This window comes from Tursiops truncatus, chromosome 15 (assembly GCF_011762595.2).
Source record: "Tursiops truncatus isolate mTurTru1 chromosome 15, mTurTru1.mat.Y, whole genome shotgun sequence".
Lineage (NCBI taxonomy): Eukaryota > Metazoa > Chordata > Mammalia > Artiodactyla > Delphinidae > Tursiops > Tursiops truncatus.
The window spans coordinates 43,454,856-43,599,034 of record NC_047048.1 but is presented as its reverse complement, the minus strand read 5'-3'; the positions used below and the strand labels follow the sequence as shown (position 1 = coordinate 43,599,034).

General features: G+C 50.6%; 1 protein-coding gene across 2 annotated transcripts; it reads right to left on the bottom strand.

The window, feature by feature from the left end:
• Positions 1 to 23,412: 23,412 nt before the first annotated feature.
• On the bottom strand, positions 23,413 to 82,309 carry SYNDIG1 (synapse differentiation inducing 1). Of its 2 annotated transcripts, XM_019927611.3 has the most exons (3): positions 81,763 to 82,309; positions 58,726 to 58,863; positions 23,413 to 24,610 (listed from the first exon to the last, which is right to left on the bottom strand). In XM_019927611.3, the coding sequence occupies exons 1-3, from the start codon at positions 82,237 to 82,239 to the stop codon at positions 24,452 to 24,454; spliced, it is 774 nt and encodes a 257-aa protein (XP_019783170.1). In that variant the 5' UTR covers positions 82,240 to 82,309; the 3' UTR covers positions 23,413 to 24,451. The 2 variants fall into 2 exon arrangements, with proteins under 2 accessions (XP_019783170.1, XP_073649402.1); XM_073793301.1 differs by lacking the exon at positions 23,413 to 24,610 and having other exon boundaries at positions 58,456 to 58,863.
• Positions 82,310 to 144,179: the final 61,870 nt, after the last annotated feature.

Here is a 144,179-nt window from a genome sequence, read left to right as displayed (position 1 = left end):
GTCAGAGCAGCAGCAGGAAGTAAATAATAAAGATAGATGGAAATACATGAAATAGAGGACAGAAAGACAGCAGAGAAAATGAGGCACGAAACCCAAAATCGGTTCTTTGAAAAGAGGAACAGAATTGACAAACCTGTAACTAGAATGATCAAGAAAGGACGAGAGAGACACAAATTACTAAATCAGGAATGAAAAGGGGACATTATTGTGGGCCACCCAGAATAAAAAGGGCTGTAAGGGGACACTGTGAGTGTGTGACAACACGTTAGATGATCTATATGAAATGGACACATTCCTAGAAAGACACTAACTGCCCAAACTGACTCAAGAAGAAATAGAAAATCAATAAATTTACATAACAAGAGATTGAATTGGTAATACAAAAGCTTCCCACAAAAAAAAAAACCCAGAACGAGAAGGCTTTCCTGGTGAATTGTTGACAAGTATGAAGAAAAATAAAGTGAGCATTCAGTTTGGGCAAAGAGGAAAAAACAACAAAGTTGTCCTTAGAAAAGGCAAGACAGGAAATTAAGGACAATAAAAGCAGGACCTGGTGAATTTGAAAACAGAAAATGAGAAGTAAAAAATAATCTCAAGTTGACTTGAAGACACATGTGTGTGGATACTCACAAACTCCCGTGTGTACGTTGCCACACACACACGTATGTACACGCACAGTCGTACAGTAAACTCAGCCTCATAAGAGGACAATTCAAAATGAGAAAGTGGAGAAACCACAGATGCAGAAAAAACATTCAGATTCAAATTGAAAAGGATACTTTGCTTAGCTCTATGTAAATAAACTTGAAAACTCATGGGGACTGGATGATTGATTCCAGAAGACCCAGGAAACTAACAGGTCGGTGGCCATGTCCAAAGCTGAGCAGTCGTTCAAATGACCCTCAAGAAGCATCGGCTGTGACAGGGGCAATGGCGCACTGGAGCACGCCTGCATTTAGTGTGTGGAGCTGCTGCCGTAAGCTGTGTACATATGCACACAAGACACCATTGTTTTCTGGGCACTTGGGCATGCAGGTAGGAAGAAGCTGAGTTTCCACTGCACATCCTTTTGATACATCTGGCTGATTTTACCATGCTCTTGTCATTTTTTTTTTTTTTTTGCGGTACACGGGCCTCTCACTGTTGTGGCCTCTCCCGCCGCGGAGCACAGGCCGCGGACGTGCAGGCCCAGCGGCCATGGCCCATGGGCCCAGCCGCTCCGCGGCATGTGGGATCCTCCAGGACCGGGGCATGAACCCGCGTCCCCTGCATCGGCAGGCGGACTCTCAACCACTGCGCCACCAGGGAAGCCCTCTTGTCATTTTTTAATGAAAAAAAAATGGGGAAAAATAGTTTCACAAATGCCAAAGAGGTCTCCCCATGCCTATTATTAAAAACACCCCCAGATACAAGGCTGAGGAAAACTTGGGATGTCATCCGAGTGTGCTGAGTGTCCTGACTGGTGTGTAGATGTTGATCTCCTGTAATGACCCCACGTGTCCCACTGGCCAAGTACTCTGTTGGCAGTGATAATACCCCGGGCTTGTGGCCCAAAGTCTCTTTTTGCCAGTGGCGGTCCTAACCCGTTCTTTTTTTTTTTTTTTTTTTTTGCGGTACGTGGGCCTCTCACTGTTGTGGCCTCTCCCGTTGCGGAGCACAGGCTCCGGACGCACAGGCTCAGCGGCCATGGCTCACGGGCCCAGCCGCTCCGCAGCATGTGGGATCCTCCCGGACCGGGGCACGAACCTGTGTCCCCTGCATCGGCAGGCGGACTCTCAACCACTGCACCACCAGGGAAGCCCCTGACCCATTCTTTTACCACGAAATAATAAAGTTGGCTTGGCAGAATGGCTTCTGAAAGGAGAACAGTGATGCATGCCCATAGCTGTCAGTCTTTAGCAGAAATTTGTCATATTTCTGCTAAGAATTAAATTCATTCTCCATTAAAAAATACGACTAAAAGAATTAATTAATTTTCAATGTAATGACTGAAGCAAGCAAATCTTGCATAACAGTGAGGGTGTCTGAACTTCTAATGAACTGTTTAAAGTGTTTGAGTGTAGTTGAATTCAATTCTCTGATGATAATTGCAAAGATCCGAGACTCCCCTAAAGTAGCCGTTTGGTGAGATACTCTCCAAGGGAACTGATCTTGAGACTAATGAACAGGGGCGTCAGAGTCAGAGGCCATAGCAGACTGTTGTCTCTGTGGCCCCCATGGTGACCTCACGCTCCATTAACCTGGGGCTTGGCCAGGCGGTTGTTTAGGGTGGGGCATTAGCAAGTGTGAGCTTGGTAAGTGCTTGCACGTTGGGGTTTGTCTTCCTGGGACGCTGCGTCGTGGAAGCCAGCTGCCATGTACAAAGGACAATGGTTCAAGGCCACCTGTCATCAGGAAGCCCAAGTTGCCCAGTAGAAGGTCAGATGGAGAGAGCTCTGTGCCATCCACTCCCAGCCATGTCAGCTGTCCTGGCTGAAGCCCCGCGGCCCAAGTGCGCACTAATTGGAAGGAAGAAGTGTCCAGCTGAGCCCCGGCTCAAATCCTTTCTTGTTGCGTAAGCCGCTAAGTTTTGAAGTGTCCTGTGCAGCTTAGACAAGGGCCAGAGGTCCAAGCTGAGACGCACCTTGAGGAAAGGGAGAAGAGGCAGGAAATAAATACACCGAGAGCGATGATGCTGTCGTTGTAATGCAGTCAGAGCTCCGACTGCTTCACAAGGACTCTGAAGTACAGTGTAGCAAAGATCCTTATGATTCAAGTGTGGTCCCCATGCCAGCAGCACTGACATGCCGGGGTGGCTTGTTTATTTCTTAAAAACCCCAAACCTCGGGCCCTGCCCCAGCCCTGCCGAATCAGAACCTGCCTCTCCACGCGATTTCCAGGTGCTCCATGAGCACGTTCACATCTCGGGTTCTGGGTCGTGAGCCCCGGGGATGCCATGCTCTGGGCTGCGAGCAGGTCGTGACCGTCTGCACACAAATGTATTTCGAGGTGTTGGTCTCCCTGGAGACTTTTGCAAGGGAGTGATTCATCCACTGAAGGTCTCACTGCCCCCACGCACGGAATAATCAGCACTCATGTTCCCAGCTACCAGCGTACGTTTCCAGGCCATGTGGCAGTCATCAGAAAAAAGTCAGTAAAAGAGGTCTGTTTTCACTGTCAACGCAGAGGCACTGTATTCACCAGGAAAGTGACTGCCTGAGAGGAGGCTTGGGGAGGGGGGACAATGGCAAGGGCGCAATGTCTCTGAGCCGCTGGATCAAGCAACTGAAAGGCTGGCCCAGTGCCTCCTTGAAGACTGCACAGAACTGACCCCCATCGTGGGTCAGAACACAAAGGCCAGGCCCTGCCCTTCAGACCCTGAGCCAGGGACAGGGGTGTACCAGAGAATCTGCACATCTCAGGACACTACAGCGTCTGCAGTCTTGGCAAGTGGTTCCAGGACCACCCTTCCTACTTTAATCTGAGAAGTAAAGACTTGATGGTACCAAGCAGCGGTGTGCTGTGAACCAGCAACGTGGAACGGAAATAACCCAGAAAACCCCCTGATTTGCAGCGTCTCCTCATTTCTGCAGTGTAGACACTCTGACCACCGCAGACTCGAAACCACTAACAGTTTAACACCCAGCTCCCTAAACTGAACCTGTCCGAGCCCTAGAAGCCCGGTCGGGGAGCAGGTTTCTTGTGCGGTGCCTCTGCGGAAGGGGATGCTGCCGCCCCTCCAGGCAGGTGCCTGCTCACGGGGCGACTGGCACACACCCCCTCCCCTCCTGATTACAGCCCCCTGGGAAGGTGGGATGAAGGAATTCAGGGCTAAACTCCCGCCCAGGGCCAGGACGGGTTCTATGTCACGGATGGCGCCCAGGGTCTCTGTGGGGCGGCTGGCCCTAGGGAAGATCCCTGGCGCCAGCATCTTTTCACAGAGCAAAGAGCCTGGGTCTCTCCCTGGAGCTCTATCGCCACCTGGCGGCAGGGTCCCCCTGTGTGGGTGCAGGCGAGGGCGCAGTTGCTTCTGGGATTCAGATGGTGTGACCTGGGCACGTGGTGGGTGAGCTTTGATCCACAGAAGATGGAAGCCACATGGTCCCAAAGAAGTCCCAGGAGGCCTGTGCCCTGTGCCCAGCCGCCGGCCCCTGGCCTGGTCTCTGGCTCCCCTGCCTCACGGCTGCGTCCTTGAGGTGCATTTGTGTCAGAGCGATGCAGTTGTCCCAGGCTGTGCTTTTTTTTTTTTACATCTTTTTTGGAGTATAATTGCTTTACAATGGTGTGTTAGTTTCTGCTTTATAACAAAGTGAATCAGTTATACATATACATATGTTCCCATATCTCTTCCCTCTTGCGTCTCCCTCCCTCCCACCCTCCCTATCCCACCCCTCCAGGCGGTCACACATCACCTAGCTGATCTCCCTGTGCTATGCAGCTGCTTCCCACTAGCTATCTACCTTACGTTTGGTAGTGTATATATGTCCATGCCACTCTCTCACTTTGTCACAGCTTACCCTTCCCCCTCCCCATATCCTCAAGTCCATTCTCTAGCAGGTCTGTGTCTTTATTCCTGTCTTACCCCTAGGTTCTTCATGACATTTTTTTTCTTAAATTCCATATATATGTGTTAGCATACGGTATTTGTCTTTCTCTTTCTGACTTACTTCACTCTGTATGACAGACTCTAGGTCCATCCACCTCATTACAAATAGCTCAATTTTGTTTCTTTTTATGGCTGAGTAATATTCCATTGTATATATGTGCCACATCTTCTTTATCCATTCATCTGATGATGGACTTAAAAAATAAATAGAACTACCATATGACCCAGCAATCCCACTACTGGGCATATACCCTGAGAAAACCATAATTCAAAAAGAGTCATGCACCACAATGTTCATTGCAGCTCTATTTACAATAGCCAGGAGATGGAAACAGGCTGTGCTTCATAGGGACCAAACTGAGACGAGTCCCAGCTCCCGCTTGTGCCACTGTGCTGCCTTCCTCTCTCTGGTGGTGATGTGGGAGGTCACAGGGTCAAGTGTTCCTGCCCTGGCCAGGCGTCCGGGCTGGATGGCCTGAGTGCCCTGTCTAGCAGCCTGACCTGCCTTGGGCAGGATGAACTCCAGGAGCCGGACAATAACAGTTCTGCCCCTCCTGAGATTCCGGGGTTGGAAAAGGGAGCAAAACAGGGGAGTCTTTCTTTCTAAAAGCCTTTTAATACCTTCTCAAAACCCCAGCTTTCCAAATAAATATAGAATACACAATATTATAACATTAATATATTATATAAAGTAATATGTAATATACAGTCCCAGCTTTCCAAATATATAAATAATAAACTCTAGTATACTATGTTATATTATTTGATATATTTATATATTGCACATATTATTATTTATATATCTTTGGGAAGCTGGGATTTTGAGAATATTTTAAAGGCTTTTAGAAAGGCAGACTCTCCTGCTTAGGGAGAAATTTCCTAAGTTATAAGAAGAATGTTCTCTGTAATTTTGCCCAGAAAGGATCACATTAGCAGTTTGGTACCTACTTCTCTACAGCTGTTCTCTCCTTAATGACTCATGTGTGCCTGTGTCCTATAAAATGGCAGGACTTTTGCAGCCTCGGGTGCCCTTGGCCACGAGTCTCAGACCGCTTCCCAGAGGCGTTTGGGCTCGGACACCTCCAGGCTTTGACGGGCCGGCGGCCCTATCGGATGGATACTCTGCAATGTGTTTACAGCTGTCTGATGAATCCCTGCTGGGAGACCTTCTGCATCTCATTTCTCACTCACACGTGCCTTGCTACTTGCCGAGCTCACCCCCAAATGCAGAGGGCCTTATGGTGGGTCGGCGGGAGGTGCCGGGTCACAGGCTGGCTCCAGGGGTTCCCTGGGGGGCACACCCACCTGGAGGAGATCAGGGGACAGTGCTCTGTACCCCATCACCTGCCACCACAGGGACGCTCTGTCCTGCCCTTTGTTCAGTGTTGCACGTTTGCTGTTCTGCTGTAGTTGACCACCGGGGACCCTAAAGCCACCCCAGAAAAGCCCCAGTTACGGTTGGACCAAGAGATGTGATGTAAGGGGGACCAGCAGAGCCTGGGATGAGCTGCACCCCCGCGCCCCCCACCTGTAATCACATCCTCATCCAGTGCGTCCCCAAAGGCCCCAAGCCCAAGCAGAGCCGTCCTTGGAGACACACCTGTTGTTTCAGTTACCATGGCTTCACAACAAACCAGACCAGACCTTAGCAGCTTTACACACCGCTGTTTATTGACCGTGCGTGTGTGGGTCAGGAATTTGGATGAGCACAGCCCTCTCCATGCGGTCTCCAGCTCCTTAGTGGCAGGCGGCCGGCCCCCTGTGGAGGGCACGCCCCAGGAGAGAGAGGCGGCTTAGCCTCCGTCGTCAGCATCGCATCCTGGGAAGGGCGCGCGGGACAGACGCATCTCAGTGCTGCCACGTTTAGAAATTCATCGTCCAGGCCACCGTTTTACAGAGGTGACCTCAGCGGTTGTACAAGCTGGACACTCAGGGACAATGTTGCTGGGCCGGGACTGAACAGGCTGGGGCTGCAGACTGTCCCAGGGAGGACTCGGGGTGTCCTGGACGATCCTTGGCCCACCCGGGCCCTGGTGATACCCCGGGTGGAGGGGGACGGCTGGAGGCTCCAGGCAGGGGAGGAAGTGGATTTGGCAACGAAGGGCCCCCTGTTGCTCGTGGGTCATCAGTTCCTTCTGACCAGGAGCCCAGCCAGTGGCAGAGGATGAAGAAAGCAGGGGGTGGGGTACGGGGGAGCCACGCAGCCAGGATTGCAGCCAGGGCTCTGGTGTCAGGCTCCATCGTGCAGCTGGAACCAGGCAAGGGGCAAGGTTCCCTTCAACCCCGTCCCTTAGCCAAGGGGGCCTCCTTGTACCAAGGGCCTTCCAACAGCGAGCCTGAGGCCTTTCTGCTGGGAGGACAGGCCGGGGCCTCTAGCAGCCCTGCTGGGTGGGGAAGGCTGAGGCCCGCCTCTTCTTCCTGCGTCCAAGGAGCCCGTCATGTCTCAGATGAAACTCGGGGGTGGAGGAGGGGCTTCTGTGACTGCAACTCCCCAGTGCCTCGCTCGATGTGGCTCCCAAAGCCAGGGTTCAGTGGTATGCCCTGAGCCAGGCTGTAAAACGCCCCAAGTCTTCCTCCGATTTCCCCTTCCTTCAGGAAGCCCTCCGTGACTTCCTGCAAACAGGGCTCCGGCATCTGCCCTGAGCACCCACTGTTCCAAGGTGAACGTGAGGCCAAGTCCTCCAGGCACAAAGTGCCGTCTGGTCCACAGTAGAGGCCAGACCATGTCGCAGGCCTTACCGGGCGGAGGGCACAGGACCGTGGTTCTGATGGGTGTGGGGACTGTGCGTGAAGGGTGTTGTGCCCTGCAGTCCCCAAGGGAATGGGAAACAGCCGTGTCGGGAGCCCATCTGAGCCCTCAGCCCCTGGCTCTGGTCATGTTGGCGGAAATATGCTCACCCGCGTTCACCACAGGACAGCGGGGCTCTGGGCTTGGCGGCTCTGTTGCCCTAGCGTGTGGGAAGGAGACTCATGTGGCTTGGACCCCGAGCAGGATGGACACTTGTGGGGAGAAACTGCAGCCTGGGCTTGGAGGAAGGGCTGGGCAGTGCCCTCCCAGGGAGCCTCATCGCCTGGGCTGGGCGCTGCTACTCGCGGGGGTGCCGACTTGCCTGGCTCCTGCCCTCACACCCCGTCTCCACAAAGAGCTGCCTGGCCAGAGCCATGGGGGCAGCTTCCCCAGGGGAGTCTGGGGTCTGGGTGACCCCACTGCAGATGCACAGGCCTGGGGAGACCCTGCCTGCTTCCTCAGTGTAGCCCCATGGTCCCTGGCTCCACCTGGGGCCCTGCACACCCAGGCTCACTGCCATCATCTGAGGGAGGTTTCTGGGCTTGGCTTCTGTTTCCACTTGTCACACATCCTCGTGTGACTAAAAGGTACTCTCTCTTTGCGCAATTTTGGTTCAAACAGAATATGTTCTGTTTGGAGAAAGGGGGGCGGGCACCAGCATGCCCTTGTGCTGACAGTTTAGAGAGTAAGGCAGAGGCTGGGGTGGGTGCGAGGATGCTGGTGGGAGGAGGGAGGGGGACGGGGCGGCGGGAGCGTGTTAATACAAGAGGGTTTCTGAGCGCGCTCCACGCCCCCAGTGCTGGGGGGCTGGGAGCAGAGCCAGGACTCCGCCCACAGGGCCCGCCTCCAGCCCAGCAGTTGCCCCACGTTGAGCCCAAGAGGCTGGAAAGGGGCATGTGTGAGCCATGGCCCTACCTGGATGCGGGATGTTTGGACTCTTAATTAATTTAAATGTTCCTTAATCATCCTCAGATCGTCAACCCTGATGAGGGTTGCCATGCCGAGGACCAGCCCCAGCTGAACAGGATTCACCCAAAGGAGAAGACGGAGTCGGCGTGGACAGAACTCAAGACACCTCAAAGGATGCAAGGATCTGACAAATTTATTTTCAAGATTCCAGAAGCTTTTATACTATAAAGTGATCTCATTTTCAAATTTAACATTTTCATTTCCACGCCAAAAACTCCCCCACATAGGCCACAAAACAAAGGTAATTTACATCAGCAGATTGATTAAAACAGGTTAGGTAATTTTCCCATCGCCCAGAGTCTCTTTCTTCTCCTGTGGTTAGTCACATGTTGGTCACATCTACGTCAGGAACACAGTCTGCGGTTTCATCATCTTCCTTAGAAAATTAAATGTTCTTGTACCTATATATTTTTGTTCAATCAGCCAACTATTTAAAGCACAAACTCAAGCACATTATTCTTTTAACAATTGTAAATATTTATAGACTATTTTCTTCTACCTTTATAATCAAAACAATACACATTATTTTTTATACTTCTAAAAAACCATGGGAGCGGACATTGTACCGTAAACTCATTGATTAAACCCACTGTTGCATAAAACCTTGCCACCATACCCAGGTATTTCCCAGCATGTTTATAACTCCACTGGGAGGCCATAACTCTTGCAATTTTTCTTTTAAAGTACAAAGCTGCTGCAGAAATGTTCCCACCATTATATTTCCCCAACAAATATAATCATTAAAGGAGCCAAAGTAGCTATAATCCTTCTCTTGATTTTTACCCTAAATTGGGGTCTTTCCTAAACCCCTGCATTAAAACTATACATTTTTCCCAACACCAAAAGCAATCCTATAAAAATCACCTTAGGCAAAGGCAGGGGAAGACAAGGGGAGCCACACAGAGGAAAGCTTTGCTTCCACACAGAGAAAAGCTGTGGTTCACGGAGGAAATGGGAAACAGAGCCCTGCTGCGGTGGAAGAGCAGTTGCCATTGGCCAGGTCTCTGGTCTGCTACCTGGGTTCTCATCTGAGCTGGGCGTGGGAAGCGAAGCAGCCATGGGGACAAGAGACCTCTCTCAAAAGGGGTGAGGGTTCAGGCTCCTGCAAAGTTGGGGGGGGTGAGGGTCTATGCCCCACCTCTGTTGGCCCCCAAGTTCTCTCCTGATGGCCCCTCTGCGACTGTGCCTGTCTTAGGTTGTTCCTTCCCTGAGGAATCTTACCCGTCTCTGGCTAACCAGCCATCCTCCGGGGCCAAACAGGGAGATGTGAGGTGTGCGAGTGAGCGAGGTGCAGCGCCCCCAGAGAAGGTCAGTTCTCTGTCACCTTGGTAGCCTATGCCCCCGTGGCCTCCACGCCCAGCACCTGCCCTGGGATTCCTACGCCAACTGGCGGGGCCCCGGCTCTGATCACATGTCTTCGGGAACCCAGGTTTCTCCTCCAGAGAGGGCCCAGCTTACAGCACTGGGCAAGAGAGGCCAATTGCACGGCACCAGCCACCAGGAGGCCTTAACCTCAGTGTGGGCAGGAAAGCCCAGGCACCAGCCCTGGGCAAGGAGAAGAGAGCGCCTCTTGGCAAAAGGGCAAGAGGGGCCGTTGCAGGACAGAGAAAGGAAGAACTTTCATCAGCAGGAAGTCCCAGGGAGGAAGGGCTTTCTCTGCCCAGGGATACCAGGCTCTTGGCTCAAAGCAACTCCATGTGTGGGGCATGATTTGGAAAAAAGCTTTGTTTTTCCATATTTATGTCTGACAGCACCAGCTTTGCAGAGGAGAGCTTTGCTTCTCCATATTTATACCCGATAGCATCAACTTTGCTTGATACTATGGGTCTCGTCTGTGCTGTGACTCAAAGGCACTTCCTATATGGCTCCCGACATTGCCATGGCCACAGGGCTCTGGCGAGCGAAGGGCCCTCCGCACTTTCATGTCAATCACTTGGCCCACGTGAAGCTCAGGCAGCTCTGCTCCCAGCTCCAGGTGCCTCCAGCAGTTACCGGCACCTCTTCCTTCCACGACGCCCAAGGATCCCTGGTGCTCCCTGGTAGGAACCAGTCACGACAGGCCATCATTCAGTGTTTCCTCTGTACCCTCGCAGCAGCACCACCAGGAATGGCAGAAGAGGAAACAGAGGCTCACAGAGGACCAGTGACATACACAAGCCTAGTTATGACTGTCCAGTATAATTGCTTTACAATGGTGTGTTAGTTTCTGCTCTATAACAAAGTGAATCAGCTATACATATACATATATCCCCATATCTCTTCCCTCTTGTGTCTCCCTCCCACCCTCCCTATCCCACGCCTCTAGGTGGACACAAAGCACCGAGCTGAATCTCCCTGTGCTATGCGACTGCTTCCCACTAGCTATCTATTTTACCTTTGGTAGTGTATATATGTCCATGCCAAACTCTCACTTTATCCCAGCTTACCCTTTCCCCTCCCCGTGTCCTCAGTTCCATTCTCTGTGTCTGCGTTTTAACTCCTGTCCTGCCCCTAGGTTCATCAGAACCGTTTTTTGTTTGTTTGTTTGTTTGTTTTTTAGATTCCATATATACGTGTTAGCGTATGGTATTTGTTTTTCTCCTTCTGACTTACTTCACTCTGTATGACAGTCTCTAGGTCCATCCACCTCACTACAAATAACTCAATTTCATTTCTTTTTATGGCTGAGTAATATTCCATTGTATATATGTGCCATTCCACTGTATATATATTCCATTGTATATATATGTGTGTGTGTATATATCTTCTTTATCCATTCATCTGTTGATGGACACTTAGGTTGCTTCCATGTCCTGGCTATTGTAAATAGAACTGCAATGAACATTGTGGTACATGACTCTTTTTGAATTATGGTTTTCTCAGGGTATATGCCCAGTAGTGGGATTGTTGGGTCGTATGATTGTTCTATTTTTAGTTTTTTGAGAAACCTCCATACTGTTCTCCATAATGGCTGTATCAATTTACATTCCCACCAACAGTGCAAGAGGGTTCCCTTTTCTCCCCATCCTCTCCAGCATTTATTGTTTGTAGATTTTTTAACAATGGCCATTCTGACCGGTGTGAGGCGATACCTCATTGTAATTTTGATTTGCATTTCTCTAATGATTAGTGATGTTGAGCATCCTTTCATGTGTTTGTTGGCAACCTGTATATCTTCTTTGGAGAAATGTCTCTTTAGGTCTTCTGCCCATTTTTGGATTGGGTTGTTTGTTTTTTTGATATTGAGCTGCATGAGCTGCTTGTATATTTTGGAGATTAATCCTTTGTCAGTTGCTTCATTTGCAAATATTTTCTCCCATCCTGAGGGTTGTCTTTTCGTCTTGTTTATGGTTTCCTTTGCTGTGCAAAGACTTTTAAGTTTCATTAGGTCCATTTGTTTATTTTTGCTTTTATTTCCATTTCTCTAGGAGGTGGGTCAGAGAGGATCTTGCTGTGATTTATGTCATGGAGTGTTCTGCCTATGTTTTCCTCTAAGAGTTTTATAGTGTCTGGCCTTACATTTAGGCCTTTAATCCATTGAGTTTATTTTTGTGTATGATGTTAGGGAGTGTTCTAATTTCATTCTTTTACATGTAGCTGTCCAGTTTTCCCAGCACCACTTATTGAAGAGGCTGTCTTTTCTCCACTGTATATTCTTGCCTTCTTTATCAAAGATAAGGTGACCATAGATGCATGGATTTATCTCTGGGCCTTCTATCCTGTTCCATTGATCTATATTTCTGTTTTTGTGCCAGTACCATACTGTCTTGATTACTGTAGCTTTGTAGTATAGTCTGAAGTCAGGGAGCCTGATTCCTCCAGCTCCATTTTTCTTTCTCAAGATTGCTTTGGCTATTTGGGGTCTTTGTGTTTCCATACAAATTGTGAAATATGTTCTAGTTCTGTGAAAAATGCCATTGGTAGTTTGATAGGGATTGCATTGAATCTGTAGATTGCTTTGGGTAGTATAGTCATTTTCAAAATGTTAATTCTTCCAATCCAAGAACATGATATATCTCTCCATCTGTTTGTATCATCTTTAATTTCTTTCATCAGTGTCTTATAGTTTTCTGCATACAGGTCTTTTGTCTCTTTAGGTAGGTTTATTCCTAGGTATTTTATTCTTTTTGTTGCAATGGTACATGGTAGTGTTTCCTTAATTTCTCTTTCAGATTTTTCATCATTAGTGTATAGGAATGCAAGAGATTTCTGTGCATTAATTTTGTATCTTGCTACTTTACCAAATTTATTGATTAGCTCTGGTAGTTTTCTGGTAGCATCTTTAGGATTCTCTATGTATAGTATCATGTCATCTGCAAACAGTGATAGTTTTACTTCTTCTTTTCCGATTTGGAGTCCTTTTATTTCTTTTTCTTCTCTGACTGCTGTGACTAAAACTTCCAAAACTATGTTGAATAATAGTGGTGAGAGTGGGCAACATTGTCTTGTTCCTGATCTTAGTGGAAATGGTTTCAGTGTTTCACCATTGCGAATGATGTTGGCTGTGGGTTTGTCATATATGGCCTTTATTATGTGAGGTAAGTTCCCTCTATGCCTACTTTCTGGAGGGTTTTTATCATAAATGGTTGTTGAATCTTGTCAAAAGCTTTTTCTGCATCTTTTGAGATTATCATATGGTTTTTCTCCTTCAATTTGTTAATATGGTTTGTCACATGGATTGATTTGCATATATTGAAGAATCCTTGCATTCTTGGGATAAACCCCACTTAATCATGGTGTATGATCTTTTTAATGTGCTGTTGGATTCTGTTTGCTAGTATTTTGTTGAGAATTTTTGCATCTATGTTCATCAGTAATATTGGCCTGTAGTTTTCTTTTTTTGTGGCATCTTTGTCTGGTTTTGGTTTCAGGGTGGTGGTGGCCTCATACAATGAGTTTGGGAGTGTTCCTCCCTCTGCTATATTTTGGAAGAGTTTGAGAAGGATAGGTGTTAGCTCTTCTCTAAATGTTTGATAGAATTTGCCTGGTGAATGTGAATGTGAAGCCATCTGGTCCTAGGCTTTTGTTTGTTGGAAGATTTTTAATCACAGTTTCAATTTCAGTGCTTGTGATTGGTCTGTGTATATTTTCTATTTCTTCCTGGTTCAGTCTCAGAAAGTTGTGCTTTTCTAAGAATTTGTCCATTTCTTCTAGGTTGTCCATTTTATTGGCATATAGTTGCTTGTAGTAATCTCTCATGATCCTTTGTATTTCTACAGTGTCAGTTGTTACTTCTCCTTTTTCATTTCTAATTCTATTGATTTGAGTCTTCTCCCTTTTTTTCTTGATGAGTCTGGCTAATGGTTTATCAATTTTGTTTATCTTCACAAAGAACGAGCTTTTAGTTTTATTGATCTTTGCTATCATTTCCTTCATTTCTTTTTCATTTATTTCTGATCTGATCTTTATGATTTCTTTCCTTATGCTAACTTTGGGGTTTTTTGTTATTCTTTCTGTAATTGCTTTAGGTGTAAGGTTAGGTTGTTTATTTGAGATGTTTCTTGTTTCTTGAGGTAGTATTTTATTGCTGTAAACTTCCCTCTTAGAACTGCTTTTGCTGCATCCCATAGGTTTTGGGTTGTCGTGTTTTCATTGTCATTCATTTCTAGGCATTTTTTGATTTCCTCTTTGATTTCTTCAGTGATCTCTTGGTTATTTAGTAGTGTATTGTTTAGCCTTCATGTGTTTGTATTTTTTACAGATTTTTTCCTTTAATTGATGTCTAGTCTCATAGCATTGTGGTTGGAAAAGATACTTGATACAATTTCAGTTTTCTGAAATTTACCAAGGCTTGATTTGTGACCCAAGATATGATCTGTCCTGGAGAATGTTCCATGAGCAGTTGAGAAGAAAGTGTAATCTGCTGTTTTTGGATGGAGTGTCCTGTAAATATTAAGTCCATCTTGTTTAATGTATCATTTAAAGCTTGTGTTTCCTTATTTGTTTTCATTTTGGATGATCTGTCCATTGGTGAAAGTGGGGTGTTAAAGTCCTCTACTATGATTGTGTTACTGTCAATTTTATGGCTGTTAGCATTTGCCTTATGTATTGAGGTGCTCCTATGTTGGGTGCATAAATATCAACAATTGTTATCTTCTTCTTGGATTGATCCCTTGATCATTATGTAGTGTCCTCTTTGTCCCTTGTAATAGTCTTTATTTTAAAGTCTATTTTGTCTGATATGAGAATTGCTATTCCATCTTTCTTTTGATTTCCATTTGTATGGAATATCTTTTTCCATCCCCTCACTTTCAGTCTGTATGTGTCCCTAGGTCTGAAGTGGGTCTCTTGTAGACAGCATATGTATGGGTCTTATTTTTGTATCCATTCAGCCAGTCTATGTCTTTTGGTTGGAGCATTTAATCCATTTACATTTAAGATAGTTATTGATATGTATGTTCCTATTACCATTTTCTTAATTGTTTGAGTTTGTTATTGTAAGTTTTTTCCTCCTCTTGTGTTTCCTGCCTTGAGAAGTTCCTTTAGCATTTGTTGTAGAGCTGGTTTGGTGGTGCTGAATTCTCTTAGCTTTTGCTTGTCTGTGAAAGTTTAAATTTCTCTGTCGAATCTGAATGAGATCCTTGCTGGGTAGAGTAATCTTTTTTTTTTTGAAATATAATTGTAGTGTTTTCTGATTTCTTTTTCTAGCAGGTAGATACAATTTTGGGGGGAAGCTCCTATTTAAACATACCTAGATGGACCTAGAGATTGTCATACTGAGTGAGGTAAGTCAGAAAGAGAAAGACAAACATCATATGATATCGCCCATATGTAGAAACTAAAAAAAAATGGTACAAATGAACTTATTTACAAAACAGAAATAGAGTTACAGATGTAGAAAACAAACTTATGGTTACCAGAGGGGAAAGGTGGGGGAGGGATACATTGAGAGATTGGGATTGACACATACACACCACCATGTAAAAAACAGGTAACTAATAAGGACCTACTGCACAGCACAGGAACTCTTGGGTAGAGTAATCTTGGTTGTAGGTTTTTCCCTTTCATCACTTTAAATATGTCCTGCCACTCCCTTCTGGCTTGCAGAGTTTCTGCTGAAAGATCAGTTGTTAACCTTATGGGAATTCCCTTGTATGCTAATTGTTGCTTTTCCCTTGCTGTTTTTAATATTTTTTCTTTGTACTTAATTTTTGATAGTTTGATTAATATGTGTCTTGGCATGTTTCTCCTTGGATTTATCCTATATGGGACTCTCTGAGCTTCCTGGAGTTGACTATTTCCTTACCCATATGAGGGAAGTTTTCAACTATAATCTCTTCAAATATTTTCTCAGTCCCTTTTTTTTTCTCTTCTTCTTCTGGGACCCCTATAATTCGCATATTGGTGCGTTTAATGTTGTCCCAGATGTCTCTGAGATTGTCCTCAATTCTTTTCATTCTTTTTTCTTTATTCTGCTCTGCGGTAGTTATTTTCATTATTTTATCTTCCAGGTCACTTATCTGTTTTTCTGCCTCAGTTATTCTGCCATTGATTCCTTCTAGAGAATTTTAAATTTCATTTATTTTGCTGTTCATCATTGTTTATTTGCTGTTTAATTCTTCTAGTTCCTTGTTAAACATTTCTTGTATTTTCTCCATTCTATTTCCAGGATTTTGGATCATCTTTACTATCATTACTCTGAATTCTTTTTCAGGTAGACTGCCTATTTCCTCTTCATTTGTTTGGTCTGGTGGGTTTTTACATTGCTCCTTCATCTGCTGTGTATTTCTCTGTCTTCTCATTTTGCTTAACTTACTGTGTTTGGGGTCTCCGTTTCTCAGGCTGCAGGTTTGTAGTTCCTGTTGTTTTTGGTGTCTGCTCCCAGTGGGTAAGGTTGGTTCAGTGGCTTCTGTAGGCTTCCTGGTGGAGGGGACTGGTGCCTGTGTTCTGGTGGATGAGGCTGGATCTTGTCTTTCTGGTGGGCAGAACCACGTCCAGTGGTGTGTTTTGGGGTGTCTGTGAGCTTATTATGATTTTAGGCAGTCTCTCTGCTAGTGGGTGGGGTTGTGTTCCTGTCTTGCTAGTTATTTGGCATAGGGTGTCCAGCACTGTAGCTTGCCGGTCGTTGAGTGGAGCTGCGTCTTAGTGTTGAGATGGAGAGCTTTTGCTGTTTGATATTACATGGGGTCGGGAGGTCTCTTGTGGACCAATGTCCTGAACTTGGCTCTCCCACCTCAGAGTGCTCAGGCCTGGTGAGAGCACCAAGACCCTGTCAACCTCAGAAGAAAAGGGAGAAAAAGAAAGAAAGAAAGAAAGAAAGAGAGAAAGAGAGAGAGAGAGAGAGAGAGAGAGAGAAATTAAGAAAGAAAGAAAATAAATAAAATAAAGTTATTAAAATAGAAAAAAATTATTAAAAATAAAAAAGTAATTAAAAAAAAAAGAAAGAGAGAAAGAAGGAAGAGAGCAACAAAACCAAAAAACAAATCCACCAATGATAACAAGTGCAAAAAACTATACTAAAAAACCAAAACAGAACAAAAGAAAAAATGGGCAGTCAGAACCGTAGGACAAATGGCAAAAGCAAAGCTATACAGACAAAATCACACAAAGAAGCATACACATACACACTCACAAAAAGAGAAAAAAGAAAACAATGTATATATAAAAAAATTAAAAAAGGAAGAGAGCAACCAAATCAATAAACAAATCTACCAATGCTAATAAGCTCTAAATACCAAACTAAGATAAACATAAAACCAGAAACAAATTAGATGCAGAAAGCAAACCCCAAGTCTACAGTTGCTCCCAAAGTCCACCGCCTCAATTTTGGGATGATTTGTTGTCTATTCAGGTATTCCACAGATGCAGGGTACATCAGGTTGATCGTGGAGATTTACTCCGCTGCTCCTGAGGCTGCTGGGAGAGATTTCCCTTTCTCTTTGTTCACACAGCTCCTCAGGTTCAGCTTTGGATCTGTCCCTGCCTCTGCGTGTAGGTCGCCTGAGTGCGTCTTTTGGGAAGTCTGAGGTCTTCTGCCTGCATTCAGTAGGTGTTCTGTAGGGGTTGTTTCACGTGTAGGTGTAGTTTTGTTGTATTTGTGGGGAGGAAGGTGATCTCCACGTCTTACTCCTCTGCCATCTTGAAGGCGCCCCTCTCGCTCTAATTTTAAGTGCACTCTTTTCCAAGCAGAGCGGGTGTCTGCAGTTCTGGGCTCTTGGAGGATGCTGGTAGGTCCGACCTCAAGGGGGGAGCACGGCCAGGCCCTCCATCACAGAATACTTTGAACGTTTCTTTTCAGGCAGGTAGATTCTCAGATGCAGAGAAAATCCACACTCTTGGTTCGGAACCTGTCCTGTGTTGCATTTTCCTTTGTAGGAAGAAGAAGCGCCCTGTCTGCTGAGAGGAGTTCCGTTCGGCCTCTGAACCTCAGTTTCCCTGTTTGTGAATCAGAGAACTAATTCCCACCCTCCCGCGTCACAGGGCCTTTTTCAAGAGGATCAGATTTAATCAGATTCAACAATCTATGTACAACACTTACTGCTTCCCCAATGACTGATGCTGAGGGAATAAACAAACTCGTAAAATAAGATGTCCGTCCTCGAAAAAATCATAAAATTCAGAGGAAGGTACAGTTATGTCAACAACCAGGATGCAGGGCTGAACTGGTGATCACGAGGCAATCACAGTCCCGGGACCCCGTCTCCATGGCAACCCTGCTACCCACCTTGCCCCCACTTTAATGACGAGGGTCCATCACATGCCTGCAAGGGGGCGGCAGGACCCAGCCTGTCCTGCTGGGACTGGAGATGGTGACCCTTGGGAGCAGGGGCTGTGTCTTCTGAACCTCCTTGTGCCTCAAGCCCAGCAGAGTCAGTCTCTGAGTATTCTTTTTTTTTTTTTTTTGCGGTACGCGGGCCTCTCACTGTTGTGGCCTCTCCCGTTGCAGAGCACAGGCTCTGGACACACAGGCTCAGCGGCCGTGGCTCACAGGCCCAGCCGCTCCGCGGCATGTGGGATCTTCCCGGACCAGGGCACGAACCCGTGTCCCTTGCATCGGCAGGCAGACTCTCAACCACTGCACCACCAGGGAAGCCCTCTGAGTTTTCTTAACCATGAAACATACCATACACACAGTGATGTGTATAACAGTTTGAGAACCATGGCCCCCCAGCCCGAGCTCCCCTCTGTTGACTGCACCCCCTCTCTACTTTCTCCCCATCATCTTTCATCACCTAAGGAAGCATCACTACAGTTTAGATTCTCCTCCTTTGAACCAGATCTAAATGGACCACGATAGGCATCTTCTAAGACGTGTGTTTTCTGCTTGCCGCTGTCTTGAGGTTCAGACAGTTGCCGTTCCCTCCAGGGCAGGGCTGATGGCAGTGGGTCCATGAACGCTGCTGAGTGAAGGCAGCGGGTGTGGGGAGTAAAGACCCCGTGTGCCCGGCAGAGGAGGAGGGGGGAGTCCTGGGCTTGCGGGAGCCTGAAAGCCACCTTGGTGACAGCTGCACCCCCTGGACCTTTGAGGATGGGCCTGACTCTGCTGGGTGCCTTCATGGGTCAGGAGGCAGCCAGGGACTCCAGCCAGACAGGGCACAATGCCATGGCATCAGCAAGGGCAGGGAGAGGGTTCGGGACTCCTGGGGCCGAAGCAGGACTTCAGTCCCTGCAGACACTGCTGCCCCCACCACCTCCACCATCAGAGGAGGCCCCTGCCCAGAGGGGGGACAGGGCTGCCCACGCCCAGGCCCCCTGGTGAGCTCTTGAGTCACCAGATCTCGGCATTTCTAGGTGGGGCCCTGAAAGTGGTCATTCACGAAGTCCAGGGACTCTTCCTGCTCTCTGCCTTTCAGCCTTTTCCTGTCCATGACCTTTCCCAGGACGAACGTCCACCAGACACAAAAATTTCGCAGCCCTTCACCCAATTCAGTCCCGTGGCAAGAGCTCCATCCCCGAGGCCGACAGAATACACGTGTCTTACAAACCTGGCTGGGACCACATCCAGGGAACGAAGACATTACAGTAGGTGACTGAGAAGATGCCCACGCTTCCCCAACTTGTCCCACCTACACATGGTTTGAGTCCACATAGGGATTCTCTGGTGTAGACAGACAGACAGCCACCCAAGCCACTGTATATTCTTCAGCTGAGTCACAAGTTGGACTTTGGTGACCTGAGGGGTTACAACCGAAGGCCCTCGGGAATGGACAGCTGAGTGTCGTGCTGGGATTTTGTGAGACACCCCCTGCCTCCCACCCAAGATGCGCAGGTATTTTATCTATCGTCCATCCCTATCTATCTATCTATCTATCTATCTATCTATCTATCTATCTATCCGTCTATCTATCTACCAACCTACCTACCTATCATCTTCAAACTGGCCTCAAATGACCTGATTCCAATGAAAACACAAGCCCAGTCCCCTGGAGGCCATAGGGGCAATGGATACCCTCCCTGGCACTTAACTGGCCCCTACAGAGTACTGTGAATTCAATCAATCTCTGCTGGTCCGTCGAGTGCCCAGTGGAGGCTGCATTCAGATGTGTGAACCCGTCTGTCTGGCAGGTAAGTGTGGCCCCAGCCCACTGGTTGCTGGAGGGGAGTGCGCCTCTGGGTGACAAGGACACTGGGCAATGCTCAGCTAAAGGAACAGTCATCTCGGTGTCCCTGCACGGCAGGACCTGGGGCAGCGGCAAACAGGAACCTCAGCCAAAGGCCAGAGCCATCCCGATGCTGCTGATGGGCTTGGTGGAGGCGGGAAGCCTGAGCCGTTTCAGGCCATGCACGGCTTCCCCCCGGAGAGCCCGGGCCCCCTCACCCTTGGGGTGTGTCCACCTGGGGCTTCTCCCTGGAGGACCCCACATTCTGCCCCCGTCACCCCAACCACGCTTCCTGATCCTGCTGTGTGTCTTTTCCATCCAGCAGAAGTGGGAAAATCTTTAGACCCCTGTGACTTCCCCGCCCTGTGACTCACTCAAGACACCCTTTCTGCTATGAAGACACACAGGGAGCCCCGCTCCCAGGGGTCACCATGCCCTGCTGTGTGGGACAGCTGTACGTGCCCTTGTCATTGACCCTGGAGCCTGTTCCAAGGCTGCAGTGGGCCCCACCTGTCATTCCCGCAGCACCTTAAACGCCCTGTCCATCCTCACCCACGTGGAGCTCTGACCCCTTCCCGTGGGTCAGGGAGATGACAAATTCATGCTTGTCTGGCGGGGAGCCAGCCGTCCGCAGGCCCCGGCTGTCTGCGGGTTTGGCGTCCACCCTTGGTTTGCTACCAGGAACAGAATCTTCAGGTGAGATTCCCAGCGGGTGAGGTCCCACCCCCTGTCCCCCTCCGGGCAGCTCAGCTCATCCTGAAGACCAGCGAGGGGCTTTCAAGAGGTCAAGGGGGCGACATCACAGCCACAGCCTCACACTACTTCCGGCTCCACCCGACGCTCCCAAGGTCATTGACAGCAGAGCACAGACGTGAGCCTGGCCTCTAGCTGGTTAGAGACGGGACAGGTGTGTTTCCGAGAGGTCAGGTCAGCTCAGGATCTGAATCTACACTTAACTCTTTATCGGCAAATTGGGTCAACAGATGTCAACACCCGTGGCAACAAAGGCAGGTGGACTTTGAGGGGACGACACAAAATTGTCCTCAGGGCTGGAGCTGAAGCCAATCCACAGGGGCCCCTGGGAGGCCCTAAAAAGCCTCAGGGGCCCTGGAAAGGCAGCTCAGTGCCATGACCACTGGGCATTCGTGTCCGGAAGTGGTAGCAGCTGTTGGCCTACGGGAAGGCAGCTCATGGATGATTTTAAACCCGGATGCTGCCCTGAATGAGAGGTGGCCTCCAGCATCCGGAGAGGCACAGGGTGAGTGGCAGGGGTGAGGGACACCCTGCCCTGGCTTTTGGTGTCAGTGGGACCCCGTTCCCAGGCAGCTGTGCGGCCCCACTGTCTGTGGCATCTCTGGCAGCCGCTGATGGCACAGTGACCGAGGGATGTGGCCTCCCCGACAGGGTTCTCCTCGGGACCCGGGGTAGTTCCCTGGGGAGAGCTGGAATAGATGGGCAAGCGGGGACACCTGGTGGGGGGCGACACCCGGTGGAGCAGGATGCCCATGGAAGCAGGGGCAGAGAGGGCCCTCGGGGCGGCAGGAGCCCGGCAGCCTGTGGCGTCTGCAAGGATGTGGGCGGACCTCTGCTGTGCAGAGGAACCAGACACCCACCTTTGCCAAGACGACACTTCCATGGAGGTTGCCTCAGGCCCCCTCCCCACTCGCCCCACCACCCACTGGCAAAGACTGGCTGCGAACATAAACCAAAGTCCTCTCGGGTCCCTAAGAGTCCTGACCCACTAACGTCTGGGCGCAGATGTGATTCCTCACTGTTTTGGTAAACCACGGCTGAGGCCGCGTGCCGTAAGAGGGGGTGACGGGTTAGGGTCTGACCATCTGGGTGGCAGCTGACTTTGCTGTTTCCGGGGAGCGTGACTTTGGTGAAATTACAGGCACTGGGTCCCCGCTGTAGAAAGTGTTTTGACGAGAATGCAACGAGCTGGTGCGGAGCGGACACTGTGTCTGCGGTTCCGCCAGGCACCCTGTGGCCTGGGGGGTGGGTGCTGGGCGGGGCCTGTCATCACTCTCCAGACACTTAGTTGGTGCCGGGCGAGTTACCTGCTCTCACCCTCAGCTCTGACTCCCACCTGCCAGGGCTCTCGGGACTTTGTGGGGAAACTGGGCCCAGGGCCTGGGGCAGGGCCTGCCTAGGTGGTGCTTCGTCTGGGGCAGCTGCAGTGACAGTGGGACAACGTAGCCCTAGGGGGGCGCACGGTGGCCCCCAAACACTTCGAAGATGCCGTGTGGGCAGCGGCCGCCCACAGAGGCACCTCCCCGATGAGGCCGAGCTGGTGGCGGTGCTGGGCCGCGCTGTGTACACCTGTCAAGTGAGCTGCGGGGCCACACGCAGCCGGTCAGTTGTCCTCGGACAGGCTGGACCCCGCCCCCTGCACACTCATGGCCACAAGGCACCATGTGTGGTTGTGGTGCGGGTCCTGGGGAGGCCTGGAGGAACCGAGAGGATATGGGGAGGGCTAAACATTTTAAACGGAGGCCAGGGGGAGACGGGAAGCGGGTCCAGGAGCCCAGAGGGGCTGGCGTAGAGCCCTTGATGGTAGCGGAGGAGATGGGGAGAGGACATAATCAAATTCAAAGATACGCAACTTTGGGCACCTCTTGAACTAAAAATGGACAATTTAGGACACATACAAAGACCATTTCACACAATGGCTCACGATGAATAAACCCAAGAGATTGGGCTGAATAGACAGGAGGGCACAAACCAGCCAGTGGACGTACCCTCAGGGCCTGAGTGACCGTGACCGCCCATCTCTGCATGCCCGCGGCCAGGCCTGGCCTCCCCCCCTTCCCCTACCGGCTGTCCAAGGAGGCGGCCTAACCATCACCCTCCCCTAGAGATGAGGTCCAGAGAAGTGCACCCACCTGCCCAGGATCAGACAGCTAAAAATCCCAGATTGGTTTGGTTCCAAATCAGCCCTCTATCACCAGGTTCCTCTGACTCATCCCGGGATGTCTGGGCATCTTCCCTGTGTCCTTAGAGCGTGTTTTTGGTGCATCCGTAGATGCAAGTGCCTGATGGACCTCGGATTTGACCCAGGAAAGCAGTGCTAATGATTTTCAGAATATTAAGTGTTTAAGGTCGAGGAGAAGAGAGGCAAGTGAGGGGATCAAACCTGAGTCCTTATTCCAGGACAGTGGTTCTTAATTTCTGCTGCACTTTGTAATCACCAGGCTGCACCTCTGCTCAACCACATAAGACTTCTGGGGCTGGGACCCAGGCAGCAGGGATGTTATAGGTGCTGGGGGTGGAACCACTGCCCTGGAGAGACGGCCTCTGTGTCCACTGAGGGTATCGGTATAATAATATTTACTAATGTGTTCGAGTGGGAACGTCAGCAGCTGGGAATGCTGTGATTCTCATCTCAGGACCCCCTGCCACTGCTCCAGCAGCTGAGCCCTGGCGGCTCCGCAGCTACTTCAACAACAAGGAAAAGGTATTAGTGAAACCCAAGGGTTGATATTAATCAGAAAGAAAAGCCTTAAGCAAAAAGGTAAAAGGTAACTTTTGTTCAACAATGAACACTCGTGAAACAGCAATGAAATGGTATTAAAATGTCTGTGATTACGTATTTCTCAGCATTCATCTGATAACTAAAGCAGCATGAAGCAATAGTTGCACTTAAAAAAAATGACAAGAAAATAGCTATTCATTTAGTTGACAGAGAAGGTTCGTGTCCTCTGTAAGATCACTAGTGTCACTGTCATCACCAAGGTGAATGTCAGCGCAGGCGGGTAGAAGCATCCCCCTGCGCTCGTCCTTACACTGAGGGGGCGTCTTGGCTCCTTGGCCTGGAGTTCCTGGAGAAAACCTGGGTCCTTCTGGGAGGAGTCTGGGGAGGGGCCGGCCTGCCCTGGGCCCCAGGTCAGCGAGGCCCCGGGATTGCATATTGCCGCGTGGTGGCTGCGGAGTATGGACACGTTCCAGAGGAGGCCTGACGTTCCTAGGCTGGGGACAGCGTGGAGGGAGTGACACTCTGGGCCTGGGAACGACTCTGGCTCTGCATTCTCAGGGCTGGACCCCTCTGGAGAGCCGTGACAGCTGGGGGTCCTGCCAGCAGCTGCTCTGTCTCTCTTGCCGCCCAGCCCGTGGCCTTCCTGCAGGAAAGGCACGTGGCCTGGGGGGCAGTGCCAGAGGAGTCAGGTGGGGCCACAGACAGAAGAGCACATGTCCCCTGCCCCCTGCCTGTTGCACCATATTCCATAAAAATAAACACGTGTTCCTGTTCGTCTATTGCTAATGTTATGGCATTCCAGGCACTGGCACCAGCGTTAATCCACCAGAATCCATCCAGAGGCAGCCGCGAGGATCGGGATCTATGGAGCTTCCATTTAGCAGTGCCCATCAGTCCCATGCTCTGCACAGTGCTGTGAAAACGATATGAAAGGGTGAAAACAAAAGGAATCCATGGGCAGAAGGTCCCAGGGCTTTATGGCGTCGTTGGCGATGACTTACACTGTACAGCATCACGCAGGTGTGTCTGCCTGTGTGTCCACCCTTGCCAGGCCCGCTCCTCTGCACCCGCACACAACTGGCCCAGGCTCTTCATGCGCATGCGCCCGGGGAGGCTCATAGGTGGTTGCTCTTGGAGAGGTAGGCGATGAGGGCCACGGCCACGCCCACGTAGATGCCGGTCCCGATGGTGATGGAGAGCACGGCCAGGAAGAGGGCCCGCCGGGAGCTGGTGCTGGCCTGGTGAAAGTCCCCCTTGGCCACGGCTTTGTTCGTCTGCAGCGGGAGGAGGGAGAGGAAAAAGGGGGCCAGGATGAGCAAGGGGAACCGAGAGGGGACTCACGGAGGGGGAGTTGTGCAGGGAAGGCGGGGGGCTGTCGCTCACCACTGCTCCCCCCTGCCCTGCAAGGCAGTCAAAGCTTAAGGGAAAGAAAGCGAAGCCCCGGGGATACCCAGGCCGGCAGTTGTCAGCCGAGCACCAGCCACGGGAGTCCCGGGTCTCAGGCACCAGGACGCGAGGGCGGGGACGTCACAGCTCAGCGGCCCCCTTCTGCCCGGTAAAGATACGTGAACAGTTTTCTAAAGTGTGTTCACACTTACCTCCTCTGGTCCTTACAGTGTACGGCGGTGTGGGGAAGGAAACGGTAGTGCTCGTTACCCGGAGAGGAGCCCGGGGCGTAAGAGCCTTCAGTGGACTGCGGGTACTGAGATTCCGCCCCTCAGCCGGCGGCGCGGGAATCTGCGTGCCCGATGCCCCCTCCCTGCCATGGCGGGGCCGGAAAATTCATCCACCAGTGAAATAACTCGAGGTGAGACCAGCGCCTCTATTTCTGGTCACCCGATTGCACAGTGAGGTGTTAGTTTAGTAAGATTCATGTTGCCTCGGGGTCATGAGGCAGCTGGGAACATGGAGGTTTCGGGTGTTGTGTCTGATATGGCGTGTTTTTTTTTTTTTTTTTTTTTCAGTACTCGGGCCTCTCACTGCTGCGGCCTCTCCCATTGCGGAGCACAGGCTCCGGACACACAGGCCCAGCGGCCATGGCTCACGGGCTCAGCCGCTCCACGGCATGTGGGATCTTCCCGGACCGGGGCACGAACACGTGTCCCCTGCATCGGCAGGCGGGCTCTCAACCACTGCGCCACCAGGGAAGCCCTGATTTGGCGTCTTGTGCTGGACTCCACCTCCACCACTGCCAGCCCCCTCCTCCTTGTCCCCTCGACAAGGGAGGCCCCGGGCTGTGGGGACCATCATGTGATCCAGCTGTGACATCACGTCTGATGCCCCCTGAGTGATGGCAGATGAGGGTGGAGGCCAGCAGGGCAGGTGCCCCCGGAGCGTCATGGGGCACTGAGGAGGGCTGACCCCCGGCAGGGCGGGGTCCTCCTCGTCAGGGCAAAGGCAGAGCCCACTCCCCGTGTGGGATGTCCTGACCCCCTCAGGACCCATCTCCAGAAACCGACTCTCACCGGATCCCATTTCCATGCGTGTTGAGTGTATTTCTACTTTTGCGGGCAGGATGGGAGATGGCATCCTGTTTACTCAGACACCGAGGTCCCAGACTCAGAGGTCACTAGGAGATGACTTTCCGTCCTCCGCAGCTCTGCCCCCGACCTGATGAGACGTCAGGTGGAGAAGGGCCTCCGGTCTGCTCGTGTCCTTTTATTTTTTCCTCTAACTTCTGTTTCTTCAGGGCCAGTTTTATGTCCTCGTCCCCAACTTTTGGGCTTGGAAGTGAGCCTGGGGGTTCCCTGTGGACGATCTTTGATGAAGCGGATTGAAGAGAACATGAGCACGAAGCTCCCAGGACAACAGTAACTACGTCTCAGCTGAGTTCACCCCAAACTCTCCAGGCCCCTCCCTGCTGGCCCCCGGCCTCTGTCAGGGTGGGCCCCCCAGCCCCAGCCCAGCCGGGGCTCTGCTGCAGGAGCCACAGACAGACAGACAGACACACCGGGAGGCCGGGCCGGGCATTCGCACCCCGCGGGGAGCTCCCAACTCCAAGGGCTGCCCGTCTCATCTGGGTCCATGCACGGCTGGAAGCCCCGGTGAGCTGCTTATAATGCCTGCATCGGCTGGGCTCCTCGAGGGCCGCCCTGGGACGGCCTGACCCGCGGGTGTGGGACCGAATCCGGGCGCTCCGTCCTCTCTCCTGACGGGTGGGCTCACTGTCCTCTGCTGACCTACATCATCCCCAGCCGGGCAGCTTAAATCAAGAACAAGCCTCTAACGTCTCCCAGGTTCCGGGGTTAGGGGTTTGGGAGCCCCTCGGTGGGTGACTCTGCCTGGGCCTGGAGGGGCCTGGGCTGCAGTCTCTTGACGTCCTGGCTGCGTTGTGGGCTGAGGCAGGAGCTCACAGCGTCCCCCTACTGGGACCCACCCGCTCCTTCCTTGCGGCCCCGCAGCCCTCGGGTCCACCTAGGGTGCCCTCCCAGACGGCGGCCTGGCCTCACGGTCTCTGGGGACCAGCTCCTGGGGCCCCTGCACAGAAGTGGGGCTGTGGCTGGGGCTTGGCTGACGTTTGCACAGCTGAAAGGAAACTCTTGTGAAGAAGGACGCACACACAGGCGACACAGTGGGTGGCCCCTCCTTCCAGGAAGAGCAGAATCCCAGGGGGTGCAGCCTCGGGGCAGTGACAGATGGGGATCCCGCTGAAGCTCATCCTGAGGGAGTCCCCACGGGCAGCTTTCTGTCCGTGTGGCCTCTGTGACCCCAGAGGCCGACCCCAGGGCTGCCACATTGGGCAGAGGGAGGGGCACGGCGTGTGTCACCGGACAGCCCCTCGGGCCCTGTCTGCAAATGGCCGTCCCACTCCCCCCAGGCTGGGAACGTCCCTGCAGCTGGTTTTCCTTCCCTGCCCTTTTGGCCAGAGATCACCAAGTGAAGTTCATTCCTTTCTTTTTTGAGGTCTTTTGCTCAGAAAACAGAAAGTGCAGGTGACTGGCCTGGTTCTGAGCAGCATCTTCTGTGCGCCAGGGGCTCAGAGGGACCCAGAGAGTGTGCTGTCCACCCTCATGGACGCTGCTTGGAGTATACGTCACAGGCGAGGGAGAGAGTCTTAACTCAGGTCGAAGAGAGCTGGAGGTCAGAGTCAGGGAGTGCCTGGGCCCCCGAGACACCGCTCGCTGGGCACTGGGTGTAGCCACCGCCCTGACCTGGGGAAACGTCCCCCAACCTACCCAGGACGTGCTGAGCTCATGCATAGCCCACTGGGATATTCCACATTCAAACATGTACTCTGGTTCTTTAGGTGAATAACTACCCTCACTCACCTGGTTTTAAAACTATGTAGAAAACCCAACTTTAAATTCAAGAGCAGAAGTAGAATATCGGTGCTAAAACTCATGGAAACACTGACTCCCTCCCTTGAATGAAGTGTTATTTAAATGGAGGAAATAAAAATCATAGAAACAGAGAACGCACAGCTGGGACCAATGTGCTTAGGCCAGAATTGACCATCAGAGCCGTGATCCAGATACAGCGTGAGGTCCGTCCCAGGTGCTGCCCCCGTCAGCCTCTGAGGCTGGGACGGCTCTAGGTCAAGCACCCACGCGGAGGAACCGGCCATCAGAAGTCGGGAAGGTCCTCAGACACATTGCAAGCTCGTTTTGTGCAGGTTTCTAGGGTGAGAAATGACCCGTTTGCAGGGGAACGAAGTCAAATTCACATCCTCGGCTGCCCTTATCCTCTGACACTTCCTCCCTCTGTGGTGATTGGGAGCGTTTAGGGGCTGGTTTCATAGCAGGCTCGTCTCCTGGTCTGACAGGTGCCAGGCCCCCTTTCTTCTGGTGCTTCTGGTGCGTCCAGTCTGGCCCCGACCTGCAGCCATCCTCACCCCCTTCCCAGTGCACGCCGCCTCCCTCCCACCTGAGGCCCGGCTCACCTGAGAGGTTTGTCTGGCCCTCGGCTCAGGGGGCCCAGGTCCTTACTCCTCCCTCAGCCCTTTCCTTCCTTCCTTCCTTTGCTCACTTGCAACAGCTAGAGGTTTGACATCGCGACAGGCAACGGCCCAGGATGGCGACGGGGCTGCACAGCCGCGTTTGCCAATTTCCAAAACGAGAACGGAACCGAATTAGAGGTTCTGAAGCCCTCCATCCCCCCGCCCCCTGAGGGGACAAGGGGCCGGGTGTGTGGAGGCAGGGAGGGGATCTGAGGGACCAGAATGCGAGTCCGGGTTCTCTCCATGAGGGGCATAGGCGCCGCCTCCCCCTTCAGTCCCACTGAGAGCAGCTCCGATGGGACACTGGGCGTCTGTCTTGATGTGTGTCCCCTGCATGGAGGGCAGGAGACCCTTCCCGCCTGGACGACCCAGAAGGTAGGGGTGGGCTGGGCAGCAGCGTCGGGGGGGAGCCGGGGTCAGCGCTCTCTGGGGGGACGGGCCAGCTCTCCCGTCGGTCAGGGGAGGAGTGGGTACTTCCTGGGGCAGACGCAGGCTGCCCGGGCTATCTTAGACCGTGTCCGACAGAGCCCAATGGAGGGGCAAGCAGACCCCCGAGGAAAATTCCAAACTCTAGTCGAGGATGCAGAGTGTGCGAGTGTGTGTGTGGGGTCTGCAGAGAACCCGCCAAATGCCTGGATGAGGAAGAGAGCTGCACACCCTTTGCAGGTGTGAGGCCCCCATGATGATGTGAGTGGGTGAGACTTTTCTACCCCCATCTGTCTCCACTCGCCATGCCTCGCCCCAAAGTGGCAGACCCCATGGTGGCAGCCTGGGGGTGGGGAGAGACCACACCCCTCCTTCCCAGGAACGGCTCAGGCATACCCCACCCGGTACATTGTAAAAGAACAGTGCTATCTGCCACCCAAGAATGGCTCCAAGGGAAGAGGGACCCAGTGGAAATCCACACTCTCATCTGGTCCTGCTGAGAGTGTGAATTCCTGTCACTACTTGGGAAACGCAGCACTGCTTACAGCTGGACATATAGACACACACACGATACAAGTGTTCCACTCCCGGCAAATACTCAACAGAAACGATGCATTTGTGCGCCAAGGACACCTCCAAGCATGTCCGTAGCCATACCGACCATCAGAGCCCCGGCCTGGAAGTCATCCCAACATCCAACCACAGTAAAAGGATAAGTGACAATGGTACCCAATATGGTAATGAAATAAATCTCAGGAACATGACGTTGAACAGAAGAAGGCAGACACAGGAGTCTATTGCGTAGAGTACAAAACAGGCCAAAGTCATCCACACTGTTGGCAAAGGAGCCAGATTGGTGGTGTCCTTGGGGAGGGTCAGTAACCGGAAGAAAACACAGTCAAAACAATTTACTTTTACACCCTGAGATGATTTTAGAAATGATTCTACCAAGAGTTAAATGAACAAATAGGAACCATCTATAAAGAATAGAGAAACCCATTTCGTGAAACTAGTAAAATCTTGATATCAGAACCAGAGAAGGAAAGTAAGAGAAAAGGAAAGGAAGATGCTGATTCCCTACAGACGGATGCAGGTGAGATTCAGTGAGCGAGAGCCGGCTTCCTCTCCACGCTGCTCTCTGCCTCTGCATTTGCTGGGCCTTTTATGACCGTCCTTCACACCATTTTCACCCCTACCTCATCTATTATATGTCCACGGGGCTGTCCCTGCCCCCTGAGGGAGGGGAGGCCCCCGGGACTCCCGAGTCTTCATCCCAGGCTCACCACGGAGCATTGCAACGGCAGGTTCGCGGGCTCCGCGCAGGACCACTCAGTGAACTGATGAGCCAGCGGCCTTTCCTTCCAGCTCTCGAGGGCGACATGCTTTGGTCAGAAACACCCCCACGTCCAGGAAGCCCTCGGCTGGTAATCGCGGGTCTTACGCAGAGTCTACGAGCTGATTAGGAGGAGACGCATCAGGCGTAGCCGAGAAGGAAGCGTTTACAACCACGGCTCCTTGCTGGGGTGGCTGTGCCAGGCACCCCCAAGGACCTGGAGGCCAGTTTGGGCAGCACGTGGTGCCTGCATGATGGAGGCGAGGGGTCCACAGTCCTCGGGGGTCCAGGAAGGAGGAGAGAGAGCAGCCAGGAGGGCGGCCGGGGGCTGCCGGGCAGGGGAGCGCTTCCACGATGGAGGCAGCTAATCTGTGCCGCCCCGCGTGGTGGCCACGAGCCGCCTATGGCTACTTAGCACTTGGGATGTGGTGAGTGTGACTGTGAGTTTTAATATCATTTAATTTTAATTAATATAAACATAAATAGCCAAATGTTGGGGGCCACCACGGTGGGCAGCACAGACCCACCGGGCAGAGTCCCACGGGGAGCGGTGTGGTGGGCGGGATGAACCCAAAGGAGGTGGAAACCCTGCAGGGCGGTTCAGGCATCAGTGCTGGGGGGCGGGGGTTTCCCCGCGCTCGGGAAACTGCTCCACACACGCCTGCCTCTGTGCCTTTAACTGTGAATGTATTTTGGTAGCTCAGCGTCAGGTGGAGATGAAGGAGGTTGGGGTGACCCTGTGAGAAGGCAATGCCCATGAAATCTGCAGAGGAAGGGGGGCCTTTGGACCCAGGGTGTGGAGTGGGCGTCCTGGTCTGGGGTCCACTGGCATCCCTCGCAGATGGAACCTATCAGGGGCTGATGCTGGGCCCCAGGCCTCCGTGACGTGTGGCAAGGTCCTGCGCTCCATCCCTGCTGGGGGACACCTCCCCCGAACCCCGGGAGACGATGCTCCCAGGGTCTGGTCCTGGACTGAGTTTACCACAAGCTTTTGTCAAAGTCCTCATTTCCTTTGCCTGTAAAATACACACTGTTGTTTGAGTTTCAGGAAAAACATGACTTTCTCTGCAATATATCTCTCCTTTGTTTTCCTTTTTTGTTTTTTTTAGCCGCATGGCTTGTAGGATCTTAACTCCCCGACTAGAAATCGAACCTGGGCCCTGGCAGCGAAAGCGCTGAATCCTAACTACTGGACGGCCACGGAATTCCCCTTGCTTTGTTTTCCTTACGGTCGCTTATTTTAGGGGCAGGAATCGCTAAGGTTGGAGGAGTCCACATCCACGTCTTCCACAGACACGTGGTCCCGCTCCGGTCGAGGAGCTGGGTCCCGGCACAGCCGGGATGGCCTCGGCGCCAGACCCCTGCCTCTGAGGCGTGTGACAGACACCCTCTCTCCCCCACAACCATCTCTCTGGAAATTTATAGCACTCTGGGTATTTTATGGCTCATTTTTCCTCCTGCACCAATATCTGTCGGGCTGGATTACATTTCTCTGCATCATTGCAAAGCTTATTTCCCTTATTTATGACTGTCTACCGCTTGCTGTGTGCTGGCGGGTACCCAGGGCTGCACTGGAGGAGGGGGCCACGTGGCGGTTTAGCAGTTTCCATGGGGAGGAGGGAAAGCTTCTCAGGCCAGGGCTCACTGAGACCCACATGCACGCTGCTTTCCTTACGTGCTTTCGTTCCAGGAGCATTTTTATGACCTCCCCTCCCCCTTTTAAAGCAACCCTTCTATTTTAAGCCATGAAAAAAAAATAAATCTTGTGAGTTAGGTCTGAATGGCAGACAGATCAGTTATGAAACAAACGTACCCCCTGTGCTTGGGTAGAACCGGATGGGACCACAGGCTCCCCTGGGTGCTAGCACCAGGCCCCTTCACCTGGCCTTGGCCTGGGTCACTGCGGGGGCGGGGAGTTACCCGTGATGGTGTCTGAGGGCCCCTGTCATCAAGGTCATTTTGTAGGAAACACAACAAAAAACATCAGTACAAGCAACGGCCCCTGTGCCGTCCTGTGCAGAAGCCTGAGTGACCTTGTTTCCATCCTCCAGCTGAGGTTAGAGGAGCCCCAGGACCCGCGGTTCCTGAGAGGCCCCGCCCAGTGCTTCACTTCCCACAGCTCAGGCCTCGCCCCTATGCTGGCCATGGGGCTCTGCTGGAGAGAAGCCTGCCTTGGTTTCCCCCTGTGACTAATCAGTATGAACTCATATCTAGCTTCATACGGGCACAGATGGATAATACAAAAATAATTATACAGATGGAAATATTTCTCTCTATAAAGATGTAGACACATGTATTTCTACATATAGAACCAATAACATGCGAGTACACACATGTGTATTTCCTATTTCCTAGCTCTGTTACTGAGCAAACCCAGAATCAATGACACCCCAGTAGCAACAAGCACACCCAGTGCCCAGATAGTGGTTTCTAAAACCGCTTTCCAATAAAAGGGGTCAGAACTCCATGGGGAAGCGGCTGATTTTAGGACTCAGGCAGGTAATACACAAGATGAGCCCGGGACGGCATCTTATAGTACAAAAAAGGAAAAATACTCCAAGATCAAAAGGATGCGGGCACGTCAGGGGGACGCAGGAAATGCTCCCTATAGCCAAAGTGACAAAATAAATAATGTAGTATTGGATTATAAGCCAAAGTGTAAAATAAACATCCAAGGGTCCATACTGATATAAATAAATGATTGGATGAATCAGTTCACCGGGGAGAATAGACAAATCTCCCATATAGACAAGTTTCAAATAATCTATGTAGGTCCTCCGGCCTCAGGGAAGTAAAGCACCCTTTGAGGGTGGGCTGCGCAGTGACTTCCTAGGACAGAGGACGGAATGGACGGCGGGAGGAAGAGTGACCTTGACGTGAAGAGACCCGACAGACACGACCACAGCCAGCATCCGCAGTGACAGGTCATGTTGATGGGACGCAGCACTGACCTTCACCTCCATGCTCCTCCTCCACAAACCCATAACCCCGGTCTAAGCAGGAGGAAAGCATCAGACAAGTCCCGATAGAGGGACATCCCACACCGTACCCCACCAGGTCTCCTCACAGATGTCAAAGTCATCAGAAACAGGGGACGCCTAAGACGTGTCACAGCCCAGAGGATCCCGAGGAGGCCTGACCGCCAGGTGCTGCGTGGATCCTGGCTGGGACCCAGGGGGGAGAAAGAGGGCATCAGACAACCGCTAAGGCGATCTGGACAGAGCAGTTAGAGTACAATGGTGCAGCAACACTGGCCTTTACCTGGGGGACAGACGAGCCCCATGTGAGATGTTGATGGGGGTTGGTGGGTGACTGGGCTCAGGGAAGCCGCCAGCTCTGCACCCCTTTGTCCATTTTCTGCAGAGCTAAATTGGTCTGAGATAAGCTGTTTATTTAAAAGGCAGGGTGTGGATGGGGCAGGTGAGAGGCCTGTCTGGTGCAGGGGCACGTTCCTGGGCTCCGTCCCTGAGAGCCGGGGTGGGGGGGGGGCGAGGCGGGGGGAGGGGCCGGCACACCTGCTCAAACCAGCACTGACAGGGAACTCGCTCAGCCCTTTTGCGGTACGTGGGCCTCTCACTGTTGTGGCCTCTCCCGTTGCGGAGCACAGGCTCGGGACGCGCAGGCTCAGCGACCATGGCTCACGGGCCCAGCCGCTCCGCGGCATGTGGGATCTTCCTGGACCAGGGCACGAACCCGTGTCTCCTGCATCGGCAGGCGGACTCTCAACCACTGCGCCACCAGGGAAGCCCTACTCGCTATTTCTGTGTCCGATTTTACTTTCCTCCCTAAAGCAGAGTTATAACACCTGTCTAGTGGGTGTTGTGACAATGTCAGCACAGGACACCCTGACCTACTGCTCCACGTCGAGCTCCATGCCAACAACTCACTTGCCTGGCCTTACTTCCTCCTTCCTGACACCACAGAGAATGACTGCTGTTAATACTGGTTTCCATAAACGTACCCTTAATATAACAATGTGTTAGGAAGATGTTCAAACACACAGAAAAGGTAAAAGAATCTGCAGTGAGCATATCAACCCCATCAGTTCACTATTAGCATTTTGTTTATGTTATTAGGTTCATCTATCCAGCTCTCTATCCATCCATCAACCCATCTTTTTTCTTTTGGATGCGTGTCAGGGTAAGTTGCAGACACTCCCTGCTAAGCACGTCTGCATATGACTCCATTGATGGAGAATGAGAGATGGGGAATTCAGGTTCAGTGTCAAGTGACAGAGCACCTGCCTCCTGGATCCTAACAGGTGCTCACGAACGGAAACTATTTCCATCATTTCATTCTTTACGCAAAAGTCCTGCTTCCTTTCTGGAAACAAATAAGGAGGAGATTAAAGATTTTAAAACCCAGGAGAGGAAAAATCAGACCTTTCTCTTTAAATACCCCTTGGGGACGAGAAAAATTTTCAGGAACAAAAATGAATGTTTGGGCCGTTTGGATCCAACAGTGGACGCAGGCTGGCCGATGTCTGCCCCATGTGTGTGGCCGCTTTCACCATGTGTTTGACATCTCCGGCACATGTGTGGTGGCTGTTCTGTGCCAGCGGAAACCTGTCAGGTGCTGGGTCGGTGCCTCTACGGAATCTGGGGGCCCCCCATGTTCCCTGAAGAAGAGCCCCCATGACTAGGCTTTGTCTTGTGCACAACAAGCTTCCTCAGATTGTTACATTACGGGTGACGTGATGGTCCTTTTATTTTCCTGCCAGTCCATGGCACAGAAAACCAATCACACAGCAAACAAAACACCCTTGTTTTAAAAAGTCTTCCCGTGACAGGGTCACTAGATAATCATGAATTATATTGCTCCAATGAAATTAAGAAAAGCTTGTTTCTTAAGAAGCAAAGACTAGCAAAGATTTAAATAAAAAATGAAAAAAATTCAGTGTTCCCTAGTAGACTGGAAATTTGGGAGAAAATCTGAATGCTTTAAAAGATGAATAATTAAATAACCATGTTATATCCCTATGGTGAGACATTAGGTCACCACAAACATCACTAATTACATGACAAGTACTCATGATATTGGTTACAAAAAGGCATGTTTTAAACCCTAATCTTGCCTATACAGGGAATAATGCACACAGAAAGGACTGGACGGAACAGACCAAAGTCTTTTTTTTTTTTTTTTTTTTTTTTTTTTGGTGTGAGGGGGTCCTGCTGGTTTCCTCATTCTCTATGCGATGTGGGCTTTTGGTGCGAGGTGGTTCCTGCTGGGTTCCTCATCCCCTATGTGATAAGGACTTTTAGTGTCAGGTGATTCCTGCTTGGTTCCTCATCCCCTTTGTGATGTGGGCCATTGGGTGTGAAGTGGCTCTTGCTGGGGTCCTCATGCCCTTTGCGATCTGGGCCCTTTGGTGTGCAGTGGCTCCTGCTGGGTCCCTCATCCCTTTTGTGATGTGGACCCTTGGGTGTGAAGTCGATCCAGCTGGGTTCCTCATCCCATTTGTGTTATGCGCTTTTGGTGTGAGGTGGCTCCTGCTCGTTTCCTGTTTCCCTATGTAATGTGGGCTTTTGGTGTGACGTGGTTTTTGCTTTGTTCCTCATCCCCTTTGCAATGTGGGCCCTTTGATGTGAGATGGCTCCTGCTGGGCTCCTCATCACCGTTGTGATGTGGGCTTTTGGTGTGAGGTACTTCCTGCTGTGTTCCTCATCCCATATGTGATGTGGGCCCTTTAGTGTGAAGTGGTTTCTGCTGGGTTCCTCATCCCGTTTTTAATGTGGGCGTTTGGTGTTAGGTGGTTCTTGCTGGGTTCCTCATCCACTTTGTGATATGGGCTCTTAGTGTGAGGTGGTTCCTTGTTTCCTCATCCCCTTTGTGATGTGGGTTCTTTGGTGTAAGGTGGTTCCAGCTGTGTGCCTCATCCCCTTTGTAATGTGAGCCTTTAGGGTGAGGTGGTTCTTGCTGGCTTCCTCATCCCCTTTGTTATATGGGCCCATTGGTGTGAGAGCTTGCTGATGGGTTCCTCATCCCCTTTGTGATGTGTAGCCTTTGGTGTGAGGTGTTTCCTGCTGGATTCCTCATCCCCTTTGTGATGTGGACCCTTGGGTGTGAAGTGTTTCCTGCTGGGTTCCTCATTCCCTTTGCGATGTGCTGTTTTGTTGTGAGGTGGATCCTAATGGGATCCTCATCCCCTTTGTGATGTGGACCCATTAGTCTGAGCTTGTTCTTGCTGGATCCCTCATCCCCTCTGTGGTGATGTTTCTTTGGTGTTAGGTGGTTTGTGGTGCTTTCCTCATTCCCTATGTGATGAGGTCGTTTGGTGTGAGAAGGTTCCTGCTGGGTTCCTCATCCCCTTCGTGATGTGGGCCCTTTGTTGTGAGGTGGTTCTTGATGGGTTCCTCATCCCCTAAGTGATGTGTGATTTTTGGTGTCAGGTTATTCCTTCTTGGTTCCTTATCCCCTTTGTGATGTGGGCCCTTTGTTGTGTAGCGGTTCCTGCTGGGTTCCTCATCCCCTTTGTGATGTGGGGCCTTTGGGTGAAGTGGTTCCTGCTGGGCTCCTCATTCCCTTTGTGATATGGGCCCTTTGCTGTGAGGTGGTTCCTTCTCGGTTCCTCATCCCCCTTGTTAATCGGGCCCTTTTGTGTGAGGTTGCTCCTACTGGGTTTCTCACCCCCTTTGTAATGTTGGCTTTTGGTGTGCGCAGACCAAAGTCTTAAACGTAAATGCTGAGTTTCCCCCTGTTGCTTCATAGTTTAATTCGCTGTCCAGAATTTCAGTGCCGGTAAACAGAAAAAAACCTGTTGATCCCACAGGTGTCATTTCCCATCGGGCTGATGCCTCGGTTTACCCTTCCCATTGTGTGCAGCCTGTGGAGTCAGTGTTGGTCGTGGGGAGGAAGCCCCAGGGCAGTGACACCCAAGCTCCCCTCAGCACAGCAGGTGCTGGGACCCCCTGAGCCTGATGCCTGGGGCCTGGGTCTGGGGGGGGAATCTCTCTACCCCAGACTTGCTCTCAGGCCTGATCTGCAGCCCCTGATGGCTGATAAACCCACACGGTCGCTGAGCTTGGGGCTGGAGGCCACCGGCCGGGGCCTGGTCCGGGCTCCGTTGGAGATGAGGCTCTGGCTGGCTGCTTGCCAGCCCCTCCTAAACCTGTCCCGGCCTCGCGGCCATGGCGCCTGCACAGAGACGCCGTCTGTGCTGCTCCACGTTCAGACGTGGGTTGCTGTGCTGTCCTTCCCGCGTGGCCTGGGTCGGCCTGGCGTGGGGACCCCGCCTGCTCCACCTCTGCTTCTTGGGCCCTGGAGCCCCTGGAGGGAGCAGGCATAGAACCAGGGCAGGTGGCCCTCCGGCTGGGTTCAGAGCTTCTCAGTGCCAAGCCTGAGAATGCGGCCTTTGATCTTCAACATTTCTGGGCTGCCCTGAGCATCTCTCATAAAAAACCCAGTGTGTTCGCTCAGTGGACTTGGGAAAGGAAGGGTCGTACACCCCAGGGGAGCCTTTCACGTCAGACCGGTTCTGGCTTCACACTTAAGCCACCGTTTATCAGCTGCCCCCGTCCCACAGTTCCCTTGGTTAGTCTGTTGGTTGGTTTGTTCCGGCAGCAATCGCACCTGCAGATATTCATGCAGTGGAGAATTTAGAAAACATACACTTCTGTTTTTACCTTCCACCATATTGCTGCTTTTAACGTATTTGCACGTTTGTCAGTCATTGCGCTTCCTTTAAAAAATCCACTTTTGCACCTGCAGCAGCAGGTGAGGGCCACCGGCAGGCTCCCAAGGCCTTGAGGGGCAGAGTCCTTGGCCGTGGGCGGCAGGGCAGTTCTGCAGCTCCGCCCTAATCTCTGATCTCTGTTCCCTTTTAGGGCCTGTCTTCCCAAGGCGGCTCAGGAGGGTGTGTCTCTCTCAAGCGCTTTGACAAACCTTGGCAATTGGCTCCCACCTCCCAGGCATGGGAGGGAAGCAAGGGCAGGTTCTGCCTCTGGCTGAGGTACTTAGGGTTGGGAACAAGGGGATGCCAGGGGTGGCGTCAGGAGCCAGGCAGGTGGCAGTGGCGTAGGGGCTGCCGGTCGGGCGGCAGAGCCCGGTGGGGGGCAACCACTGGTGGACCCACAGACGGTGAAGAGTCAAGATGCCTCGTTTGCACGTAGGGCTGTGACATCTGCCCAGACCTGAGAGGAAATGTATGCTGGGTCTGGAGGTGAACTCGACCAGGGGGAGACAGCTTCCAGGCCTGCCTATTCACCGAATTTTTATAATGGCAAGGAACTTGCTGCCGGCCACCAAGCACATCACGTTCACATTAACTGCGACCCATCCTTTGCTCCTGAGTTCCTGGAGGGGATGAGGACCAGAGCAGAACACGAAGAACCACCGGAAATGATGGGGAAGAGTATTCTGAGCTGCGGAAGGCGATGGCAACTTTATTGACCAAGAAGAAACTAAGAAACTTCACAGGAGCCACGGTGTATGCTCCAGGGCCTTCTAACATGCTATGGCTTCTGACACATTTATTCCAGAAGTGAGGAGACAGTTGTGAGGCCCCGTCTGCCAAAGCCCGGGCGTCTCTCCCACACCCTCATCCTCTTGGCTACAGGAGACCTGTTTCCTTGTGAAGGCACAGCTGTTTGCTGCCCTCCTTCCCCCAAACACTCACAAAATATTCAAAAGAAAGGGCAGCGTCCTGCTGCCCTTCCCAGCTCACCTCACCAGCGGCTGAATTACCCTCTTGTTGCCTGGACTCCTTACAAAGCACGAGAGACGGGACCCGAGTCCCCGGGACGGTTCTGATAAAATCTCACTGAGATGACGCTGCTAGTGGTCTGCACACTGTCACTGTGTGATAATGTCATTAAGTTAGGTGCTCCGTCCAGGCAGCAGGGGCTCCACTTGACTGGAAAGGTTTAAAACGAACTGATTTCCAGTGATCTCCTCACTGCCCACCCCTCCCCACCCAGGCTGGCAGCGCCACCCAGCACACATTTGGAAAATGAAGGGCTCTTCTGGTCTGGTCTGAGCGCACAGGATAAGACCACAGGGATGTGTTGGGTGGTCAGGGTCCTGGTTGGTGAAACTTCTAGAAATCTAAGCTCTTATCAGAACGTTGGGTCCTGGGTTTCAGAAACCGTCAACACCGCAAGCCGCCATCAAAGACAGGCGACGGTGGGGTACAGGTTAGTGTCATTACAACCCTTCCAAGGGTCCCTGAAAGCGACGCTGACCTCTCCGGACAGGGTTCTGCGTGCTGTCTACCGGGGGAGGCGCCGGAGACACCAGGAAGCACCAGGGCTTTTCATGCCATTTTCGCAACTTGCTCCTTTGCAGGTGGGACCCCCAACGTCCAGACGCCCCAGAAGACCTTACACCGTGAGTGGTGCTCTGAGGTCCGTCCAGCGTACTCCTAACCAACTCACCGTATTCCTCCTCGTCTGTGAGGCTAAAACATCTCCTTTCTTTGGAAATGACTGTTTTGGTAAATTCTTTCGAGACCAAGGAATGTTGCAGTCGAGGCTGATAGTCCTGGGGGCCGGTGAACGATGCTGCTGCTTTCTGGATGAGACCAGGAGGCCACGTCTGCAGGCGCGGGGACCCCCTGCTGGACCTCTGCCCTCACGGCCCGCACCCCCGGGGAGATTTCAGCTCCAGACCCGCCGCGGCTTAACTTCTCCACCTCACGGCTCAGCTGTGGGCCGATGCCAGGTCATGGTTTCAACCTGACCTGGGCCCACTGCCCAGAAATTCTGAGTCTGTTCTCCGATTTCCCCAAATGTCGATTTAAAGCCCCCCCCCCCATATCTTCCTGGGTTTCCAGCCTTCCTTGACTTCACAGACAGAGGCTCCCCAGGCTGGCCTTTAGGGGCATATTTAATTCCCAGCATCACCCTGTGGATGACACGGGGCACGGGTCCGTGACGTCCCCGGTAAACCCTTCTCCCTTCACATCGGCAGCCACGCTAGTTACTCTTCTACCTTAATCTACCTACGCTTCTTGCTGCCCTCTTATCTCTGTAGTTATTCTCTGTCGCTCTTTATGGCTTTTCCCTTGAATTCTGTTTGTCTGGTGTTAATATCACTGCAACTGGTTGCTTCAGAACCACTTACCCTTCTGGCCAGGAGATTCCACAACTCAGGGGTTCTAGAAGCAATGGGAGAGAGGTGGCACTCGCAGTGTGGGTGGCCCAAAGAGTATGAAGGGAACTGGTTCTGAAGGGTCAGCACAGGGGCTTCCAGGAACCGACATCTCAGGGGCGTGGGCGCCGCTGCAGCTACAGAGTGGGTTCTGCCAACCTTGAAACCGAGGGGCTCAGGCTGCCCCAACCAAGCTGACCCGGCTGGTAAACCACCTTCCATCCACAGAAGCCCTGAGATCAACCCTGGCTGTTTCCGGCTTTCCTGGTTGTTCCATTTTGGGGCTGTGACCAAGGATGCTGCTGTGAACAACCTCTGTGACCACGTGGGTGCGTTTCTCTTGGGCAGATGTCTAGGTGCAAAATAGGGAGAAGGATGTTTACATTTATAAGAAAGTATCACAGCATTTTCCACTCCCAACGGTGGGGGAGGGTCCCAGCCCGTGGGCCCAGTGATTCCAACATGAACCGGGTGCTCTGTGTGCCAGTGATTTTCATCTGTGCTCCCCTGAAGATGAACGATCAGAAGCCCATCTCCTGGGCTCCCTGGTCCTTCGTGCACCTTCCTTTGTGCATGAACGACAAAGGTTTCTGTTTCATTATTGATTTGTTGTCATTCTTTATAGGGTCTCCATGTCACTGTTTTTATAGAGGGGTACCCACCAGCAGGTGAATAAAATGGGGGGTGGAGACGTGGGGCGTCCAGGCAGCTGTCCCTGGAGCACTGGGCTGGGGATCAGCTTCAGATGAGGGCCAGGGCCACACAGGGGTGCGTCAGGCAGAACAAGGGCGGGTGAGGGGCTGGGTGCCTCCCCGCGGACACAGCAAGCTTGGCCACGGCCGGTCATCCCCTTTCTGACGGATTCTACTGGTCTCTCTGCACGTACACCATTGTCCTCCTTTGCTTGGAGGTAGAACACCTAAAACCTCTGAAACCCCAGGCTCTGGATGCCAGCGCCCAGAGGAAAGCATTGTGCAGTTACAAGGCACGGACACCCTACCAGGTCCATGCACTTCCATGTGCCCTTTGTGCACTGACTACGACCTTTACGTGGATGGCTTCTGTTCCCTCTGCTATAAATCGATGGGCCTTGAGGGGGTGACCCCCATTGATGGCCCCCCACCAACACACAGGCCAGGAGGAAGAGCCACACGGGGCTCCGAGTGGAAGATGCTCCACTCCACCCAGACTCCAGGTTCATGGCCCGTGTTCGCTTCAGAAGAACCCTGGCTGCCCCGGAAAGCTTCCCACATGCCCTGGCAGCCGGGGCTAATTCCTCTCTTCCTTCCTTCCAAGGGATTTTTATGTAGGAAGGGGGCTGAGCAGCTAAGGACGGCCTGGGAGCTGGAACAGGCAAGCTGTACCCACGACTCGCCCGTTTCAGCTGTTCTTACTCGGTTCCCTGGTTCCCAGCGGGGACCACTCCCCTCTCACTCGCGGGTGTAAGTACAAACCAACAAAAATGGTTTCACGTCCACATTGTACACCCACAACATGAATAAAAAATCTAAAGATATGCCACAGCCTAGAGCACCATTCTTCCATTTTTTATCACTACCTCTGCTTTCAGGCCCCGAGGTTCTCTGTGCCCAGTGACGTGAAAACACTTTATCCTTTGTGAGCCTTTATACTGTCTACAGGGGGTTCCTGCTTCCGGGGTGGGGCTGGAGTCCTGAGGGGCCCCTTCCTTAGGATTCCTTCACCTCGGCCTCAAACACAGGCTCACAAAGGTCCCTTCCACTTTGAGAGCAAAGCATCTTGCTGTTGAGGATCTAAGGTTTTCCATTTCTAAGCCTGAAGATGAAAACCAGTGTCAGCTCCAGGCACTGGGACTGGGGAGATGTCATGCTTTTAGCTGTTGGAACATCCACCAAGAGAAAGGCTTCATAAGAGCAGGGAACACCATTTTGCTCAAAGGATGTCAGAAGGTGGAGACACCTGAGCGTCCTGGCCCTGCGCAGACCCTACCCCGATTACAGAAAGATGCTTACGAGGGGGTCCAGGCAACAAGAGCTGCTCAAGGTCTCCAGGTGATGCCAACATGCAGCCAAGGAGAGAACCGTCGATGGCACAGAGAGATGGCAATTCCGGGGGAGCCAATGCTCCTTGCTTTCAAGGAATTGGTCCATTTCATCTGGGTTATTGAGTTCACGGGCACAGAGCTCTTCACACTTGTTGAATTCTCTTATTCTTCTCTTAATATCCAGGGCATCAGTAGAGATGACCCTTTCTTTCCTGGTATAGGTAATCTCATTCTCTCTCTACTGGTTAGCCTGGCTAGAGGTTTATTAGTTTTATTGACTTTTCAAGTTTTGTTGGTTTTTCGTCTTTTCAAATAGCCGGCTTTTGATTTTGTTGATTTTCTCTACTGTTTTCCTATTTTCAGTGTCAGTTGATTTCTTCTCTATTTTTAACTATTCCCTTCATTCTTTTTGCTTTCATTTATTCTTGTTTCTCTAGTTTCTTAAGGTGGCTGGTTAGGTTCCATCAAATGCATATATCTTTTTCTAACAGATTTATTTGATGCTACAATTTTCCCTCTAAGCATCACTTTAACTACATCCCACAAATTTTGATGTTTTATTTTCATTTTTAGTTCAGAATATTTTTAAATTTCCTGTGAGACATTTTTGACCCATGGGTTATTGAGAAGTACATTTTTAAAGTGCCCAAAATTTGGGAAATCCCCAGCTACGTTTCTGTTACTGACTTCTATTTTAATTCTTGTGTGGTCTAGAATGTACTTTGTATTTTTTCTTTAAAATTTTTAAGGATTGTTTTTTTGGCCCAGAATACAGCCTGTCCTGGTGAACGCTCCCTGTGCTCTTCAGAAGAAATGTGTATTCTGCAGTGTTGGCTGATTAACAGTGCTGTTCAGGTCATCTATATCTTTACTGATTTTCTGTCTGCTTGATCTATCAAGTACTGACAGAGGTGGCTGAAGTCTCCAACTGTAACTGTTATCTATTTCTTCTCTTAATTCTGTAGTCTTGCCTCATATCTCGACTCTGGGGTTAGTGCATTCACTTTACGCTTACGATTGTTATTTGTTCTTGGAGACTTAACCCCTTTATCATTATGCAACACACCTCTTTATCCCCGATAATATGCCTTGTTCTGAGGTCGGCTTTGCATGAAATTCACATAAGATACTCCAGTTTTATCTTGATTTGTGTTAGCATAGTATATCTTTTTTCATATCTTTACTTTTAATATTTACTTTCAATCTGTCTGGGCTTTATATACAGGTTTCTTTAAATGTAGACAGTATATAGTTTATAAGTAGACAACGTATAGTGGGGTCTCATTGTTTTAAAAATCAATCTGACAATCTCTGTTTTAGCTGGTGTGTTCAGACCACTGACATATAAATGATTATTAATATAATCAGATTAATATTTACCATCTTTGTATATTGTTGCATTTGTTTCTATTTTCTTTTCAGCCTTCTCTGTTTTTTTTCTTTTTAAAATGTGGACCATTTTTAGGGTCTTTATTGAATTTGTTACAATATTTCTTCTGTTTTATGTTTTGGTTTTTTGGCCGCGAGGCATGTGGGATCTTAGATCCCTGACCAGGGATGGAACCCACACCCCCTGAATTGGAAGGCAAAGTCTCAACCACTGGACCACCAGGGAAGTCCCCGTCTTCTCTGGTTTTAATCGAGCATTTTATGTGATTCCATTTTATCTCCTCTATTGCCTTATCATTTATACTTCTATTTAAAATATATATCTCAGTTGCTAAGCCTACTTTCAAATAGCACCATATTGTCTCAAGTGTAGTGCCGGTACTTTATGATGGAATATTCCCAAATCCTCCCTCTCATCTCTTCAACACTGTTGTCACTTTTCACTTTTACTTATTCCCTAATCGCTCAGTGCACTGTTACTATTCGTGCTTTAAACAGACAGCGATCTTTTAGAGAATAAGAAAAATAAAAGATTACATCTCATTTTTATTTATTCATTTTTTGCTGCTCTTCTTTTTTATCAATGTAGGTCCAGTTTTCTGACCCATATCGTTCTCCTGCTGCCTGAAGAACTTTAATATTTTTCTAGACCTCAGGGGTGCTGGCAGTGAATTCCCCCAGTTGTTCGTTTGAGATTGTTTTTATTTATCCTTGACTCTTTCAGGATATTGTCCCTGGATATACACACAGGTTGGCAGGTTTTTGTTTATTTGTTTTATTCTTTCAACACTTTCAAGATTGAATTGAACTGCATTCTTAGTTGTGTGGTTTCTGATGAGAAGTTGGCCACAGTTTTTATCCTTGTTTCTTTGTAGGTAAGGTGTTTTATTCTCCTTGGGGAATCTTCAAAAGTTTCTTTTTGTTTCCTACAGTTTAAGTATAATACATCTAGGGTCTTTTTGTTTTTGTTGAATTCTGCTTGATGGTCTCTCTGCTTCTTGGAACATATGTAATACTCTGCAGTATTATTTCTTAAAATATTTCTTCTTCTTTTGGTATTCCAATTACACGTTACACCATTTCCTATGGTCTTGCAGTCCACAGTTTTTGGATGTTGTGTTCTTTTTTTTTTTCTTCACTGTTTTCAATGTGTGTTTCAGTTTGGGTAATTTCTTTTGGGCCATCTTCAAGTTCACTGATGCTTTTCTCAGCTGTGTCAAGTGTACCAACAAAATAGTCTTCATTTCTGTTACTGTTTTTTACTTCTAGCATTTCTTTTACAGTTTTTATCTCTCTGCTGACATTACCCAGATGTTCATGCATGTGGTCTACCTTTTCCTTTAGAGCTTTTAACATATTGGACACGGTTGTTTTAAATCCTCTGTTTGATAATTCCAACATCTGAGTCATAATCAAGTTTGGTTCTAATGATTGCTTTGTCTCTTCAGACTTTTCTTGACTTCTAGCATGCCTTGCAATAAAGACGTCTTTATAGAGCAGTAGATATTAAAGTAAATAGGCCTTTAGTGTGAGAATTTATGTTAAGCTGGCAAGAAGTGAAGCGTGTTTGATGTTTGTTGTAGCTTTAGGTACCTCTTCGAATGTCTTTATTTTTGTCTTTCCTCTTGGCTTTGGGGCTTTCCTGTGTACTGCCTCAAACAGAGTATACACCTCATGCCCCCCAGCTCACATCCATTGTTATCATACTGGAAGCTTATACTCACATGGTGGAAGGGTATGGGGGAGGGGAAGCTCTGTGACCCTCTAAGTCTTGTAACTGGAGTGCACAGTGGGCCAGGGGTGCACTCCACAAAGAGGGATGAACTCCACGGTCTTTCCATCTCTCCTCCAGAGTAGGGTTGCTCCCCACCCCCCACCCTGCCCCCATCAAAAGCCTGCCAGAGACCACCCTGCAGCACTTTGCTTTTAGGATAACAAACGAGATGCATGTTGGAGATTAACAAATGCTTTAAGGCGGGTCTCTTTTGTTGAGGTAGTTTCTGTTCCTCTCCTGTACACACACATACTGTAAGGCTGTAGATATTTGAAGAAATATGTTAACTTAGCTTATTTTAAAAATCACTTAGAATATTTAGTGCTGTCACTTAGCCTTACCAGCACAATGCTGTTTGCTTTGCTAACGGAAGATTCACAAGACTCTCAGCCCTTCTGTCTTCACTAGGCAACATCTTCATCATCATTGTCATGTGTGCCAGTGTGCATTTGATAAGTATAATAGCTTTGGAGTAAAAATGCCCTTTGCTTTTTACTATAATCATGTCATGACCTCATAAACTATTAGAAGGCATTTTAGGTCTCAGAAATTTTGTTCATTTGATATTTTCTTTCTGAATATAGTATTTAGGAAAGAAAGTTGTTCTCTCATTATTCATTTTCTGATGGACCTAATAATATAAACATGTTATGTGTATACTTTTCTTTCATCCCTGTAAATGCAGCTGTGGCAGATTATATCTTCCCTGAAACGGCTGCTGCAGTGTTTTCCATCCCTCATATTCTTCTAGATCCTTGACCTCTATGTTCCTTCCCACGAGTCTGGGTAGAACTTTACCAAGGCCTCGGCCAACAGGGTCTGGTGGAGGTGATGCTGCATGGCTTCAGAGGTTGGGTCATAACAAGGTCTTATGATCTGCTCTGGTATTTTTGGGACACTTGCTTTGGGAGCCCAGCCACCATGCTGTGAGGAAGCGCAAATTAGCCCATGTGAAGGGACCACGTGGGAAGGCCAGGTACTGGGTGCCCCTGTGCTCACTCTGGGTAAAGTCTGAGCCAACACCCAGCATCAATTACCAGACATGGGTGTGAAGACGCTGCAGATGTTCCAGGCTCGAGTGACCCCAGACATTGAGGAGCAGAGACAGGCCTTCCCCATGGCGCCTCCCGGATCCCAACCCAAGAAACCATGAGCACAATGAAAAGGTCATTTCATGCCACGAGGTTCAGGGCAGTTTTCTTTGCAGGAATAACTGTATCAGCACCCAAAATAAAACGCAGAGGTTTATCAGAAAGCCAGGAGCAGGTGCAAAACACTCATTGCAGAAGCAGGAGGAAGTGCGGGGAGATTGCGAGAGTTTGCTCCCCAAGGCAGCAGGGTTCACCCCTTCCGTAAAAGTTTGAGGGCATTTCTCTGGGGAGGCTGGGGTTTGTACCTCTTATTTCTTGGTATACTTTTAACGAGTCCACTTAGACACGGGGCCTGAGTTTCCTCATGTGCAGACCTTGACGGTGCTCCTTGGTCCCTGCAGGGTCTGAAGGCAGAAGGCTCGGGTTCACTCCTTCTCTACCTCAGTGTTGCTCAACTGGAAAATCTACCCTCTGTGAAGTTAGACAAGAAAGTGAGGCTGGGTCACATCGCGTGCAATTTGGGATAAGGTGTGTTCTAGTCACTGTCTAGGAGACAATCCTTCTATCCCTGGAGATCTGTAGTCTGATAAGCTAATGAAAGTATTGTAGTCAGTAAGGGCTATACTATTATACAGTGACACCACTGTATCTATCTGACTTACAAACATTAAAAATAAGTACAAGGTATGGGTAAGGTCCTTAAATTGTGTGTGTGTGCACGCACATGCATGGCCCGTTTATGCCGCGTAAAGACCAGCTCCCATGAGATCGTCTGTGGATGGGAACACACGGAGGGTAGACAGAGAAGGGGAGGGGAGAGCTGTCTTGGGCCCACACACCTTCTCTCTGGTCTTCCTTTTGTGTGTGTCTGTCCCTTTGGAAGCCTCAATATTCTTGCCACCTTCTTCTCCATTGTAAGAAACAAGCAAAATCTCTAGGAGAAAAGTGCCTTTCTGGCCGGGCAGTTAGAAACAACAGACTCATCTGAACTTTGCTCTTCCGTATTTCCCACCCCTTCCAGATAATTCCTTTTGGTGGGTCCCACCTTCGGGTCAGGTACAAGCAGGCCAACCTCTGTCTTATTTCTCTCATCACCTCCTAGAAGTGTAATATGTAGTTTTATTTGCCGAGTATACCTCAATAAACCTGGAAAAAATGATAAACTCAAGACCACAGCCTCCCTCTAGACCCTCTGGCAGTTCTAAGTAACAGGGGGCTTCAGACAAGGGCCCTGGGCCGGGGTATGACCTGCACTCCCAGCTACATCCCAAGATCTCAGTCTCCTCCTCCAAGAATCTAGGACTTTGCAGAGGCCATAACTGGAGGAAAGAAGTGTGTCTGTTTCCTCCGTGTCCTTTGATAATTTTCTTTGCTGTTGTTTCTGGAAGATGGCCCAGTCACTTGGCTATAGGGGACTGAGAGCTGACATGCAAAGGGGGAAAAAAAGAGCGAAGGAGGAGGGGAAGGACCATGAGGGAAAGAAGAGACTCTTTCACGAAGAAGAAAGGTCACTGCAGCTACTTTCAGCGTGTAAAATATTCCCTTAGCTTTATTGTGTGGAGGACGTTAGCATATGCACAGCGGGAAGGAACATTTTAATACAGAGCATCTTTTTCCAGCTTCAAAGATGAGAGTAAAATATAAAGGTAATGAAACTGCTGTTGGGATGATGTCTTTTTCTCCTTGGGGCTTTGTGGGTTGGCAGAGAAACGGGCTAGTAGGAGCATAATTTGTGGGTCAGAAATGACCCCCGAAAGAGAAGGAGACAGGCTGAGCCCTTGGTGCGAGTGAGTCCAGCATTCTGACCTGCAGAGACACTGCAGGACCACCTTTCCAGCCCCACTCCAGGACCACCCCTCTGGCTCCCCCAGGATCAGCCCTTTGGTTCCCCTGAGTTAAACAGTTTTCCCCTGGCGCTGGTGGCCACGCTCACAAACAGGAGAAATGCTGAATTTCAGTGAGAAGTTGGTGAAAATCATGATGAACCCGTTTCCCACCAAGCCCGTGGATGTCCCGGACAGCCTGCCTGCCCTCGTGGGGTCTAGGCAATCCCCCCAGAGGAGGGGGGCAGGGAGGGCAAGACAATCCAGGTGTCCGAGCTCCCTGGGCTGAAAGGACGTCCAGGACTCTGGGGACAGGAGGAGATGGGGGTGAAGGTGGGTGGAAGTGGGTGCCTATCTCAGGAACGGCATGTGGGGGTGACTGTGTCCTGTATCGCCGCCCAGCTGCCCAGGAGGGGAGACCCTGGAGGGGAGGAGTCAGCTCTGCGGGTCCACGAGCAGGACGTGCGGGCTCATTGGGGTTCCTGGTGCTCTGTCCTCACGGAGGTGTCCTCCCAGCTCTGTCCCTTGGAGTTAGGGGGTTGAGGTGTGGCCGATTGAACAGATGTTAAAACATCATCGAGGAAGTTGCCTCCCCTACTTAAGATACTAACGTCGTTCAGAATTTGATAACTGCGTACAGCTCATTGGCTGATTTCGACTATACGCTTTCGTTTATTAAAGGAGGCCACTGAAAGAACTCCTCTGAAAATAAACCACTAACTTCTAGGGGACAGAAGACCTTGGGAGCAATACTGTGGCAACATCTGAGGATCCGTGCTCTCAGGTATTGTTACCTTCTGTTCATTGCTTTCCCCGACATGCCCGTTGGGTTACATTAATCTCAGTGTAATAAAGAACTCTATTCTGAGCATTTAAATGGGTGAAGCAGGACTCCTCCTTGACAGCAGCTTGTCAGTTAGGACTTTAACCGTGGGTCTGTCTTATTTATTCCCTGACCACCTCCAAGAAGGACCGAGGAGGGCTGACTATTTCCCGAAGGCCAGAAACCCTTCCTCGTCCCATTTCCTCGTTGCTTCCTGAGGTCTCAGTGGACTTGTTGCCCTGACCACCACAGAATCTCAGCCTAGGAACTTGGATGAGTCCCTCTCACAGTGCCTCTTTCCAGCCAAGAAGAGCGGGCGGTTTGGGGAAGAGCTGTCTTGGCCAGGCCTCTGGTTCCTGGACCTGCTCCCCCGTCTCTGTCTTTATGCCAACCAAGCAGACAGAGTGTGTTTACTAAACTCTTGTTCAGGCCACGCACCACGAACACCACATCCTGGAGATGCAGCCGGACTGCAGTGCCCCCGTGGCCAACGCGCTCCATCCACAGACCACCGTGAGCTGAAACCCTTCAGGCAAGCTTTCTGACCATGACAAACGATTATTATAATCCTCTGCTGGGAGCTGAGGGGGAAGAGCTCTGAGTTTAGATATATTTAGAAATATAGCTCAAGCTGATTCTGCTTTAAGCCTGTCCCCTGGCTTTTGAATTCTGTTAAGTTACTGGGAAATAAAGTTAATCATCTTGCAGGTTAGTACAGGCTGCGTCAAGGACACTTTTACATCCTGCTGCCCAGGCCGTTCTTCGGTTTTATAGCTCGCCGGGAGCCTGCGTCGGGCCCGGGGCGTCCCATCTCCTCTCGCACCTGTGGGGAGACCAGGGCAGCAGGTGGGCCCCGGCAGGGAGTCACGATCTTCCCGATCGGATGGCGGGGTGTTTGGGGCCACATCTGATTCTGTCCTGGTGCGAAAGGGCAAAGTCCTCTCTCCTGAGTAAAGACAGCACAGCCACATGCCCAAGCCCTTAGCTGGAGTCAGATGGCTTCTGTCTGCTGGGGAAGGGCCGCCCTCTGGGGAAATGAACCCAGCTACTCAGGGCCTCCCTGGTCACAGGTGGTGACAAGGAGTACCAAAGACTTTTCAGAAAGAATTGGCCTTTCTCAGGACAGGCTCTTAGGCCAAGAATGGAGGTGCCCAGAACACCCGGAGCATCTCCAGGTCCAGGCCCGGGAGCAGATTCCAGACACTCCTCCAGGAACCGTGCCTGAGAGCCGGCCCAGGACAGACGCAGCCCTTTGACCACGGAGCTGAGCCGCCAGCTCCTGCTGCAGCTGCAGCCGCAGGACAGACACACTTCCGAGAGGCAAAGCTGCAGAGGGTGCTTCCCTGCACCCTGGGCTCCGGCCTCTGGGGATGCCACCGGACAGCTTCGGGAAGAGTGGCCACATGTACTGAGGTGACCTGCAACCCTCGGGGCTCCGGCCTCCTTCAGACTCCAGAGAGTCAGCCGAACTCTGTGCCCCACCCCCCATCCAACATTCATGCATAATAAATCAAACCTCACTGTGATCAGTCCTTGCAAGACACCCCGCCAATTACCTGAAAATCAGCCTGAGAGCCAGCGCGATCAGCTGTACCCTCTGTGGGCAGAGCGTGACTCAGGATCCCAGGTCTGACCAGCACTTGCCCCCTGTGCGATGGGACAGGCACAAACGCACTCCCAGCGCCCCTGATGGGCAAGGCCCAGGGATCCTTACGTGGACACAGATGGCTCTGGATGAAGATTTGTTCACTTACAAGCTCCATTCTGGTTTTCAAACCCTGCATGTCATTTCCAGAGGAAAGCAAGGCACTTGTTACACCTCTGAGGGCCAGGCAAAATGATGCAAAATCATCTCAGGAATGCAGAGAATCATCTTAGAATTGAGCTCTAGGGGCAGGGTCTCAAGATGGACTTACCACATCTCCACTGTGTTTAGATTCCCGGGAGGACCACAAAGCACTGCCAGTCTGTTCTTGGTACTTTCTGGGCCTGTGAACCATCCTGGACACCTTGGAAGCTCTTGTGGCTCTCGACGACCAAGAAGGGACCCCCAGAGACCCAGTCTGGTGGTGGTGGGCAGTGCGGGCCTGGGATGGGGGCGGTGGTCTTGGAGGGAGGCAGGAGTGGCAGGAGGCTGGGGTGATGGCAGAATGGGGGTAATGGGGAAGCTCTGGGGTTCAGGCTGGCTTTGAAACCTCCACTCAGTTTGGATGAAGCAGGCAGTGCTGGGGCCTTGAGGGGTGATGCTGTCCACGTGGGACTGAGATGGGCCAAAGTGGACCCAAACTGTGGCACTTCCTGGAGAACCATGGATGGGCCGGGATGGGGGATGGGGGATGGGAAGGGTCCAGGGCCAAATTCACCACCTGCGTGTTGCTCTCTCCCGGCGCAGGGCCAGTTCTAAAGGATACTTTCCGCCTACACGTCTTGCTGTTTCCTGCATCCCCTAAGCAATCTGCGTCGTGTCATCTAAGAACTCGCTGCTTCATCATTTATCTTTGAATTACTTTGGAGGCAGCCGGCTCCACAGCTCTCCCCAACCAGCTCACGCTGAGTACGTGGGGCTCCTTCGACCCTGCCCTCGTGTGTGTGTGAATATCACTGCAACGCAAAGCTCAGACCAAAGTAAACACGCGCTGCAGGTGTGTTTCAAGGACTCCTTCCTATTTATATGTACCAATCATTTAAATAAAACCGAAGGTTAGAAATGAAGAATCCCCCGTCTAAAAGGAGAGAAGGGAAATAAGAATGAGAAGCTTTACACACAGGTAAGAGACTGCAGGTCTCAGTACATGCTGTGCTCAAGGTAATTTTCCAGCTCTAAATTCAGTATCTTCTAGGCTCTATGTCTGGGATTCATGCAACCTTCAAGTGCCAGAAAATGCCAAAGCTCATCAAGGAAGCAAGAAAAGAGGGGCCCTCCTGAGAGCAGCCCACCCAGAGTCTTGAGCCAGGGTCCCATCCTCTTGCTGCACCAGTTTTTACAGCCAAGGTGCAGGTGTAATGTCATCAGTACTTTTGACTCCCATGTACAGCTAGCTGGCCCCATGGTTGAGGTAGTCCAGTGAGGGGTCTCTCAGTGAGGAAGACTTAAATTTCATCATCGTCAACATCAAAACATCAGAGATGTACCCCAAATGACCCTCATTCCCACGAGAATCTATGATGTGCTCATCAACCAGTGACTCATCACAACTGTTCCCGAATTTCTATGTTCTGTTGGCATCACTATACTTGTGAGTCCAGACACAGGGGGTACTGTCCTGCCTGTGAGGTGAGGCTTCGTGCTGCAGACAGTGAGATGGATCAGTGGCCTGGCCTTCCCCGAGGCCACATCCAGGGACGCCTGTGGTGAGACTGGCGTCTGTCATGGACCAGGGCATGTTCAGCTAAGTGTGTCTAGGCTCTGGGCAGGCTGGACTCAGCCTTCAGAGGCACAGCCACTGCACAGAAGCAGGAGCTCCTGGGACTGCACCTTTTGTTCGGTCCTCGGGATGTCATAGGACCTGTGCAGAGCCTCAATCTCAGAAGAGATGGGAAAGAAAAGACCAACCATGCTTTTAGGGGCTACGTCCTTACAGCTTTAGATACATCATCTAAAAGCAAAAAGATCACGCATTTGCAAACGTAATTTGAGGTGAGCATGAGGCCAGAGGGAAGAATGTAACACACGCTGGGATTTTAACTCTGGACTCCCAGGCACTGTGTGGGCTCTGCCCTTGGACAATCAACGCACGGGTTTCTCTGCTCCAGACAAATAATCACAAAATCGAGATAGTAATTACTGAGACAATGCATAAACGATAACTGCAAAAAATCCATCTAATACTCTCCAGGGAACAGAACAGATATGATGCATTTGTTCATCTATCCACCAACACAAGCTGAGATCAGTGACTCAACTCCAGCATGCGTTCTGGAGGAAGAAAAATAGATCAGAAATCTGATTTGTCCTGGCTGCACCAGATCATTAATATTTATACAGAATTGTTTAGATCCAGAAGTTGCAAAACTGCTCTCAGAAGCTACAATCAGCGTATCAAATACACATATGGAGAGGGAGATAGAGATGGGGCAGGAGAGATCCAGGGAGGAGGAAGGAGGGGAGGGAGGGAGAGAGAAGGGGGAGGGGAGGGGGAAAGTGATCACTCCAGACCATTAAGCTGTGTTGCATGTTTTCCTGATACAGGTTAAAATATATCCATCTGATATATCAGGCCATCCTTCTAGTCACGTTTATACTCCATTTCTGCAAAGTCAGTGCCATTCCCGCGCCTGGTGGGGCTCCTGCAGCCTAGCCGCTCCCTCACCATAACCCTGGGGGGAGAGGTGGGCCTGGTCCAAATCCTTCCCACGCCCTCGCCCCCTTGGTAGCATCTTTCTTCCCAGGTGGTCCCATCACTCCTGCTTCTCCACACCTCCTGGGGCTGGAACAGGCTTTGCCAGGTCCTCCTCTGGCTCCAGCAGAGTTCATGGCTTTAGTACTTAGTTACCCTGCTAAACCAGATGATAACGCCACCTGTTAGAGGACCCGTGACTCTCACGTATGAAGTTGGGTCTTGTGCTAATTCTGAATCTGCTACCGCTTACAGACGCAGTCACCAGGCGGTACTCAACTTACTATAAATCAGGGGGCATCGGAGAATAATGAACTTGAGGATAAAAGAGGTGCGTGGTGACATATATAAAACATTTCCTCCAGACCTACGGATGATTATAAACCACACCACTGAGTGTGTGGAGGACACGGGGTCCAGTTTTATGTAATGCACCTGTCCTAAGCACACAACTTTGAAAAAAAACTGAGCATTTCCAAAACCTGTCTTTGTTTGTGACAAGGTTTAGCTAAGAGAACGTGGAAATGCCGGTCTCTCTGGTGAGATGAATGGTTAGAGATGGACAGGTGACAGCTCCTAAAAGCATCTGAGGCATCTGCCGCTCAAGGCTTTGTTGTAACTAAGCTCCTGGCGGATGGGAGGGTGGAGGGAGGTGAAGAGGCCCGTCTCGCTGCATCTGCCTCATGAGACCCCAAGGCTGCGCAGCAGAAATCCGCAGAGGCCCTGCAGTGCCTGGCACACGTGTCTGCTTGCTTCCTTGTGAAAGGATATTCTGCTCTGAGCTGACTCTATTGCAGAGCGTGCTGCTTCCGTGCCGTGTCCTCTGACCACCCTTTACGTTGTTGTATTGCCCACCCTTATTCTCTGGCTTAAAACGCTCAGTTAATAGACAGACTCCAGTTTGCGTTCAAGACTCTCCGGCCCTGCCCTGTCTTCCCTGGCCCCCCAGGTCACCTCTGTCTCTGTTGCTTCCTCCTGGGGGGAGCCCTCAGCCTACGACTGGTGGCAGCCCCTCCTTGGTGGGCAGCTCAGAGGAGGGAGCTCGGCACTGTCTCCAGGGCGCCCAGAGGAGGAGGGGTTCGTGCTGGCTGCTCACCGACCTGCGTGTGGCGCGTGCCCAGAGCATTTAGCAGCTTGACTCGATATTGAGCCGTGGTGACTCCTCCCAGCTGGGTCTGGACACCCTCAAGAGATGCCACGTTTATCAGCCACATGGTTCATCTTTACGAAATGACTGAACAGAACACGGGTGTGCAGGTCTCTGCATCAGACACACGTGTAGCCGGGACTCGGCAAGCCCCCCGGGGCTTTCCATCCTTTATTCACACGGCGATGCCACTTCTGAGTCTGAATAAGGCTCCCACGGGCTTTGTTCTCTTCGTCCCATTGCACTAGGCCACTCATGCAAAGAGCCAGGGCGAGTTCCTGTCAGCGCTGGAAGGAACGGGAATTCAAGTGACAGAAAATCTAAGTTCCTCAACCCAGTCTTCAATTTTCTAATTAAGAAACATTCCTGTTGTAAGAGGAACACGGTCTCTGTAGAAGAACTATAGATTTCTGCTTCTAATGATACCACTAGTGATCCTTCTGCAGAAGACAGCTAGAGATTCTTTAGGAAATATTAAAGAATACTTCGAAACGCGGGTGCTATTCATAAAATTCATAATCTGACGCTTAATTCCCTTTTCTCATTTAATTGTAGTTATAATAATGCAGTTAAGAAAGGAAAGAAACATTTTAGGAAGTGAAATCAAGACATAATAGATGCTCAAATGTAGAAGATGCCTGAGGCCGACGCCGTGCACGGAGCCCTCAGGCCTCCCGCCAGCGGGAGCTCCGGACCCACGGCCTCGGGGCAGCGCAGGTGGGCTGGGGAGTCGGGGAGGGTCTTCCAGCTCCAGTCTCAAGCTCACACCTGCCCTGCTGGTGAAGGTGCCCAGGTAAGCGCCCAATCCCGCCTAGAAGGCTTCTCTTCCTCACTGTAACACGCTCCAAGCAGGTGGGGACAAGATTTAGAAGCGAGAGCTGTGCTTTTCTATTTTTGTTTGCAGATAAAAGTCAAAGTTATGTTGCAGGAAATTTGATTTTAAGTGTTAGAAGCATTGATATTTGCATCATGTATCCATACTTGCTACCTCTCTGATTTCTGTGTTATTTAATCCCTTGAAACTTCAGTCTTTTCATCCATAAAAATGGGGATAATAAATTCCCACCTTTCAGACTCATTGCCAAGATTAAATAAGATAAAGTGGGCACATCAACTAGCTCACAGCCATCGCGCAGCAAATTTGGGGTCCTTTCTGTCTTCCACATCATTCAGAGCATCATTTTCTGGGTGGACCCACCAAAACTACACACAACACCTTCCTCTGTAAAAAGTGTATAAAACTTGCCTGCACTGGGAGCTGGATCAAATGATTAGCACTGGAGTAAAGTGAAGCTGTGGACAAACGCTGCCCTCAGGCCTCCACACTAAGGCCGGGGGCGAGGCCCACCGCCAGCAGGTCTGGCCTTAGGACGCCATCGCCTTCACTGAACCCTGATCCCATGGCCACAAAGTGACGTGATGGCAGTGCCCTGTCACGGACTTCCCATGAGATCACGCGTGTGCAACTGCTCAGACTACGGCAGCATCAGGAGCGGGGGGAGGGCTTGTTCAAAAGCCGTTTCCACGTCCCCTCCCCCAGTGGCTCTGATGCAGCGGGTCGGTGGGCCAGACGACACGCCTTTCTAAGTGAGCTGGGGGTGTCGACACTGCTGGCCAGGACCACCCAAGAAGGCAGGTGTGCGGTGTTCAACGCAGGCCGGGGCCCAGAGGTGCAGGTGGTACCCACCTCCCTGACACTTTTACCACCACTGTTACTGCTACTTGAGGCCTTTTTCGAATCATAAAATCTGTTGGAGAAAAGATCCCACGTCTCCTTCCAGGTGTCCCTTGACCTGGGGACCCACGTGTGTGCCAACAATTCCGATTTCCTGCATCTACAGTCAGGCTGAAGAGGCACGAACAGAAGGCCCGGTGGGCTCAAGGCTGGGCTGAAGCACCATGTGCCAGGGGCTGCCAGCTCCTGGGCCTGCAGTGCAGTCCAGAGCCACGCTGACCCTGAAGGGACCCGCGCGCCAGGGTCTCAGCCGCGAGTTCCCGTGGAGATGTGTCCACCGAGGGGTCCACGCTCACAGCACAAAAAAAAGAGGGGCTGAGGGCCGGGAACCCCAGAGCCCCTTCTCTTATTCCAACAGCAAAGGCAACCCCGCAGGCCTCAAAATGCTGGCTCTTCACCCCTGAGAATGTGACCAGCGGCCTCCACGGAGACTGTTTCACTTGCCATTAACAGATGATCAGAATCCTTTCCCAACAAAGGTATTAAACATCCTGACTCATCAGGCCCGAGTCTAGAAGGTTCTTAAGGTGTGAAGGGTAACGTTACTTTCTGAGAAGAAGGATCTCATGCCAGTCTCCTCTACTGTGGCTGGAGTTTTATTATATTTACCATATTTTAGACAAGGATGCTGTGCACGGCTTGCCCTGCCCCAGAGACAGGCCTCCCCCAGGGTACGTGGAGAAGCCAAGACCAGGGATGACTTCTGCATCCCGGCACGTAGACAACATTTCCTGGGCAGCCCCACCCCCAGCCCCCGCTTATCCAGGGCTCACCTGGCCTCTGCCGGCAGGTGACAAGTGACACCAATGTCCACTTGCATCTCTCTGAACAGGGAGCATCTGCCCTGTGGAATCCATGGTAAAAATATGAGTCCCGTTCTACAACGTGGCAATCAGAACACAGCTCTGGCTTGGAGGGCACGCCCTGGGGGTGATGGGGTTTGTCAGTAGGCCAGGCTGGGAGGCTGGGAGTGGGCCGCCCCCTTCACCCCTCCATGTGTCAAGACTGGGATGCAGGGGGTGGCTGACGTTACACTTGGGCCCTGGTTCTCTGGGCTCTGTCCTCCTGAGCTTCCTTCTCCTGGAGAAACCCTCTTGCCTGTTTGCAGCACGTTAACCCAGGCTCAGGGCGCAGCTGACACGGGGCGCTGGGCTCTGGGCCTGGGGTCTTCTGGGGACACCATCTGCACATCGAGGGCATCTGCCCATGTGCTTTTGTCTGGGTCCCGCTGTGCGTCCCAATCCTTGGTGCACGCAGCGACCGCGGCCACTGCTTGGGTCTGGGAGATCCCGGCCTCGCTCCACCCACAGCTGCTCAGGCCCCTGACAGCCTGGAGTCTTGCCCTGCAGCCTCGGCTTGTGTCCCCAGAGCAGAGGCCTCTGGCATGTGTGGGACAAGGTCGCAAAAGAGAAGCTCAGACACATCCTCCAGGTCAAAGCTGGACGTGAAACAGCCACCTGACCCAACCCCAGCGGTGCAGGACGGTCCCCATCACCCCTCCCTGTACCCGTCCATCCTCCAGAGACGGGACCTCAAGCAGCGGCCCCACCATGTCCCCCTGGGGCCTCTCAGTGTCCCTGTGAAGAGGTGCCTGCCCTCAGGGGGCCACCAGTGGGTCCTCTTCTCCCCCTGCTCCTCGTGGGGTCAGGGGACACGGGAACATGCATAAAGGGACTCTCCACTCACCCAAAAAACCGAATCAGTACAGACAATGGCAAGAAGCAGTGAGAGGCCAGGGGTCTGTTCTCAAGCCCAGAGGAATCAGTGCTTCAAGCGTGAGACCTGGCCGGTAGGCCCGAGAGCCCTGGATGCTGAAGAGGGAGCCCGGTGCCCTGAGGATGCGGTGGGCTCCGGGGCCAGCGGAAGGGGCTGCCTTTATCTCCCGTCTGGTGGGGATGACAGGTGATGCTGAAACTCATGCTTTAATTGGCAAGTACACATCTTCCTTTGATTAATAAAAACGGGAATGTAGATCATTTCTGAATGAAGGCTCCCCATTTGCTAGAGGAAATCTTTCAAAACCTGGGCTCCGTGAAGGCACATGGAGGACGTTTGCTGTGAAAAAGGGCTGGGAATCGACGCCCTTAAAGCACGGAGGGCACGGTTACCCACCAGACAGGCCGTTTCCTCCAGAACCTTAGTTTGGGATAAGCACACAGGCGCCGCAAGACTGGACTCTATTTTACGTGTGAGCCTTTCACAAAGAAAACCAAACCCGCTTTGCCTCCGTTCCCAGTGTGTACCAAGTCCGCGCCCAACATGGGGTCAGTCCCGCTGGCCTGGAGGCCGGGCTCCCAACCCGCTGCTTTCCCAGTGGCCACTGTCAGAGGATGTGTCCCGGGCCTGATGGGGTGAGGCTGGGCACCCCCTGCCCGGTCCCCGCAGATGGCTCTCCGACCCGAGCAGGCTGTCCTCGATGGCCTGGGTGCACCAGCCGCGTGCGCGTGATCCTGGGGAAGGCCTTACCTCGTGGGACAGGTAGAAGGCGGCGATGCCCAGGGGCCAGAAGCAGCAGAGCATGGAGAAGACGCTAAGGCCCAGGTGGTCCCGCGGGGGCATCACGAGGAAGTTGTCCTCGCTCTCTGTGTCACTGGAGTAGTCGCTCTGCCGGGAGAGATGGGGATGGAGAGCGAGGTTACCAGGGGTCTCTCCATCATCCCCCGAAGCGGGGCTCAGGCCTGGCGAGCCCTCCTGGCAAGTGTGTGTCCCCCACAGGAAGAGAAAAACCCCAAGGATGGGCTCTGGGTTGCTCCATGGGAGATTAAACCTCACAGGCCTGCGGATCTCTGGGATGGGGTGCGGACAGCTGGGTGAAGGTTTGACCATCGGAGGATGGGGCTGGGTGGGAAGCGCACAGGCAGAGTTGGAGTCCACTCTTTGTTCCAAGACTTCAAGCTGGTTTTAGGGTGAGGCAGGGCAGGTGTCGGGGCCGGGACCTGCCCTGAACCCCCTTCTTGCCTTAGACTCTGATCTGAGTAAGGACGTCACTGGGCCTGGTCTCAAGCCCGGGTGTCCCTCCTGTTTTGGTTAATCAAACACATGTAAAACTGCCAATCAGAGCCTCTACTCAGCCTGTGCTAGAAGCTTCCTGCTGGACTGTTTGTGTCTCATCTGAGAGAAAACAGGTGAATTTGGAGGGGCTCACCCCAATCTCAAACAGGGACTTTCTCCAGGGGCCCAGGATGGAAGTGGGTGATGCACTGTCCACACGGTACCCACCTGCCCCCCGCATGTGCGCGCACACACACACACACACACACACACACACACAGAGACACACACAGGTACACACACATGGACAGACACACACAGATACACACACAGACACACGTGCACACACAGATATACAAACACACACAGATACACACATGGACACAAACACACAGAGACACACACAGATACACAGACACACACATAGACACACAAACACACACAGACACACCCACAGACACACAGACACACACACAGATACACACGCATGGACACACACACACGCACACACAAATACACACACACAGACTCACACACACGGACACAGAGACACACACACAGACACACACAGATACACACACAGACACACGTACACACACAGATACACACACATGGACAGACACACACACAGATACACACACAGACACACAGACACACACACACGGACACAGAGACACACACAGATACACACACATGGACAGACACACACACAGATACACACACAGACACACGTACACACACGGGCACACAAACACACACAGATACACACACGGACACAAACACACAGAGACACACACACAGATACACAGACACACACACAGACACACGTACACACACAGATACACAAACACACACAGATACACACACGGACACAAACACACAGAGACACACACACAGACACACACACATGGACACACAAACACACACAGACACACCCACAGACACACACAGACACACACGCATGGACACACACACACACACACACACAGACACACACAGACACACACACATACGCACACACAGACACACAAACACACACAGACACACACACACACAGAGACACACACATGCATGCACCCCATGGGTCCCAATCCCAGGCATCCCTTCCCAGTGAGGACCAGCTCCTTCCTGCAGGGCAGGCTCTTGCCCTGGTTGGTCACCGTCCCTGGGGTCATCTTTCCAGGACCCTGCAGCCTCCCCTCCGCTGGGCCAGGTCTGCGGAATCCCTGTCTTTCCTCTGCAGCGTCACCTCTCAAACAATAAAGGGAAAGGGAAAGGCCCATCCTCACTGCTGCAGAGAGGGAACGAGCAGCCTTCAGGGAGGCATCTCGCTCGGTGGGATCTGGGGACTGAGCGCTGAGGGGCAGACGCACATCTGCCAGCCCGCAGGGAGGCCAGAACCTTCCATCCAGGTGAAGGACGCCAGGCAGGGTCCCCAGGACGAGCTGCCCAGGAGGCCCACGGTGTCCACTCTGGGAGCACAGCACTCGGAGCCTCAGGCTGGGCTGCAACAGCCGACCTGCCCTGATGGCCCTCTGCACGGGGCCTGGGGAGGGACCCTGAAGCGACACTTGCAGGGCGGGATCCGAGGCCCCCGAGAGACACGGAGGACGGGGCTGAAGGACAGACGCCCGGCGGATGCGCGTCTTTCGATGGGTCTGGATGCACCCAAGCCGCAGCTCTTTCTGTGGGCACCTGTTCAGGCTTTTGGCTGCGGTGGAGTGTTTCGGTTTTGTTTTCGTTTACTGAGGGTTTAAGTACCTGGGCTGGCTGGAATCTTACTCCAAATCTGGAAGTAGCTGCTGTGGCTATTTCTCTTGTCATTTCTACTTTACAAAGGACACTGCTGGGATCTGGGCGGTTACAGTGTCCCCAAACTACAGAACCGTCTGGCCAGTGGCCGCTTACTGCAGACTTCTGTGCTGTCAGCTGTCGGGACACCAGCGTCTGGCCACCAATCAACCCCACTGCCCTTAGTTGCTTCTTGCCTAAAGCTGGGGTGTCCTCTCTGTACCCCTTGGCCCTGGGATTTTGATAACCACTTCTCGACTGGTCTGTTGGTGGCCAGTGGCCAGGGTGGTCAGTGGAAAGTTCCGCAATCAGTGAGCAGTGTGGTGTCAGCTGAGGCCGCAAACCACACAGGGCTGCCTGGGCGTCGACCCCCATCTTCGGAAACAACTTCAAATGACACCACCATGCCTGTGAAGCAAAGGTTCCCCCCACAAAGTCTTCACAGACTTTTCCTTAGAGCATAAGGGAAACACACCTGTAAATTACAAAGTTGTGGCTACACGGCACCAAAATAACTAGTCAATTTTCATTCAAATAGGTTTTTAAAAATTCAGACAAATGACAGGGCAGACAAAAACAGCCCAGCCCTCTGTACCATCTCCCTCCCATCCACGGCAGTGCTGTGGGTACAAGTGGCCATGGGCATCGCACCAACAGATAGAGGAGAGGAGAGGAGGACCCTGGGGGCGGGTGGCGACGGAGACACCATCAAACCAAGTAGAGAAAACACACCACGCACAGCAGCTGTTTCTGAAAATCCTCTTCACGGGGCATTAGCTTAGAATATCTGCAAGGCAGGGTGGACGCTTCCAGAGACGTTCACAGCTCACGTGGTTGAAGGAAGAGATACTATGAGGGGGCAGAGCAGTACAGGGGCTGCTGTCCTCCTCCCCCAGCCCACCACTGCCCACACAGTCCGCTCTCGTCCATGACCTCCACGCAGGGAGCTGGCTCTCTGTCCCCTGGGGTTTCTTCCTCGGGAAGATTGACTAGGATAATCATAGCACCAGGCGGGACGCACATCGGCCCTGTGAGCACAGCCCCGAGGGTGAAGGGGTGCAGGGGCTCGGCCTCGGCCCTCGTCTCTCTCAAGGTCTCACTGTCCCCTCACCACTGCCCGGCTCCCTGGAGCCCCACTCGCTCCTCAGCCCCTGGCCTTCTCTGCTGCCTAATTCTGGGGAGCGTCTCTGCGTGGCCTGGGCGGGGGCGGCGGGAGGAGACCAGGATGGACTCGGGATCGGGATGCCCTGTGGAGCCTGCACGGTGTGTCCCCGACAACACCACTTCAAAAATGCAAAACCACAGACGACTCTACGTGGTCATGGAAAATGAGGATGTAGATGTTTATTCATTGCCCTGGAAAGGTGCTTGTAATAACCGAGGGAAAAACCAGGGTAGAAAGTGGAAGAAGTCACATTTCCTCCAGAAAGTCAGAAATTCAGATGCGTCTGGATGGCGGGCATATCAGTGCTTTTTGTTTTTTTTTCTTTTTGCGTTTCTGGGGTATAGTTTTTCTACAATAAGCAAGGTTATTGGGCAATGAAACTCACTAAGACACAGACGTGCTGACAGGTGGGGGGTCCCCCCGCCCTCCGTCCTCCTGTGGAGTGGGATCCCTCAGGACTTCCCTGAGGCCCTGCTTGGAGACATTGTGTCGGGGGCCCAAGGAGCAGCTGGCAGAGCAGGATGGGAACTCAGCACAGCACCCAGGCTCCCTGAGATGCAGGTCAGACCCACCAGGTCACTGAGGGTGAAGATCAGAGCCTCAGCCCGCGGAGCCCAAGTCTGTGTTGACCAGCAAGGCACCACCGCCCCACGGAGCTGCTTAAATTACCCAAATCAAAGATGCCCGACGTAGTTCCTCAGCCACCCTACCACCTGCCAGGGCCTCAGGTGGCACAGGTGGCCAGTGTCCATCACACGGGACAGCACACAGACTGCACATAGCAGGTACCAACAGCACACGTGTTGAACGCATGAAGAATTTCCAAGTGCCCTTAGCCGACATGGACAGCATCTGAGAAGCAGCCAGGCTCCAGGGTTTGCCCAGAGTGCGTGGGAGGAACCGGGCCCTCAGTCCACGTGGGCAGTCAGCCCCGCTGCCCCAGGCTCCTCTCCTTCCTGTGAGCCCTAGGGTCCTAACCGTCCACTCAGGTGGGACCACAGTGGGAGGACGGTGACTCGGTCAGGTTCAAGGCTGTCTCACCCAGGGCAGCTGATGGACAGAACCGAGGACAAAGGCAGGTGGACACAGCCCCCCATCCTCCTCGTGTCGGTCACAGACCCTCCAGATGTTCTGGGGCTGCAACATCCCGTCCACGTCGGAGGAGCGAGGAGTGTGGGTGAGCGCCGCTGACACCTGGAGCTTCCACAACCGCGCACGGAAGTGCCTCTCCTGACCACTGTCTGGGTTGGGAGCCCTGAAGTCCTTGCAGGGAGGGCGCTGGGCCACACTCCCTCACCTGCACTGTCGGGGTAGCCCCACTGGTCCACTTGTGTCCACCTGGGGGTCTTCCATGGGCAGGTGAGCTATGGAAGACCAGATCCCTCAGCGCGCGGCAGAATCCTCTGGCCCAGGCTCCCCTGGCACCTCAGGCCCACTGGCCTCTCCTTTACCCGGAATCAGATGAATCAAAACCAGACTCTGCTGGGGACCCACTCCGTGTATTTCACACGGGGTCATAGATGCAAAGAAGTGCAGGGTCTGGGGGCTCAACGGCATGGAACCTGGGGGACATATTTTAGTATCTAAACACGCTGTGCCCTAAATCCTACCGGGGGGCTGTTACTCAACTTTCCTGAATTAATTTAAACACCGTTTTCTCACCAGCTATGGTCTTCAATCCGATGGTTGGGGTACGATGACAGGCTCCCTCTAAGACTTGCCCTTCTTCTGATCTGGAAGTGCTCAGGGGTCCTGAGGACAGTCCTACAAAACGTTCTCAGGACCCGTCTTAGTTTAGTTCCCCCAGAAGCAGATCTTGAGTCAAGGACTGGGTGCACTTGTTTTCTTGGTAGAGGACCATGGGAAATGCTGGCAGGGAAGAGGGGAGGTGGGACGTGGCCAGACCAGAGCCTGTAAAGGGCGTTTTACCAAGGCAGGTCCTCTGTGGGCGCCTGGAGCCTGGTCCCTCTGGGACCTCGGGGGCCATGTGGTAGAGGGAACCCCCGGGGAACCGCCTCCTGGCAGTTTTGGCGAGTGCCTGGGGGCAGAGGTTCTCCCACATTGCGGGGAAGCCTTCAGGGCCCAAAGAAGGTCCTCAGGTAGGCAAAGGCCAGGCCAGGGGGCTTCTCCTGCAGGGGTGATACTCAGGGGTGGGCTGAGAGCATCTGCTGCAGAGGCTGTGGAAGAACTGGGGGGTTAAGACACCCTAAAACTTCAACCAGGGCAAGACCACCACACTCAGCGAACGTCTGGGAGGGTGAGAAGATGGGGACACAGAGGAACGTGGACATCCAGGATGATGAATCCCATCTACCTCCAAATAAACAGGCACAAAGAACAAATACACATCGTGTGTTTTCAAAGACAGAAGACCTGGTTTAAAATAACACTACAGGCATCAGGTAAAACCAACCTGCATGTAGCAAGCAGTCAATCTATGTTGGAAATTATATTATTTTTCCACTGTCGTGTTTTTGTTTTCACAGTGTGGATATAATCAGGTTGTTCACTGGACTTCAGATTTTGTCCAAGAAATTGTGATGCCCCTCTGAAGGCCCCTTGCTCAGTAAGGAGGTGGGACTAGCGTGTGCAAAGGCCCTGGGCCTGGAATAAGCACTGTACACACGCAGAGCTATAGGGAGTGAGGGGACTTGGTGTGGGAGAGGGGCCCCCAGCAGACCGTGTGGAGTGCGGGCCGCTTTCCACTGCTGCGACCAGGGCTTATCCCACATCAGACAAGAAACCAGGAAATACACACAGACACAGCCCTCAAGGACCAGCCACAGGTGTGGGTGTCACAACTGAGCCCAGCCCTGGCGTGTCGATTTATCACCTGCGGATGCAGTTTCTAAATGTGAATCCCTGCTTCAAACCTGCATTATTTCCACGTGTGATATTCTGCACCTAAGAGCTACATGGACAACTGCATGAGGTGATGGTCGCTGCTTTAGATCTTGCTTCCCCTTTACGTTACGGTTGCCAGAGGGTAACCTACGGTTTGCAGACGGAAAGTCCAAGTTATTGATAGTTTTGGCACCGTGGGTTTGGATTGGTTTGAACTAGGACTTGACTCACGTGAGTGCAGGGTCAGCATCTGAACTTTCGCGGCCTGGGTGCTCTGCTGGCCTCACCTGGTCCAGGTGGAAGGATGTGCATCCTCACTTAGAGAAGGGAGAATGAAAACCACACTGAGATATTATGTTTCACCTATCGAGTTGTCAACGATGAAAAGGCACCACCAGCCATCCTGTCAGTTAGGCTGTGGGCACACAGCCTGGCTGGATGCAAACTGTGACACCTTAGGAAGCAGATCTGTCGACATGCAACACAATTAAATACGTGCTGAGTTTTTGGTTCAGTAATCTCAGTTCTAGGTGTTATTCTGAAGATTCACCTCCAATCATAGAAAAATACAGACGCTCAAGGTTATTCATGGCAACGTAGTATGTAATTGCAAGATATTGGAAACGACCTAAATGCCCATTCGAACGAGAGTGGTTACATAAGCTATGAGGCATCCAGTGGTTACATAAACTAGGAGGCATCCACCGCATGGGATAAAGCGCAGGTGAAAAAAGAGTGTGTGGTAGTGGTGTGAGCTGCTTGGATGGGATTGAGGATGTTAGTTTCTATCTATCTATAAGTAGATAAAAAATAAGTATGTCTGTGTACACACACATGGTTACACAGGTGTGTTTATGTACCTATGTGCTACATGTTTCTCTTGGCTCAGTCTGCCGGAGGGCCTGGGAACAATGCGCCCACCCCCCAGGTGCTGAGAAGACCCAGTGCCCGGACGTTGGTTTCTAGACACGGCTCTCCAACACAAGGAGCCAGGGTGCTTTGGAGAAACGGCTGATTTCAGGGTCAGGGCCGTCAACATCCAAGACAGACCTGGGACAGCTCTCTGCGCAGGAAATAATGGTAAACTGGCTAATGGATGACAAGCTGTGTCAAAAGGACACAGAGCCAACCAGAAGGGGCGCCTGCTGTCAAATCTGTAACAAAGTGAGAATAAACACAGAGTAAATACCGTAACGGATGGACAGGGACCCATAAAGTAAGAATCAATGGTCCAGCCTGAAATGAAGTAATAAATGCCTACAAATAAATACGGGGGAAGGGAAAACTCTTCCCCACAGCTGAATGCCAGCTAATAAATACAGAAGGGACAGTGGGGTTAGGAGCTTGTGAAGGACGTTAAGACCAGTAGGGGAACAACCAGAGACAAGCAGGATGCCCCATCCTCACACAGCACCTCCTACAAGACACTTATCAATTCCAGAGAAACGTGGCTCAACCAGGAGACACTTGGCAGGCACCGCCTGCAACACGGGATGGAGTCACCGCTGGTCACGGGCACGTGCACCAGGGACGCGCCAGCGACACGATACGGGGAGGCAAGCATGTCCTCCGCGGCGGTCCTGCCCAGAGCGCCGTCACCTGAATCCAAGCAGCAGGATCCCCAGACGACCCAGAGGGAGGGCTCCCCGTGAAATAACCGACCTGTACTCTCCAAGCATGTCAAGGGAGTGAGGGTGGTGACAGAGAAGGTTCCAGATTACAGAGGACTAAAGAGGCACAGCAAGAAGATGCAAGATGGGCTCCTGAGCTGGATTCTGGGCCTGACTCTTGCCTTTCGCTATAAAGGACAATGTTGAAAGAACTGGGAAAATGTACATAAGGTTTATAGACGAGATGACAGTATTGTACCGATTTCAATTTCCCGACTTTTATAATTGAACTTGTTTTTAGAAAATACAACTGGCTCATTTAGGGGTAAAAGGACATCTTGTCTGACACTTTCTTGCGAAGAGCTCAGGAAAACATATGTACATTGAGAGAATGGGAACGCACCCACGGTAAACCGTTAAGACTGAAGGAAACCGGGTGACAACCATATATAGGGGTTGTCTGTACCGTTCTTGCAATTCTTCTGTCCGAAATTATTTCGAAAATAAAAAGTCAAAAAACCCCTCACACGTGTGCCATTTTAGGAGGAAAACAATTATACTTTAAATTGAATTTCTTTCTTTTGGGGATTAAAAATTGCATACACTTTCCCCTCTTTTTTCATTATGCTTTAATGGAAACGCTGTGAGCATTGCAGGGAAAAATGAAAAAAATATCAAATTCACTCTTTTCATGACACGTGAATAATTCGTTTTACGCTGGTATTTCATCAAGTTCGTCCTCTTTATGTTTCCACAGAGAAGCTGCTTAGTAGTGTTGGATGTCACACACTTGCCCTCGGGAGCTCAGAGGCCCACGGAGCCCAGGGCGACTTCTGGAACAAAGCTGCGGCATTGAGCAGTCAGGAGGCTGCGCATGCCCACCACTGGGGCCCGGGTCGCAAAGGTCTCCCGGGCGAATCTGGCAGCGGGTGGCTCACTAGGGCCCACAGGGATGCTGCCCTTGGCTGACAGGTGAGGAGGGTGGAGGGCCCAGCGGAGCATGCACCTCCCGGGAACAAGCTATGGGGATACAACGTCCATCCACCTGTCCTCACCCTTCTGTCCACCCACCAGAAAGGCCCTGACTCCCGAGGAAGTGCAAGAGCTACTTGGTGCCACGGGAGGGGCAGGTGGGAACCACGTGCCTTCCTCTGAGAGGCTGGCGGCCACCTCCCTCCACGGACCCTTGCATGCCCTCCACCCTAGGCTCCAGAAACCTCTCTGGCTTGAGTGGGAGTCACGCCTGTGCTGCTCCGGTGAGGGCAGACTGTGGATCCCCCGCCTGGCTTGTTTGAGTTCTCCTTCATCTTCTCATAGCATCAGGTACTGGCCCAAGGCACCAGCCCCTGTACAGTGTGAGGCCCCTGGAGCTACGTCTCCCATCTCTGCAGCAAGGAGAAAGCCGTCTGCCCGAAACTTGGGAGCGGGGACCCCAGAGCCCCTCACCCTTCAGCCCCTCGCCACTGACCTGCACATTTGCATGTGCCCATGGCCCAGGTGGGCTCCCTAGTTTGTAAGAATGAGAATATCTTCTAAACCGAGGGCTGCCTCTGTGCAAGATCGCATTACAGAAAACCTCTGGTTGTATGTCAAGGTACTGGCTGGGGCTGTTCTAGGTCATCAGATACCAGCCGTTTTTTAAAAAACACTAATTTCCCAGTTTACTGTTCTGAAATATTCTGCTTTATTGAAAGGAAAGCAGATATTTAAATTATATATTAGTTAGTTTGAAGATTATAGAGTATTAAAATTCATTAAAGATGGCCTTGTACAATATGTGTATGTATGTATACAGATAGATTATTTCACTCTGTGTGTGTGTGTGAGATGTGATGTCACATCTAAAAACTCTTCAACTAAGTCTTGGTCACAGAGATGTATATGTGTACACACACACACACACACACACACACACACACACATACCCTTTGAAACAATTTTAGACTCACATAAAAGTTTCAAAAATAGAACAGAGTTCCTGTAGGGACTGCAAAGATAGAACAGAGTCCCACATCCTTGACCGCCACCTCTTACATAAGCACAACCCAGCACCTAAATCAGGACACCGACCCTGTCCAATGCAAGACCCCCGACCAGCCCCCCCAGCATGAGGCCCCGAGGGTCACCCACGCTGCTGGGGCTGTCAGCAGTTCACTCTGTTGTGTTCCTGCGTGATTTTCCACGATAGGGAGGTGCCGCTGTGTGTTCCTCCGTTCGTCCACCGAAGGGAGTTTAATTCCAGTTTTTGATTCTTACTAATAAAGGCTGTGATGCATTCGTGCAGGTTTCTGTGTGAACATAGGTTTTCGTTTCTTTAGAGTAAATACCCGGGAATGGGGTTGCTGGGTTGTTCGGTGTTGGTGTTTTTACAGGAAAATGACCAATTGTCTTCCAGAGAGGCCTTCCCGCTTCTGCGTCCTCACCAGCATTTGGTGGTGTCAGTTCTTGGCATTCCGCCATCCTAAGGGCCGTGCAGTGCTCTTTCATCTTGGCTTTAGTCTGCATTTCTCGGAAGGTAGTGATGTTGAACATCTCCGTGTGCTTATTTGCCATTCGTATCTCCTGCTTGGGGAAGTGCCCGTTCTCTCCGTTACGTGGCAGCTGTGCTCCATCCAAACTCTCCTGCAAATCCCTGTCACCTATACCTTAGCTTCCGCCTCCCAAATGTAGACGCTCTGCCCGCCAGGTGGACTCCAGGTGTTATGCGAAGGGACTCAAAGCTGGCAGATCAGTGGTTGGCCTCCTGTGGGCACCCAGCCCATGCTAAGGACAGCAGATGGGGCTGTCATGGGGGGACAGTTCCAGCTGGAACAAAGGACAGAGCTCTGAGCCCGTAGGAGCACAGTGACCTCCTGTGCACACGGCCCGAAGCCAGGACATAGCCCAAGCCTCCAGCAGCTACCCAGCCAGGAGCTCACCTGCCTCCTCTGTGAAGCTGCAGCAGTTGCTGCATTTCTAGAAGACAGGTGCAGAGGATCTCAAGCCATTCTCACCTTCCCCCTGCCACCCTGAGGCTAAGCGTGAGGCAGTGAGGACTCATGGAAAGAGACTGGCCTGGGGCGGGGACCGGAGAGACGCAGCCAGTGGTGCAGGTGCTGCCCGGTAGCGCTGGCCGGCCTCGGGGAGGGAGGGTCCAGAAAGGGGGTCAGAGACCTCCAGTCTGCTTCACAGGGGGCAGATCACCTCCGGATTATCCATTTCTCGACTCATTTCAAGAGGGATTCAGAGCGACCAGGGTGGTGAGGGGAGTAAAGTGATGCCCTGCTGGGAAGAGGGGGACCCCGGGGAGGGCAGGGTTGGGGGTGAGCATTGTCTCCATGTGTTAAGGGCCATCCTTAGAAGAAGGAGAGATGGGTCCTCAGGCATCCAAAGGGGTACCAGAGGCGGCCCCTCTCTAGAGAGGGAAACGTTTCCAGAAAGGGTGAGCCTTGTACCTTCTCTGTCTGTGAGGTGGGTTAGAAGCCGCCTGGACCACTGGTCAGCGGAGCTCTCTGTGCTCACTGCTCACACAGTGTGGTCCAGGGGCTGCAGTGTCGGCCTTGCTGGGAGCCGTCAGGAATGCAGACGCCCAGGCCCCACCCCAGCCAGCCGGGACCTGCCCACATGGAGGCTGCCAGGCTCAGGAGAGGTGTTTGGATGGGGAGTCACGGGGGATGCTCCATCGCTGGTGGCGGGGTCGCTGTCTCTCCACCCTCGTGTGTCAGGAACGTCCCCAGTTATCTGCCCTGCTACCTACCTCTGGACGAACATCCGCTTCAGCAAGTAAACAACAACGGTGACAAACTGTCAGTCCTTCTGTTCTCTGTCCTTGTGCATAAGAAGCACCTCTGACTACGTCCCTGTGACATGATGCTGGTCCTCCCCAGAGGAGTGGCATGGCTGTCACTGGGCGCTTTGCTCCCACTCAACCCCATGGACACACCGAGGACTGGCCAGGGGCTGAGCAGGGCTGTCAGGGCACCGGCTCCTCTCCTCCCTTCCCCCTGCAGTTATGGGGCAGTTCTGTCTGGCTAGAATGACCTCATGATTTCTCTCTTTTCTAATGAAATGCCGATGGCACTGTGTTCATAACAGTCTTCACGTCGTGCTTTCTCCTTAGTCCTTACTTGGAGCCTGTCTTCGTTTTTGTGGTTTGTGGGAAACATGGTCTGCTCTTGTGTTTCAGCACAGAGTCAGCTGCTGCAGGATGTCCCACGCGGAGGCCCCGGGGCTGCCGCAGGGCCTACGGGGCGCTAAGTACCAGAGGCCCGGGTCCCGTGTCTGCTCCGTGCACTTGATGTGGGACACTTTTTAAAGCACCTCATTAAACAAAGTCGAGGTCACATAAATGCTCACCAGGAAGACCTCAAGGAGCCTGGGTGCTCACACAGGTAGCGTCTGGCTTCATTTCTATTGAAAAAAGCATGACACTGACCAGGAGGGCTCCTCTGACAGTCATTCATTTACTAAGAAACCAATCGGCACAAAGGATCATTAGGTGCCCACTCGGTGCTGAGCTTCGGGGTGTATCCAGGAGCTCCTGTCTCTGCTCCTTTCCCAGGAGGCTAAAATCCACTCGCCCAGAGCCCCCAGGGCCATGGGGGCACTGCCCATCCTTCAGGTCCCGAGGTCAGGCTGGGCCCCTCTGTGCTTTGTCTGAAACCCCCTCCTTTCTTGACACGCTGCCCCTTGCTCCCCCACTGACCGGCTGGTCTCCCAGGGGACGTTTCCTAGTAAATCACGTGCTCATGAATCCTTGCATTGCGTCTGCTTCTGGGAAACTCAGCCTAAGGTGGCTCGGCCGTGTCCGACAGGACAGAAAGTCATCAAGTAAACACACACACACATAAACAACGGCATATCAGCACTGCGACCTGGATGCTGGCGAGAAGGCAGCCAAGTGAAGGGGAGGAGAGAACACTCTGGGTCCAAGCCGCCTGGGGGCTGGGAAACGGAGGGGGACCAGGAGGCTGGAGGTGGTGGGGACAGAGTGAGAGGCGAGGCGACGGGGGTGGGCGACTGCTCACGGGGCCCCTGCGTGTCTGCATTTTATTTAACTCAGTTTGGGTGATCTGCTACCTAACGATGTATCAAAGGGATCAAAGCAAAAGTACTAGAAGAGGAGACACAGTAATTGACTAGCTTACCAAAGGCTTGAAAATCTATCTATTGTCTAGAAGAAACACGAGAGGAAAATCCCGTACAATCTACCATATTGAACCATGTCCAGATTTCACCCAGCCTGGGCCAGCAGAGCACGGGATGGTTTGCTGGAGAGACAGGTATCCTCTGGGATCTGACCTCAAGTTACAGCTGTCCCTCCACTGCATCCCTGACCCTCCACCACCAAGCCTCCCTGAAACACCACTGCTTTCTCTGCTAAATCCTTCCTGAATCTGCATTTTACAGTGTAGACCTCTCTGGGTAAGGTCTTGTGTAAGGTTATGACTCCAAGCAACGTGTTCTGTTTCTCAATATACTCCTTTCCACTCTGAGGAATGTTCCCTGACTTCTCAAGTTTTACCTGTTTGATGATTACACAGATGCCCCCCAGACCCCCTGGTGGTTCTCACCTTTCCAGACTTGTCCACACGGCACTACCGCAGGCTGGTGTACGTTTTGCTTCATACGACATGAAGACTTACAGGTGCCTCAGATGAACCGTGCAAAGGGAACATTTTCCCACTAACACTGCTCTCAACCGTGCAAAGGGAACATTTTCCCACTAACACTGCTCTCAACAGCACACACATCCTGCTGCGTGGATTTGTTCTTTAACTGGACAAAGGCTGTTTTCCTAACTTGGCCTCGTGTTTCTCCGGTGACGGGGCTGTGGTGCGCAGCGTGGTTTTCATTATCCAGGAGGAAACAGCCTTCCTTCTGGGACCCTTGCCGACACCCAGGCCAGGCCAGGTGGGGCCATCCCGCTTCCTCCCACCTGTGAAGGGGGGCAGTACCCTCCCTGGAGACAAGCCCGACGGGAATCCTCAGCACTTTGCACAGCGAGACCTCTTTCTTGCCTCCTCCGTGTCTGTTTCCTCCAGGTGAATATCAGCACCGAGCACCCGCTGCCCGGGGCCGCGAGGAGGGCGTGCAGGCTCTGCATCCGGAACGATGGAGTCTCCCTCACCTGCTAACGGTCTGAACGATCTGATGATTCTCGCACCAGCCAAATGCCTCTTGTTATCAAAAACCTAGCTTAACCTCAGCCCACGAGTGCCGGCCACCTGCACCGCCTCCCCCGTGTTAGTTTCTTTTTGCATCTCAGAATTCACAATGCACCCAAACTACCTGTGTGTCAGTCCTGTGAGCTTTTCCTTCTGTTTTTAGGAAACGCCGTGAAATGGTATGTTAGGGAACAAATGGAAAATATTGGCAGTCATAAAGTTGGGCTCATCCTGGATTTCTGTGGTTATGCTGCCATTGTTTCCCCAGCAGCGGGACGGACAGAAAGCTGAACAGACCATAATATGGGGGTGACACTTCCCACGATTCCCTTAAAAAGGACGTGGTCATCACCAATACTTTGAATTCAAAGGATGTGCTTCTTCTAACAAACTTGAAACTTTCTTATGACATAATGTCATTATGACATTATGATGTGGCAGGTGGGAGCTGAGGTTTTGGTTACCATGGGCCAAGGTTAAATGGCATTCCCTGGGCTCCAGGCCATGAAGAGCGTTTTCTGCACACCTGGAGGTCGCTGAACGCAGGAGTTAGCGGCAGGCCCGTGAGGAGACACGTTTCATGCACCGTTGAGCAAATTTGCCCCTCGGGGACTCCAAAGGATCCTCTTGGTACCGAGTTTTGTTCACATGAGTATTGCTTGAAATAGGTGGACCTTTGGCTAAGCTTGGGGAAACTTTATTAAACCCCAATTTGGTTTAGAACAAAATTTTACCGGTATTTGTTCAAAACTGAGTATGGAAGAGATTCACCAAAATCACGGGCCCGCCTTTCACTGTTATTCAAACCACATTTACCGTGTTAGCACGTTCAGCTCACAGCTACCCATAAATACGTAAAAGCTGATTTCATTACAGTAACTGTAGTCTTACAACGATGAAAGATTCCAGTTCCAGGTGGCCACAGCTACACGGATGGCTCTCTCCCACTTGCAATTCTGAGCAGGGGCTCAGAAGCCACAGCTGAGAGATCAGTGTGAGCTTGAATGAGTAAAAAGGCTTTTATTTCCTTGGCATACAAATTTGGTTTGATGTCCCAACCCTTCTGCTTATCGGAAAGTGTTTCAGGGAAACGTGACGAATGATCCCCTTGTGTTCTTATGACAGATGGGTTTATTACCTCAGAGGTTCTCTCCTCATCAAACGGCTCTAATTACAGGCTCCAGTGCCTTTTCCTGGCACGTGTGAGATGAGAGTATAACGATATTGATTTTTATTGTGTAAGAAACATGCCGCAAGTCCCACATTTATATGAGAGTTTTCCTTGACATAGAAAATTAAACCGGTAAATAGCGCACTGCTGTTCCAATCATGCTTGTATTTCACACAATAGTTTTGAATTTGTCTTTGGAAATCGTAAGTATGTAGGATGCCCTCAAAACATTTACTTCGTAAAGGTAAATTTAATTTCCAGGTGAGAAGTTATTCCCACAGGCCTCTTTACAGAATGAGGTGCTTGAGGAGTGCTAGGTAAGACGTGACTATAGGAAATAAAACAGATTTCCTGTGCGAATGGTCCACGCATAGATCCAAAGAAACTGGAATATCTAAATACATTTCTTTATTTACAGACTGTCTCAAGGGAGGAAAATGAGTAATTTAATTTCCTAATGCTGTAAGTGGATATATGTCCTATTATTTAAAGATAATTAATTCGATTAAAATTCTTAACCTAACCACCAGCCATCTGTGGGCATTTGAACATATTCTTGTCCATGTCTAGTGCCTGTTGGGAAATGCATCTAGTACTTCAAATAATATCCTGCAAAACTTCTGGTATAACAGAGCCAGGAGGCAGGCCTGTCCCTGAGAAATGACTGAACAGTATTGTCCAAACAGCCTTGTCAGGGCACTCTGCACTGACCCAGGGCCAACGATAAACTGAGGGGCGTGTGCTTACGAACCACTGCTAAATTCTGAGTCAGAATAGTGTGAGTCTGGGGTGTTCCTGCTCTGGGCTGATCTAAATCCACCACCAGCTTGGCCATGAAGTATTTCTGCTAGGGTGGAGCTACCCTTGGAGACCAGAAGCTTCACTGCTAGAAGGAGCTGAATTGACTGGGGAGCACAGGGTGGAAACTCCGGTCCCAGATACAAATTGGAAATCTTGCAGCTCTCCCAAACTATGGCTCTAGTCCTGGTTGGGCCAAGTGGCAGACAGCAGGATAACTCAAGAATTTAACAAGGAGCTCCTGGAAAGGAGAGGACCACAGCGGCCTGGGGATCTCTCCTCACATCCCAGGCTGATGTGAGGCTGTGCAAATGCATATTTGCCACCAAAAGGCAGTGAGAAGCAAAAGAGGAACAACAATAACAAAACCAAGAAACATGTAGAAAACAAAAATCAAAATGGCAGACATAAATCCAACCATTTACAAAATTACAGTTAATGCACATAGATTAAATACTCCAATCAAAAGACAGAGATTGTAAGACAATTAAAAAAACAAGACCCACCTATGTGTTTTCTATAGAGACACACTATAAATTCTGAGACAAAAATAAACTCAAAGCAAAATGATGGAAAAAGATACCTCGTGCAAACTGTAATAATAAGGAAGCTGTGGCAGCTGTACTGATGCCACACACAATAGACCTGAAGACAACAAATGTTATTAGACACAGAGACTGGCATTTTATAATGATAAAATGGTCAATATTCCAGCAACATATAACAATTATAAATGTACATGCACCAACCAATAGAGCCCAAAATACATGAGGCAAAAGCTGACAAAACTGATGAAACGACCAGGAAGATAAGCAACAAAGACAGAAAACGTGAACAGCATGGCCAACTCAACTCAACAAACATTCATGGGTTCTTCACACAACGACAAATACAAGTTCCTTCACAAATGCACAAGGCACGTTTCCCAGAACACACTGTACGTTAGGCCACACGTCACATCTCAATAAACTTGAAGAGAAATTATACAAACTATGTTATTCAACCATATGAAATTAAGTTAGGAATAAATGATAAGAAAAGTGTGGGAAATCCCTGAAATTTGGGAATTAAACAACACTTTTATAAATAACCCATTAAGAAAATAAATAAATCACAAAAACACTTTTATAAATAACTCATTAAGAAAATAAATAAATAAATAAATCCATTAAGAAAATAAATAAATAAAAACCCATTAAGAAAATAAATAATCACATATTAGATGATATTTTGAACTAAATCGAAAATGAAAAAACATATCAAAATTTATAGCAGGCAGTTAAAACAGTGTTCGAAAGTTACAGCTTTAAATACATATATTACGAAGGAAGAAAAATCTCAAATCAATAACTTAGAAACTAGGTAAAGAAGAGCAAATTTAGCCCATAGGAAACGAGAGGAAAATATCATAAACATCTGAGTGAAAATCATTGAAATGGAAAACCGAGAAGCAAGGACAAACCAATGGAAACAGATGACAGATATTTGAAAAGATCAAGGAAATGTATAAACCTTTGGCTAGGCTGAGACTGAGCAAGCAAGAAATGGAAACTCACCAAAATTAGGCAGGAAAAGAGGAGACTCTGCCAACTGTATAGAAAGTGAGAAGATTTAAATGGAATATTATGGACAATGTTATGCTGACAAATTAGGTAACTTGGATAAAATGGGCAAATCCCTAGAATGACACAAATTACTAAAGCTGAGTCAAGAAGAAAGGAAAACCTAAAGATTTGCTCTAAAATCATAGAGAAATCAGGGCTGATCAGTAATCAAAAATCTTCCCACAGAGAAGAGCCCAGGCCCAGATGGCTTCACTGTGAATCTGAATGAATACCTGAGAAGAAACAGTACCAATGCTGGGCAGAGTCCTTCAGAGAGAAGAGGAGGAAACACTTCCCAACTCATCCTATGAGGCCAGGGTCACCCTGACACCAAAGTCAGAAAAAGACAAGAAGAGAAAGCTGTAGTTGTCAAGGACCAAGACCCCTCACGGGCACAGAAATAAACATCCTTACCGAGTTGTTAGCACATTAAATCCAGCAATATTTAAAGAGGAGCAAACACCATGGCCATGGGGGATTTATCCCCAAATGTAAGGATAGTTTAATATATGAAAATCAGTTAATATAATAGGTCACATAAATACAATAAAGGACAAAAATTCCCAGCATTTGCCATTTTTTATATTAAAAAAACTCCTGTTTAACCAAGTCTTGACAAAGGCTGCTCCCTGCACCTGATTAAGAGCCTCAAGGACTTGGTCCTTAATCTGAGTCTGAGCACTGACCCCGAACCAGGAGCGAGGCGAGGACCCCCAGTCACCACCTCTGTCACCAGCGCACGTGAGGGTCCAGCCCAGGTACAAGGCAAACAGACCAAACGAAACCCGGCCTCCCCGCCCCACCCCGGAGCAGCCTCTCACATCCTCATAGGATGCTAAGATCGTGGTTAAAACACTGCCTATTATTGTCTGAGTGATTTCAGTTTCCTCTGGGTGCAGTCTTCTATTTTTGTTCTTCTGTTCTTTGTTCTTCACGCTTTGGGGTTTTCGTCAAATGTTTGCGAGTCCTCCCTGCTTCGTTCCTGTGTGTGAAAGAGGCCTCTGCCAGGTGCTACCCTGAGTGTGAAACCCTGTCTCTCCCAATAGGTTTCCGGTTTTTCACGGGAGGGCAGACTCAGGGCTTGGACAGCCCAGGTGAGGGCTCAGACATGAGGAGGTAGCTGTGTCTGAAACAGCCGTTCAGGGACCACAGAGTATCGCCATCAGAACACAAGAGTCTGACACCAGGAGAGCCACCTGGGACCCCTCCAAGCTTCCACCTCTCATGTGCAGCGTTAGGGACAGAGCCTGTCGCCCAGTGTGGCTGCCGGGATCAGACGGCAGGGTGAGCAGAGGGGCTGTCACAGGAAGATGCTCCACAAACACGCGTCGCCTTCTGCTTTCTTCCCGTGTCACTATTTCCCAGCGACGACATCCCATGTGCTTTCCAATGGATGCTGGAGGCTTGGCTTTGTCACAAAAGGGCGACGATCAGCCTTTCAACATGCAATGAGGCCCCTCCAGCCCTGACCCGCACCCACTTCATTTCATAACTTTAAGCTCAAATTTTATATTTTGCAGAACTGCTTTATTACTTGTGCCTGAAATCTCTCTGCTTGAGTTTGTTTGTGTGAAAAGGAGACGTGATTTCCTGCGGTTGGGGTCCCGTGAGCTGTGGTTTTAGCTGCGGTCGGGTACCAGGAAGAGGCCCTGGATCGTGCACCCAGAGCGTCCCGAGGGCCCCCGAGGCGCCTGCCCGGTCACTCTCCATCCCCTCGCACCCCTGCAACTCCCCAGGCTGACTCTCCGCTGTGACGGGCTCCCACTCTCCTGGCAGCGCACGGCAAATGCCGTGGCCGAGGCCTCCGCACAAGATGCTTTCAATCAGCTGCAGATCCGCTCACGCCAGCACCACCGCTCCAGAGGCAAATGAAGCTGCAGGAGCTCCTACAGATGTGCGCCCAGTGAGCGGACCCGTCTGGACCAGGCCACCTCCACTCCAAGTGCTGGGCAAGTCCAGGCAGAGATGGGGGCAGAGGAAAGGCTCCGGTGACAAGGCCCTGCTCCTACCAGGGCAAAGCTCTCTGAAAACTGTGATTTCCAGGAAACAGAATCGATCTGCTGTAGACTGAGTGAAGCCATGGAACTCCCCAAGGAGTCAAAACCACATTTTCCCTTTTATCGGAAGTAGAGCTGCCTTCTGGGAAGAGCCCCACATCAATACGGACCATGTTTTTTTTATTTGAGTAACAATACGACCAGGACTGTTCTCATTCTGTTCAGTTCAATGATCTTAAAAAGTGACGCTTGCTCTGTGGGAGCTGCTGCAGTCCTGGCCCTGTGGTTGGCATGTTCCTATCCTGTCACCCTGAGCAGCCCCTCCCACACCGACTTTTGTCTTGGCCACGTGACTTGCTTTGGAAGATAAGATGTATAACGTGTGCTCCACGGCAGAGACTTGAAAAGCCCTGGCTCCCTGCTCACCCTGCTCTCTGCTCCCGGAATCCCCACCACGGCCGCCACATGACGAGAGGCATGTGGTCCTGTCACCTCTGTCACCCGGGCCAATAGCCCAGCCCACATTCTCAGGCTCAGGCCAGTGGGGGAACCCGGCAAGCCCAGCAGAGCAGCCTCCATCCAGCTGAGACCCCTGCAGAATGCTGACCCCGAGAATCACGAGCTCACAGGGCTGTTAGAAGCTACCGATTTGGGGGATATTTGTTACACAGCAAATGCTGATGCGTACATGCCCATTATTTTTCGTGGAATGGGAAAACAGAACACTTCCTGCCTGTAGGATGTGACCAGAGAGAGGGGAGACCTGAAGCCCACATGAGTGATGAAGAAACAGCGTAGGCAGGGCTACCTCTACATGTTCAGTCTACTAAGTGTCCCCCACTTTTCACTGCTGGGGATGTTATGTGTTGGAGCTGATTTCTAAGAACTTGTGACAAAGCTGAAAATCCTGTGCCAGCCAGCCTGGCCAATGGGGGGCTTGGGACCCTCTGTGCACAGAGAGGCCCCGACCCTTCCTTCCTATCTCCTCCAGACAATGGCAGGTACCACTTCCTGAGCACCTGTTCACTTGTAATGCTGCCCTGATTCTCTCATTCTCTTCTATGACAGGCCCCTCGTCCTGCTCTGCAGCCAGAGCAGCTCTGACGATGCACCCCTACCTGAAACACCCCCATCCCCCCGGGATCCCCTACACACGAGCCTGCACGGCGGCACCCCTGGAGTTGCAGACAGGCTGGGCTCCCAGTCTTGGCCCCGCCTCTCCGTGGGGCTCCTCTTGACCCTATTACTGTCCCTCCTGTCTCCAAGCCTCTGGGTTTGTGTCCCCACCTAAAATCCAGTCTCCCCGAGACGGCAGTGAGGTCCTCAGGGACAGGACCCCGCGTCCCCTTGGTCCTGCCTTCCCGGCCCCACCAGGTCTAACCCCTCGCTGTCCCCGCAGATCTAGGTTGGACACCTCTGTGTGTCATCTGCTCACGACGTCCCTTTGAATCTCACCCCCTACCCCGATGAACCTTCTTGCCGGAGGGTCTCTCTCTCCGCGGCCAGGTACAACCAGGCGCCTCCTCTGCAGGCACAACTGAGCCCCACGCTGAGCTCGGGGGTCAGCCTCTCCTTCGGAGGCTCTCGGAGCGGCAGGTTTCCATCACCATAACTCCCGCGTTTCGCTGAAATTGCATCTTTGTATGTCTGCTTCCTAAACTCCACGCAGCACTTACACTTTGGCTTTAGGCAAAACCCCAGACCTTGGAAAAGGTGGACGCTGAACAGAGGCTCCTGAATGGCAGCTAAAGCACTTGCCCAACTTTCTCAAATTTCAGCACGGCCCAAGCTCACCCCCGCTCTGCCCCTTGACAGGGTCCCCCGGGTGTGCTGGTCTTCCCGACGGCCTCCGACAGCTGCCCTTCGCTCCACTCCCCGTCAGCTGGGTTTGGGGCTCTGTTCACAGGGTTTGCTACAAAAGCACATTTTGTTTTCCATTTCTGAATATCTGTTTGGACTAAAACCACCTCTCCAGCTGCTTCTCGTTCTCGTTTTACCTCCGGTCCTGACGCCCCTGGTCTCCTGGGCCCATCAGTTCCCTGTGACCTCACTGACCTTCTCCCCAGTCTGGGCCCCCGCGGTGGGGCTGTCTACTCGACACCCTCCCTTGCTCTCTCCTGCCTCTCCCAGCTTGCAGGCAGGAAGCAACGAGCTTGCTCTGCCCTGAGCCTCCCCTGCTGAAGGGCGGCCGGCCGTCACGGGGAAGGTCACAGCGCTCGGGCCTGACCACACCTGCACACAGACCCCCCCACCCCCACCCCCAACGCTGGCTGTCTCTTCTAGGATGGTCGCTTCCCTGAGTCACCGCCCTGAGGGTCTTCACCCTCCCCCAGCTCCATGACCCTCCCCCACGTGGGCCCTCATCCCATCCTCTTCCACCTAGAGCACTTGGACTTGTTAACCTTCTCAGACAAGCCTTGTGTGGACTGCTTGAGAAAGATCAGACTTCTGCCTGGACGCCAACTCCTGCCTCCCCAGCCCCCCGGCATCCTCTGCCCTGGATGTTTCCCTCCACCCACAAAAAGTTCTCACCTATCAAAGTAGGAAACCAACTTCCTTTCCCTCTGACCACACGCTTCCTCCTAAAGGTCTCTCCCTCCCAACTGACAGAAACCGGCCCTTCTCTCCCTGCCATGCATGTCCTGGAGGAACCCCCTCTAGCCTCACAGCAGCAAAATGACTGCCCCCCGGCTTGGGCGCTGGCCTCCTGGGCTCAGACCACTGCAGCCTCACCCTCGCCCTCCACGGGGGCGGCCGTGCATCACACCCCAGCCAACACGCACATTTCTGGGCGTGTGATCTGACGCCTGTGCCTGCCCTACGGGAGACAGGACCCTGCAATAATTCAGCTCGTCTGCCCCTCATGCTATCAACTTCAACTGTTTCTTCCAGCAGGTTTCAGCTATTCCAATGATCCTTAGTAGACGCTCTGGAATGTCAAATTAAGGAAACCACACGTAGCAGTAAAAATATCCCAAATTGTCCCCACACGTGTACTTCCAGCCTTGTGTGGCCCTAGGACCATGAGCCCCCCTCCCCTGCTCGCTTTTGCCAGTGACCGGTCTCCCCTGTGGGCGGGGTGTCAGCAGAGCCCCACCCCCTGCCAGCAGTGTCAACCATTAAATCCATCTTAGCCCTGTCCGACGGCTGTGACCTTGTGCCCTCTCTGACCAGAATCTCTGCTGAAGCCCCCCAGGTCCTGGTCCTCAGCTCTTTCTCCGTCCCCGCATCTTCCACAAATGTTCTGAGTGAAGGGCACCCAGAAGACTTCGGTCTCCCTGCACTTGCGCACACTGGCTTCACGCCCCGACTTCTGCCTGGCACTTGTATCCCGCTGGAGCCCCACACCCTGCTCCCGAAGGCCCATGACAGACACGCGCTCTGACCTCCAGCTCCTGGAACCCCTCCTCCTCCACGTCGTAGGAGAGCGTGTGGATCTTGATGTCTTCGGGCGAGAGGTCGAGGAACTTGCCGTCGGGGTACTCCAGGCTCTCCTTGGTGGGCGACCGGTCCTCGATGAAGGTGGTCTCACAGCAGTCGGCCGCCACGCTGTCCCCCCAGGGGTGCAGCATGCCCTCCGAGTAGAGGATGATGTTGGGCCGGTAGAGGGACTCCACCGACTGCTGGAGGGTGTTGGGGTCCAGCAGCTGCTGGACCGGCTTGTTCCTGCTGCCGTCCGGGGCGGCCGGCGCTGCGTTGCCCACCATCCGGCAGCTCTGGTACTGGGGCGCCGGGTACACGGACACCAGGCCATCCCTGCTCTCAGACACGAGGCTTCTGGTGTTGATCAGGCCATTCCTCTTGCCGGCCTCGCCGAGCTTGCCGCGCACCAGCCCACTCTTCTGCTCCACGACTCCAGCCATGGCGCTGTCCTCCCGGCCGGGCGTCGGGCTGGCGGGCTGGACTTGAGGGTCACGCTTGCCTCACGGGGCCCATTTCTCCTGGAGGAGGAAGAAACGGAGATGAGACAAGAAAATCACGCCTGCAGAGCTGCTCATCAGCCAGACCCTGGCTGTCTCAGGGTTTCCCGGTCACCGGGGTGCACAGCCGCTGGTCCGAGCCCACCTGCTCTGCCGAGTTAGACAGGCTCCATGGGGGCAGCGGCCAGAGGGAGCCAGAGGTGGACTCCTTGCATCTATACTCTAGTCTCTGCTCCAAATGAAGGCGACTCTGCAGGAATTGGAACCACTGCCGCTCTAGAGAAACTCATGATTTCAACCGACCTGCTGAAACCCACAGGCAAGCCTACCCTCACCAGCCTCGACCACAGGGGACGTGGGGCAGTTCGTCCAACCCTCCCAGGCCCGCGGCTCCTCGTCCCAGCAGAAAACTCACACCAAGGAAGAGAGGGTTGACTTACAAAGATCTTGTGACTTAGTACTAATGGAACAAAGAAATAAAGCAACTATTTTAGTTTTTGAACTTTTCCAACAAACAACCAACCTACGACCTCTTGTGAATAAAATTTTGACTAGAGGGACATTAAAGTTTTATATTCTAATAAATTCAAGGATTTTTTTTGCAGTACGCGGGCCTCTCACTTTTGTGGCCTCTCCCGTTGCGGAGCACAGGCTCCGGACGCGCGGGCTCAGCGGCCATGGCTCACGGGCCCAGCTGCCCCGCGGCATGTGGGATCTTCCCGGACCGGGGCACGAACCCGCGTCCCCTGCATCGGCAGGCAGACTCTCAACCACTGCGCCACCAGGGAAGCCCTCAAGGATTTTTTTGAGTAATATATTTTTATCTTTATCATCTTTATTCAGGGTTTTTTTTGGTCTAGTATATCTTAAATATTGATCTATTTTATTTAAAAATTTTTTTCTGAAGAACTAAGTTGCTTTCACATATAACTTACAATAAAATACCTCTGTGTGATAAAAACAAAAAACAAAAAAAATGCCCCACACAGATTTAGAAGTGATAGGAAGACCTACATGTTAGTGCTGTACAGGGACTAAGTTCCCCGGCTGAGGAAATCTCACACACACATTCTCGTATGTTCTTTCCTTGTGTTAGAATTATCTCAACGCTCACACTTGCCACTGGCCTTCAGCAGGGTCCCAGGAAGCAGACTGGAAATTTCCTTGCCTCAGTGGTGCTCGGCTTAGAGAAACAGCTGGGATACAATTAAGAAGTCTTCTAAACTGTTTCTCCCTAGATCATGCTCCTTTCTAGGGTTTCAAATGTTAAAAAAGAAAAGAAGATACCCAAGCCTAAGATTTTGGGAGACAGCTTTTCCTCTTTGCAAATTAATAACTGTTATGTAGGAAAACGTTCCCTCTTGGGGCTTTCAGGTGCTCCGGCTTTCTATGAGATTTAAGAATTTTCTTACATCATAACTGCTGGGTTTGGTGGTAGCTACAGGTATCCAAATTTTCAGACTGAGCAGAGGAGGAGAGAGCGAAGACACCCTTGCGACTAACTGGAAAAGAGCAGTTTAACTGAGTCGACAGATGACCAGTCGAGGGCAGTATATGCACTGGGAGGTGTGGGTGTCACCATTGTGACACTGTGTCACATGTCCTAGAGCAGGACACAGTATGGGCTCTGCTGCTGTGGCTCTCAGAAGCCCTCGGGCCTGGGGCCCAGTCACAATCCGAGAGCTAAAACCACCGCTTCTGAGCCCCTGCGAAGCATGTCCTGTGTGTGCGCATCACCTCCGCACCCAGTCACCTTCCAAGCTCATCCAGGCGTTTCTGGTGCAAACATCCAGCTTCTCTGATCTTCATCCTTCCACAGCGAAGCTGCTGGGCCCCTCATGCAGGGCTGGATGTACCAACAAGACCAGAATAACCTTCTTGAAACTCAGTTAGGCTTCTCAGACTCAGCTCCTGCCTGGATCCGAAGTGAGTATCTCACAAAAGACATTTGGTTACATTTATTCAAATTCCTCCTCCTGGACGGAGTCTCCTGTTGCAGTTCAGCCAGAGTGACCTTCCCTTTTCTGGTGTGTTCCCGGCAGCCGGGCTCCGGTTTCTCCTCTACCTCCTTGTGCGTCCTTCTCTGCCAGCGTGACAGCTACTCACGTCACCTCCTCCTCAGCCCCTGCCCTGCCCAGAGCCTGAGACCAAAGAACCACGGCTCCTTCACCCCTCTGGTCCTGGTATGCAGCAGGTGCCCAATGGACAGTCTCAAGGGTTATGGGATTGGGATAACGCTACGTGGGCATCTCCTTGAGCTGCACCAGCCTCAAAGTGGGTCGAAATCATGGCGCTTTGAGGCAGGCGCAGCTTACGTCTCCACCTAGAGGCGGCTGGGAACTTGCACCATTAGCACCACCTGGGATTCTGTCGGGGAGGCACGGTCTCGACCACCTGGAGCTACCGAGTCAGAATCCACATTAACACGACCACAAGGGTTATTTTGCACCTTGAAGGGAGGGGCCCTGCTCTGTAGTGCATAGTGTGGGTTCTGGCTGTTGGCTCCATATTACAGCTATTTCCTATCCTTCTTTTTAGTATTTAAACAAACACATCCAACAGTTTACATTCTTCATCTTTTGGTTGTTTTTGGCCGCGCTGCATAGCTTGTGGGATCTTAATCCCCACCAGGGATTGGACTTGTGCCCTCGGCAATGAAAGCGGAGTCCTAACCACTCGACCGCCAGGGAATTCCCCAACAACTTACATTCTTAAAGACCTTTTTTTTCTTCTTGGAGTGAATTTTTCCAACGTTGAGTATGATAAATTATGATTACATCTGAGGTAAAGGGGCTGGAATGAGTGGAATTTTATTTCTGTCACTTCAGCCTCCTTCAATACTATTTCTTCTAACACAGACTGGCTTGTCATTGTCTCTAACCCCTAATTCCTATTCGCTCATTTCCTCTGTGTTTACTTCCACGCACTCCTCCCCCACTATAGCCGTTCCCGAACCCGAGTTTAGCGGCTCTGAGATAAAACGTCCTGTGCCAGAGCCTGGGGTCTCCTCCAGCATCCTCACGACGCTTACTGGGGTCTTACCCGTGATGGTGCCATTCCTCCAAGGCTCTTTGTAACAGACGTAAAATTATGTAATATAATCGGTTATATTATATAACAAACGATACTTCATTTTTTTCTCAGTCCATGATATTCAGAACCAGCAGCTGCAAAGGGGAAACCCTTTGACTGGATCCTTTATTTCTGCTTGAACAGCCTCCGCTCTGTCGAGGATGCTGCCTGCCTTCTGTGAACAGAGATCTTCCTGGGCTGCATCAAGCGCTCCCAATTTTGTCCTCCGGGTGAGGCCCTGCAGTCTGCTTTGACGAGTCTAGCAGAGGAAGCTGGTCATTCGCGCTACAGCTGCTGCATTACTGATGCTGGTGGTCGGGGGAGGGGAGAGGATGAACAGGGGTCTCCTGGTGCCTAAGGTTCATCCCCTTTCTCCTCTTTCCCTCGTTCTCTCTCTCAGAACCACAGCTCAGAGAGCCCTCCCACCCACGGGTTTGGGTGAACACCAGGCAGGTAAGGAAACTGAGGGGGGTTGTGAAAGAAAACAGACAGAAAGCAGACAGGCAACAGCTGTACAAATTCTGCGTTGTACAGAAACACACTTTTCTTTACTTTGAGGCTGTCAGGATATAAGAGGACGAAACTAAGAGTCAGGAAACCAGGGATTTACCCTCAGGTTTGCTACTTCCTATGATCTTTAGCAAGTTGCTTGTGGAAGAGGAATTACTGATAACGCAGTTGAGCGAGAAAAGCTTTAAGGTCCCTTCGGCTCTATGATTTGTACCTCATGGCCCATGAGCCTTGGGGTTTTATGGGGTCAGATGGAGCTTTTCCACAAGGTGGTGAAAAACCTCACACTGACCACAACAGGCTAGGCTTCGGTTCAATAAGATGTGTATTTGTCAACTGCTTACTGTTGCGAGGCACTGTGTTAGGTGATCGCTGAAGACAGAAAGATGACTTCCCGATATTAAAAGCCGAATCAGCGAACAACAATTACATAAACCAGTGTAACAGTAGTTACACAACCAACCTGTCAGAAAGTCACATCAACGTGAAACTGAAATCTAATGTTTCAGAATGAGCTACAAGGAATGGAGAGAATGGTAGACATCGTGAAGAGCAACATAAATCAGGATTGGGAAAATAATCAGAAACAACAGAATTCGAGACTAGAAAGAGATGTGAAAAGAACCCAGGAAAGAATTAGAAATAAAAGAGAAAGTAATTTCAGAAATCAAGGCTAAGCCAGAAGGGACACAGGAGCGAATAAACACAGCAGATCATCCCTTAAAAGAAACAGAACATGGAAAACAAAAATGTTTTAAATTAAAAAAACATGAATACTTCAATTTATATGAAATTCTAGCAGAGTGTTTGTTGTGGAAGCAATCAAAACATTGTTTGGATCAGGGTTGGAAGGACGATTTCGTGCAAAGGACACAGGGCAGTATCTCAGTCAATGCAATGACTCAGTATCCTGGTAGGGCAGGGGTTATGGTGGACGTTTGCATTTGCCAGAGCTAATCAAACTGTAACACCAAAGACGTGCATTTCACTGTGTGCATTTAAAGTGCTGAAACTATTGTGAAACAAAGCAATAAATGCAGAATAAAGGCAAAGAAAGTACAATATGCATATACAAGGAAACCTCGGAGAAGAAAATAAACAATGGAAAACAGCAAACACAAAAACTATGATTTAAGAAAATGTTCCCGAAGTGAATGTTGAACGGGTTCAGTCAGCGCCCAGAGAAACAGACCAAGAATGACTAATCCCAACGTAAGTTACAGGCAATCTACTAAATGTTAAAGAAAAACAAACAAACATAACACCTTTGGTTATCCAGGAAAAAAGAAAAACCTGGGTCACTCAAAAGGATAAGAAAATCAGATTGTCATCAGGCTGGCCCACAAAATGCTTTAGAACAGAAGCCAATGGAGTAACACACTGAAGATGCAGCGGCAGGGAGACTTGAGTCAAAGGTTTTACATTGACTCAAACTGACCCCGGGCTTAAAGCCTGTGGGTGAGCGGACGGGAGGAGTGTGGGTCCCACGAGGCCTTCCTGTGGAATCCAGATGCTACGAGCTACGATGAACGACCAGAGGGGTGGGCGTGAGGGCTGGCAGGGGTCAGGGGCTACAAGCAGGACAAAGACAAAGACGGCGGGCTTTACACACCTCTCGTGGGAACATGTGCCGTCACCCATGAAGCCTTCTTGCCAAACAAACACAGCACAACACAACACAGCAAAACACAACACAACCTTATTTTCATCAAATCTCTACATCTAACTACCAATTAGGAAATTCAGACAACAGAGGGACAGGTCAAATGACATCATGGGTGTATGAAACCAGCAAAATGCGGAATGTGGACAACTCTACAGGAAAAATAACCCAGGAATTGTAAGGATTATCAAACAGAGAGAGAGAGAGAGAGTCTGTGGATTAAAGCGACTTAGAAGACATAGCACCTAATTGCATGTATTAATTTAATTTGGATCTGATTCAATTTTTTGTATATATATATACGTACCTGTATATATACACTCGTGCCCATGTATGTACACACAAACACATGCATATACTTACACATACATATTCATATTAAATGACTCTCTACATCTATACACACATTTATATATGTTTATGTATTGAGACATTGGAGAAATGAGTACACTGGCTGGAGCTTTGTAATTTTTTTAGGTATTGTTAATTTTTGGAAGGTGTATGATGAAGATTAAAAAAGAGCTACCTACTTTTAGAGATCCATACTAAAGTATTCACAGATGAAATAAATGATTCAATGTCTGGGATCTGTTTAAACATCATCTGGGAAGGGAAGAGCTGGGTAGGGTACAGAGAACACAAGGTCGGCTCTGGGTTGATAATCAGTGAAGCTGGATGATGGGTACATGGGGTCCATTATCCAATTCTCTCTACTTTCATGTACGTTTGAAATTTTCTATAACAAAGAGTTAAAAAAAATCAACAGATGAAGATGTGTAAGAAAGATGTTCCAGGTAGAGGAAACAGCATGAAACAAAAGCCAAGAGGCAGGGACGCCTAGCAGAGGGGCCAGGGGTCAAGTGGGAGGAGGGCAGGCGCCTCGACTGGAGGGTCTTGAATGTCATCTGCACATAAAACATTTACTGTGATAAACTCTGGGCGTCGTTGAAGATCAGCTCCTGAGTGGATGTGGTATCACGGAGGCTGCTCGGGCAGCGGGGTCTGTGGGCAGCACGGGGAGTGGGCGCAGGGGACAATGGGGGCGTGGCTGTGATGCCGCGGGCACCCCTCTCAGCTCAGCTGCTCTAGGGCAGCCAGAGGCCAATGACTGCAGGGACCTCAGGGTGGCACGATCCAGGAGAGCGTGGTTGCGATTTTGCCTCTGACAAATGGGTTGTAAAGAGGCTATTTGAGTAGCCTGGGCAGTGGCCAGGGGATTCCACAGCCGGCAGCCCCTGTGCTGCTGCCACCGGACAAGAGGGCTTCCTGGGGGACACAGGCGCCTGGAGAGCTTGCGGGGACGCCCGGGAGACACACGGTCCTTCCCGGGTAACTGACGCGTCCGTCCTCTCACTCACTCACCCTTCCAGGCTGTGGGTGGTACCCAGTGTCCGCAAGGCTGTACTTCAAGAGGGTCACCTACTGAGGATCTCTGTGTGTTTCTAGAGCTGAGTGGCCGTGTGGCCCGAAGCTGTGGACACAGGCTGGGGAGGGTCCTGGGCGGGTATACGTGCCCCCGCACAGTCCTGACCTGGATGCGGGGGCCACGTCCCCCCGCAGGGAGGGGCGGCCAAGCCTGGGCCTCCGAGCACCGCATTGCGCTGCCTGCTCAGTGCAGCATCTTCCTGGGAGCCCAGGGTCCCTGGCGGGGTGAGTGGGGCTCATGCGGGAGGACGTAAAGGCGACAGAGTGGCCGGACTCCTACGGCTGCTCAGGCCAGACAGGACGACCCACCCGAGAGCATTTGTGAACAATTCACAGAAAATAGTTGTGAGCAGCCTGCAAGGCTGAGGAGCCGCCCAGGAAGAGGAATCAGTCGAACAGGAAGGAGAAGGATGGGGTGGGGGTCTGGGAGGAGCTGAGCGTGGAGCACAGTCTCCGGACGCGCAGGCCCAGCGGCCGTGGCTCACGGGCCCAGCCGCTCCGCGGCATGTGGGATCTTCCCGGACCGGGGCACGAACCCGCGTCCCCTGCATCGGCAGGCGGACTCTCAACCACTGCGCCACCAGGGAAGCCCCCCGCCCGCCATCCATTTTTGATTGGTTTTTTGCTTTGTTCCGCATTTGACTCTTGGTGCTTCTGTTGTGTTAAGCTTGGTTTCAAAATCGCTCTCCACACAGCTCATCCCTTTGGTCCCCCAAGTTCAAAAGCCCTTTGTTCCTACCCCTCTGTTCCGTCCAGTCACCGATTCTGTTGATTTTCCTCAGAGATGCCCCTTGGATCCTGTGACCAGAAAGCCCCCTCGGCGGCGGTCGGGCAGTGGGTCTCAAGGGCAGGCCTGGGCCCCGCGTAGTGACTGGGTACACGGCTGCTACCTACCCCTGCTTTGCCTGTGCCTCACCCAGTTTCCATGTTGCCATGTCTAATTTTTTAAAAGATGCTGAAAATGGAGATTTTATGAAAAATCTCCCAAATTTACTCCTGTTCGCTCATTTTTGTACAAAAATTATGAGTCCATGAGATTTGCTCGGCAAATCCCTCCCCAGGGCTGCTGGGAGGAGGGTCCGGATTATGCTGGGGTTTCTGAGCCCGTCCCCCCGTGAGAGGCTCTCCTGTGCCCACTCCCACATTCTAGGCCTTGGGTTGGGCCCCCGGCTGTGACCGCCCCATCCAAGCTCACCTCCCACCCCCTAACCCCATACACCGAGACTCAAGACACCCAGCTGTCCGCTCTGAACTGGCCTCTGCGGATGCTGGGCCCACCTCTCCCACCACCGCTACCCCTTCCAAACCCCCAAAGCTGCCCTGACTCCACAACCGGCCTTGGCTTGGACGTCACTTCCCCTGTGGAGCAGAGTCTGGCCAGGCCTCTGACACCACCAGCCACGCTGCCCTGAGATGAGCTCCTCTGCGTTAGAGACCCACTCCACCCATCTGCGATTCTGATGGCGAAGCCTGGGTCACTCATGGTCCCCACAAACGCTTGATGAGTAACCAAGGCTGTTTGCCAACATAGGCCACAACCGGACGCTCAAATACGGTGACAAGAACCTCACTGATGAAGACAAAAATCATCCTTTTTCCTCAATCAGGAGAAATTATTTGCTTGGTCACTAACATGGAAAGACAGGTAACATAAAGCTCTCCGACCTTAGACCCAGTTACTGAATGCTAGTGGCTTGTCTTGATATATAAGTAACTTTTCAGTTAGGAAGAAGCCATTCCAGCTGGAAATTCTGTGTCATAAGGGGAAAGCATATTACTATACTTTTGGTGTGAGAGTTGGACGTTCGTCAAGCAACTTCCTGGAACTTCCTTTGGCATAAAGACCTACCATTCTGTTCCCACCCAGGTGTCTTCACAGATGCCAGTGGGAAAGAGCCGCAAATGCCTATGATCCAGCTTAATCCAGGCAATGACTCCCACCTCATTCCTATTTTAATTAAAGATAATAATGCCTAAAGATAATAGAAGCACTGTTTTCCTATGACTCTGCCCGTCGAAGGCTTTCTAAACCTGGACCAGCAAACGCCCCCCAACCCCAGTGACGATCCCCTCTCAGTACAAGTGGAAACTACCCCGGGGGTGGGGAGTCAGGCTCCCAGGGGACAAAAGCCAGTGTCCAGAGTGGACGGCGGCCTGAGCAGAGGTGGCCTTAATCCCCAGTGCAACGTCACCTATAAAAGTTTCAAAATAGGGAATTTGAACTCCTGCCCCCCAAACCAGGGGAAGAAGCAAGTTGGCAGGAATCTAGCACCTAGTACCTGGCGAGGCGAGCACGCAGGGGCACTTCCGGGCATCCACTGAGAGGCTCTTGGTGGGCACCGATGGTGAGTGGGCAGTGTGCTGGGCGGGGGGGCCGGAAGGCCATCTGGTCTGGGCGCTGCACACAGCACACGGGAAGATGGTCTTTGAACAAGCATGGAAGTAAGCCTGGGGCTCCAGACCAGGCGAAGATGGCCTGGAGGGAATGAACACAGTACCTGGGTCTGGGGGTTCAGAACGAGCCTCCTGTGCAGATGTCACTTAGGGGAGACGTGAAGCTGGGGCCAAGGCCGAGGGGACGTGTTCCAGGCTGAGGGGACAGGCTGGGAGAACAAGGAGGCAGGGAACAAGCTGCTGGATGGAGAGAGGGCTGGGGAGACGGGCGTGTGGGAAGTGTGTCCTGACAGCCCTGGGGTGCAGCGAGGGGCGGGCTGGAGAGGAGGGGCCTGGGTGGGCATCTGAGAAGCTGGAGGCAGGGTTCCCGGCCGCAGCCCGGGCAGCTGGACCTCAGGACAGGGTGTAGATGAATAAAGTGCACCCCAGGAGGTGTCGGGGGGCAGGGTCGGCAGGCCCGGGTCTCCTTGAATATGCATAAAGGGGGGCATGGAGAACGTAAGGGTGAAGCACCCCCCACTCCCCGCTCCTGCCCCAAGCCCTGGTGGACAGAGGTGCTATTTGCCAAGGTGGGAAACGGTGGGGGATGGATCTGGGAAAGTTGGGGTTGGTGATGAACTCTCATTTCCCGGGTGGGCTGACTGACAGGTACCCCACCCCAGGCCCTGGCTGCCACCATCCAATGGCGCTGTCTTGGCTCACACAGGCCAGGTCAGAGGGGTTAAGGCCCTGGTGTTGCTCCAGCCAATGACAGATGGACAAATGCCCAGCATCTCTGCCCCTGGGTGGGAGGGTCCTGCACACCATCCCACAGGCCGGCACCCTGGTGCCCAGAGCCTGCTTTGCTGGCGGTCGCGCCCCGTCTCACTTCCCTATTCCGCTACTGCTGTTTCCCCTGAATCCCTGTCCTGGGCCTGCTTCTTGGGGAAGGAACCCAATGCACCAGGCTCTTGTCCTCCAGGCCCGTGAGGTACCTCCCCTGCTATTGCACAGACAAGACACCAAGCGAGATACCTCGTGTGTCCCCAGACCTCATCTCCGTGTCACCTAATGACCTCAGCTCGCTCCCCTTGTCAGGACCTGGAGAAGAGGGGACATGTTTCCCTCCCGTCCCAAACAGAGGCCGCCCCAAAGAGCCAGCAAGGTTGAAGGGTAACACGTTGGCTCGGATGAGCACATTTTAAAGCGAAAAGCAAAAGCAGCCTGGGAGTCAGTTAATTCTCTCTGTAAATGCATAAGCTGCCGGGGCCTGTGGGGAGGAGGCGTGCTCACTGCCAACTGATAAACTGGTGGTTGGTTCTGTAGGGCAGTCTCAGAAGGCGCGATCATTTAAGCTGACCCTAAAAGATTCTCTCACAATGAGCTGGGAAACGACTAGGCTTCCTGACCTCTGAGGCCCAGAGTGAGACCCCGACTCACCGACTCTTCACCAAGAAAATGAATGCCCCCAGCGGCCTCAAAGATTCAGCCTGGGGCCATGTCTCAGGTGGTGGCTTTCAAATTCTACACGGTCCAAAGTCATCACAGCTGCTGATCTAAATACAAACGGAAAAGATGCTCCAGCCAGGAAGAGGAACAGGTGAGATTTGAACCAGGTATGTCTGACTCCAAGGTGTACTGTCTCCTTGCTCAGCTGGAGTAACACCCTCGTGTCACCCAGAAAGCTGGGGAAGCTCGTGAGACTGTGGGCTCCATAGTCAGCCCTCTCATCTGAGGGGCGTGTAGTGTTTGAAGATCCCAGTTTTGTTGCTCTCTCTTGTTTTAATTAGTAATTTCGTTCATTAAAAAAAAATAACAGCATTATTGAGATATAATTCACACACCAAAAAATTCACCTGACTTTTAAAGTGTACAATTCCAAGGGCTGCAGCATACCCACAGAGTTGTGCAACCTTCACGCCTATCTAATTCCAGAATATTTTCATCACTTCCTACACAGCAAGCAGCCACTACCCCCTTTCCCAGCCCCTGGCAACCACCAGTCTGCCTGCTGTGTCTACGGATTTCTTTTTCTTTTTAATTTACTTTTGGCTGTGTTGTGTCTTCGTTGCTGCGCACGGGCTTTCTCCAGTTGCGGCGAGCAGGGGCTATTCTTCGTTGTGGTGCTCGAGCTTCTCATTGCGGTGGCTTCTTTTGCTGCAGAGCACGGGCTCTAGGCGCACGGGCTTCAGTAGCTGTAGCACATGGGCTCAGTAGTTGTGGCTTGAGGGCTTTAGAGCGCAGGCTCAGTAGTTGTGGTGCATGGGCTTAGTTGCTCCACGGTATGTGGGATCTTCCCAGACCAGGGCTTGAACCCGTGTCCCCTGCATTGACAGGTGGATTCTTAACCACTGTGCCACCAGGGAAGTCCTGTGTCTACAATTTGATGACTGTGGACGTTTCACATAAAAAGAATCACACACGTGGTCTCCTTGACAGGCTTCTCTCACTGAGTGTCATGTGTTCAAGGTGTATCATGTGTGTACGTGTCAGTGCTTCCTTCCTTCCACGGCCGAGTGGTCATCTGTTGTGTGGCTGCATGGCATTTTGTTCGGGGGTGGGGGGGGGTTCTCACTGAGATACTATGTAATACTGGATTAATTATGACTGCATCTCTCTTGTTGAGCGGTTGATAAAATTGAGCTTTCTTTTTCTGGCAAATACATAGAATAAAACTGTCTTCAAAACAGAACAAAGCAAAACAAACCCTCAGCCTGTGCCTCTGGAGTATGGGAAAGGCATTTCACATACAGGCCAGAACACAGAGTGACAGATGCCACAGGTGTGGAGTGAGCAGAGGTGGGATCTCCCCTGCATCAGCTGGACCAGAGAAAGCCCACAGGCAGGCAGGCCACGCAACTTGCTGATGGAGGGAACACCATGGGCTGGGCCTGTCTCCTCACTGGACAGAAAGCTCCGACTTTCTGTCGGAGATGCAGAAATGCAGCAGGCGCTTCAGAACAGAACATGCTTCAGATGCAGAAATGCAGCAGGTGCTTCAGAACAAGGCAGCCCAGCCTGCAGCCTCAGCCCCGTCTCCCTCACCAGAAACAGAGTCTGAGCGATACTGAGCTCTGTCTGCATCTCGCTCTGCTACACACATGCTCCACCAGCATCCTCTATTATGAACACGGCAGAATTATACATGGACCTCTCTGTGTAGAAACTGGGATTATACATTCCAGGTTGTGTTTTTCTCAACCTTGTTTCTAATGTTTCATAGATGCTCTGCTCTGAGGAAATAACTAGGAAATAATCAAAAGAAAGTTTTGGGAAGCAGCGTTGTAAGTGTAATAATTTCCAAACACAAGTATGAGCAATGAAGTAAAGACAAATGAAGAAGTAAGCCTTCTTTCTATGAGTTGTTCTTTTCTCTGAGCCTGTGAACAATTCTAGATTTTGAAAAAAATCTGTCTCCTGCCCCACCCCCTCACTCATCCCACCCCCACCTCCACAGGAAGACATGAGGATCTGCACTGCTGGGCTTGTTTATGTGTGTGTGTGTTGAGCGGGAGGAATTTCACAAAGTAGTACCTGATGTCCGTGCTTCTGTGGCTAAATAAGACCCTTATGTGCCAAAGATCTTGTGCAGCAACAGTCCCATTTCACACATAAAACCACCTTTAGAGCAGCATCTCTGAGTCAAAAGAGAATATGGAGCAAAGTAGCTAGGCAGCTGACGGGGAGAATGGAACTAATTAACAGATTGGTTTAGCGTGACATTTGGGACAGGTGACAGGCCTGGATTGTTCCTCACACAATCTGCCCTCATGCAGCTCAATCAAGAAACGTCAGGAGGGCACCAGGTGTGGGGTCTTCCCTAAACCCCAACACTGTCAGACGACTTTTGTGTCAACAGCAATACTTCCCTCCTGCTAAGCAAATAATAGACGTGTTCCCACCAATGCCCAAGTGTCGAGAGAAGAGATCTGCTTGCAAATCCTTATTAAAACAATTAAAATTTGCCTTTAACACAAACACACAGAGAAGCCTGTGATTTGGCACTGGAGATGGTTAATGGAGCATTCAGAACCAGATGAGTTATTGTTATTTAATGTTTAAATGGCATGTAACAATTGCAAAATGCTGTATTGCTCCAACTCATCACTTCTGGTGGCCTGGGACTTCCTGCTCACACAGCCGATCCAGACTCCTGCCAGGAGCCAGTCTCTGTCACAGCACCTCTGGGAGGAGCGCAGGGATCTGAGTCTGATTCATGAACGTGGAGAGGAAATGCTGTGATATCGGAAGTGAGAAAAGCTGCGTATCAGGGCCTCTGCTGCCTGTGAAAGTTGTGTCAACTTCCTTTAGCTTTGTGGGTCTCCATCTCAGTCTTAAAGATGTCCTGAGAAGAGCCTTCCACTCCAATAGCACCTCCATATCCACCTTCACAACCTCCAGGGTTCCATCACCACCACATCACCATTACCACCATCCCCACCATCACCACCATCACCATCACCACCATCTCCACCATCACCACCATCTCCACCATCTCCACCATCTCCACCATCACCACCATCTCCACCATCACCACCATCACCATCACCACCATCTCCACCATCACCACCATCTCCACCATCTCCACCATCACCACCATCTCCACCATCTCCACCATCACCACCAGCACCTTCATCACCAACATTCCTATTATCACCATCTCTACCCTCATCATCACATTCCTCATCATCACATCACTACCACCACTACCACCACCAGGAAATGGCAAACTATAGCCCACAGGACAAATCCAGCCCACAAGCTAAGAAAGATTTTTACATTTTTAAATGATTGAAGATAAGAATTATATTCCATGATACATGAAAACTAAGAAATTCAAAAGTCAGTGTCTATAAATACAGTTTTATTGAACCCCATCCACATCCATTCATTCACATATGCCTCTGACTGTTCTGCACTAAAAGAAAAGAGTTGAGCACATTTAATAAGAGGCCATATGGTCTGCAAAGCCTAAAGTATTTGCTATCTGGCTCTTCACAGGGAAAGCTGAGTGATTCCTGACCATAACCCCTCCCATGCCACCACCACCACTGCTAACACCACTACCACCAGCACAAGTGATGTTGCCACTACCATCACCATCCACAGCAACGACACCCCACCCCCACCCCCCATACCACTCTATGGTTTGGAGGTGTGGAGACCACCCACGTGGTCAAAGAATCCCATGAAAAAGCTGTGAATGAGGACACAGAATCAAGCAAGAATATTCTTCCCCACCAGTGAGTGAGAGAGAGAGAAGCCTTGTAAGGAAGTATTCTTGTCCCTGAGATCTTGTGGGTGAACCTGCAGCCACAAGCCTGCACTCGCACCCGAGTCCTCACACCCTGAGTCCTCACCCTCCGTGTGCCTTGAACACTCAGCTTGGAGTGTCTCGGGCTGGGAACTTCCCCCCCAGCCTTCCCCGATTCTTGGCAGAAGCAAATGAAAATCCCTTCTGGAAGAATGTGCTAAAGACGGGTCTCAGAACATGTTCACAGATCATGCTCTGGAACCTGAGTCTGGGATGAAGCACTTGAGGAAATAAGCCCCAGTCAGCAGGGGCAAAGCAAACGCTGCACGACCAGGATCACACTGGCTGCAGGTATTGACATCGGGTACAAGGTGTAGAATGAACACGCTTACTGTGTTTGAAAATGCAGGACTTAGAACTTTAAAAGTAAAAAGAATTACATTTTTTGAAATTAAAACCTCAATGGACAGACTGTCCGTTCTGGCATTAAAGTTGACGAGCGGCTCCAAGGGATTCTCTTACTACGAAATAAAACCCAGGATTAGAACACATTTGGAGACGTGCTGGTTGTGAAGCAAAATCGCCAAAGATCACTGCCATTCCTTAAATAACTACTGGGATGGGCAGAGTTGCACTGATGTAGGATGACAAATGCAACAATGACAGTGAGTTATGCAGCCTTGGTAGAGAAACAAGATGATGAAGTTGATCCCGGACCCCTATTCTCGGCTAAGACTCTTGATGGAAGTGGTCTCAGTGTAAGCACACACTACAGTCACCTGGAGGCCTTGTCCAAGCATAGACTCCCAGGCCCCCAGCAGAGTTTCTTATTCAGTGGGATGGGGATGCAGATCCACGGACCACACTTTGAGACCCACTGTTCTGTAGATTATGACATAGCATCAAGTAAGTGATGACCCCTGGCCACAGGCAGAAATAGAATCAAAACTCTAGGGTGGAAAGCCCCCCAAATTTAAGCACATAATAAGATCAAGCAATGAGCTGACAAGTAAAGTTCCCCATACACAAAGACTGTATGTCCCTGTGAGTGAGAATCAATAGAAAAAAAAAAAGCACTTTGGACAACCAAGGACTTCAGATATTGGAATAGTAGGAAGATAGAACAATTGTTTATAAAATATTTACAGAAATATTTGTAGAAATGTAGAGTTATAAAATTTGTGAAATATTTATGAAAGAAATAGAGATATTTAAAGATGAGCAAGTCACAAGAGACTATCAGAAATAAACAGAAAAAATAAAAATAGCTTGAATTTTAAAAAGTGAAAATATTTAATGTGTTAGAAAAACACAACAGAAGAATTAAAATAGCAAAATAGATGCAGCTAAAAAAAAAAAAAACAACTAGAAGATGAATCTGAGAAAATACCCAGAATACATCATTAAAAGAAAAGATAGAAAATAGAAAATGTTGGTTAAGAGTGTGGAGTGCAGAATAAGAAGGTTCAACCACTTCTAGTAGGAGTTCCAGAAAGAGAGAAGAAAGGGCAGATAAACACAGGAAATGCCACACGGACATGCTGTAGTCAAACTGATAAATGTGAACTTCAAGGAGACCTTAAAAGCAGTTGCAGGAAAAGGGCAGATAATTTACTCAGCAACAAACATCAGAATGACAACCGACATCAGGTAACAGAGATGGGCTGAGAGCTTCAGTGTATCAGAAGTAGCTGCCAACTTTAACTGTATGCAGTAAAATCGTCTTTCAAGAACAACGTGAGATAAGATAGATCGAGAAATGAAGAGACTTAAGGCAAAAAGAATTCTATATGATGCACTTCAGGAGGAAGAGAAATGATGCTGGCAGGTAGCTTGGGAGGCAAGGACTGGTGAACAGAGAAACCAACATCACATTCGTGAATCCAAACAAATAATGAGGATATACGACCCCCGCCCCTGAACTGTGAGGTTCATCTAAAAAATTTAAACACTGGAAAACAATAGTATGTAAATCAGGAAGTGGGTGATACTAAGAACCTTTCAATGTTGCACAAATGTCTTAAATTATTCAGTTTTAGACTTAGGTTAAATATGCCTGGGTAAATTTCAAGGATAACTACCAAATGAATAAAAATAGTATACACATTTCAAATCAGGAGAGAGAAAAAGTGAATAAGACTGAAAAAAAAAAGCAGTACAAAAATAAAAATAAAAAATTGAGGTAACTAGTGAAAATATGTCAGCATTCACAATAGGCATTAATTAGTTGAAAATGCCAATTAAAATGGATTTTTACTCAGGGTTTAAAACAGTATCCAGGGCTTCCCTGGTGGTACAGTGGTTAGCAGTCCGCCTCCCAATACAGGGGACATGGGTTTGAGCCCTGGTCTGGGAAGATCCCATATGCCATGGAGCAACTAAGTCTGTGTGCCACAACTACGGAACCTGCGTGCCACAACTACTGAAGCCCACGTGCCTAGAGCCCATGCTCCACAGCAAGAGGAGCCACTGCAATGAGAAGCCCACACACTGCAACCAAGAGTAGCCCCTGCTCACCACTGCTAGAAAAAGCCTGTGTGCAGCAATGAAGACCCAATGCAACCAAAAAAAAGAAAAAGAAAAAAGAATGGAAAGAAAGAAGTAAAATTGTCTCTTTAAAAATAAATAAACAAAACAGTATCCAGACATATGTTATTTATAAGAGACACACCTAAAGCATAAGGACGTGGAAGTACTGAAAGCAAAAGGATGAAAAACATGTATACAAGAAAAATCCTAAGCAGAAAATAAACCTGGCACAGTTTAGTGAATCAAAAACAAAGTAGACACCAAGGAGTAGGAAATGCCACTACATAGCAACATAGATAATACATAGTAAGAGGTTCAACTCACCAGGCTCAATGATCAACTTCTGAGCACACAATCAATTCATATCATAATCTACAAAGCAAAATTGGTGGAATTACAGGGATAATGGGATATCTTCACCAGCAGAACAAGAGACTTCAAAACACTCTCTATATTATGTTAAGAAATAGACCCAAAATAAGAAAGACATGGAATATTCAAAAAGCAACGGTAGCAATTTTAAGCAATGAGCATATATAAAACTCTGCATCCAGAAATTAAAGAATAGATTCTTCTAGGCACATGTATTTTTTTTCTGTTTCTCCTTAGTTTTCCTTCCTTCCCTCCCTCCGTCCATTCCTCCCTCCCTTTCAAAAGTAGATCAAGTACTAAGCCATGAAGTACCAACACATTTCACATAATCAGTATCTTATAGACCATGTTCTCTAACCACAACACCGTTGATATAGCAGTCAATACATTTAGTAAAAACCACTCTCATTTGGCAGTGAAGAAAAAAGAAATACATTCTTAAGAAACATTGGACCAAACAAGAATCATAACAAAATATAAATTTATTTAGAACTGAATCACAGTGAAAAAACTACATATTAAAACAAACTACATGGGGGCTTCCCTGGTGGCGCAGTGGTTAAGAATCTGCCTGCCAATGCAGGGGACATGGGTTCGATCCCTAGCCTGGGAAGTGGGATATCCCACATGCCATGGAGCAACTAAGCCCGTGTGCCACAACTAATGAGCCTGTGCTCTAGAGCCTGCGTGCCATAACTACTGAGCCCGCGTGCCACAACCACTGAAGCCCACGTGGCCTAGAGCCTGTGCTCTGCAACAAGAGAAGCCACGACAGTGAGAAGCCTGTGCACCTCAATGAAGAGTAGCCCCTGCTCACTGCAACTAGAGAAAGCCCATGCGCAGCAACAAAGACCCAACACGGCCCCCCCGCCAAAAAAATAATAAATAAATTAAAGAAAAATAAAACAAACTACATATCAAAACCTAGGGATGCAGATGAAGAGATACTTAGAGGAAAAGGGATAGCCTTAAATGCATATATTAGGAAAATAAAGGCTGAAACATAATGAGTCAACATCCAAATAATAAATTAGCCAAAATAATAACAAAGGGAATGAATACATGTGACAGGTAGTAATAAAGATAAGAGCAGAAATAGTGAAATAGAAAGCAGAGGCACAACACAGGGAACCAGCAAAGACAAAGTCTGTTCTTTGGAAAAGCCTCTGGTGGCCCTGATGAGAGGCTGGGTGCCCATGACCAAGCTGGGCTTCTGACCGTGGATGGAGATCTCATTAAAATACTACTGAAAGAATAAGAGAGGCAGAGTCAAGATGGCGGTGTGGGAAGACGTGGAGTTAGCCTCTTCCCACAACTATGGTGCCTACTGGCCACTGGTGGGGGACTCTGACGCCCAAGGAGACAGGAGGAACCCCAAAGTGAACTGGTAGGACATAGTGGGACTGAGTGGGGAGGAGAAGTGGAGGCCAGACAGGATCAGGAGAGGCAGGCAGGAGGGACTCTCTGGGAAAAGCTGGAGAGGAGCAGAGGGCGATCACCTGGCCCACTGGGGTCGGAGCCTGCTGAGCTCCCAAGCTGGTACCCCACCTCCAAAGCCCCATCCAGGCCGTGTAGGTCCTGGGAGCATAGGAGAGAGACTGGGGAGATCAGGAGAGGCAGGTGGGAGGGGCCCTCTGGGAGGAGTGGGAGAGGAGTGGAGGGTGATTGCCCCACCCACTCAAGCCCAGGAAGCCTGCTGGGCTCCCAGGTGAGGTCCCCTGCCCTCTGAGACCGGGGTGGGGGGCATGCCTGGGCCCCTTCTGTTCCGTGAGCCCAAGCCCAACCCCCTACAGCCCCCAGGGGCTTTTCCAGTGCTATGGGTCCTGAGCATTGGCCCTGCCCACTGTGCAAATCTTGCCCTTGCTTAGGCCCTGCCATCCACAGTCAAGGCCTTCCCCCTCCTTTTTTTCTTCTTTTCCTTCCTCCTCTTTTTTACTATTGTGGTACTGATGTACCTTCCAGTTTACTCATCTATATTTTTATTTTTACATTCTTTCTAACATATCTTATAGTCTCCTAGTCTAATCTTATTTTTTACTTTTTTATTGTTCTTTTTTTTTTTTTTTTTGATGCCCCACACAGCTTGTGGTATCTTGGTTCTTGAGCCTGGGGTTGGGCCAAAGCTCCTGCAGTGGGAGCTCCGAGTCGGAACCACTGGACTAACAGAGAACCTCAGACCCAAAGAAATATCCATTGGAGTGAGGCCTCACGGAGTTCCTCATCTCAGCACCAAGACACAGTTCTACACAATAGCCTACAAACTCCAATGTTGGAAGCCTCAGACCAAACAACCAGTAAGACAGAAACACAATTCCACCAATAAAAAAAAAAAAAAAAAAAAGAGACGGCAAAAAAATATGTCACAGATGAAGGAGCAAGGCAAAAACGTACAAGACTAAATAAATGAAGAGGAAATAGGCAATCTACCTGAAAAAGAATTCAGAGTAATGATAGTAAAGATGATCCAGAATCTCGGAAATAGAATGGAGGCATGGATTGAGAAAATACAAGAAATGTTTAACAAAGATCTAGAAGAACTAAAGAACAAACAAACAGAGATGAACAACACAATAACTGAAATGAAAAATACATTAGAAGGAATCAATAACAGAATAACTGAGGCAGAAGATTGAATAAGTGAGCTGGAAGACAAAATGGTGGAAATAACTGCCGAGGAGCAGAATAAAGAAAAAAGAATGAAAAGAATTGAAGACAATCTCAGAGACCTCTGGGACAACACTAAACGCACCAACATTCGAATTATACGGGTGCCAGAAGAAGAGAAAAAGAAAGGGTCTAAGAAAATATTTGAAGAGGTTATAGTTGAAAACTTCCCTAACATGGGAAAGGAAATAGTCATTCAAGTCCAGGAAGCACAGAGAGCCCCATACAGGATAAACCCTAGGAAAAACACACCAAGACACATATTAATCAAACTAACAAAAATTAAATTCAAAGAAAAAAATATTAAAAGCAGCAAGGGAAAAACAAAAAATAACATACAAAGGGATCCCCATAAGCTTATCAGCTGATTTTTCAGTGGAAACTCTGAAGGCCAGAGGTTTCCAGAAGTATCCAGAGTGGCAGGATATACTTAAAGTGATGAAAGAGAAAAACCTACAACCAAGATTACTCTACCCAGCAAGGATCTCATTCAGATTCGATGGAGAAGTCAACAGCTTTTCAGACAAGCAAAAGCTAAGAGAATTCGGCACCACCAAACCAGCTTTATAACAAATGCTAAAGGAACCTCTCTAAGCGGGAAACACAGGAGAAGAAAAGGACCCACAAAAACAAACACAAAACAGTTGAGAAAATGGTAATAGGAACATACATATTGATAATAACCTTGAATGTAAATGGATTAAATGCTCCAACCAAGACACAGACTGGCTGAATGGATACAAAAACAAGATCCATATATATTCTGTCTGCAAGAGACCCACTTCAGACCTAGGGACACATACAGACTGAAAGTGAAGAGATGGAAAAAGATATTCCATGCAAATGGAAATCAAAAGAAATCTGGAGTAGCAATACTCGTATCAGATAAAATAGACTTTAAAATAAAGACTGTTACAAGAGATAATGAGGGACACTACATAATGATCAAAGGGTCAATCCAAGAAGAAGATATAACAATTATAAATGTTTATGCACCCAAAAAAGGAGCACCACCATACATAAGGCAAATGCTAACAACCATGAAAGGAGAAACTGACAGTAACACAATAATAGTGGGGGACTTTAACATCCCACTTACACCAATGGACAGATTATCCAAACAGAAAGTAAATAAGGAAACATAAGCTTTAAACGACACAACAGACCAGATAGATCTAATTGATATTTATAGAACATTCTACCCAAAAGTGGCAGAATACACATTCTTCTCAAGTGCATACGGAACATTCTCCAGGATAGATCGCATCTTGGGTTACAAATCAAGCCTCGGAAAGTTTAAGAAAATTGAAATCGTATCAAGCATCTTTTCTGACCACAATGTTATGAGATTGGAAATCAATTACAGGAAAAAAAACCTGTAAAAAGCACAAATACATGGAGGCTAAAGAGTGTGATATTAAATAACCAAGAGATCACTGAAGAAATCAAAGAAGAAATAAAAGAACACACAGAAACAAATGACAACGAAAACACAATGACGCAAAACCTATAGGATGCAGCAAAAGCAGTTCTAAGAGGGACGTTTATAGCAATTCAATCTCACCTCAAGAAACAAGAAAAATCTCAAACAATCTAACCCTACACTTAAAGCAACTAGAGAAAGAAGAACAAAGAAAACCCAAAGTCAGCAGAAGCAAAGAAATCATAAAGATCAGAGCAGAAATAAATGAAATAGAAATGAAGAAAACAATAGCAAAGATCAATAAAACTAAAAGTTGGTTCTTTGAGAAGATAAACAAAATTGATAAACTCTTAGCCAGACTCATCAAGTAGAAAAGGGAGAAAATGCAAATCAATATAATTAGAAATGAAAAAGGAGAAATCACAACTGACACTGCAGAAATACAAACGATTATAAGAGACTACTACAAACAACTATATGCCAATAAAATGGACAACCACAAAGAAATGGACAAATTCTTGGAAAGGTACAATTTTCCAAGACTGAACCAGGAAAAATTAGAAACTATAAACAGACCTATCACAAGTAATGAAATTGAAAGTGTAATTAAAAATCTTCCAACAAACAAAAGTTCAGGACCAGATGGCTTCACAGGTGAATTCTATCAAACATTTAAAGAAGAGCTACTACTGATCCTTCTCAAACTCTTCCAAAAAGTTGCAGAGAGAGAAACACTCCCAAATTCATTCTATGAAGCCACCATCACCCTGATACCAAAACCAGAAAAAGATATCAAAAAAAGAAAATTATAGACCAATATCACTGATGAACATAGATGCAAAAATCCTGAACAAAATACTAGCAAACAGAATCCAATGGCACATTAAAAGGATCATACACCATGATCAAGTGGGATTTATTCCAGGTATGCAAGAATTCTTCAATATATGCAAGTCAATCAATGTGATATACCACATTAACATATTAAGGAATAAAAACCATATGATCATCTCAATAGATGCAGAAAAAGCTTTTGACAAAATTCAACACCGATTTATGATAAAAACTCTGCAGAAAATGGGCATAGAGGGAACCTACCTGAACATAATAAAGGTCATATATGACAAACCCACAGCAAGCATTGTACTCAATGGTGAAAAACTGACAGCATTTCCACTAAGATCAGGAACAAGACAAGGATGTCTACTCTTGCCACTCTTATTCAACACAATTTTGGAAGTCCTAGCCACAGCAATCAGAGAAGAAAAAGAAATAAAATGAATACAAACTGGAAAAGAAGAAGTAAAACTGTCACTGTTTGCCAATGACATGATACTATACATAGAAAATCCTAAAGATGCCACCAGAAACTACTAGAACTAATCAATGAATTTGGTAAGTTTTCAGGATACAAAATTAATGCACAGAAATCTCTGGCATTCCTATACACTAACAATGAAAAATCAGAAAGAGAAATTAAGGAAACACTCCCATTTACCATTGCAACAAAAAGAATAAAATACCTAGGAATAAAGCTGACTAAGGAGGTGAAAGAGTTGTACTCAGAAAACTGTAAAACACTGATGAAAGAAATCAAAGATGACATAAACAGATGGAGAGATATACCATGTTCTTGGATTGGAAGAATCAATATTGTGAAAATGACTATACTACCCAAAGCAATCTACAGATTCAATGCAATCCCTATCAAACTACCAATGGCATTCTTCACAGAATTAGGACAAAAAATCTTACAATTTGATGGAAACACAAAAGACCCCAATAGCCAAAGCATATCTTGAGAAAGAAAAACGGAGTTGGAGGAATCAGGCTCCCCGACTTCACAGTATACCACAAAGCTACAGTAATTAATACAGTATTACTGGTGCAAAAACAGAAATATAGATCAATGGTACAGGATAGAATGCCCAGAGATAAACCCATGCACATATGGGCACCTAATTTATGACAAAGGAGGTGAGGATATACAATGGAGAAAAGACAACCTCTTCAATAAGTGGTGCTGGGAAAACTGGACAGCTACATGTAAAAGAATGAAATTAGAACACTCCCTAACACCATACACAAAAATAAACTCTAAATGGGTTAAAGACTTAAATGTAAGACCAGACACTATAAAACTATTAGAGGAAAACATAGGAAAAACACTCTTTGACATAAACCACAACAACATCTTTTTTGACCCACTTCCTAGAATAACAGAAATGAAACCAAAAATTTAAAAATGGGACTTAATTAAACTTAAACGCTTTTGCACAGCAAAGGAAACCATAAACAAGATGAAAAGACAACCCTCAGGATGGGAGAAAATATTTGCAAATGAAACAACAGACAAAGGGTTAATCTCCAAAGTATACAAACAGCTCGTGGAGCTCAATATCAAAAAAACAAACAATCCAGTGAAAAAATGGGCAGAAGACCTAAATAGACATTTCACGAAGGAAGACATACAGATGGCCAAGAGGCACATGAAAAGATGCTCAACATCACTAATTATTAGAGAAATGCAATCAAAACTACAATGAGGTGTCACCTCATGCTGGTCAGAATGGCCATTATCAAAAATCTAGAAACAATAAATGCTGGGAAAGGGTGTAGTGAAAAGGGAACCCTCCTGCACTGTTGGTGGGAAGGTAAATGGATACAACCATTACGGAAAACAGTATGGAGGGTCCTTAAAATACTAAAAATAGAACTACCATATGACTTAGCAATCCCACTACTGGGCATATACCCTGAGAAAACCATAATTCAAAAAGAGTCATGTACCACAATGTTCACTGCAGCTCTATTTGCAATAGCCAGGACATGGAAGCAACCTAAATGTCCATCAACAGATGAATGGATAAAGAAGATCTGGCACATATATACAATGGAATATTACTCAGCCATAAAAAGAAACGAAATTGAGTTATTTGTAGTGAGGTGGATGGACCTAGAGTCTGTCACACAGAGTGAAGTAAGTCAGAAGGAGAAAAACAAATACCACAAATATATGCTAATGCATGTAAATGGAATCTAAAAAAAAATGGTACTGATGAACCTAGTTGTAGGGCAGGAATAAAGAGGTAGACATACAGAATGGACTTGAGGACATGGAGTGGGAAGGCGAAGCTGGGGCTAAGTGAGAGTAGCATCGATATATATACACTATCGAATGTAAAACAGTTGGCTGGTGGGAAGCAGCAGCATAGCACAGGGAGATTGGCTCAGTGCTTTGCAATGACCTAGAGGGGTGGGATAGGGAGTGTGGGAGGGAGGCTCAAGAGGGAGGGGATATGGGGACATGTGTATACATATCGCTGATTTGCTTTGTTGTGCAACAGAAACTAACACAGTATTGTGAAGCAGTTCTACTCCAATAAAGGTCTATTAAAGAAAAAAGAATAAGAAAGGTCTTATTAGAAAAGAAAGTAGTAACAAATACTTAAAGAATTTTGAAAAGCCACAGTAGAGCTGAAAGAAGGAAGGGACGAGGTGGCCGAAGCTTGGAATCCGAGGGGACACGGGTGGTGGCTGAGGGGACGGGCACACAGGCTGACACCTGACTTTCCATTAGAACAACACAGGCTGGAATGACAGTGGGGTCGTGCCCTCAAAGTCGGGAGAAAAACTTTAAGTTATGCACCCCAGCAAGCAATCATTCGAGTGTGAGCAAAAACAAAAAGGAAACCGAACAACAATGGTAAATATTTTCAGCACTCAGAATATTTACCTCGCACACGCCCTCTCTAAATAAGTTGCTCACACATTTACTCCAGAAAAAAAAGTGACTGTGAAAACCAAAGAAGTGGGTAATCAGGGATAAAAGAAACAGTGAATATCCAGAAATGAATAAAAAGAAATCCCTGTATAGCAGCTTTCTTGCAGCAATCTGTTTAATTTATAACAAACATCTGTGGGCTTCACAAAGGCAAATTATGTTTGTTGTGTTGTTTCCTCAACAACAGGAAAGACAGAAAAAACACGGTGCTAGAAGACACCAGTGATGCTGGATGAAGGGACAGGGTTCTTCCCTCAATGTTAAAAGAAGGTTATTTAGAAACTGCAGGAGAAACACACAACCAGAAAAACTGTACAAGAGTTCCATGTGTCTAAATACAAAGAAAACAAAATTTCTCACTATTTTGGGCAGCTTTGGAACATAAAAGGGCAGAACCCGTTTGACCTGGACACTAAGACTATTTCTTCTTCTGGTACAGGAGGTCTGCTACTGGCAACTAGTACAGAGGAAATAGTATTTTATCACTACAGCTTGAGTTTACAGTCAGTAATATTTATCGAATCATGATGATAACTTTAATAATTTAACATTTGGAATCTACATAATTAAAAAACAGATTTTAAAGGTTACCAGTCCTGACCAAGTTGTCATCATCATCATTTTGGCCAAGAAGTGCTGGGCATTTCCTAAATGCCAGGCACTGTGCTAAAACCTTTATAAGGATTATCCTGTTTACTTTTCAAAATAACCCCTTGAGGTAGGTATTACCGTTATCCTCATTCCATCAATGGGGAAACTAAGGACCAAGAGGCTGAGTACCCTGCCCTCACCTGCAAGCAGAGCCAGAGTCACAGCCAGGAAGCCTGATTTCAGGATCTGACTCACAGCCACTAAGCGAGACACACTCACCCCAGAGTTAATTCAGGAAACAGCCGAGCTCACAGGAAGGCACATGGTATGAGGGAAGAAGAGTGGGCAAGCGTGCCGCCCACGGCCTCCTCCTGCCTGGTAGGAAGATGGGAGATGGGGGTTTAATCACGTCCATTTACAGATACAATAGTAACAGACAGAAGAATTCAAAATTACACACCAGAAAGGTTGGGGGAGGTGGAAGGAGATGGGCAGCAATATTAGTGACCTTCACTCTAGCCTTCAGTAAGCGAAATTCTCCCCTGTCGAAGCAGGGAGTCCACTGGACAGAATCTAAAGCCAACAGAGCAAGAAAAAACCAGATGCACCCAGCAGTACAGGTGTCGTGATGGCTATCGAGAGGGACAAGTGGCCTCTGGGGAGCAAGATGGGGGTATGACTGATGTGTTAGGACTCAAGGTGAGAGGTCTGGAATTTTCACTGCTAATTTTGTCTACTACTTATTATTTTACTGTGCCTTTGTTATCCTTGCTCAAATAACCACCAAAATATTTTTTAAGTCACTTATTGTGGAGAAATTGGAACCCTTGTGCATTGCTGGTAGGAGTGTAAAATGGTACAGCCACCGTGCAAAACAGTTTGGTGGTTCCTCAAAAATTAAACAGAGAACTAGCATATGATCCAGCAATTCCACCTGTGGGTATTTACCCAAAAGAACCGAGAGCAGGGTCTCCAGGAGATATTTGTACACTGTGTTCGTAAGCGCATTAATCACGACAGGCACAAGGTGGAAGCAACCCACGTGCCCATCAACAGATGAAGGATAAGCAAAATGTGATACATCTATACAATGGAATATTATTCAGCCTTAAAAAGGAAGGAAATTCTGACATGTGCTACAACACGGAGGAAACTTGACGCTAAGTGAAATAAGCCAGATACAAAAGGACAAATATTGTATGATTCCACTTCTAGGAGGTACCTCCTCGTCAAATTCATAGAGATAGAAAGCAGGGTGGTGGTTACCAGGGACTGGGGGATGGGGAAGGGGAATTATTATTTAATGGATATAAGGTTCAATTCGGGATGACGAAAAAGTTCTGGAGATGGGTGGGGGTGATGGTTGCACAACAATGTGAATATACTTAATATTACTGAACCGCGTATCTAAAAATGGTCAAAATGGTAAAGCTTATGTAATGTGCATTTAACCACATTAAAAAAAATGACTTCCTTCAAAAAAGGAAGCAACGACTTTGGCGTCCAAGCCAATAAGGTACAGTAAATTTGAAGTTATTTGAGTTTAATATAAATTAGTTCTTTTACCACTTTCTGGAAAATACAAGAACCTTAGAACATGTTAATTCAGATTACAGTCCCCCAATTCAGTACTATTATTGCCCTTATTTAAAATCATATATATATATAATATATACAAAATATTATTTTAAAAATATATAATTATATTAAGTATATATATTTAAACGCTATAATACTTTGTTATTGTTTTGTGCGGTCAATATTCACTTAAATTTGCTCACATACATAAAGATACACTCAGGGAAAACCCTTGTCATATTTCAACAAGTCTCAGTAGCCATTGATAGTAAGATGCGTCCCTATTTCAAAATTTCAGAAACGTTGAAGTGTGAAGACAGTGCATATTAGAACTGGAGAAATACAATATTAAAGAGAACCTCAGACTGCAATGTCTACTCAGAAAATCCTTTCGGGTGGGCTGCTTACTGAATAGGCTTAACCTGCAGTAGTTACATCCTGTGCTTTGCGGGGTGGTAGGGATGTGTGTGCGTGTGTGTGCGTGCACACACACACACGTGACTGCGCAGGGGAGAGACAGAGGGAGAGAGAACTTGACGGTGCACCTAGCAGACCAGAGTTTCATGAGGAATAAAATTACCAAAGGATCAAAGGAGCCACACAGCAGCCCCTCTATATCCACAGAGGAGACACAAACAGAAGCGGCCTGTGGATTGGCTGTTGCTAGGATCCATTTCATGGAAAAGAGTAAAAAGAAAGCTGTAAGAATGACACGCTTCTTACCATCCCAAATTCACAGAAATGAATCCAGAAGGAGAACACGGCCAGGTCCTCATTCACATCATAAACCGTCTACAGAAAGACGCTTAGGGGGCAGCGTGAGATCTCAGGGACCCACAAGAACAGACTGCGAGAGGGGTTTGCTCTTTCCCATGCAATGGGGTATTACTAACCCTCAGATTTGCTAAAATACACTAAAAGCATAAAAACGAAAAATGACATTCCCTCACATTTTCCCCATAACGAAGGGCTTCTTTAACCCAGAAACACACTTTCTTTATTACAAGGATTCAGAAATGGAAGCACAATCTCACACTGGGTCCACGGCCCACCTTCTAATTAATTAACACAATAAACGTTCAGGTTGCTTTCCGGACCTTCGTGTGAGAAGCCCAGGGCCAGCTTGGCCTGAGAAACGTGCGACATCAGTAGCCGAAATGCATGCACCAGAGTCTGCCTTAGACAGAGCAAGTCACCTTTCACCCAGGCGTGGGCGACATCTCAGACTTATTCCCCGCTGCGTATTTTCAGTCCCTCTGCCAGTCTGGCGGCTTCCACACACCTAGCAAACACAACTGGAGTAAGGGAGCCTGCTGGGCCTGCCTGGACCAACGACAGAGGGCAAAGGCCTTAGGGGGCCGGGGTGGGGACCTCATCGCAGGTCACCGGCTGCTTCATCAATTTTGTTACCTTGCAGCAGATGGGAACCGGCTACTTCTCAGGTGAATTCCTCAACATGCAGTGGACGGGGCTTTATGAGTGAAGACGCAGAGTTCGGGGATGCTCAGGCCGTCACACACAGGACGCGGCAGGAACCAGAGGCTGGGACGCAGGCAGGGCCAGGGGGCAGCTGCTCCTCCTACAGGAGCTTCAGAAGAGCCGAGCTTTCCTCCAGAACAAGGGGTTTCTCTTTGACGAAAACATTTCCCTGAAAGGTTAGTTAAGTCCCAAGACGTGAGGTAAGGGAAAAATCAGCCTTGCTGGTGATACAGTGTTTCCACCAGGACACAGAGAATTCCTATTAAAAATTCTTGTTTCTGCACAAAAAACCCACTGCAGCCACAAACCTGCCTCAGCCTTTGCTTCTGAGTGATGCCCTCTCTCACCAACGGCCGTCCCAGCCCCGCTGCTTGGATACAGGTTACTGTCTAGGCTTCTCCGCAGTGTTGCCCCCATCACTGCCCCCTCCCCAATTGTTCCTGAGAATCACTGAGCACCAGCCCCAATCCTCAGGACCCTCCTCCTCTGAGGATGCTCTCGAGAGTCTACGCAGCCCCCCTTGACTTGTGGCAGCGGCTGAATACGGCCAATTTCATTTGATTCCAGGCTGTGCTCCTGCTGGTCTTAGCTGGCGGGCTTCGACACAGTGAGCCTTAAAGTTAGAAAATATAGGCACCGAATGAGGCTGGATCACAAACACCAGCACAGGGACCAGGATAATATTCCAAGTGACAGATTAGAGGCTGACCGCAGAGCACTTGCCCCACCCATGTTTCTAGCCTATTTCAGTCCTGGTGTCACCAGATCATCTCATTTCTCGGGAGAAATCTGCTTTCTCCATTGAGGCAGACTGTGCACACGATGTGTAACCTCCTGCAACAAAGCATCTGACCACGTTGCATAGCAGCAGATGCTTCAAAAGGCAGAGCTGAGTGCACGAGAGAGCAAGGGAAATATTCAGGGGCAGAAATGTTAAAGACAGATGTGAAATACAGAGTCTGCTGCTGCTGCCTCTCTCGGGAGAGGCCAGTCTCTCTGGGCTTGGGTTGTAGTGGTCCCTCCGGGAGGAGTAGGGACTGAGGCCCCACATAAAGAGGGGATCCTCGAAGGATGACACGTGCAGTGAAAGCAGTGCCTAGAATCACTGCCCATCAGCACAGTGTGGGCCTGAGACTGTGGCACGTTCTCTGCTGGAAACTGCACATCATGCAGAACTGAGGTCTGAAACGTTATTATGCACGTGGTCAGGAAACCCCTCAAGCTGAGAAACTCACATTAAAAAATGGTCTCAAGTCAGGGACCCCCTGGGCACCTGCCAGACGCACCTTCCCCTCAGTAAATCCTCAGCCAGAATTTTCAGAGTTCCAGTGAGATGGATCACAGTATAAACATTTAAAATTTACCAAGAAACAACCCACCATGTGCCTGTGTCAGCGGATGGAGCTGCCTCCCAAGAACTCTGGATAAAGGACAGTAAGAAAGAGGTGATACGGTAAGTCGCTTTACGGTGTTCAAGGCATGCAAGGAGGCACTAAACCACATAGAGAAAAGCACGCTATCAAAAGAGTCTAGGCGAATTAGAATTTCCTAAAGTAAAAATATGCATTGAATTTAAAACACGACGGAGGAGTTACTGAGCACACTGGACGTATCTGATGAGGGAATTAAGGAACAGTAATACGGCAGTGCTGTTACTGCCTGTAGTCAGCATACAGTGAGAAACATGAGACACAGATGAGAAGGCAGGAAGGTAAAATGAGAAGGTCCCTTAATCAACTGATAGAAATACTACAGGAAGAGACTGGGATTCCAGAGAACATTGAGAAGGAAAGAAGCAACGTTTAAAGAGATTTGAGATTTTATCAGAACTAGTGAAAGATGTAAATTTGCAGATTCAGAAGCACATAATGCAGGTAATTCCACACCTATACATCTTAGAGTAAAACTACAAAAAATAGGATCCTGACGAGAGGAAAATATATAGATTGTCTCTAGGAAAAAGGCAAACCAAGAGTAGATTTCTCAACAACAGCTACAGAAACCGTAAAAAAATCAAAAAGACCTCAGAGAAAGTGCGAAAACACTCTGGACCTAGAATTCAGTAACTAAACTATTCTTCACAAACGAGAACAAAATGCATTTGGCCAAAGACAGAATAAACCACCAACAGACCTTCACTGAAAAGGCTACTGAAGCATGTTCTCCAGACCAAAGGAAATTGACTGCAGAATGCAGAAATGAGGTGAAGACGTAAGGAAGGGAGAAATGTGATCAATCATTAATAAGCATTGGCTACAGAAGATGACAGCAGCCATGCAGCAATAATGATGAATTCTGGTGTCACAAAGTGAGAGGGAACAGAAATCCTGAACAATCATGCAAGGCATGAGGAGGATTCTAAGATCTTTATATCACTGAGGAGAAGGACGATGACAGCACTAACTCTAGTTTGTACATTAAGGAATGCACATTAAAATTTTAAGAGTCATACCTAGCAATATGAATAAAAAGTATACCTTTAAATAAGTTGAGGGAGAAAAAAAGAATAAACAGTTCACAAGAAACCAGAGACCCAGATTTATTTTAAAATGACAACTAATTGAAGTTGTGTGTGTGTGTGTGTGTGTGTGTGTGTGTGTATGCACGTGGGCACTGAATCGCTGAACCCCTCTGGGGCTGAATAAAACATGTCTGCAGCCCAGCTGGTCATAAATTCTGAGCAACTGGCATCTGTGCCAGGGGTTTCTGCAAAAATTACAGGGACCCAGGGACATCATACAGTAAAGTGATACTCCGGAGAGAGATTTACACCGCAAGCCTTTGGAATCCTTCATACATTTTATTTATGGTCTTTTTACGCCGTGTTACTTTCTTAAGTCACAATGAATGCATTCTGTTGTGGGACTTGGCATCCCTGCAATTGTGTTTTTATTTCTTATTGGCCTGGTGGCAATACTCTTTAAGTTAATCTTTAGGCTCCTTACTTCTACCTCTATTTATTTCCTTTTCCCTTCAATTCTCACAAGTATGCCAGAGCGTGCCTGTGGGTAGGTGGGGCTGGGAGCTGGAACAATCATGTCTTTTGTTTTTTTTAATCATTTTGAAGAACTGTATCTATTTAGCTTCCAATTCCTAGTCTTGTTTTAACATTTGTGTGCTCATTTGGTTTTTGTTTTTATTTTAAATTTCAATCTTTAACTTCTAGGCTTTCCTCTTAATTTTGTTGCCTCTATGGTTTTTGTTTGTTTTAACATTTATCTTCAATCTTTTTCATCTCGTTGACTTTTTTCTTCCTTGGAGAGTTAAATTATCTGACAGTTAAATATCATTCCTAATTCTAACTTTCCACTTCCCCACTGTTAACCACTGGGTCACCTCTTAACCTCCTTCTCACCTCCCTAGTCTGGTTTCTTTACTTCTTTACTGGCCTTTGCTTTTAGGCCCACACGTGCCTCAGGGAGACCCAGACCCTTCTCTCTAGTTATGCCTGAGCGGCCCCTTTGGGCCGCGGCTCTTACGAGGGATCACGGCTGGCTGACCTTCCTGATTAGGGCTTCCCGGATTTGCGGGAACATAGCACCTCCTGCCTAAGCCCCGCCCTTCTTGGCGCTGAGCTCCTTGCTTGGGATCCACGAGTTCTGGGCAAACCATCCACAGTGCGTCCTAGACCGGGAGGAGACAGACGGCCTGCAGGAGGCCAGCGCAGGCTGCTTCCCTCCTGGTGGAGAAGGCTGGCCTTGCTGTGGGTGCCCTGCTCACACCCGCCGGGGGCTCACTTTCTTTTCTCCGGCAGAGGGGTCCCCAGAAGTCAGAGGAGGGACCTGCCACCTCGCTGACACCTGTCCTGTGTGCTGAGCAGGTGCAGCGAGGGGCTTCCTCTGGGCTCCGTGGCCCCCTCCCCTGGGGCTCCCATGCTCACAGCCCTCCGACTGTGGCGAATTTGGGTTCCTGTTGGTGCAGAGGGCCAGGCTAGGAGCAGGCTTCATACAAAGGGGGCCCTAAGGCCTGAGCTCTGAACAGCATCTTTCAGAAAAGCCCAGGCTCTCAGCAGCCAGGGATAAACTGACCCTGCCTCTATTTGCTTCTCCCTCAGGAGCCACCGGAAAATAAGGATGAAGAATCAGGAAAAGTTCTTGCGTTCCTGGATTTGCAGATGCCGACGGCCCCTGTCCGTATGCCTGCGGCGCTCATCACGGCAAGCAGCAGAAGGTACCCTCTGGTCCAGGTGTCTGGTGGGCTGCGGAAGGAGTCAGTGGCCCAGGAGTGGCCTCAGCTCCATGGACCAGGTGCTATGACCTCCCCACACACTGGACCTGGTTGCCAGTGGGCTGACTCTTGACAATGAGCCGGGCGGGTCCGGGGAGAGCCGCTCCCTGGAAGTGAGGTCACCAGGCACCTTTGCTGCAGGCGGGGCCACGCCTGGAATGCTTTCTTCTCCAGCTATGACCTGGTGGGGCTTCTGTATCAGGACGTTTCCTGCCAGCCCTTAATGTTACACGACTTCAAGAAACTTGAATTCTGGGAAGTTTTAAGTTTGAGAATTTATTTCTTCAGCTTTCAGGGGAAAAAGTGATGTTACACCAGGACGTTGGCCCCCTTAACCCTGGTGGCATTAGGGACAGCTGCTGTCACGCTCTCATGTCTCCGGGGACGTTGTTTCTCCTAAACCTGGCTCGGTTTCTGGACAACTTGACTTGTGACCCTGCATGTGTTTTTCTTTCCTGCGCCTTGGAAGCGCTGCTCCTCGGACACTGGGCATATTTGGGATAAAGGTGTAACTTTACCTCATCCCACGTGCCCTTGGTCTTACAAGTTGCCTGGATTAACAGACCCCACCCCGTGCCCCCAGCACGGCTGCATCACCTCGAAAGATTCCCCCCGCCGGAGGTGATCCATCAGTGGAGCCTGGTGTGTCATGCTGAACAATGCGGGTAGATTGGGGCCAGGGCTGGACAGGTGGGACTAATCACACCCCCTCAGAGTCAGCATTGAGACTATGTCACAGCCCCTCTTTTATATCTGTCATCCTGGGACACATATTCTGGACCGATAGAAGAAGACACCTCCTTTAGCCATGTTGTTTTAGACCCAGCCTCTGGTTCCCCCTGTGCCACAGCATTTAGCAGGAGGGAAACTTCGAATGACACGTCACCATCCACAGATGCCTAAAACCTGGCCTCAGGTGCTGCGGGTAAGGCCTGCCCTTACCTCCCATGTTGGGCCTTCGGATCTCCTGAGAAGCCCCAGCCCACTTTGCTCTCATGTCCAGACCTGCTCCCCTTAGGAGAACGCAGAGCCCTGCAAGTCGGCACATCGCCCCAGCCAGCTCAGGGAGGCGAAGGGCGACAGAACAGAATGGGTGGGGGCCGCCTGGGATCCCGCTGAACTCAACTTTTGTTAATGATGCTGCAGCACCACCAAAAAACAACCCCCAGGGTGTGACATCCGGTCGCCTGCACTCCACCCGAATCCAGCTGGGAAGCTGAGTGAGGGGGCGGATCTGGGGCATGGCTGTGCAGGGACCAAGCTGGTCCTGCCCCCACCCCCCACCGTGGACCAGGAAGAGGCTTTCATGCCTCATCACCTCCACCTCCAGAAACAGCCCCCGACAGCCTCTTCTCCTCCAGGCCATCTCCTCGAGGCATCCCTGATGGCCCCCTCTCCTGCTCTGCCCCCACCCCAGGTCTCCCCACCCCCATTGCCAGGCCAACCTCCTCCGTCCAGCCCTTAAATGCTGGGTTTAAGTCTTTCCTCCCTGGTAATCTCCCTGTCGCCCCTGGTGCCAACTTCACCCACGTGCCACTGCCCACCAGACCCCCCAGAATCCCCACCAGGACCTCTCAAGAGCATCAGACTCAATGCACCCCAAGCCCTCTGCTGGCTCTCGTCCCACATGTGTCCGTGGACAGCCACCACCTGTCCACCTGTACGAGCCCCAAACCTGGGAGCCTATTTTACCACCATCTGCTCCTCACTGAGTCAAAATCAAGTCACTGAGCCGTCCTGCGATTACGTCTCTGACCCAGGCCAGCCCCGCCACCTTCCAGCTCCTCCCATACCCATTCCTGGCCAGGGCAGCTGCTGGTGACACCCTGTGTAAGTCCCGCCAGTGACACCACTCCCGGATGCAGACCAAGGCCTGAGAGGCCCAGCACATGCCAACCCCTGTCTAATTCTCCACCTCAACTCCGACCACCCCCAGCTTTCCGTGCTCCAGCCCTACCGGCCGTTTTTCACTTCCTTGGAGTAAAAGTTACTCTTCACGAACTACAGATTTCAAGTTTGGGTCTTGATCCACTCTGAAGAAAACTGCAAACTTAAGAATTTCCACGCTTCACAGTGGGAAAAATAAACCCCCAAGGACCAGCCCCCTAATAGCCTCACAGCCATAGGTGGGGACTGAGGGGCCAGGTGGAGACTGGTCAGCCCACAGGCGGTCTGCGTGGGTTTCCTCAGTTTGTCTCAGTTCCCTCTATTCTCTAGCTTCCTTCCATGGGCTTCCTTGAACATTTTTTTTTTGTTTATGTGGTCCCTTTATACATGGCATCTTTATCTGACCCTTGGACTAGAAATGCCACAGCCTGTATTGCACTAAACAGGCCACCAGAGACCCACAGGCCAAGCATGTCTGCAGCAGGAGCTGCTTGGGCTGGAGGCCGGTCTCTTCTTTGCAAGGATCAGACCTGCTGAAAGGAAAAGTTCTTCAATCCACTCAGCCAGGAACACAGGCGGCTGGACGCTGTCCTTGGTGCTGGACGCACGTCGTGGCCACACGAGGAAGCCACATCCTCGTGAAGCCCACGCTCTACCTGAGGGTGGGAGGCAGACGTGAGTGACATGGGTGGGAGCCGTGGACAGGCTGGAGCAGGGCAGAGGGCCTGGGAGCGGGGTGGGGAGGCACCCAGGGGTGTGTGGGGGACACTGTGTGTTGCAGTGCATTGTTGCTTCCAGGAGGACTTTGCATCTCATCTCAGGAGCAGAAATAGACAAGCTGCGCATGAGCCTGGGCTATTTTTACCGCTTGGACACCATGAGTCATGCTGCTCAGAGTGTCTCCCTCTTTGCACTGTTGCTGTGAGCTCTCAGCCAGCTCTGGACACCATGATAGGATTTGGGGCACTGACCTCTCTCCTGGTCCTGTCTCATTTTTTCCCTAATCTTTTTCTCTTCACCTCATTAGTATCACCTATGGATGGGCCGGAGAGTTGGTAAATCAGCCTTGTTAACTGCCACGCATCCTTGTCACGCCCTGGGTGATCGATGCTACGCATCAATTGTAGATTCCCAGCCATCAGTAGCCCTTCTTCCTTCAGGGAAGCCAGCCCCGCTCCACGGCCCGCAGGAAGGAGCAGCTCAGAGGAGGGGACAGTGTGGTTTGCTCACCAGCTTTGCTTCAAGGCCACAGAGTTTCTGAGACCCTGACCACGAATCTGGGGCAAAGGATGGTTCATGCATCTGGTATAAAGGGTCCTTGAAACTTGGAGCACAAGTGTGACATGCTTAATGCCCTGACGTCTGAATAAGCATGGAACAAGCTTTGTCAGAGTTAATTTAATAAACAGAGAAGACCTCACTAGTCAGAGTTTAAAGCAGAATAAATATAAGTACCGATAAAACTCTTGGAGGTGCTTTCCAGACACCCCAGAAGCATGTTTCTTTGTAATACGGTTGCTGGCACGCTCTTCTTACTTCTGTGACCTTTGATTTTTGTCACCTTTAATGGCCAAGGACAGCCCGGCAGGCCTTCACGCCTTCCTGACCAAATGGTGCTATACGTGGGGATGTACGTTTGATCTGGAAATGCAAGTTACATGTTCTTAAGAGATTCTGGATGGGATGTCCATGGATTGACGCTTTCTCTTAAAAGTCACTAAAATACCTGCCGAGGCCAGTGAACATTTGTTTCAAAGTCACATTCTTTCCCAGCTGGCTCTGCGGGAGAAGATTCCTTTGTGAGCATCCGGAGAGGTTCTGTCTCGTCCAGATTCACTGCCGTCTGTGCCTGGGAGATGATTCTTCCTGAGAGGCTGTGATGCTCTGTACATCGGCAGCGACATTATGCACAAGCAAGGCCGCTTCCCAAGGGGACACTGCCTCCCAGTGACACCCCAGCCCCTGCCCTCGCCGGCCTGGGAAAGAGCTCACCTCATGAGCAGGAGACAAGCACATCCTCCCAGGAGTGCCACCATCTCAGTGGGGCTGCGACTCCACATCTATGGTGATGCCCGAGGCTGCCGGGCAGGCTGGAAACAAGGACTGGAGTGTAAGCAGTTTATTTGGGAGGTGGTTCCAGAAACGCCGGGCAGGTAGTGGGGAGTAAGGCAGGGGGCAGAGAGGAGCCAGGAAGGTATGTGCTATTAAGCCGCTTCTGCTGCTGGCAGCTGGGCCCCATCCTGCCGGGGAGCCCAGGGACCGTGCAGAATCCGCAGGCAGAGTTATCCCACCCGAGGGGCCTCTGCACACCAACCCCCATCCACCGCTTCCGGCCCTCGCTCCCCGGCCCTGGTGCAGGCTGAGGGGGCTTCCACTGCTGGACAGGAGCGGCGGGTAGAAAGTGGCAGGTGTTTTTTTGCTATAAGGAACTTGGGCTCCCAGAGGTGAGGGTGCAGAGGCATCTGCACACGAGACTCCTGGACGAGACCGCGAGGCCGTCTTGTTTACCTCCATGGGTACACTCGAAGCGTGATGGGTGATAACAGGGGGGCAAGGTGGGCCAGCCCCTCACAGTTGGTCTGTCCCCACCATCCTGTAAAGTGGGCACTGTTATTGCCACCACCCGCTTCAGAAGAGGGAACTGAGGGGCACAGGCAGAAAGTCTGAGGGTCAGACAGCTGGTAAGTGCGAAGTGGACTTTGAACCCCGCCCATCTGGCCTCAGAGCCCCGTCTCCAACCTCTGCTCTGTGCAGCTCCCTGTTAGGAAGGCAGCTGGGCACAGAAACGGACACGGCTGGGCGGTTTACAGCCGCCTCAGGGCCTGGAACACACTTGAAGGCTGGACTCTGCATCACACAGACGACATCTTAGCTGTCACCCAGGGCCGGTGCCGAGGATGATGCAAAGTCAGCTAAGCTGCCATCAAAGTACCACAGACAGGGCGGCTTAAACAACAGACATTTATCCTCTCGCTGTTCTGGAGGCTGGAATCTGAGACCAAGGGGCCAGTATTTCCGGCAAGGCTCTCCGCCTAGTCTGCAACGGCCTCTTTCTCCCCGTGTCCTCCTCACACGGCCTTGCCTGGGTACCTGCACTGCAGAAGGGAGACCTCTCTCCTCCTCTTTTAAGGCTACTAATATTCCATCATGAGGGTCCATCTCACCCTAATCACCTCCCAAAGGCCTCACCTCCAAATACCATCACAGTCGAGGTTGGGATTTCGACCTATGAATTTTGGGGGACACAAACACTCAGCCCATAACACGATTAAATAATAATTTTGAGGCCTTTTAGTATATTATCTATAAAAGCATATTCAAAGCAAAGCGCAGATAGTACTACATAAAGTATAAAACAGAATGTGTAATATACTTAAGTATATGAAATCTGCAAATATACTATGTACCTAGATCAGTAGATATATATACTTCTCTTCCTAAAAGCTCCAAATCATTCCAGATGTTTGCTAGCTTGAGGAAATCTCATTCTTTTTCAGTTTTTTAGTGGTTGTGTGGTAGAGTTGGTAAGCCATCTGTTTCTGCTTTCCGTTTTCTTCACTGATTAGAAAATGCTCCTGTGGGTCCCACTCGGGGGTCCTGAGCACATGTCCCGACTGGCAGCGGCAAATCACTAGTGTAATTTATTCCGCTTTGTGGGAAATGCATCACCCCCAGCAGTGGCTTCTAAGTAGAAATCCCACGTCCTCTGTCCTGTGCTCCTCCTGGGGCAGCACTGATGTTCAGATAGACATACTGATAAGAGTCAGCATCTTTAAAGCTGTGCTTATCCAAGCATCTCACGGAGCCAGACGGTGAAGCCGTGTGTGAAGCATGACGCCCCACAGGGCCTGGACACGGATGCCGCCTTGGATCTTAATGTCCTATAAAAATTCCATGTTTCTAAGAAAATATGAGCCAGCAATGAGATAGTAAATGATGAAAGTTGTATTAGTGCTACTTGGAAGAGAGAAAATTCTTTAGTAAGCCCATAAAAGCTGGATCTAGGGCAAAAACAAACAAACAAACTCAAAGGGATTTTTCGGGGGTAGGGGATAAGGAGAAATTGAAAATTAGAAATAGATAAAAATTATATCACTCAAAAGAAAAAAAGAGTGAGGGCTTCCCTGGTGGCGCAGTGGTTAAGAATCCTCCTGCCAATGCAGGGGACATGGGTTCGAGCCCTGGTCCGGAAAGATCCCACATGCCGGGGAGCAACTAAGCCCGTGCGCCACAACTACTGGGCCTGTGCTCTAGAGCCCGCAAGCCACAACTACTGAGACCGTGTGCCACCACTACCGAAGCCTGCGCGCCTAGACCCTGTGCTCCGCAACAAGAGAAGCCACAGCAACGAGAATCCCACGCACCGCAACAAAGACCCAACACAGCCAAAAAAAAAAAAAAAAGAAAAATTAAAAATATGTAAACCACCTCATTAATAATTTTAATTAAAAAAAGAGTATTTTAAAAAAATATTTTAAAATATCTTAAGTACAAAAGCAGACAGATCTTTTTTTCCTCGACTCTGTTGGGGGTATTTTAACTTAGTGTATGGGGACAAGATGTCATAGGTGGAAAAAAATCATCATTTTCACTGCAGATGCGGTAAAGGAAGGAGTAAAACTAGTATTTACTTGCACTGTGCTGAGTTCTCTCACGTTCGTTAACCGGGTGATCACCTCGCCGACCCCAGCATGGGACATGATGCCCACTTATGAGGGAGGAAGCAGATGGCCAGAGAAGCTGGTTACACACCTGGTCAGGAACAGAGGCAGAGTTTACATCCAGGTCTGTTGGAAGCCCACCCTCATTCCATCACATGAAATACCACACTTTTAGAATCAAGAAGAATAAAATGCATTTAACAGAAGAAGCTGAAATGTGTACACCAAAAACGATCAGACTCCATTAAAGAAATTACAGAACGAAGTAAAGGCAGAGGCATTTCATGTTCACAGACTGGAAACAGCGCTGCCGCGATGGCCACACTCCTCAGGTCAGCCTGCAGATTCCATGCAACCCCATCAACACAAAGCTGGGTTTTTGGCAGCAAGTGACAAGCTTACCCTAAAATGCACCCAGAAATGCAAGAGACAGGGTTCCTCTCCTGCTGCTTCTGCAGCATAGGTCAACCTAAAGGTTACTGAATATAAAATAGTAACAATCCCATTTATCGGGCAGTTACTGTTAGCCTAGGGGTTCATATACCTCACCGAGGTGATCTTGATCAATCCCCCCAAAAGTTTAGGATTCCACAGAACTGCTCCTATTTCACGCCTGAAGAAAGCGAGGGCCAGGTTTTAGGATTTGGCCCTAGTTCTGCCTGAGTAAATCCCCACTGGATTGTCAGAAAGGAAGGTTCTCTACCGTGTTTCTTCCAACCTGATCGACACAGTCTGAGGCTGGGATTGTCAATGGGGTGAGTCTCACCCAAGCTGCCTCCTGGTCCCACCCCAGGTGACACCCAGGCTTGCTGCCCTCAGGGAACCAGTTAGCCGTGGGGAATGGAAAGATGTGGGCTCAGATTATAAACTGGGTTATGCCCAGGACATAAATGGAGGTGGGGGAAACAAAGGATGAGTGCTTTGTATCTCCCCAAAAGGAGGTGATGGGGAGGGGACCCCAAAAGGCGGTCAAGTAGCTGAGCTCCAGCAAGTTGGGCAGCACGCGGGGGGTCTGAAGGACGTTTCCTGCTCACAGAGGCAGGCCTGTCATCTGAAGCATCTCAGAGGGACCCCCCTCCCTCTCCACAGGTCAAAGAGTTGAGTTGGCAAATCCCATCCTAGCAGGGGAGCTGCTAGGACCCGGATACATGGGTCCCTTGCCAGGTCAAATCCTTGTCTTAGTTTAAATGTATCCAGTGTAAGTGTAGTCAGTACGATGTCAATGACCACAGTCATAGTAGGTGCATGAGTGACTGTTCCAATAAATAGAAACTCTTTCTAACCGATAGGTGTTAGGTAGCAAATGAGAACTGGCATTTCTGGGACCTTGATCTGAGCAGTGTACACCATTCCTAACAGGGGCACCTACACAGACACAGAAACTTAGCATGCTGGGAGGGACCTCACACCTGCCCGTGGGATAAAGGGCATCTGTGGGTCCAGCTCGGAGGGGGAGGAGGGCTGCCATGTGCCCCCAGCCAGGGGCGTCAAGAAAGCCAGAACCACGTGGTACCATGCTGGGGTCCCCTCCCCAGCACGCGGGGGCTCCCCTGCACAGCCACTCTGGCCTTCTGTACAGCAGAGGGGCCAGCAACCAGAATGGGGCCCCTGGTCCTCCCCGTGGCCAGTCCTGGTAGCCCCTACCCTGCCCACTCCCTCCTGCCACCTGCAGGAACCGCTCACAAATGGGCGATGTTACACCTGCCACTGTCTCTCCACTGGTCACCTCTTATGTCACTGTTCTGTGGTTTCAGGGTCCACCCAGCTCCCCGGCTTCTCAAGCGCTTCCCTCCCTCCTCAGCATCCTCTCTCTGATACCTCCACTCACCTGCCGGAGCATCAGGCCTCCACCATTGCCCCCAGCACTGAGCTCCAACCCACGGACCTTGACATCTCTCACTGTCTGATCACCTCACACCCCAATCCCACAGTGTGATCTCTGATCCATCGTTACAATCCCACACTCACACACACAATTCCCTTGACTGTGTGCTTTCTTGGCGAAGCCCCTGCCCCCCTCCAGCCTCCCTGACCCCACACCTGGTAAGTGAAGAGGGTGGTTGAGACCCTCCAGCCTTGGCCTCCATGGCCCGAGATCTCACAGAGCCGAGCCCACGGTGTCTGTTGCCCCTTATTCCCCTTAGCTGGGCTGATCCTAAGTCTCCTTTCCAGACTCCACAAGCCAGGAGGACGCCTGGTCCTTTCTTCATCTTTCCTTTCTTGCCTCTCCCCTGGGTGGGCTCAGCCCGTCCTCAGGCTCAGTACCCGCCACATGCTGGTGGTGTCCACACTGGCACCCACCAGGCCCCCTCTGAGCGGGCGGCCGGCCCGGCACTCCCAGGGGGCCAAGCCCCCCAGTCCTGGAGCCTCGAGGCAGAGCCCGCCCTCCCTCCACCCCTGACCCAGCTCTACACAGCTCGAGTGCCCGCTGGGATTCAGGTCACTTCTGGGCCCTGGACACCAAGCAGTGAGCGAATAGGAGCCCTGCCTCGTGGGCATCCAAGCTCCTCAGCCACGTGGTCCTAGACCTGAGCCATCCTCCATTCGCCTCTTCCTGTCGTGACCCCGGCAGTCCAGTCCCTCCCAGGAGTCCCTGGCCATGGCCTGCCCGCCTGCTTCCCCTTCACGGACACAGCAGAGTCGGACCCCTCAGGAACCAGAGCCTCTCGCTACTGCTCCAACCACTTGCGAGGGTCCCGATGGACTCAGAACACAGCCTGGCCCTGGCCCCTCCGCCTGGAGAGGCCCTGCGGCCCCGCCTTTCCCTCAGCATGGCCGGCTCTCTGCGTGGGTCCATCGGGACTCGGCTGCCGGGCCCACACCATCTGAGCACGTCTTGCCTCGGCTGGATCCTTCCTGTCCTTAGGATCTCAGCCCTGAAGTCGTTCTCTTACAGACGCCAACCATGTCCACCACATAGATCGTTCCAATGGCCCGTCTGCCTGTCACGTGAGCCTGCTTCCTCCACAGTCTAGACTGCCTGCCTGTCCCCACACCACCCAGGGATGCACGTCCTGACAGCTGAGGCCACCTGAGGTCACTTACATCAGAGCCTGGCTCATAAAAACTCTCAGCTCTTGGCAGGATGAAAAACCAGTCTTTCTGGAAGGTTCCAGCCCACACCGTCCCAGGTGACTGATTCACATCCACGATCACGTCACACCTGAGCGTTTGCCTGAATCTGCTTGTTCGTGATTCACCACCAGACCAGCCACTGCTGGGCCCGAAAGGAGGCACTGGCTCTGCTCCGACCTGGACTCGCTGTGAGTGGGCATCGTGTCTCTGCTACGGGGCCCTGGCTTCACCCTGTCCGTGACCCCGGACTCAGAGGGGACCAGGACAGAGTGTCAGCTCAGCAGAAGTGACCAAGGAGGTCAGACCAACCGCAGCCCTGCATGGAGACTCTAGGGAAAGGCCGTCTGAAAACCTCAGAGCTTATTTTAATATAAGAGATTACTGTTTCCAAAGGATATTTGATTTGGGGGAAAATCCAGTTAAAATAAATCCACTTAAACCGGGAACCAACCTTCACAGCAGTGTGTGCACACGTGGGTTTCATGCCTCAAAGGGAACTCGTTGTAGGAAGTGAGTTCATTTAACCTTTAACAAGGTTTACAGATAATTATGAATGTGCGAATTCTCAGAGCAGGGATGATCGCGTGGTCAGGTTTGCTGGTGTAATTAATTCTTCCAACAAAACTGATTTCACAGCAACTGGAAAGAGGATGATTTTTGCAAAATAGTCAGGGTTTCCCTAACTTTTGTGAGGACACCTCTGTGCTTCCATAGCCTTGTGTTACAAAGGGCTCCACCTGCCCTCTCCTGGCACCTGTCCTCGACGGCCACCCTCGTCTGCATGGCAGTCAGGCCCTGAGGAAGTCCAGGACCGCCTGCACTGGGCCCCCTCTGCTGGGCCAGGGAGGCGGTCCGGGATCCCCTGGGATTTCTCTGCTCCCTAGCTCTGCCCCACAGAGGGTCCAAGTTTACAGAGTGTCCGGTGGGGCTGCTGACTTGGCATCTGCCTCCCCCTCCTCTGTGCCCACCGGGACCCCGGCTGCCCAGCTTCCCAGCATCACCTGGCCGCCCCGTGCATAGCCCACTCTCGGTTAAGGCCCCATATGAGGCAGCGCCAGCCCCTGGGAGCTGGCCCGACTTCAGCTAACACTGCTGAGCGCTGCCCCCTCTCAGCTCAGGTAATCGTCAAGACAACACTGGGGGCAACTGGTGCTTCCTCTTCATTCATAGGGAGAACGAGGCACAGAGAGGTTGAATAACTTTGCCAAGAGCCAGGTGTAGGCCAGGGCTCAGACCCGGGCAGGCGGACCACGGAGTCCCCAGCACAGCCCCTTTGCACCACCACCTCCCTGCCACCGTCCCTCCGGCCCAGCCTCTCTCCATTTCCCAAAGGCCACAAGCAAACCCCATCCCGAGGGCTCATAGGCAAAGCATAACTGTTATTTTAGGTAAAATAACTCTATAAATAAAAATCAAGAAGCTGCAAAGACAAGCCTTATATAAACTCCTCCAGGAACGGTTCTCTTCTCCCCGTGTGGAAACAGACCAACCCACAGAAGGACCGAACACGGCAGAAGAAACCCCATTGCTTCTGCCTGCCACTGGACATCGCGGGAGCAGGACGGAAAGAATCCGCTTACCTAAAAGCCTGGGCTCCAGGGAGCTTCCCTGGTGGTGCAGTGGTTGAGCGTCCGCCTGCCGATGCAGGGGATATGGGTTTGTGCCCCGGTCCGGGAAGATCCCACATGCCGCGGAGCGGCTGGGACCGTGAGCCATGCCTGCTGAGCCTGCGCGTCCGGAGCCTGTACTCCGCAACGGGAGAGGCCACAACAGTGAGAGGCCTGCGTACCATACAAAAAAAAAATAAAAATAAAAGCCTGGGCTCCAGATTTGCCCACATCCTCGCCCGACATGTGCTCTCAGGCTCCTGGCTGCCCACCTCCCACCCTGCTGCCCCTCTGGTGTTATCTGTGGGCACAGGGGCAGCGGACCCACCCCTGGGGACCACATTCAGATCTGCCAGCTGGACGAATCCGGGGCTCCGGGGCACTAGAGGGAGGGCCACCTAGCGAAGAAGAAAGCATTCCACGAGGTGTCTTCACACAGTCCAGGCACGTGGCTGTCTGTGTCCCCAGAAATGTCCTCTGGCTTGCTGTCCCCCCAGGTGCCCCCAGGAGCAGCTCCTTCCAGAAGTGACGTTCATGGCGGCAGAGTCTACTGTTCAGGGTGTGAGTGTGTGTGTTCCTGTAAGTGGATATACCCATGTGTGTGTTGGTATGTATGTGAGTGTTGTCTCTGTGAATACGTCTGTGTGTGCGTGCGTGTGTGTGAAGGAATGGGGAGGGAACGTGACATTTGTCTACCTACGATATTGTCTTCTAAGAGGAGCTGGATCTCCAGTTCTAGGTCAGGGCACCTGCAGGAGTCTCAGCCTCCACAGGCAGCTCCGACTTGCCAAAACCATGAACAGGGCTGAGTCACTGCAGGAGAAACGATGACTAACGTGCAAAGGCTTTTTACATGTAACCCGGGGATCAAACGCTGGCCCTTTCGTCCCAGAGCCGGCAGCGCCCTGGTGAGTCCCTGGCCAACGCAGGAGCCGTGCTTCTAGCTGAGAATCCTGGTGGAGAGCCTTCCTCCATATTTAACTCCTGTTCTGCAAACCCTCATATCTGGTCCTCTCAGCTGGTCGATAAGGCACCTGGGCCCAGAATACAGAGCCCTCAGCGACGGCCGACTCAGCGGGGATCCATCTCTCTAAGCAGAGTCAGTGTGTGCACGGGGTGGGCTCTCTGCACCCACGTCCACAGGTTGCAGCACAGAGGCCGCCGGGCCCCCCTCAGCTGGTCCCAGAGCCCACGGGACGGTCTGGAGCCTGGATGATTATTGCCACCTTGCTCTGGTGCTCATCCATCTGGTCTACCTGTTCTCAACCCGCTCCAGGCAGTGGAGCCACAATTAGGTCACCAAGGGACACGGAGAGCGGATGACGGGGAGGTCGCTTGGCAAGGCACTGTTTTGAGCACTTTGTGTGAGTGAAGGAGGAGCGATGTCTGCCCGGCTGCCAGGTCTGGTGCCGAGAAGGCAGCAGCTCACGTGGGGCAGCGTCCCCCGCAGGGGCCCAGGGCTCCCGGCTGAGTCACTTCGCACCTTTCCTCTCTGCAGGGGAGCGATGGCCTGCTGAACTCCCATCCGACGTTTGCTCAAGGGCTGCAGTGTTGAATTCAGTACAAACATATATTTTTATGTGGAGGTATTTTCAGCCCGCTTTTCTAGCCACACGTGTCAGTTATTACTTGCTATGTAACAAACACCCCCAAAGTTAGCAGGTTACAATGGCAGCTGTTTTATTTGCTCACAATCCGCTGGGTCAGCAGGTGGGCGGAGCTCGGCTACTTGGCTCTTGGCTGGTCTGTCCTGGGGGTTACTCCTGAGGCTACAGTCACTGGGGCTCCACTGGGGCTGGGGAGCCCAGGACAGCCTCACCGGCATGGCTGGTGGCTCCTGGTAGCTGTTGGCTGGACCATGTGCTGACCTGGGCTCCTTCACAAGCCTGGCAAGGTCCAGAAGAACGAGTCCAGAAGAAGCCTGGGCTTCTCAGAACCAGCACATCACTCTCCCACTTCACTGTGTTGGTCAAAGTCAGGCAGGTGGCCAGGCCACATCTAAGGGTGGAGAAATAGACTCCCCCTCCTGATGGGAGGGTGGGGTGTCACTGTACAAATGGGGGGGTGTGGGGAGATGAGAGGAACCTTGTCGCCCATGTTTGCAAACAAGCTACTGTACCTCCCACCGGGCAAGATATTATGGAAGGAAGGAGACAGGCATGATTCCTGCGTGTGCACACATGCATACATGGATACATGCACACTCTGTGTGTCTATACATGTGGACATGTATTCATGTGTTTATTATGCCCGCTGCCTGCCGAGAGGTGCGCTGGACCCTTTGTGAGACATTCTATCACTTTCTCTGAGAAAACAGCACTGGTCTGAATTTGGAAGTGGAGACAGCAGAGCACAAATGTAAGAGATGGCAGGATGGCCCGGACGGCCCCTCTGAGCCTGGGTCACAGCTACGACCCCTGCCACACTCACCCCAGGAAACCCAGAGGCACAGCAGTCGCCAGCTCTAGCATTTGTTTCCTGCCTCTAAGTGTGTAAAGTAAAGGGACCCTAAGAACTTGGTTTTTAACAAATATTACATAAGACAAACTTTAAGCACGTTCTATTCCTTGACCCCAAATGCAGGCTCTGCAAGTTTACGTAAGGTGCGTAAGCTGACAGGTAATTGTCGGCAGGCTGGCATCTCCCACTAAGCAGCGGGGACCCTCCCTCGGCTCAGACCAGGGACAAGGGGTACCGTCCTCCTCTTCCACGCGCCCCCCTCTCCCACCACCTCAGCCCTTCATTACCTGCCCGCCCAAAGTGCGACCTGGAACCAGCGGCATCCTCATCACTGCACACTTGTTAGAAATGCAGAGCTCAGGCTCCGACCCAGACCTGCTGAGCCCGGGTCCGAACGTCTGCAAATCCCCGGGTGTTTTGCGTGCATTAGAGTTTGGCAAGCATGGCTTTAACAGGTGTTTCAGTAAGAAAAGCCAACTCGCTGCTCCTTTAACATTATTAAACTCAATTTGTATTCTTTACGTTATTTGTGTATAAACCAATGTTCAACGTCCCCTGGTGAACCTACTGTGCAGCCAACTTTGAGGAGCACCTGGACTTGGGCCGCTCAAAGTGAGGCAACATCAACATCTTGGTGCCTGGCGGGGACGCAGGGTCTCCTGCCCTGATCTGCTGTCCCAGAACCTGCATTTCCCAGCCCCCAGGAGATGCGTGTGGTCACTCAAGCTGAGCGGCTCTGCCTGGCCTCAGTCCTGGCTGCTTGGCTCAAGTCCAAGGTTTGCCACCTCCCTTGTACCCACCTGCCTGCCATCCATCCCACACACACTACACACAACTTATCACCAGCAAACCACCATGTTCTCTTGTGTTCACAAGTACACATGATCTGGTCTTCCTATCCCACCCCTATCCCTGTCAACTCCTCTCATTGACAGGGGGGCAACAGCCACTGGCTGAGTGGAGAACCCACCACAGGATATCATCTTTGCCCATCTTCACCTGGAGGCTGGAAAAGTTAAGTCCTCCTCCTTACACCAGGCTTTCTTGTAACCAAGAGTGGTCACACACACAGCTCTGGCCAAAGACTGCTGTGGGCGAATGTCTTCTGAGGGGCTCTGTCCACCTCTCCCACCTTTTGTCTTGATCTCAGATGTGATGTCCAGGGCTGCAGCAGCCTTCTGGGAACCAGGAGGTGGTAGAGATGCAGCCCTGACTCCACTGAGGTGCCGACTCAGCACCTCCCACCTCCAGGCTCGTATCATGTCAGAAAAATAACCCCCATAGTTCAGCTCCTGTGCCCCTGGTTTTCTGTCATTGTTGCTGTTTCAGTTCTAGGTTCATAGGTTAGAACCTGTGTTCTAACCTAGACTTAAACAGGCCTTTTTATTTTGCACATAAATAAGGAAAAGAAGAAAATAAGAAGTGAAAAAGCAAAAAAGTTAGATCCAAATCAGCTTTGCCACTGATTTCTATGTAAATCTGGAGAAGTTAATAGACCTGCGAGGACATGAAACTTCTCCCTTTTTTTCCTCACCTGTCCCTTTTATCTCTTCAGTGAAAACACTGGAGAATGATGGAATTGAACAAAATTCCCAAGACCTAGAATTCACTCACGTAATAACTAATGTACACACGTGTTGTGCAAAACTGGTGCTATTAACCTATGCCCCAGTTTCTGACTATGAGCCTAAGATAGCATCACATTCTAGAATATACTTTTGAGAAACAATGTGACTTGTGACTCACACAGAGTTGATGGGATGTGGCAGGAGTTACTTCTGAGGCTACACCAGAAGAGTCCACGTCAATTATTTGCTAGTAATTAGAACCTTAGTGCTCCAAATAATATAGGTTTATTTTTTATTGTGGTAAAAATACACAACATAAAATTTACCACATGGACTATTTTCAAGTGTACGGTTCAGTATTGTTAAGTGGATTCACATTGTTGTGAAACAGATCTCCAGAACTTCTTTTTTTTTTTAGGACTGAACCTCCCCACTTCCCCTACCTAAGTTCTCTCTCTACTTCATCCTTCATTTGCATTTTCATACTAATTCCAAGAAAGAGGTGGGTAGGCATCTTCTCCATTTTACAGATGGGAAAGCACCGGAGTCGGGTGGCCTCACCTGCATCCCCTGGGCTCTTGAATGGCAGGCTTCTGGGTCGTCTGGTACCCAACCCACAGCTCGTGCCCAGAGATGGGGTTCTCCTGAGCACCAGAAGCGGCCAAGCAATCCTTTCCACAGTTGTGTTTTTGTTTTATTGAGGTATAATTGACATATAACATTATGTTACTTTCAGGTGAGCAACAGATGATTCGTTATTTGTATATATTGTGAAATGATCACAATAGGTCTAACTAACATCTATCACGAGGCACAGTTACAACTATTTTCCTGTGACGAGAACTTTTAAGATCTAGGCTCTTTCAAATATACAATACGGTATTGTTAACTTTAGTCACTATGCTGTACATTACAACCCATGACACTCATTTTGTAACTGGAATTTGTACCTCTTGACCCCCTTCACTCATTTTCCCCACCCCAGCCCTACCTGTCTGTGGCAACCACCAATCTCTTCTCTGTATCTATGAGTTCAGAGTTTGTGTTTTTTTCAGATTCCACATACAAGTGGGATCCTATGGTATTTATCTTTCTGTCTTATTTCACTTACCATAATGTCCTCAAGTTCCAGCCATGTTGTTGCAAATGGCAGGATTTCCTTCTTTTTTATGGCTGAATAGTATTCCATTGTGTATATATGTGTCTATTTCTATAGCTATATATATCACATCTTCTTTGTCCATTTATCAGTGCTACCATATCTTGGCTATTGTAAATAATGCTGCAGTGAATACGGGGTACATATATCTTTTTGAGTTAATGTTTTCATTTTCTTTGGATAAACCCAAAAGTGAAATTGCTGGATCGTATGGTAGTTCTATTTTTTATGTTTTTAGGAATCTCCATACTGTTTTCCATAGCGACTGCACCAATTTACATTCCCACCAACAGTGCACGAGAGTTCCCTTTTCTCCACATCTTCAACAGCACCTGATTTATTGTCTTTTTGATAATAGCCATTATGACAGGTGTGAGGTGATATCTCATTGTGGTTTTGATTTGCATTTCCCTGATGATTTGTGAGTTGAGAACTTTTTCAGGTACTTGCTGGCCATCTGTATGTCTTCTTTGGAAAAATCTTTATTCAGACCCTCTGCCCATTTTTTAGAAAAACTTATTTATTTATTTATTTTTGGCTGCGTTGGGTCTTTGTTGCTGTGTGTGGGCTTTTTCTAGTTGCGGTGAGCAGGGGCTACTCTTCGTCATGGTCTGCGGGCTTCTCATTGCAGTGGCTTCTCTTGTTGTGGAGCGTGGGCCCTAGAGTGAGCAGGCTTCAGTAATTGTGGCACGTGGGCTCAGTAGTTGTGGCTTGCAGGCTCTAGAGCGCAGGCTCAGTAGTTGTGGCATATGGGACTAGTTGCTCCATGGCATGTGGGATCTTCCTGGACCAGGGCTTGAACCCATGTCCCCTGCATTGGCAGGTGGATTCTTAACCACTGCACCACCAGGGAAGCCCCCAAGATCCTCTGCCCATTTTTAATAAGATTTTTTTTTTGTTATTGAGTTGTATGAGTTATTTATATATTTTGGGGTATTAACCCCTTATCAGATATATAATTTGCAAATATTTTTTCCCAGTGAGTAGGTTGGTTGCCTTTCATTTTGTTAATGGTTTGCTTTGCTGTGCAGAAGGTTTTTAGTTTGATGGAGTCTCACTTGTTTATTTTTGCTTTTGTTGCCTTTGCTTTTGATGTCAAATCCAAAAAATCATTGCCAAGGCCAATGTCATGGAGTTTACCACCTATGTTTTCTTCCAGGAGTTTTGTGGTTTCGGGTCTTACATTCAAATCTTTGATTCATTTTGAGTTAAGTTTTGTGTGTGGTGTAATATAGTGGTCCAGTTTCATTCTTTTGTGTGTGACCATTTAGCTTTCCCAACACCACTGATTGAAAAGACTGTCCTTTTCCCCTTGCATTTTCTTGACTACTTTGTCATATGTTGATTGACCATATATGTATGGGTTTATTTCTGGGCTTTTTATTCTGTCTCATTTATCTATGTGTCTGTTTTTATGCCAGTATCATACGGTTTTGATTACTATAGCTTTGTAATATAGTTTGAAGTCAAGAAACGTGATGCTTCCAGGACAGTTCAGCTGGTCAGAGTATGAGGAGGGTGAAAACTGTGGGCTCCTGCCAGGCTCACACATCCTGGCCAAGAGGGTGGGGAATACAAGGAGGTCAGGGTGGGGAAGAAGAATTCAGAAGAGAGAGAGGTGCAGGTCAGGACTGTACTCCCAAGATGTTTTCTAGGGCTGAACTGAACTCCAGTGGAGACGGGGTACCTCTGATTTGTGCCCCCAAGAAACAACTTGAGTTCATCTGGACTTTACTCTCCAAGAAAGGCACCAGTTTAGTCTTAAGGAGAAAGGGAAGCAATGGGCAGAGTCTAACTCACTGAAATATGTTTTTGAAATATCTGAAGCTCTGAATACAAATTCCAGGAAGACCAGCATTTCTGGGCAGCATCTAAGGACATTTCTATCTTCTGGGGAAAGCCTTGTGCCCAGGGCGGGAAGGAGGTCTCACTGGGCAGCCTGCCATCCTGTTTAATATATCTGGATGTTCTCTGTGCCATCCGGGGCCTGTGGCTTTAGAGGGAACAGTTTCCCCTCTGACCGTGGTGTGTCGTGCAGGAGATTTCTATTCTCCTGGACAGCTGCAGGCACACATCCTCCCAGCTGGGCCACAGCTGGGCTTTCTGCTCACCCTGGGTCACTGTTTGGTGACCTGCATGGGCACTCTCCTCCCAGGAAACCACCACAAAGTACAGAAGGACAGATGACCCAGCTATGTTTGTCCCACTTCGCCTCCATCGTAGAATGGAACATCTGCATCTGCGTGTCTGCCCAGTGATGACACAGGACGGGCAGCTGTCCTGAGCTTCACACCAAGCGCAGTGCCAGGTTGGGGGTGGGCAAACGTGACCTTGAAACAAACACTAAACGAACAGATCCCTGAAGGGTCCACACACAGGGCCCTTCCTCTGGCGACATGAGGCTGCAGATCGGGCTGGGAACCCCTGAGTTTCACCCCATCAAGTTTGATCGGGACTCCCAATCAAACGGGATGCTACACACGTTTCCCACCATTATCCTCCCTTCCTGCCTGGGAGGGAGATGCAGTATGGGGCAAACAGGAGAAGCTCCTGTGGGTTTCCTGGAATAAGCACCGGAGAAGCTGCAGATGAGCTGTGAAAGCTTCAGTCCAGCCCTTCAGACTCAACTCCTCCAAGTTCATGAATTCGCCTCGTTTCACCTGGAAACTGGACAGTGGGGTCCCCTTGGTGTAGCCAGGCCAGTCCTGGGGTGAGGCACCAGCTCAGATGGGCACAGCAGCTCCACCTGAGAGAGGATGGAGAGCTGGGCCACTGCCCAGGGAGGGGAAGCTGAGGACCGCGTCCCTGCAGGTGGGTCCAGGCCCCAGGGTCCTGGAGCCCCTGCTACCCGCGGTGCAGGAGGGGCCCCTCCTGCCAGCTCTCAGCCTCCCTGGGCCCGGCCTCACTCATCTCTGATCCCACAGCCCCCGTTTCCATTGAAGAGCGGCCAGCTCCCCCGGCACCCAGGACCTACTGCAGCCATGAGGGCAGGAGCCCAAGGGACTCACCATCCCTGCCCTCCTGGCTGGTCAGGGCTCTGCCGTTGCCATGTCCATGGTCCAGAATCTCCCGGTCACCCCAAGAGCCCCTCTCCTCTTGTGCTCACCCACTCCTGAAGCAGGCCCACGTCACCCCCATGCTGCCCCCAGCCTCTGGCACGCACGCATCGACATGCCCACGGGCCCTCGCCCCAAGGATGGAGAGATGCCCACAGGTCTGGGGACACGTTTCCGAGAGGTCATACGCTCTCTCCTGGACGCTGAGCGGATAAGCCAGGAGCATGGATCCTGAGGTCAGGGTGGCTGCAGGAGCAGAGGCCGCACTCCCATTCTGCAGACGGAGCGGGGACACTCAAGGCTGGTGGGGAGATCTGGGCTGGAGGCGGGAGCGGTGCCCTGGGAAGGTCCTGGGGAAGGATCTGCCGGTGCCTCTCTGACAGCAGAGAGAGGAACAACCAAAGCTCCAATGAGGAAAAGCTGTTGGCCCCTTTCCTCCTCCTCCCCCAGCCCATGTCCCAGCGCCCGAGCAGAACAGAAGAGCTGATGACAGATAGACCAGGGTCCCTCCCACCAGGCAGCGTTTCTCCAGCCCATAGTGGAACGTGGCTGCACTTCTAAATTGGACGAGGTAATGGACTATCTGAAGGCGACCAGACACCTGTGTGGGAGCCCAGGGCCCTGGAACAGCTGGAGCACAAGACATGGGCGGCTCTATATGGGCCACAGCTCGGGAGCCCAACCTCATCAAGGTCACCGGGAAGCCCTTTTGCTCGCATGTCTGGGAGCCTGGCTGCCGCAGTCCTGGGTACACAGAGCAGCCGGAGAAGGCAGAGCGGCTCCGAGTGGGGATGAGCTCAGAGCCAGCGGGATGCAGCCTGCGCCCACCGAGGAGCTTCTGAGTCCGGGGGCAAAGAGGTGAACAAGAAGCGGGGGCGGAGGTCCCTCCAAAGCGGCCACTTTCCTGATGGAGCGCGGGTGCTGGGTACGGGAGCACGTGAAAACCTCCCTGCGCGGGACCACGATCAAACACCTGTGGGCAGAGGGCACAGCCACGCGTTCACAGCTGCACTGCGGCCACTCGCCCAGCGGGCGGGTCTGTCCTGCACACACACAGAGACGACTAGAATCTGGGAAGAAACTCATGTCTGTGACCCAAGAGCCTGAAGTATGTGTTCTTCCTGGAAAGGGACTTGGCAAATCACTGCTCAAGTCCAGCAACAGGGAAGGAAAGGGCATTATTCTGCACAGTTTGAGTCCACAATACATTTTCCTCTATGGTTTTAGAACCATTTGGGGACTGTGATGTCCCCAAATACACCCAAATGTCCCTATTGACAGGTAATGCACCTGTACCCCGAACATTCAGATTGGCAATCCTGCCAAGAATATTGTGCAGAGGACTCGACAAGTGGGGTTCAAGGGGACGACAGAAGGTCTGGGATGCGGTCACATCAGGGGCCCTCCTGTTCTGGGTCGCTCAGGAGGTACGTGCTGAGTCCAAAGGCTGTTAGGAGAGATGCCGGCAAGAGTCTTGAGATCTCATTCTGAGCAAAGGGAACAAGGAAGTGGGCGCCCATGTGTCAGGTGGCACATTCCATCCACAGCTTTGAAAATAATAAGAGTGAAAGGCAGAGAATGAACTTAGAACTAACAGAAGGGATGACTTCCCTTTACTTAAAATTGGCTTTTAACAGAAATCCATCTTGGTGATGGAGTGGGGCTACGGCCCTGCATGGAGAACTGAGCCGGGTGTTCTGTGTCTCTGGGTTTAGTGTAGAAAAGCAAAGCCGTGAGGCAGTGAGCATGCTAGTTCATCCGCTCAGAGCCTGTGTTTTGAAGCTGCTTGTACGGAGGACACGAGGGGAGAGGAAGAGAGTAGGAGAGAGAAATGGGGATGGGGTCGTCTGCAGGCGAGAGGCCCTGGAAGGCGTTTCGGGGCTGGGCTGGGAAGGGTGGGCTTGCCCAGCACGGGGGCCTCTCCACCGTCTGCGTGCACACAGGGCACAGTCTGGAGCAGACGCCTGGCTCTTAAAACACATCTACCAATGCCTGAGCCACAGGCACGGGCCAGACCCTGTGTTCAGACGGTGTCTCAGACCCAGAGCACACGGCTGACCTGCCTCATTTCACCTTTCCTGCTGCCCCACAGGACACAGCACCCTTACCCCAACTGGAACGGATATGTTCCCTCTAAGGGAAACACTTGGGAAAGGGCCGAGGCGGAAATTTCAGATACTAAGGTTGGCTGCAGAAATGCACATACTTTATTTAAAGGCAATCTGAGACACTGCAGAAACAGAAGTATTGGTAGCAATCTTTGGTGGCATGACCTGGGCAGCCGTGGAGTCCCTCTGATGCTAAACAGAGCCTAAGCCCAGCCCTCAGGGCTGTATTTCCCAGCCCTGACCTAGGACTTAATCGCGTTGTAATCCTCAAAAGCAAACCCTCTTATTTCAGACACTGCACAGCTGATAGCCCGTGGCACCAAGGTGGGAGGGCCAGGATCAGGAGAATCGGTTAAAAACTGCATCTTGTACCTGAGGCAGAACGGTAAGTTTACGTCACATGCTCGTTCTTCTGCTTCCCTGAGCAGGGGTGAAGCCTCAACATATTTGAGGTAAGACTAATTTGTCTCCTTCAGAAGTATCTTTGGTTTAAAGTTGAGGCAATGGAATAAAACTTCTGTGTTTCTAATTGTCTGAAACGTTTGTTTGCTTTTTGGTTTTGTTTTGGACACTGACACTTCCCAACAGAAAAGATTAAGAAAGGAACAGATGGGAGGCACTTTTGAAAAGTGGTTACTCAATGAGGTCAAATGTTTGAGAAGTAATACGTTTTAAAAATATGAATTTAGGGCTTCCCTGGTGGCGCAGTGGTTGAGAGTCCGCCTGCCGATGTAGAGGACGCGGGTTCGTGCCCCGGTCCGGGAAGATCCCACATGCCGCGGAGCAGCTGGGCCCGTGAGCCATGACCGCTGAGCCTGCGCGGCCGGAGCCTGTGCTCCGCAACGGGAGAGGCCACAACAGTGAGAGGCCCGCGTACCGCAAAAAAAAAAAAAGAATTTAAACTAAGCAGGCCCTTCATGAAAGACTCAACCTGCAATCAATAAACACTCATGTTCTCTCCTTCAGAGTCACAGCCCCTAAATGTCACTATAGCATTATCAGGAACTATGTTTAAAAATGACTGTGATTAACATAAGATCCAACTGGGAACTAAAAACTCAAAATGTTTTACACTGAATATTGATTTGAACCGCAAGAGCAAAACCTCCACCTCTCTGGAATAATGTTAATAGAACTCCTTGGTAAATTCTTTTATGCAAGCCAATATGCAGAGTTGTCCCCTGGGTTGATCTTTAAGAAGCAACTTTTATTTTTATTATTTTCTACACATGTATATTGTTTCCTGGTTGTGTTATTCTTAGTTCTAACAGTTCTCTGATTTGTTTTTGTTTTCCTTAAGTATTTTATTTCATTTTGTGCAATTTAATAGGTTATTTATCATAACACGGTTTAAGAGGACTCAGAATTTTGATCGAAACAACGTTTGTAACTTAAAACATCATGCATTATAAGTGGTACTTTGTGGTTTGTTGAGAACCTGCTTTAAAACGTTTTATCCTAAAGAACACGCGTCATGTAACTTTTATAATGTGATGTGAGTCTAAATGAAGTTGTGCTAGAGATATCTTTCATAAACCTTTCCCACACTCGCCCTCTGAACCCACCCAAGGGGAATGTTGACACCACTCAGTCGGCTCCTACGTGAGGACACACCCACATGGACAGGTGCCCCTGACGTTACCCCGACGCTTGCCAACAAGAAGTTGGGGGATGCAGGGGCAAGGATGGGCCGGGGCCCACACTGTGTCCTGAGAACCATGGGGACACAAACTTCACCCAGGGAGACATCCAAAGACTCTGACTAAAGTGCTCCTAAACCAGAGTCAGCCCTATTTTAAAAACTGGGGCAACCATAAACATTTTGTTCTCAAAATCCTGGAAGGAACATGGATGGAAGGAAAGAGAATCTCAGAAAAGTGAAGTGATCTCAGATCATCCAACAGGCAAGCAGCAGAGCCTGGAGATGGAGGCCTGTCTTGGCACGGGAATGCCAGAGGATGTCCTGGGGCGGGGCAGCCACCTGTGTCTCCAGACTCCTCCCCTCCCTCCTCCTCCCTCCTCTCTCCCCTCTGCCCCCCCCCTCCCCCCTCCCAGCCTTAGTCCTCAGGCTGCCTGATCTAAACTAAGCCATGTTGAGGGCACTGAATTGTAGCCCAGTGCCTGAAAGAGTTACAGCTGTTCCTGTTTCAAACATGGGTATAAGCTCTCAGGAAAAATTTGAAATTGCACAGAGAACATAGAAGAATCACATTTGTTTAAACTACCGACTACTACCTACGTTACTCCAATTCTGCGGGCATGGGCAGGATCCGGGTCAGCCTACGGTCAATGTTCAGAATATTTAATATTTGAACACCTTTCACGTTTTGTTTGCCGACATGTTGGCACAATGCCTCCAGGGCAGGGATGCTGGGCCAAAGCTGTGGTCCCAGGGTCGCTCCCTATCAGTCCCTTTCCCCCCAGACAGCCTCATGTGACCTCCCACCGAAGGACCAGGCCTTTCTGCTTCTCAGTAGCCCCAGGCTGTGCTGATGCCCACACCCCAACACCCCGGGCCTCGATCTTTGCACCTTTGCCCCCTCAGTCCGAGGGTTTGCTGATGACGTGAGTCTGTTCAGACTACAGGTCGCAGCACTGCGATCGGCCCGTTTGGCCGTGAGGATCCCCAACGTGCACGGGCCCCACAAAGGCCAGAAGGAGGAGCTAGGGGTCATGCTGGTTTTATCTGGGGGAAGGAGGACATAAAGGTGCTGGCCTACAGGATGGTTATTCATATCACAAGAGGCTGGCCGAGGATGCCATTAAAGAGTGCACCGTATCCAGGTATTCAAAAGTTTGCCAACTCCTCCAAGCATGTCGTTGACAATTTTTAGGAAAAGCTTTTCTGTAAAAGAATGTGCGGAGGTGTGCAGAGTGGGGGGGGGGCACGTAGGTATGGGGGTCCCCTCCCACGGCCTCTGGAGGCTGGTCCCAGGCTACCTTCTCCAGCCAACAGACTCCACACTCGGAACCCATCTGAGGGAGCAGAGTCTCCAGATGTGACCAGGTGACGAGCAAACGTTCTCTAATTGAGAGATGAAATGTCAGCACTCTCACGAGCCTCAGAATAGCACCAACTAGTGTCTCCCAGAGAAAACTTACAGAAGAAAATATCTTTTTATTCTCTTATAACAGTAATAACTCCCGAGAAAATATGCGTTAGAGCTAATGAGAGAGGGAGGCAAGTCAGTGCAGCACTTTAAATTTCTGCCAATGCTAAATGTGGAAGAAATGAACTGCTTATAACTTATGAATTGAGTTTTAAAGTTTTTTTTTTTTTTTTACCAAAAAAGTAATGTTCTTTTGCTTGTATCGGTTCAGCTGGAATCTGTTTCTTCCCCGCACGTCCGCTGGCAGGAGTCAAATGTAATTGTTTCAGATGTCTCTTTTCTCAGGGTCTGAATTTCCCTCTCCTCCTTCAACGCCCCCTCTTTGTGCCTCCAGGAATGTTAGCAGGTTTCTTTTCTACCCCCAGATGGACAGGGGGGCACCTTCATTTCTATTTAACATCATCTATTTCTAATGGAATCATTCAAAGAAGTTGTTTCTGCTGATGGTTATGTGAAAACGAAATGAAACGTCATCAGCTGGACATTCATGGGCCGCATTTAGCAGTGAAGTGAGCTGGGAATAAGTTTCCAAATCCTTCCTCAGACACGGGCCTCCCAAACTCGCAGGAGGGTGGTAAACAGGAGGGAAAGGCAGCAGGGTGGATGAGGGGCACGCTGCAGGGTCAGTGCGCTGTTCTTCCCACCTCTGCGAACCACTGACATTTTCCACTGTAAAAAACTTTAGACATAGATTTCCCCAGTTTTTCCTTTATTGAACAAGGCCCTCTTGATTATGACGATTCCATTTTCATGCAGTAGGTGGGGGCAGGGTGGGGGAGGGCACCAGATCAGTGACAAACTAACGTTTGCTCTAGGCAAAGGGACCCTGGGGTGTTGGAGAGAGGGTGGGAGGGAGACGGAAGGCTCACCCTCAAACGTCTCACAGGCTCACACCTGTGGTCTGATCTCCAGAAAGACATTCCACACAACCACCAGGCACACAGCAGGCAATAATTCACCCCCAAATCTGCTCCAGCCACTTCCTGTCTTAGCCAGAACGGACATCAGCCCCAGCGCCGGGCTGGCTCTCCACTCTGGCTGCTGTGAGCCTTTAGGGAGCCAGACCCCCTCAGGAGACCACATCCCAGCACCAGCGCTGACTGCCCAGCAATCTCTCCTCAGCATAAAAAGTTGGCTGGCTCTGGGGTTTGTTACAGGCCGCTCGCCCCACAGGCTGCAGTTCTGCTCAGGGCAGAAGCCGCTCCCTTTGGGCTCTGACCAAACACGCCGGCCAGCAGGAGGGGGACCCACAGATACACTGACCCAGGTGCTCGCCCCACTGCCTAAGCCTGATTCTAACTGCAGATCGGAGCCACCTACCCCCAGCCCCCAAATCTGCCAAGCCCTCAGCCAGTGTCCGCTGCACCAAACCCGAACCCGGGAGGTGGCCCGGGAAGGCGCAGACGGGAGTCTGGCCAGGAGCCTGGCGGCGCCAGCGCATCTGACGCCGCAGAAGGGCTGCACGCACCTGAAGTCTGGGTGATAGGCGCCCACGCCCCTGCGTGCAAGGGGCACCCAAGGAGACGAAGGCGACGAGAAGACCCCTTTCTCTAGTCCTTCAGGAAAGCCAAGCGACCCCACCGGCAGCCTCCCCAAAGCAGGACTGTAAGCGCCCACTCCACTGGAGTCTCGCAGAAAACGCATCGCGATCAAAGCCCCTTCCTCCGGAAAAATGCCCCATTCTGCCTGTAATCCAATTCCCTCTCCCCGCACCTGGAGAGCGCGCACGAAGAGGCAGAAATCATACCCAGGGAAATTGTGACCAGAACTTGAACCCCAAACGCATCCACTCATTCCCCGCTCCGCGCTGTGGCTGGCGGCTCCCAGGGCTCCGGGCTGTTGCGGCTGCCAGGGATCAGACAGCGCGCGGAAGCGAGGGGCTCCCAGAGTCCCGGCCTCCGTCCCGGTCGTCGGTCAGGAGTCACCATCCCCAGCGCGCTCGCACCCTCGCCTTCCTTTTTCCCTCCGCTCGGCAAATCGAAGCCCGCTTCCCTTGCCTGTCCCAGATGGACCTCGGACCCCAGCTCCGCGGCGGCCCCGCTCACCAGCCCCAGTCGGTCTCCTTTGGGTCGCTGGAGGGGGTCTCCCGGACCCTCAGAGCCAATGCCCGCCGCGCGCCTCCACCGCCCCGGGCAGCCCCGCTCCGCCGCGCTCCCGGGTTTTGGTCTCAGCAGCTCCCTCCGACTTTGCACAGCGGCGCCTCCGCGCCGCCGGGGCTCCTGGGGTGGCGAGGCGCCAAGCTGCAGCCCGGGCTGCCGGCGCCCGGCCCCTTCCTCCACATTTTCCTCGTCCGCTCCGCTCTCCCTGGCGCCTGGCGACTCCGCGCCTCCCCGGCCCCGCCGCCCCGACCACCCGAACTCACCCCGGAGCCGCGACGCCGCAGGTCTGCGCGCTCCGAGGCGGAGCCAGGACGCCCTCCCGCGCGGGGGCAGCCTCTCTGCCGCCTGCCCGCGGCCCCCGCCCCGCTCCCGCCGGCCCCTCTGCTGCCCGCTCTGCCGTGGCGGTCGGTACTCACCTCCCGGACAAGGTGACCCGCTAGTGCGCCCGGTGGCGGCCCGCGCGTCTCCGGAGGCAGCAAGCGCGCGGGGCGCGGGGCGCGGGGTTTGCGGCGCCCGCCTCTGCTCCCGCCTCTCTCCCACGCCGCCCGGCTTTTTCCCTTCCGTCCACTCCCTGCCGCTCGGCCCTGCGCTCGCCGCCCGCGCCCCCGGCTGCCCCGCGCGTACTGGAGCGCCGGGCGCGGGGCAGCGGCGGCGGCTCGGGCTGCTGGAGCGAGCTAGCGGCGGCGGCGGGGCGGAGCCCGGCCCTCCGGCCACCGGGTGAGGAGGGTGAGAGGAGACTCCCGCGGCGCGCACCCGGCCGGCGGGTGGGCGAGGGGCGCCCGGGGCGCGCCGCTCGGCTCGGCTCCCGAGCCTGGAGACACGCGTGCCGGAGGCGGCGGCCACGGGCTCTAGGGATGGCAGGAAGGAGGAGGAGGAGGGAACGACTCCGCGCGAAGGCGCCGCCAACTTTGCCCCAGGCCGCCGGGCCCCGCGGGGGATCGCGTCTGGCAGGTGGCCCGGGCCCGGTGTCTGGGAATGTGGGTGACAGAGGCTGGGGGAAGGGGGCATCCACTGGGGACTAGGAGGGCGGATTTGTCGCCTGGTTCGGAGAAGAGATGGCTCCCCTCGGTCCTAAAGGCCTCTCCAGGCTCTGGTTCGTTCTTTCTGAGGTTCCTAAGGACCCACTTTATAGGCCTGAATCTCCTCGGGTCCTGACCAGCCAATCAACCCCGTGAAACCAGGCGCGGGGCCCAGACTCCAGGACCTCGACCCAGGGTCAAACCGGTCTGATGTGCGTGCAGGGCTGGCCCCGGGCAGTGGGAATTGAGAGGAAAACTAGGTTGTCGGGAGAAGGGGGCTGGGCAGAAGCCTGGTGAGGAGAGTGGGCAGTGGGGAGGGAGCGAGGGAGGGCACCTCCCAAGATAGTCTGCATTTCCAGCGTTGAGGGAGGCGGGGGAAGTGGTGTTTGCAGTTGGGATTTCAGAGAGAAAGAAGTGAGGAGGAAAGACGTGCCAGAAGGGAGTCAAAAGTGATTTAGGAAAAGAATCTGTGAGCCCACTTGTGTCACAGGCACAGAAGCGCCCGGTGCCCCAGCCCGGCTGGCACTGGCTGCACCCTGGTGTTCGTTGTCTGTTATGCCCCAGGAAACCCTCCTTGGTGCAGAGACCTCTCCCTGCCTGGTCACCGACCCCTTGGCCCTGAGAAGGCACCTCTTCCTTTGCCAGGGCTCCTGGGGTGGAGTTTCCAAAGGGCTGGGGTCGGAGGTGGGACCAGAACACCAGGTCCCTCCCCGTGTTCCCTTTGTGGGACTGGCCTCCTGTGGGTCCTCAGCAGCCCAGAGAGAAAACTCAAGTCCCAGTGCACCTGTAAGGGGGCAGGTGGGTGGAGGTGCAGGTCAGTGGAACCGGCACCATCTGTGCTCTGTCTTTATCCACCTGAATGCCATCCCCCCTCCATCTCTGTAGCGTGGCAAAGCACAGCCAGGCTTCTGGCTCCAGATGCGAGAGCTGCAAGGCTGTGGTCTGGAACGCTCAGAAAAGGCCACGGTCCACTCCTCCTGGCTTGAAGAACTTCTCAGATGGGAGGAAGATGCCATCTTATCCTAGTAAACTTGCCACTGTCCCTGGATCCTTTCCGGATCAGAACATCACATTCTCTCATCTCAACCACTGAGCTGAGCAGATGTCATTGGACTCATTTGAGGTGGAGA

What these genes read in the sequence shown, in the direction of transcription:
- SYNDIG1 (XM_073793301.1), bottom strand. Translation starts at nt 82,239, where the DNA reads ATGGCTGGAGTCGTGGAGCAGAAGAGTGGGCTGGTGCGCGGCAAGCTC. An exon ending in AGGGGTTCCAGGAGCTGGAG is followed by an intron (nt 58,864 to 81,762) that starts GTCAGAGCGCGT and finishes CTCTCCCGGCAG; the next exon opens with AGCGACTACTCCAGTGACAC.